Below are 144,179 nucleotides of genomic sequence, written 5' to 3'. Positions count from 1 at the left end.
ACAGCAGAGGACACCACCACTGTGACTGGACTGATGCAGCACAAGAAACTACCACTGTATTGACGCAGGACAACACAACACCACTGCAATGGATTGGACTTATACAACAGTACTGGACATATGGCAGCAGAGGACACCAACACTGTGACTGGACTGATGCAACACAGGGACACCACAACTGGACTGATGCAGGACAACACAGTGCCACTGCAATGGACTGGACTTATACAGCAGCACTGGACATATGGCAGCAGAGGACATCACCACTTTGACTGGACTGATGCAGCACAACACACCACCACTGGACTGATGCAGCACAACACAGCACCACTGGACTGGACTTATACAGCAGCACTGGACATGTGGCAGCAGAGGACACCACCACTGTGACTGGACTGATGTAGCACAAGACACTACCACTGTACTGATGCAAGACACTGAGGATGGATACACGTCCTCTCGCTACACTCTCCAATGCTGTAGTGAAAATGGCGGCGACGTGCGGCCCCTTATATGGAATCCAAACCCCGCGAGAATCCGACAGCGGGATGATGATGTTTTGCTATGTTCTGGTTTCCAAGTCAGGTGGAAAAACCCGAGTCAGGCTCAGAACCGGGCTTGGGTAGTGATGTCTGGTATGGTTCGGTTCTCAGGGAACTGAACCCGCTCATCTCTACTATATATATATATATATATATATATATATAGACAGAGGTGGTGATCCGGCACAGCCACTTAACATGAATACGACCTGGGTGCCCTCACAAGGAAAGGACAAATAGCAAGCTGGTGGTGCGGCACTCCAAGGAATTTGAAACTGACACTGTCTTGATAACAACGTTTCAATGCCTTTTAATCACAACTGCATTTTCATCAGGTAGTAACATACAATGCAAAAAAGTCTTACCTTATATACCCATAGCACCACGTGTAACGCCAAGCACCGCAACGGGACTGCACACCCGGCGGCCGCGCAGAAATGATGACGTCATGACGCGCCCAAAGCAGCGTCATATGACAAATGACAGATACACCATAACCATAGAAACAGACAAACAACAGTACTAAAAGCAACCGGTGCACCTAGAGTTAGATTGATAACAAAATTATGAATGAATTGCTGGCTAACACACAGTTAATCCAGCCCTATCATTAAACAGTATCGGAATGGAAACCGCAATATAACACATGATACTACATATATATAAATTGATGCATAAGAAAATGTACGGAATTGATACAGATAAAAATTAACTAGATTAAAGCAATCAAATAAACATACATAGAAAGCTGTATATTAGTATAGATTAACCAAGTGAGGCCAATACATTGATGCCAGAGTGTTCATTAAGGCCACTCGGTGCCATAGTACCTAAGCGAAATATCCAACGGGCCTCGCATTGTACTAATTTGAGCCCGCGGTTACCCCCTCGAATGGAATGTGGGATATGGTCAATCATTCCGTATTTCAGCGTGGCAAGACTGTGTGCAGCCCTTACGAAATGCCTCGCAACAGCTGTTCACTCTTGCCCGTAGCTAATGCAGCTTTAATAGATGAACGGTGTCCTGCCATCCGTTCCTTAAAGGGACGTTCAGTCTTGCCTATATAAGATAGGCCACACGGGCACAATATCTGGTAGACAGTAAAAGTGGAATTACAGGTGAGCCTATATTTGATATGTAATGGTTTACCATTATGTGGATGGTAAAATATATCACCTGGAATCAGGTATTTGCAAGTTACACATGTACACCTAATACAGCCTGTTTTCCCACGATAAATACTGGGAGTGGGTTCAGTTATGTCTGCTTTAACCAGGACATCACGGATGTTACGTCCCCGCTTGTAGCAAGATAATAATTGTGTGTCAGTAAGACCACATTCAGGGTCGGATTTAACAATTGGCCATTAACTTTTGGCAATTTTATTAATGCCAGGGCTGGTTGGAGTATACTGAGTAACCCAGGGTAAGATAGACTTCTTAGATTTAATGTTAGAATGTAATAAAGACATTCTATCTATATTTAGAACCCTAGCCTTGATTTGCTGTAATTGTGCAAGGTCATAACCACGTTCCAAGAATTTAACAAGTAGCGCATCTATCTGAATCTCTGCCTGCTTGATATCAGAAGTTATACGCCTTACTCGGATGAACTGCGAGTAAGGGAGTCCTTTAATTAAAGGACCCGGGTGGCAACTTTTAGCCAACAATAAATTATTGCGGTCAGTAGGTTTAGAGTAGAGATTAGTTAGAATTTGACCATCAACAATAGAGATGGCAACATCCAAAAAATGGATATCAGTGGTACTGAACGTAAAAGTAAGTTTGACTGGGCTTGTCGTGGAATTATGTGATTCCAGAAGATGAGCAAGTCATCTATATAGCGGCAAAAAAAGTACTGTTGTTTGTCTGTTTCTATGGTTATGGTGTATCTGTCATTTGTCATATGACGCTGCCTTGGGCGCGTCATGACATCATAATTTCTGCACGGCCGCCGGGTGTGCAGTCCCGTTGCGGTGCTTGGCGTTACACGTGGTGCTATGGGTATATAAGGTAAGACTTTTTTGCATTGTATGTCACTGTTATGCACACCAGTGCCAGCAGGAATGTACTGGTGTCTGAACGGAGAGGGATGCAAAACAAATGAACTCACAGACAGACTGGGGAATATGACATTACATACACAGAAGGTGATAGGGTAACAAAATAAACACAAAGTGAACAGAGAAGCCCAAAGGCTAAGAAACTGGGTGTCTCCCTAGTATTAGGAATGCTCAGATGGAAAGAAGCAAGATGTAGTGATTTAATACGTAGAGAACCCGAAATGCTGTTGCTAAGGGCAACAGCAAAACCCTAAAGGGTTACCAACGGGTGTGGCAGTAAACTCCTTGGTCAGAGATGGAATAATAGACACAAGGAGAGTCTTCACAATCCTAGTCCTCACTTGCAGTGCACTGGTTCAGCTTACTGCCACTAAACTGACACCTGAACACCTTGCACAGTGAGAAAGGATTTTGGCAGGCAAGTCTGAGAATACAGCCGCAAACTTGCTAGGTTCACAGAGTAGCAAAAGAACCCCAGCAGGTTAAACGACTGACTCCAGTATTACTGCTAGGTCTGGATTGGCAGAGTGTAATACCAAATCCCAAGGCCTATTTGCAGTAAGCAACAAACAAATACAAAGTTTACACAGTACTAGCTAGCTTTCAGGAACTGACTAACCAACAAAGATTGAGCAGCATCTGCCTAACCTGAGAAGAGGGTTTATATAGCAGGTGCTGTCCACGCCCCACTCAGACCTCACAGACTGTGAGCACAAAAACCAGCACCGGATGCCCTGCCGTGCACAGAGCCTGTAACCACTGCACAGCAAAAGACCCGAACCGGAGTATCAGCTACGCTCAGGTTACTCCGCTAGCACTTGTCTCCCGGTTGCCATGACGATGTGGCAGCACAGAGCAGGAGACCCTAACAGTACCCCCCCTCTGACGAGGGGTCAAAGAACCCCTACCACCGGGTTTATCGGGGAACTGCGAGAAGAAAGAGCGTAACAGTCTGGGGGCATGAAGATCACAACTGCGCACCCACGACCGCTCCTCCGGGCCATACCCCTTCCAGTGCACCAAAAATGACAGCCGACCCCGAACCATCTTGGAGTCAAGAATCCTTTCAACAACAAACTCCCTCTGGCCACGTATCAGAAGAGGGGAAGGTCTTCCACTGGAAGAAGGATTACTAATCGCCCGTTTTAAAAGGGAACAATGAAATGTTTTATTGATACCCAAAGAACGGGGTAGATCTAACTGAAATGCCACCGGATTGATAACCCTAGTGATCTTATAAGGACCGATGAACCGGGGGCCTAACTTATGAGATGGCTGTCTCAACTTCAAATTCTTGGTAGACAACCAGACGAAGTCTCCTAATTTGAAGCTGCAGGGTCTTTTCCGCTTATCAAAAACCCTTTTGGTCACTAATGACACAGACACAAGGGCTTTCTTCACTTTCGTCCAAATACCCCTAAGGACTGAAACCACAGAGGAACCACCAGGCGTGGAGTCCAGGGGGTCAAAAGAATTGGCCTTAGGATGATGCCCATACACACAAAGGAAGGGAGAGATCCCTGTAGCAGAGTGAGCCGCGTTGCTATAGGCAAACTCCGCCATGGACAGATGAGCAACCCAGTCAGTCTGACACTTGGAGACATAACACCTGAGGAACTGCTCCAAGGACTGGTTCACCCTTTCAGTCTGCCCATTAAACTGCGGATGGTAGCCTGACAACAAGCTGACAGAAATCTGGAGATCGGAACAAAATGCCCTCCGGAATTTGGCCACAAACTAGGATCCGCGGTCAGAGACCACATCAAGTGGCAACCCGTGGAGGCGCACAACATGCAGCATAAATAATTCAGACAGGCGTCTGGCCGATGGCAGCCCAACCAATGGAACGAGGTGCGCCATCTTCGAAAACCTGTCAACGACAACCCAGATGGCTGTCATCCCCGAGGATTTGGGCAAGTCCACCACAAAATCCATTGAAATGTGGGTCCATGGCTTAGATGGAATAGAGAGTGGATGTAATGGGCCAACAGGAACCCCTCTAGGAGTCTTATTTCGGGCACAGATGTCACATGCCCGAACCCACTGATCCACATCCCTAGCCACCGAGGGCCACACACCGCCCTAGATAGCAACTCCCGAGTTCTGGCAATACCCGGGTGACCTGCCGACTTCTTGGCATGGAATTCCAGGAACACTCGCTGTCTTAACGTAGGAGGCACAAACAAAAGACCTACCGGAAGGTCTGGAGGAGCCTGCTCCTGTGCTCTAAGGACTAATGACAAGAGGTCCTGGGTAATGCCCACTTTAATACATGATGGGGACACAATGGGCAATGGCTCCTCGGTGGTCTCCTGGATTGGAGCAAAACTCCGCGAGAGCACATCAGCCTTGATGTTTTTTTACCCAGGGCGATATGTTATCAAAAATTTAAAGCGAGCAAAAAACAAAGCCCATCGTGCCTGCCTGGCATTGAGGCGCTTCGCTGACTCTAAATATGCCAAATTCTTATGGTCGGTGAGAATTGAGACCACAAACTTAGCCCCCTCAAGCCAGTGTCTCCACTCCTCGAGTGCATCCTTAATAGCCAACAATTCCCGGTTACCCACGTCATAATTCATCTCGGCAGGCGAAAATTTACGGGAAAAGTAAGCACAGGGATGAAGGCGATTATCAGACACCCCCATCTGAGAGAGCACTGCCCCAATACCCATCTCAGGGGCATCCACCTCCACCACAAAAGGACGCTCTGGATCTGGGTGTCGCAGCACCTTGGCCGAGACAAATGCCCTTTTGAGACGGGCAAAAGCCGCTTTGGCCTCACAAGACCAGTGAGCAACATCCGCCCCTTTCTTAGTGAGTGCCACCAAGGGCGCCACTATAGACGAAAATCCAGCGATAAATCGTCTATAAAAATTTGCAAAGCCCAGAAAACGCTGAAGTGCCTTCAAACTAGTGGGCTGCACCCAATCCAGGACTGCCTGTACCTTGGAACCCTCCATTTGGAAACCTTCTGGGGAGATAATATATCCTAGAAATGCGATTTGCTGAACTTCAAATTCGCACTTCTCCAGCTTCGCCCCAAGCCGGTGGTCTCTGAGTTTCTGGAGGACTAAGCGTACATGCTTCCGATGTTCCTCCAGGGAATGGGAGAAGATTAGGATGTCATCTAAGTATACAACTAAGAATCTATCCAAATATTCCCTGAGCACATCGTTCATGAAGTCCTGGAAGACTGCCGGGGCATTACAGAGCCCAAAAGGCATCACCAAATATTCATAATGCCCTGAGTGGGTATTAAAGGCAGTCTTCCATTCATCCCCCTCTCTTATTCGGATTAGATTGTACGCACCGCGTAGGTCAATCTTAGAAAAAATGGTGGCAGTACGAAGCTGGTCAAACAAGACCGAAATGAGAGGCAGTGGGTATGAGTTTTTAATCGTGATACGGTTCAATTCCCTGAAGTCGATGCAGGGTCGCAACGAACCGTCCTTTTTACCCACGAAGAAGAACCCCGACCCAACTGGAGACTGTGAAGGTCTGATAAATCCCTTAGCCAAGTTCTCCTGAATGTACTCTGCCATAGCCTGAGTCTCAGGACGTGACAGGGAGTACAACCTGCTCTTGGGAAGCTTAGCATTCGGCAACAAATCAATGGCACAGTCATAGGAGCGATGGGGAGGTAGTACCTCTGCAACTCTTTTGGAGAACACGTCCGCAAAATCTGCATAACATCCTGGCAATCCTGGCAAACTTAGCTGCGAAAGCCTGACTGGAAGGCTCAAGCAACTCCTGAAACAATCAGTACCCCAACTAGAGATGAGCGGGTTCGGTTTCTATGAATCCGAACCCGCACGAACTTCATGTTTTTTTTCACGGGTCAGAGCGACTCGGATCTTCCCGCCTTGCTCGGTTAACCCGAGCGCGCCCGAACGTCATCATGACGCTGTCGGATTCTCGCGAGACTCGGATTCTATATAAGGAGCCGCGCGTCGCCGCCATTTTCACATGTGCATTGAGATTGATAGGGAGAGGACGTGGCTGGCGTCCTCTCCATTTAGATTAGGAGAGAGAGAGAGAGATTGACCTGAGGCTGACACTGTAGAAGAGAGTGCAGAGTTTAGTGACTGACCACAGTGACCACCAGCAGTGCAGTTGTTTTATTTAATATATCCGTTCTCTTCCTGAAAAAAACGGTACACACAGTGACTCAGTCACATACCATATCTGTGTGCACTGCTCAGCCCAGTGTGCTGCATGCCTGCATCATCTATGTATATATTATATATCTGACTGTGCTCAGCTCACACAGCTTATAATTGTGGGGGAGACTGGGGAGCACTGCAGTGCCAGTTATAGGTTATAGCAGGAGCCAGGAGTACAAGACAGTCACATACCATATCTGTGTGCACTGCTCAGCCCAGTGTGCTGCATCATCTATGTATATATTATATATCTGACTGTGCTCAGCTCACACAGCTTATAATTGTGGGGGAGACTGGGGAGCACTGCAGTGCCAGTTATAGGTTATAGCAGGAGCCAGGAGTACATATTATATTAAAATTAAACAGTGCACACTTTTGCTGCAGGAGTGCCACTGCCAGTGTGACTGACCAGTGACCTGACCACACTGACCACCAGTATAGTTAGTAGTATACTATATTGTGATTGCCTGAAAAAGTTAAACACTCGTCGTGTGACTTCACTTGTGTGGTGTTTTTTTTTTATTCTATAAAAAACTCATTCTGCTGACAGACAGTGTCCAGCAGGTCCGTCATTATATAATATATATACCTGTCCGGCTGCAGTAGTGATATATATATATTTTTTATATCATTATTTATCATCCAGTCGCAGCAGACACAGTACGGTAGTTCACGGCTGTAGCTACCTCTGTGTCGGCACTCGGCAGTCCATCCATAATTGTATACCACCTACCCGTGGTTTTTTTTCTTTCTTCTTTATACATACATACTACTACATCTCTTTATCAACCAGTCTATATTAGCAGCAGACACAGTACAGTACGGTAGTTCACGGCTGTGGCTACCTCTGTGTCGGCACTCGGCAGTCCGTCCATAATTGTATTCCACCTAACCGTGGTTTTTTTTTCTTTCTTCTTTATACATACATACTACGACATCTCTTTATCAACCAGTCTATATTAGCAGCAGACACAGTACAGTATGGTAGTTCACGGCTGTGGCTACCTCTGTGTCGGCACTCGGCAGTCCGTCCATAATTGTATACCACCTAACCGTGGTTTTTTTTTCTTTCTTCTTCATACATACATACTACGACATCTCTTTATCAACCAGTCTATATTAGCAGCAGACACAGTACGGTAGTTCACGGCTGTAGCTACCTCTGTGTCGGCACTCGGCAGTCCGTCCATAATTGTATACTAGTATCCATCCATCTCCATTGTTTACCTGAGGTGCCTTTTAGTTGTGCCTATTAAAATATGGAGAACAAAAATGTTGAGGTTCCAAAATTAGGGAAAGATCAAGATCCACTTCCACCTCGTGCTGAAGCTGCTGCCACTAGTCATGGCCGAGACGATGAAATGCCAGCAACGTCGTCTGCCAAGGCCGATGCCCAATGTCATAGTACAGAGCATGTCAAATCCAAAACACCAAATATCAGTAAAAAAAGGACTCCAAAACCTAAAATAAAATTGTCGGAGGAGAAGCGTAAACTTGCCAATATGCCATTTACCACACGGAGTGGCAAGGAACGGCTGAGGCCCTGGCCTATGTTCATGGCTAGTGGTTCAGCTTCACATGAGGATGGAGGCACTCAGCCTCTCGCTAGAAAAATGAAAAGACTCAAGCTGGCAAAAGCAGTAGCACCGCAAAGAACTGTGCGTTCTTCGAAATCCCAAATCCACAAGGAGAGTCCAATTGTGTCGGTTGCAATGCCTGACCTTCCCAACACTGGACGTGAAGAGCATGCGCCTTCCACCATTTGCACGCCCCCTGCAAGTGCTGGAAGGAGCACCCGCAGTCCAGTTCCTGATAGTCAGATTGAAGATGTCAGTGTTGAAGTACACCAGGATGAGGAGGATATGGGTGTTGCTGGCGCTGGGGAGGAAATTGACCAGGAGGATTCTGATGGTGAGGTGGTTTGTTTAAGTCAGGCACCCGGGGAGACACCTGTTGTCCGTGGGAGGAATATGGCCGTTGACATGCCTGGTGAAAATACCAAAAAAATCAGCTCTTCGGTGTGGAACTATTTCAACAGAAATGCGGACAACAGGTGTCAAGCCGTGTGTTCCCTTTGTCAAGCTGTAATAAGTAGGGGTAAGGACGTTAACCACCTCGGAACATCCTCCCTTATACGTCACCTGCAGCGCATTCATAATAAGTCAGTGACAAGTTCAAAAACTTTGGGTGACAGCGGAAGCAGTCCACTGACCAGTAAATCCCTTCCTCTTGTAACCAAGCTCACGCAAACCACCCCACCAACTCCCTCAGTGTCAATTTCCTCCTTCCCCAGGAATGCCAATAGTCCTGCAGGCCATGTCACTGGCAATTCTGACGAGTCCTCTCCTGCCTGGGATTCCCCCGATGCATCCTTGCGTGTAACGCCTACTGCTGCTGGCGCTGCTGTTGTTGCTGCTGGGAGTCGATGGTCATCCCAGAGGGGAAGTCGTAAGCCCACTTGTACTACTTCCAGTAAGCAATTGACTGTTCAACAGTCCTTTGCGAGGAAGATGAAATATCACAGCAGTCATCCTGCTGCAAAGCGGACAACTGAGGCCTTGACAACTATGTTGGTGTTAGACGTGCGTCTGGTATCCGCCGTTAGTTCACAGGGAACTAGACAATTTATTGAGGCAGTGTGCCCCCGTTACCAAATACCATCTAGGTTCCACTTCTCTAGGCAGGCGATACCGAGAATGTACACGGACCTCAGAAAAAGACTCACCAGTGTCCTAAAAAATGCAGTTGTACCCAATGTCCACTTAACCACGGACATGTGGACAAGTGGAGCAGGGCAGGGTCAGGACTATATGACTGTGACAGCCCACTGGGTAGATGTATGGACTCCCGCCGCAAGAACAGCAGCGGCGGCACCAGTAGCAGCATCTCGCAAACGCCAACTCTTTCCTAGGCAGGCTACGCTTTGTATCACCGCTTTCCAGAATACGCACACAGCTGAAAACCTCTTACGGCAACTGAGGAAGATCATCGCGGAATGGCTTACCCCAATTGGACTCTCCTGTGGATTTGTGGCATCGGACAACGCCAGCAATATTGTGTGTGCATTAAATATGGGCAAATTCCAGCACGTCCCATGTTTTGCACATACCTTGAATTTGGTGGTGCAGAATTATTTAAAAAACGACAGGGGCGTGCAAGAGATGCTGTCGGTGGCCAGAAAAATTGCGGGACACTTTCGGCGTACAGGCACCACGTACAGAAGACTGGAGCACCACCAAAAACTACTGAACCTGCCCTGCCATCATCTGAAGCAAGAAGTGGTAACGAGGTGGAATTCAACCCTCTATATGCTTCAGAGGTTGGAGGAGCAGCAAAAGGCCATTCAAGCCTATACAATTGAGCACGATATAGGAGGTGGAATGCACCTGTCTCAAGCGCAGTGGAGAATGATTTCAACGTTGTGCAAGGTTCTGATGCCCTTTGAACTTGCCACACGTGAAGTCAGTTCAGACACTGCCAGCCTGAGTCAGGTCATTCCCCTCATCAGGCTTTTGCAGAAGAAGCTGGAGACATTGAAGGAGGAGCTAACACGGAGCGATTCCGCTAGGCATGTGGGACTTGTGGATGGAGCCCTTAATTCGCTTAACAAGGATTCACGGGTGGTCAATCTGTTGAAATCAGAGCACTACATTTTGGCCACCGTGCTCGATCCTAGATTTAAAGCCTACCTTGGATCTCTCTTTCCGGCAGACACAAGTCTGCTGGGGTTGAAAGACCTGCTGGTGAGAAAATTGTCAAGTCAAGCGGAACGCGACCTGTCAACATCTCCTCCTTCACATTCTCCCGCAACTGGGGGTGCGAGGAAAAGGCTCAGAATTCCGAGCCCACCCGCTGGCGGTGATGCAGGGCAGTCTGGAGCGACTGCTGATGCTGACATCTGGTCCGGACTGAAGGACCTGACAACGATTACGGACATGTCGTCTACTGTCACTGCATATGATTCTCTCACCATTGAAAGAATGGTGGAGGATTATATGAGTGACCGCATCCAAGTAGGCACGTCACACAGTCCATACTTATACTGGCAGGAAAAAGAGGCAATTTGGAGGCCATTGCACAAACTGGCTTTATTCTACCTAAGTTGCCCTCCCACAAGTGTGTACTCCGAAAGAGTGTTTAGTGCCGCCGCTCACCTTGTCAGCAATCGGCGTACGAGGTTACATCCAGAAAATGTGGAGAAGATGATGTTCATTAAAATGAATTATAATCAATTCCTCCGCGGAGACATTGACCAGCAGCAATTGCCTCCACAAAGTACACAGGGAGCTGAGATGGTGGATTCCAGTGGGGACGAATTGATAATCTGTGAGGAGGGGGATGTACACGGTGATATATCGGAGGGTGATGATGAGGTGGACATCTTGCCTCTGTAGAGCCAGTTTGTGCAAGGAGAGATTAATTGCTTCTTTTTTGGGGGGGGTCCAAACCAACCCGTCATATCAGTCACAGTCGTGTGGCAGACCCTGTCACTGAAATGATGGGTTGGTTAAAGTGTGCATGTCCTGTTTTGTTTATACAACATAAGGGTGGGTGGGAGGGCCCAAGGACAATTCCATCTTGCACCTCTTTTTTCTTTTATTTTTCTTTGCGTCATGTGCTGTTTGGGGAGGGTTTTTTGGAAGGGACATCCTGCGTGACACTGCAGTGCCACTCCTAAATGGGCCCGGTGTTTGTGTCGGCCACTAGGGTCGCTAATCTTACTCACACAGTCAGCTACCTCATTGCGCCTCTTTTTTTCTTTGCGTCATGTGCTGATTGGGGAGGGTTTTTTGGAAGGGACATCCTGCGTGACACTGCAGTGCCACTCCTAAATGGGCCCGGTGTTTGTGTCGGCCACTAGGGTCGCTAATCTTACTCACACAGTCAGCTACCTCATTGCGCCTCTTTTTTTCTTTGCGTCATGTGCTGATTGGGGAGGGTTTTTTGGAAGGGACATCCTGCGTGACACTGCAGTGCCACTCCTAAATGGGCCCGGTGTTTGTGTCGGCCACTAGGGTTGCTAATCTTACTCACACAGTCAGCTACCTCATTGCGCCTCTTTTTTTCTTTGCGTCATGTGCTGATTGGGGAGGGTTTTTTGTAAGGGACATCCTGCGTGACACTGCAGTGCCACTCCTAAATGGGCCCGGTGTTTGTGTCGGCCACTAGGGTCGCTAATCTTACTCACACAGTCAGCTACCTCATTGCGCCTCTTTTTTTCTTTGCGTCATGTGCTGATTGGGGAGGGTTTTTTGGAAGGGACATCCTGCGTGACACTGCAGTGCCACTCCTAAATGGGCCCGGTGTTTGTGTCGGCCACTAGGGTCGCTAATCTTACTCACACAGTCAGCTACCTCATTGCGCCTCTTTTTTTCTTTGCGTCATGTGCTGATTGGGGAGGGTTTTTTGGAAGGGACATCCTGCGTGACACTGCAGTGCCACTCCTAAATGGGCCCGGTGTTTGTGTCGGCCACTAGGGTCGCTTATCTTACTCACACAGTCAGCTACCTCATTGCGCCTCTTTTTTTCTTTGCGTCATGTGCTGATTGGGGAGGGTTTTTTGGAAGGGACATCCTGCGTGACACTGCAGTGCCACTCCTAGATGGGCCAGGTGTTTGTGTCGGCCACTAGTGTCGCTTAGCTTAGTCATCCAGCGACCTTGGTGCAAATTTTAGGACTAAAAATAATATTGTGAGGTGTGAGGTATTCAGAATAGACTGAAAATGAGTGGAAATTATGGTTTTTGAGGTTAATAATAATATGGGATCAAAATGACCCCCAAATTCTATGATTTAAGCTGTTTTTTAGTGTTTTTTTAAAAAAACACCCGAATCCAAAACACACCCGAATCCGACAAAAAAAATTCGGTGAGGTTTTGCCAAAACGCGGTCGAACCCAAAACACGGCCGCGGAACCGAACCCAAAACCAAAACACAAAACCCGAAAAATTTCAGGCGCTCATCTCTAACCCCAACTAAGAATCTCCCCAGAGACCCAGTCAAATTGAGGATTATGGGCCCTTAACCAGGGTAACCCCAACACCAATGGGGCAAAAGTACAGACAGTCACATAAAAGGACAATTTTTCAGAGTGTGTGGCTACAATAAACAAAGAAATCTGGCTAGTGCAAGAGGTAATTTTACCCTGGGATAATGGTTCCCCGTTTAACCCACAAATCTCAATTTCCGATGCCAAGGGTACTAAGGGAACAGAGTGTTTCAGGGCGAATTGGCGGTCCATAAAATCCCTGTCAGCCCCACTGTCCACAAAGGCCTCAGTCTTGACAGTTTGACCGAGGATCTTCATGGTCACCGGTATGATAAAAGTCGTCTTGGGAATTCTGACTTCTGGCCTGACAGGATATTTCCCATCACCCTCAGGCCCTGAAGTTTTCCGGCTTTTCTGGGCATGATACTATCACATGACCTTTATTCCCACAGTACAAACATAACCCCTGCTGTCTCCTCCGCATCTTCTCACGCGAGGAGAGGCGGGTAGCCCCAATCTGCATAGGCTCCTCGGAAAATTCCTCAGAGTCTGAGGTTCCCTTGGGAAAGAAGGAAACCTCGGTCTCCCTTTCAAGCCTGCGCTCTCTCAGCCGTCTATCCACCCGAATGGATAACTGCATGAGCTGATCCAAGCTATCAGGCAAGGGATATTGTACCAGTTGGTCTTTTAACTGGTTAGAAAGACCTCTTTGGTACTGGTGTCTCAGGGCTGGGTCATTCCACTGGGTATCATGGGCCAACCTCCGAAACTCCGTACAATAAACCTCAACTGGCCTTCGCCCTTGCTTAAGGATCGAAATCTGAGCCTCGGCTGAGGCCGTCTTGTCAGGGTCATCATACAACATGCCCAGTGCCGTAAAAAAAGCATCAACACTTTTAAGCGACGGACAGTCAGGCTGCAACCCATATGCCCAGACATGTGGGTCTCCTTGTAGCAAGGAAATCACTATGCCCACCCGCTGAATCTCCGACCCAGAAGACTGAGGCCTAAGCTGGAAATATAGCTTGCAGCTCTCCTTGAAACAAAAGAACTGTGAGCGATCTCCAGAAAAACGATCCGGGAGATTTACTTTCGGCTCCTTAACCCCTGAAGGTACTGCTGCTGCGGGAGCTCCGCCAGCGGCCTGCGAGGTGTGCATTTTAATGGACAAATCATTAAATTGTCGAGTCAGGACCTGCACCTGATCGACCACCTGTTGCAAAGTATTTTAAAGGGGTATGTCCCATATTCCCACAAAATTTCAACAGGAGTATTAGGCTGCTGAATATGTTATGCACACCAGTGCCAGCAGGAATGTACTGGTGTCTGAACGGAGAGGGATGCAAAACAAATGAACTCACAGACAGACTGGGGAATATGACATTACATACACAGAAGGTGATAGGGTAACAAAATAAACACAAAGTGAACAGAGAAGCCCAAAGGCTAAGAAACTGGGTGTCTCCCTAGTATTAGGAATGCTCAGATGGAAAGAAGCGAGATGTAGTGATTTAATACGTAGAGAACCCGAAATGCTGTTGCTAAGGGCAACAGCAAAACCCTAAAGGGTTACCAACGGGTGTGGCAGTAAACTCCTTGGTCAGAGATAGAATAATAGACACAAGGAGAGTCTCCACAATCCTAGTCCTCACTTGCAGTGCACTGGTTCAGCTTACTGCCACTAAACTGACACCTGAACACCTTGCACAGTGAGAAAGGATTTTGGCAGGCAAGTCTGAGAATACAGCCGCAAACTTGCTAGGTTCACAGAGTAGCAAAAGAACCCCAGCAGGTTGAACGACTGACTCCAGTCTTACTGCTAGGTCTGGATTGGCAGAGTGTAATACCAAATCCCAAGGCCTATTTGCAGTAAGCAACAAACAAATACAAAGTTTACACAGTACTAGCTAGCTTTCAGGAACTGACTAACCAACAAAGATTCAGCAGCATCTGCCTAACCTGAGAAGAGGGTTTATATAGCAGGTGCTGTCCACGCCCCACTCAGACCTCACAGACTGTGAGCACAAAAACCAGCACCGGATCCCCTGCCGTGCACAGAGCCTGTAACCACTGCACAGCAAAAGACCCGAACCGGAGTATCAGCTACGCTCAGGTTACTCCACTAGCACTTGTCTCCCGGTTGCCATGACGACGTGGCAGCACAGAGCAGGAGACCCTAACAGTCACTACCTGATGAAAATGCCGTTGTGATTAAAAGGCATTGAAACGTTGTTATCAAGACAGTGTCAGTTTCAAATTCCTTGGAGTGCCGCACCACCAGCTTGCTATATATATATATATATATATATATATATATACATATTTAAAAATATATACCAAAAAAAGCACCAATGTGAAAAAACATAATTGGAGGTGCCAATGGACCAACAAGAAAATAGCAAAAATTTACAAAAAATTATGCAGCTGTCAGGGCACATAAACCTACATCTAGGGTTGCCATCTCATCCCTTTATTTATGGACACATATTAATTACACAGGTTCTGTGGCTGGCTGATTTCAAGACTCCCTTTCACCTGTTTTTAATCAGCCTCAGTACCTGTGTAATTAATATGTGTCCAGAATTAAAGGGATGAGGTGGCAACCTTACCTACAGCTGTGTCCACATACTGTACATCTTTGCTATATCCCGCCATGTATGGCACAGTTTTGCATGCCATAGACTCAGAGATTTAGCCATGCCTTGTGATTTTTCTTAATTTGCTTCTTTAATATATTACTTTATACATATTCTATTATGGCAAACAAATTTTTTTAAATTCATCCACTCGCTACTCGTGAAAAACAGCTTAGCCGTGTTTTGCATGTTGTGCCAAATTTCTAAAAAAGCAAAGATGTAAGTGGACACATCTGTACATCAGGTCACATACCCAATAAGGCCATAAAAATATATTTAAGCAATTATATGCATTTAAACCCTTTGGGGCCACTGTCTTAAGTCTGTGGATCCATCTGGCCTCTTTCTTTAGCAGCAAAAGTCCTCTATCCCAACCTCTCTACAGCGGGGGCACCCAATCTATAATCATATACTTCAGGCTGGTCAATTGATGGCCAGCTTGTAGAAAATGTAATGCCACGGGCTTATCTGTGACATTTTTCACATGCACCAATTTTATGACTGACCTATGTTGTGTCATCCTTACTCTGAAGGTCTTCGTGGTTTTACCCATATACAGAAGTCCACAAGAGCAAATAAAAAAATACACAACATGATCAAGTAAGTAGGCCAGGTGGTGTTGTAGAAAAATCCTTCCACCACTTTGTGGATGTGGGAAGGGCCGCCCCAGAATCCAAACACCGGAAACAGTCTTAACTGGTAGTCAGCCAGTTTTCTCTGCATAGGCATTTTGTGTTACAATTGGTCCTGCACTATAGGTCTTTCAAATTTGGACCGCGTTTAATACTCAGCAGTGGTGGTACATTACCAACTCTACCCATATTTGAATCAGACTCAACAATTGGCCAGTGCTTTTTAATCGAGCATTGAACAGTCCTTAGGTTGGTATCACATCTCACACCTAGGATCATCGTTTCAGGACTTTGCAATGCCTTAGCTCTCATCAAATCTGACTGAAACGGTCTTCTTGCCCATGTTAGACAATTCTCTTCCACTTTATTTTTATATCCTCTTGCAAGAAATTTTTGTTTCAATTTTTCAAGCTGTACCTCTGTTAAATCATCCTCCAAATTGTTCCTCAGAATGTGTAGATACTGGAATACAGGCTTAGTCCTAAGAGTCTTATCAGTGTGGGAACTTGAGGGAACAAGAAAGGTATTTCGATCAATAGTTTTCCAGAATAGAGTGTGTACCAACCTGTTATTCTTCCTAAACACCTGAATGTCCAGAAAGTCCATCAGCATTTTATCTACTGAAGCTGTAAATCATATCGGACTATCTAGGCCATTAAGAGTATCGGCAATCTTCAGAAATGAACCTTCGTCAAGCTTCCAAATTACAAAAATGTCATCAATAAACCTTTTGAAGTATATGATCTTTTCCCCATATATTGGCATGATATGTTCATTCTCATAGTTGTCCATAAAAATATTGTCATATGTTGGTGCCAGATTCGACCCAACAGCGGTCCCTGACAGCTGCATGTAAAATTCACTAGTATACATAAAGTGGTTCTACTCAAGAACAATCTCCAATAGTGAGATGATGAATTCAATCAGTGGCCCCATATAGGGACTGCTGACTAATGACTCATGAACAGCCTTAATACAATCAGTATGCCGTATTACAGTGTACAAAGAGCACACATCAAAACTGGCTAATAAGCAATCATCAGGTAGTGGAAGCTCATGATTAAGTGCATGGATGCCCCTCAAGAAATCACCATATATATTACTGTTTATATAGCTGAAATATTAGCTCTTTTTTTTTCTTTTATACTTAATAACTTTGCAAATGTTGGGTTACAATTTACACAAATGATCCATCAAGGGAAATACAATTAATTTTTTAATATTAAGTCTGAGGTGGTCAGATGACATCCAAGATGAAACAGCAGAAAGGCATTCAGGGACACAGACCAATACAGATAGAGACAAATCTGGGAAGCATACAGATGTGTCCATTTACATCTTTGCTCCGTGTGCTACAATTCACGTTACACATAACATGTGAATAACATGTGACTTGGTTGCACAGAGCATCTGTTTTTGCTTTTTTTTCTGTGAAAATGCAACATAGATGCAAAGTAAATGTTATAAAATACACAAGCAGCTTCTGATGATTAAAATGATATGCAGCATGCCTATATTCTGTGCATGACTGCGACTGTATTTTCATACACACACAGTAAAGGCATGCTGCATATCATTTTAATCAGCAGAAGCTGCTCATGTGTCATATTTCATTACTTTGCATCTATGACGTAAAAATAAGATGTTTGGCGCTACTGAGTCCCGCCACGGTATGGCGCAACTTCAAGGGCTGTTTAGCATGACTGCAGCAAGGATATAAGAGGACACATCTGTAGGTAGATTTGAGTATCATCTGCATACAAATTATACTGAAATCCAAAAGAGCTGTTTAGTTTACCAAGAAAGAAGGCATAGAGAAAAGCAGAGGACCTAAGACTGAGCCTTGTGGTACTCCAACTGAAAGGTAGCGAAGAGGATGTGGAATCAGAGAAGTGGACACTGAAGGAGGGATTAGATAAGTGGATAAGCAGGATAGGAACCATGAAAGGACTGTGTCTTAAAGACCTAGGGATGGTAGTGTGTGTATGAGAAGAAAGTGATCAACAGTGTCAAAAGCAGCAGAGAGATCAAGAAGAGTAAAAAGTGAGTAATGGCCTTTAGACTTCGCAGTGACCAGATCTTTCACTACTTTAGTTAGTGCTGTCTCTGTGGAGTGTTGGAAACTAACGCCTCTCTGAAGTGGGTCCATTAAGTTGTGTGAGTGAAGAAAGTGTATGAGGCGGGTGTAGGCAAGACTCTCAAGTAGCTTAGAGAGGCAAGAAAGCTGAGAGATGGGACAGTAGTTTGAGAGCTATGGTCAGAATTTAGTTTTTTCAGAATTTGGGTAATCACTGCATGCTTGACCAGTGAAGGAAAAATACCAGTTGAGGAAGAACGAAAGAAAGAAAGAAAGAAAGAAAGAAAGAAAGAAAGAAAGAAAAAAAGAAAGAAAGAAAGAAAGAAAGAAAGAAAGAAAGAAAGAAAGAAAGAAAGAAAGAAAGAAAAAGAGAGAGAGTGTCACAACTGAGGGCCTGAGCTGACGGGAGGCAGCCTCAGTTGTAGGGGCTGAGATGTACCGGAACCTGGGAGGTTGTATCAGACCCCTGGACATGTAAGTAACATGAATAATAACTGCCCGAAGGCGTGACCACGACAACTTGGATAAAAGTCAATGATGTTTATTATGACAACTCCGCAACACAGCAGCAGTAAAAGAAAACGTAAAAGTCAGCAAAGAATAAATACAGTTCCTGGGTACTACAGGATGGCAGGAGCCACAGGGCACTGGTAGTGTGAGATAGTTCTTATGATCTTCTAGATGGAAAGTCCTTACCAGGCCCGACTGTAGCAATGGAGATAACCCAGGATTGTGCCAGCTGGTGTTCCAGGAAAAGCTGGGTTGCTGAAGATAAAACAGCTGCTGTGGATACTGGCTGGAACCAGACTGTTGTTAGCACGGAGTGGATACTGGCTGGAACCAGTTAAATAATAAATGAACTTGGGAGCGATGAAATATGAACTGAAATGTAGAACTTGAGAGCGAAGAAATAATAATACCGGTGGAGAGTGGTAAAGTGTAGAAAGGACACCGGCCCTTTAAGGGAAGCTGTACTCTGCTGGAAGCTGAGCTGGAAGCAGGTAATGTTGTAGCTGGGAACAGATGAATCCACAATGGATTGGAGAGTCAGGCTACACCGCAGGTGGAATGCTGGTGCGGGTCTCTATGGTGGAAGTCTTGAGACAGGAGCTGGAACCTGGAAGACAATCACAGGAGAGAGACAAACAGGAACTAGGTTTGACAACCAAAGCACTGACGCCTTCCTTGCTCAGGCACAGTGTATTTATACCTGCAGCAAGGAAGGGATTGGCTAGGCAATTATGCAGATTAACAATACTGACAACAGATTGGAGGAAATGATCAGCTGACAGAATCCAAGATGGCTGCGCCCATGCAGACACTTGGAGGGAAGTTTGGTATGTAATCCATGTGGTAATGAAAAGAGTAATGGCGGCGCCGGCCACTGGAGACAGGAGACGCCAGGCTGACAAGTGCACATCCACCCACGCGGACACAGCGGAGGCCGCGGCTGACGTAATCGCCACTCTGACACTCTGCATGCAGAAGCTCAGGGACGGCGGCGGAGGCCGCGGGAGACGCCATGCCAGATGTAATAAGGCGTTACTGTGACAGCGTCTCAGAGAGACAGGAGAGGATGCAGGAATGTGAACATTAGGATAACAGATGGGATCCGGTCCTGGAGCGCTGAGCCAGCCTTAGGAGGCATCTGATGGGTAAGAAATGGCGTCCAGATACCCGGATCGTGACAGCACCCCCCCCTTTAGGAGTGGCCCCAGGACACTTCTTTGGCTTTTGAGGAAACTTGGAATGGAATCTCCGGACCAAGGCAGGAGCATGGACATCAGAAGCATTGGTCCATGAACGTTCCTCAGGGCCGTAACCCTTCCAGTCAATAAGATACTGTAGTTGACCGTAACGGTGACGTGAGTCCAGGATCTTGGCCACTTCATACTCAACGCCTCGTTGAGTTTGGACTTTCGGAGTTGGAGGAAGTGAGGAATGAAACCGATTCAAGATCAGCGGTTTCAACAGGGAAACATGGAATGTCCTGGGTATTTTTAAGAAGGGAGGCAACTGGAGTCTGTAAGCAACAGGATTGATGACTTGTTCAATCTTGAAAGGACCGATATAGCGAGGTGCAAACTTCATACTGGGAACTCTTAACCTCAAATTCTTCGTGGATAACCATACCCGATCACCCACCTTGAGAGCAGGAACTGCTCGACGCTTCTTATCCGCAAACTTCTTGTACCTGAACGATGCCTTGAGCAGAGCTGATCGTACGCTCTTCCAGATATTGGCAAACTGATGCAAGGTGATATCCACTGCGGGAACAGAAGTTGCTGGAAGCGGTTGGAACTCAGGAACTTTAGGGTGGAATCCAAAGTTAGTGAAGAATGGTGTTGAAGCAGATGAAGAATGATACTGGTTGTTATGACAGAACTCGGCCCAGGGAAGTAATTGAACCCAGTCATCTTGAGAGGAGGACACATAGATGTGGAGGAAGGCCTCCAAGTCCTGATTCACCCTCTCGGTTTGACCATTGGTCTGAGGATGGTAAGCCGTGGAAAACTTTAGCTTGACTTGGAGGACTTGACATAAACTTCGCCAGAATTTGGCTGTGAATTGAACTCCTCGATCTGAGATAATTTCTTCAGGAAGACCGTGGAGTCGGAAGATCTCTTGTATGAATACTTGAGCCAACTTGGAAGCTGACGGAAGACCGGTGAGAGGAATGAAGTGTGCCATCTTGGTGAACCGGTCAACTACCACCCAGATGGTATTGAACTTGTTGCACGTGGGTAAGTCTGTAATGAAATCCATCGTCAAGTGGGTCCATGGTCGACGGGGAACGGATAGTGGAACCAGTTGCCCCGCAGGCGACTGGCGGGATACTTTATGTTGGGCACACTTTGGGCAAGATGCAATAAACTCCAAGACGTCCTTTTTCAGAGTTGGCCACCAATAGGACCTAGAGATAAACTCCAGGGTTTTTTGGATACCTGTATGTCCGGCAAAACGGGAAGCATGGGCCCAATGCATGAGCTTCTTCCTTAGCATCGGCTTCACAAAACTTTTCCCTGATGGGGGCGTAGAGTCCATCCCTACCGTGGAGAATGCCAACGGATTTATAATAGGATGCTTGTCTGAAGACTCTGACTCATTTTCTTGCTCCCATGAGCGGGAAAGGGCATCGGCCTTGCGATTCTGAGAGCCTGGACAGAACTGGAGTTTAAAGTCGAACCTGGAAAAGAAAAGTGCCCATCTGGCCTGACGAGGGTTGAGACATTGTGCGCCCTTCAGGTATAAAAGGTTCTTGTGGTCTGTAAGTATGGTGATTGAATGAGAAGCTCCCTCCAACAGATACCTCCACTCTTCTAGAGCGAGCTTGATGGCTAGCAACTCCTGGTCGCCAATGGCATAGTTGCGCTCAGCTGGGGAGAACTTCCGGGAGAAGAAACTGCAAGGGTGTAAATGGCCATCTTTAGCCCTCTGAGATAACACCGCTCCTACTCCAACGGAGGAGGCATCCACCTCTAAGATGAAAGGAGAGTCGATGTCAGGCTGTTTCAGAACAGGCGCAGAGATGAACCTTTGTTTTAAAAGATGAAATGCTTGCATGGCTTCTTCAGACCACTTGGACGGGTTAGCACCCTTCTTAGTGAAAGCAGTAATAGGCGCCACAATGGTGGAAAAGTCTCGTATAAACTTTCGGTAATAGTTGGCGAACCCTAAGAACCTCTGGACCCCTTTGAGGGTTAAGGGTACCGGCCAATTTTGGATTGCTTGTAGTTTCTCAGGATCCATCTCTAGTCCGGAACCGGACACAATGTACCCTAGAAACGGAATGGACTTGACTTCAAAGACGCATTTTTCTAATTTGCAATAGAGATGATTGACACGGAGACGGGACAGAACCTCTTTAACCCAAAAACGATGTTCCTCTAAATCGTTGGCAAAAATGAGGATATCGTCTAGATAGACCACGACATGACGGTATAGAATGTCTCTGAAGATCTCATTGACAAAATGCTGGAAGACAGCTGGAGCATTGCTCAATCCGAAGGGCATGACGAGGTACTCATAATGTCCGTCACAGGTGTTAAAGGCGGTCTTCCACTCGTCACCCTCACGGATCCGGATGAGATTGTATGCACCTCGCAAGTCCAGCTTTGTAAAGATGGTAGCTCCGCTAACTCTGTCAAAGAGCTCAGTAATCAGGGGTAAAGGATAACGGTTCTTGATGGTAATGTCGTTCAAACCTCTGTAGTCGATGCACGGCCGCAGACCACAATCTTTCTTTTTTACAAAAAAGAAGCCTGCGCCGGCTGGAGAAGAAGAAGGTCGAATGAACCCCTTTGCTAGGTTCTCTTTAATATATTCCTCCATAGAATGCGTCTCAGGCAGAGACAACGGATAAGTTCGGCCTCGAGGTGGAACCTTCCCTGGAACGAGATCAATCGGACAGTCCCATTCTCTATGAGGAGGAAGGATATCAGCAGAAGCTTTACTACTGAACACATCCGTGAAATCTTGATATGGAGGAGGTGGAACATCAGACGACCTGGGGGAGGAAGAACAGACAGGCAATACTTTAAACAAACATGTCTCAGCACAGGAGGAACCCCATGCCAGGATTTGCGTAGTCGTCCAATCAATTGTAGGATTGTGAAGACGGAGCCATGGAAGGCCCAGGACCACAGGATGTGTGGCTCTTGGAATCACTAAAAAAGAAATAAGTTCAGAATGAAGAACTCCCACTCTCAGACGAACTGGTAGAGTCCTTAAAGAAATGACTGCATCAAAAATTTTGCTGCCATCCACGGCAGTTAAAGAAATGGACGAAGGAAGTCTCTCGGTGGGTAGGGACCACCGTTTAACATAGGCTTCGGTAATAAAGTTCCCAGCTGCTCCGGAATCAAGGAGGGCAATGACGTTCCGATAACGTTGAGCAACTTGAAGCGAGACTGGGAGATTACAATCTTGAGGAGATGGAGAGGAGATCATTACTCCTAGCCGGCCCTCTCCTTGGCGAGCTAGGATTTGGAGTTTCCCGGACGTTTGGGACAGGCATTAATGGTGTGAGACGGAGCTGCACAATAGAGACAGAGAAACTCGGAGAGACGTCTTCGGCGCTCAGCAGGAGTTAAACGGGAACGGCCAAGTTGCATGGGCTCATCTTTAGATGGTGACAGTTGACGAGGAGGAGGAGCAGAAGATTTTGGAGCAGATGATCTTCCACGCTCAGTTGCTCTCTCTCTGAAATGTAAATCAACTTTCGTGCAGAGTGAGATTAGCTCATCTAACTTAGAAGGTAAGTCTCTGGTAGCTAACTCATCTTTAATACGCTCAGATAAGCCATGCCAGAATGCAGCATACAGGGCCTCGTCGTTCCATGCCAGTTCGGAAGCCAGGATCTGGAACTGTATCAGATATTGTCCTACAGTACGTGACCCCTGGCGTAAACGGAGAATCTCGGATGAAGCTGAGGTTACCCGGCCTGGCTCGTCGAAGATGCGCCTGAATGTTGACACGAAGGCAGTGTAGGAAGATAGCAGGGTGTCGGACCTCTCCCATAACGGTGATGCCCAATCAAGGGCTGAGCCACTGAGAAGAGAAATAATGTAGGCAATTTTTGTACGGTCACTGGGAAAATTGCCAGGTTGTAGCTCAAACTGAATCTCACACTGGTTGAGAAATCCCCTGCAGAATCTTGGAGATCCGTCAAATTTTGCTGGCGTTGGAAGATGAAGACGTGGAGCAGAAATGGGTAAGGTGGGTGGGGTTATAGCTGGAGTCACTGTGGTTGACGCACCAGACGCGCCTGATCCACGGAGAGTTGTCTGAATCCCATCCAGCCGAGTAGAGAGATCCTGGAGACAGTGGATGATGTGGCCCTGTGCAGCCTCCTGATGTTCTAGTCGGGCTGCCAGTTCTTGCATCGGCCTGGCCGCTTGATCCTGGTCTCCGGCTGGATTCATTAGGTCAGTGCTTACTGTCACAACTGAGGGCCTGAGCTGACGGGAGGCAGCCTCAGTTGTAGGGGCTGAGATGTACCGGAACCTGGGAGGTTGTATCAGACCCCTGGACATGTAAGTAACATGAATAATAACTGCCCGAAGGCGTGACCACGACAACTTGGATAAAAGTCAATGATGTTTATTATGACAACTCCGCAACACAGCAGCAGTAAAAGAAAACGTAAAAGTCAGCAAAGAATAAATACAGTTCCAGGGTACTACAGGATGGCAGGAGCCACAGGGCACTGGTAGTGTGAGATAGTTCTTATGATCTTCTAGATGGAAAGTCCTTACCAGGCCCGACTGTAGCAATGGAGATAACCCAGGATTGTGCCAGCTGGTGTTCCAGGAAAAGCTGGGTTGCTGAAGATAAAACAGCTGCTGTGGATACTGGCTGGAACCAGACTGTTGTTAGCACGGAGTGGATACTGGCTGGAACCAGTTAAATAATAAATGAACTTGGGAGCGATGAAATATGAACTGAAATGTAGAACTTGAGAGCGGAGAAATAATAATACCGGTGGAGAGTGGTAAAGTGTAGAAAGGACACCGGCCCTTTAAGGGAAGCTGTACTCTGCTGGAAGCTGAGCTGGAAGCAGGTAATGTTGTAGCTGGGAACAGATGAATCCACAATGGATTGGAGAGTCAGGCTACACCGCAGGTGGAATGCTGGTGCGGGTCTCTATGGTGGAAGTCTTGAGACAGGAGCTGGAACCTGGAAGACAATCACAGGAGAGAGACAAACAGGAACTAGGTTTGACAACCAAAGCACTGACGCCTTCCTTGCTCAGGCACAGTGTATTTATACCTGCAGCAAGGAAGGGATTGGCTAGGCAATTATGCAGATTAACAATACTGACAACAGATTGGAGGAAATGATCAGCTGACAGAATCCAAGATGGCTGCGCCCATGCAGACACTTGGAGGGAAGTTTGGTTTGTAATCCATGTGGTAATGAAAAGAGTAATGGCGGCGCCGGCCACTGGAGACAGGAGACGCCAGGCTGACAAGTGCACATCCAACCACGCGGACACAGCGGAGGCCGCGGCTGACGTAATCGCCACTCTGACACTCTGCATGCAGAAGCTCAGGGACGGCGGCGGAGGCCGCGGGAGACGCCATGCCAGATGTAATAAGGCGTTACTGTGACAGCGTCTCAGAGAGACAGGAGAGGATGCAGGAATGTGAACATTAGGATAACAGATGGGATCCGGTCCTGGAGCGCTGAGCCAGCCTTAGGAGGCATCTGATGGGTAAGAAATGGCGTCCAGATACCCGGATCGTGACAGAGAGAGATTACAGATGTTAGTTAAGCTAGGGGAAGAAGAGACACGCGCTGTGCTCTCCTTCCCTCAAGCAGGCTCACAGACACAGGGGAAGCATATGCAACAGCAGAAGGGAAGTGCCGGGCTGCAGACATTCCAGAATGCCGTTCCTGGTGACGTAATTTTGGTAGAGTTATGCGGCGGGCACTTTTCGTGTTTAGTGTTTTGGTTTTGGATCTGGATCCGCGCTCGTGTTTTGAATCTGGATAAACTTTGCCAAAACCACCCTTTCGAGTTTTGGTTTTGGCTTTGGATCTGGATGATTTTTGAAAAAAATAAAATAGCTAAAATCACAGAATTTGGGGGTAATTTTGATCCTACTGTATTATTAACCTCAATAGCATTCATTTCCAGTCTATTCTGAACACCTCACACCTCCCAATATTGTTTTTAGGCCTAAAAGTTGCACCGAGGTAGCTGTTTGACTAAGCTAAGCGACATTAGTGTGCGGCACAAACACCTGGCCAATCTAGGAGTAGCACTGCAGTGGCAGACAGGATGGCACTTAAAAAAACTAGTCCCCAAACAGCACATCATACAAAGAAGTAAAAGAGTTGCAATGAGGTAGCTGTATGACTAAGCTAAGTAACACAAGTGTGCCACACAAACACCTGGCCCAGCTAGGAGTGGCACTGCAGTGGCAGACAGGATAGCACTTAAAACAAACTAGGCCTCAGACAGCACATCATGCAAAGAAGTAAAAGAGGTGCAAAGAGGTAGCTGTATGACTAAGCTAAGCAACACAAGTTTGCAGCACAAACACCTGGCCCATCTAGGAGTGGCACTGTAGTGGCAGACAGGATGGCATTTAAAAAAAACTAGTCCCCAAACAGCACATCATGCAAAGAAGTAAAAGAGTTGCAATGAGGTAGCTGTGTGACTAAGCTAAGTAACACAAGTGTGCAGCACAAACACATGGCCCAGCTAGGAGTGGCACTGCAGTGGCAGACAGGATGGCACTTAAAAAAACTAGGCCCCAAACAGCAAATCATGCAAAGAAGTAAAAGAGGTGCAATGAAGTAGCTGTATAACTAAGCTAAGCAACACAAGTGTGCTGCACAAACACCTGGCCCAGCTAGGAGTGGCACTGCAGTGGCAGACACGATGGCACTTAAAAAACTATGCCTCAAACAGCACATCATGCAAAGAGGTAACAGAGGTGCAATGAGGTAGCTGTATGACTAAGCTAAGCGACACAAGTGTGCGGCACAAACACCCAGCCCATCCAGGAGTGGCACTGCAGTCCCACTGCACTAATGACGGATACCGGCCGCACGTCTAACACCAGCATAGCTGTAAAGGCATCAGTTATCTGCTTTGCAACAGGATGACTGCTGTCATATTTAATCTTCCTTGCAAAGGACTGTTGGACAGTCATTTGCTTATTTGAAGTAGTGCAAGTGGTCTTCTGACTTCCCCTCTGGGATGACGATCGACTCCCAGCAGCAATAACAGCAGCAGCAGCAGTAGGAGGAAGTGGTTCTTGATCTTTCCCTATTTTATCCTCCAAATTTTTGTTCTCCATTATTTTTCTGGAGTTATATAACAAAATACAGCACAAGAGAGCGTACCACTACACAACACAGATCAAACACTGTAAAAATTATTTGGATTAAATATTAATAATCCCTTTATTTGGAGTAAATAATATACAGCACAGGACAGCACCACTGAATTTATATGGTAGCAACACTGCACTGGACTTATACGACAGTGCCAGTGAACTGGATTTATATGGCAGTACCACTGGATTTATATGGCAGTATTACTGGACTTATATGGCAGTACCACTGGACATATACGGCAGTATCACTGGACTTATGCGGCAGTATCACTGGACTTATACGAACAGTACCACTGGATTTATATGGCAGTATTACTGGAATTATATGGCAGTACCACTGGACATATATGGCAGTATCACTGAACATATACGGTAGTACCACTGGACTGGATTTATACGGCAGTACCACTGGATTTATACGGCAGTACCACTGTACATATACGGCAGTATTACTGGATTTATATGGCAGTACCACTGGACTGGATTTATACGGCAGTATCACTGGACTTATATCGCAGTATCACTGAACATATACGGCAGTATCACTAGACATATATGGCAGTATCACTGGACTTATAAGGCAGTACCACTGGATTTATACAGCAGCACAGGGACACCACAACTGGACTGATGCAGGACAACACAGTGCCACTGCAATGGACTGGACTTATACAGCAGTACTGGACATATGGCAGCAGAGGACATCACCACTTTGACTGGACTGATGCAGCACAACACACCACCACTGGACTGATGCAGTACAACACAGCACCACTGGACTGGACTTATACAGCATCACTGGACATATGGCAGCAGAGGACACCACCACTGTGACTGGACTGATGCAGCACAAGACACCACCACTAGACTCACGCAGCACAAGACAGCACTGGAATAACACACATAAGACAGAGCTGGTCGCCACACCACTTTTGCGCACAAACAGACACTGAGGAGAGAGACATGTCCTCTCACTACACTCTCAAGAACTGGAGTGAAAATGGTGGCGACGCACGGCTCCTTATACGGAATCCAAAACCCGCAAGAATCCGATAGTGGGATGATGACATTTTGCCTCATTCTGGTTTCTGAGTCCAGTGGGAAAGCCTTAGCTGGGCTCGGATCCAGGCTCGGGACGTGATGTTCGGTAGGGTTTGGTTCTCAGAGAACTGAACCCGTTCATCTCTAAATTTTAGAAATAGCCCTGAATGTACTTCAAATTATGTAAATGTGAGTGATGGAACCTGTGGTAGAACTGTGTATGTGAAAGATTGGGAAAGTAATAATCCAACCCCACCTCCTTTATTGTTACCAGGCCTGGAGGTGTGTGTGAAGTGGAGTCCGCTCTGTGACAGTGCTTCAGGGGAGGCCGTATCTGATTGTGTGAGCCATGTTTCTGTTATAGCCGGCAGATTGAAGTTCTTAGATATGAAGAGGTCATGGATGGATATTAATTTGTTACAAACAGAGCATAAATTCCATAAATCACCTTTTAGTGATTTGGAAGGGTGATGGGAGACATGTGATGTTTATGAAGTTAGCTGGATTTCTATATTGCTGCTAATCAGGTGAATGTGAGTGGGGCAAGTGGTCGGGTCCCAGATTTGGTGAAATATCACCAGGAATCAGAAGCAGTAGAGAGACATAAATGTGGGTGTAGGAGGTCTGTTAATTTTTTTATGGTAAGAGGTTGTGGATGTTATTGTCAATGCATATAGGTAAGTAAAAAGCTCATGAGTGTGAATAAAAGGGGAGTGAATAATTGAGGGGGCAATGTGTACAGAGGGGTGAATTGCAGGGAGATTGAATGATGTAATTGCTTTTAAGAAAATACCATGGAATGCAATGCAGAAAATCAATTTGTTGTACATGGTTCGCTTGAGATAAAAGCAAAGTTATTTACGCTTAGAGCATAAAGTTGCACTTGTTAAAGTTAAATATTCAAATACCTGTTTACTGGTGTTGTTTGGCTGTTCATTTCCAAACCCTTAGTATTATGATCAATTTGTGTATGTGAATGCACATTGGGGGTCATTCCGAGTTGTTCGCTCGTTATTTATTTCTCGCAACGGAGCGATTAGTCGCTAATGCGCATGCGCAATGTCCGCAGTGCGACTGCGCCAAGTAAATTTGCTATGCAGTTAGGTATTTTACTCACGCCATTACGAGGTTTTTTCTTCGTTCTGGTGATCGTAATGTGACTGACAGGAAGTGGGTGTTTCTGGGCGGAAACTGGCCGTTTTATGGGTGTGTGCGAAAAAACGCTACAGTTTCTGGGAAAAACGCGGGAGTGGCTGGAGAAACGGAGGAGTGTCTGGGCGAACGCTGGGTGTGTTTGTGACGTCAAACCAGGAACGAAACTGACTGAACTGATCGCAGATGCCGAGTAAGTCTGGAGCTACTCAGAAACTGCTAAGAAGTGTGTATTCGCAATTCTGCTAATCTTTCGTTCGCAATTTTGATAAGCTAAGATTCACTCCCAGTAGGCGGCAACTTAGCGTGTGCAAAGCCTAATTAAGACCTGGTTGCACGCAGGCATTTTTTTGCAGTGCTGCGATCAGGTAGTTGCCGCCTACAAGGGGAGGGGGAAATCGCTGTGCAGGGGTGCGAACGCTTGTGCAGGACTTATTCAGCTGCTGCGATGATCCGGCCAGGAGCTGACATCAGGAACCCTCCCTCCAAATGGCTGGGCACGCCTGAATTTTTCTGGACACTCCCCAGAAATGGTCAATTGACACCCACAAACAGCCTCTTCCTGTCAATCTTCTTGTGATCGCCAGTGCAATTGTTTTCTTCACAAAATCTGTCGCTGTCCGGAGATGCCCGTCGCCGACGCGCCTGCGCATTGCGGTGCATACGCATGCGCAGTTCAGACCCAATCGCACCGCTGCAAAAAAAGCTAGCTTGCGATCGGGTCTGAATGACCCCCATTGATCAGAACAGCTGACTTAAGATTGCTTCTAACGGAATTAATAAAGGCTTCCAGTGAGGCAAATGTTTACCTGGTGATAAGTGAAAAATTACACTGTATAAGACTGTGCAAACATCAGGCCAGTATTCCGTCATTAACAGAGCATGACAGGCTAAAATTGCAAACACAACTATTTACAGTCACAAGCAAATCCTTATATAACAACTGTTTTTCTTATATAAAAATTGGTTGCATTGTGTGTCAGACTGCATGAAGATTTCAGTTTGAAATATATGTACATATGTTTAAATGCACAAATGCGTTTGCATGAGGATAAAAGGAATGGTGAATGTTCTTTACTGCAGAGTTGACTGGATTTTTTTTTTTATGTTTTCATCGTGTTTAAGTCCTGGATAAGTCTTTTCATAATATTTCATAACCCTTTTAAACAACCCTTTGAATACAACCCTGACCAGCCAAAAACATCTGATCAGCCTAGCATCTCTCATTAAGAATGGATACTATCCATGTGTGTCTAATATTTCCAATCAAGGCCTAATACCTAACCCCCCGTTACAGAGCATGCAATAAAACTCCACTCCACTCAAACAAACACTGAGATAGCATATTAGCAACTATTTAGAAAGTTAAAATAAAGTTTCATCCTAGTATGCAATAATAACTGGTGGTATAAATATTGACAGTGTAGTTCCATATGTACTGTCATTAGTCGTGCACCAGCCTCCAGTCCGTGGGTGCTCCCATGAAGATGGGGACTTCCAGACGAGCTGCTAGCATGTTATGCATTTATTGGCACTACATGCATTGCGGGTCCAGCCTAAGTCAGCAGGATCATCATCAGGGCCGTCTTAACAGCAGTGTGGGCCCCTGGGCACAGCAATGCAATGGGGCCCCTACCCATCCTCCAGGGGGGGTGCTATCAGTGGCAGCTTTGATGTCCCGCGGGCGGTAGGGGGTGTACTATCTTCTGCTCAGCATATAGGACCTGGAGCAGTAATTTCTGCTAATTACTCCTTTACTGCACAGATGGTAGGAGGGAGAACACTAAACTGTAGAAGGTGGCATTGGGCTGAATGAAGGGGCCCCGGTACATGACTTCCAGGGTGGCATGGAGTGTTTAATATGTAAGGGAGGGGTGGATAGTGGAGTGGGCTTAATAATATATATTCATCATTTTCTGGTGAGAGAGCAGCTTGCATGACTGCAGATATCTCAAGTTCCTGGAAAAAGATTTCTTAGCTTTGAATGGGATAAAAAATTAGAGTGTCTCACCTGTCAGGAGGTACTGGGAACTTGGGGATCAGAGTTCAGGAACCAGAGCAATCCACCAACGAATATATAAAACTGCATATTAGGAGTGTGGAGCTTGAGCAGGGACCAGCTGCTTGAAGGCTCATATCTCTGGTTCTGGGCATAGTAGAGACAAGCTACCAGTGTCCACCGACAGTGGAGAGTCCCAGCTTTTGAAATCTATCCTCAGCAAAACTCTAAGTCATACAGAGCCCGAGATATCTGGCTTGCAAGAGCAATTAACAGGCTTGGATGGGGACCACTGCTTTGAAGTCGGATATCTCTGGTTCCCTATGGCCGATTTTCAAAAATCTGGTACCTCTGGAAAGAGAGGACCCTCAGCTATCAGACTAGGGCCCTTACACTACTGGGGCCCTTGGGCAAGAGCCCATTGAGCCCATACGAAAAGACGGCCCTGATCATCATGGGCTGGGGGCAAGCAGTAGCCACGTCTTCTCCAGGGCATTCGTGCCCCCTGTGGGCTTATCAAAAGTGTGGCCTACACATTAATAGAAATGTGGCCACTAAGTATAACATTTGCTATTTATATTGTATTTACAACAGAGAAGCTTTGTGTATAAAATATTAATATTTTGAGGGAAGGCAAGTACAGATTAGGAATATAAAATATTCTGAATGTGACCCAATGTTCTAGAGGAGACAAATCAAATTTCCAGAAGATGGGAGTCGGATCAATAAGAGGTACTCTTTAACAGTCTTTACATTTAGGTACTATGGGACAAATGTAAAAACAAAACACTTTTCTCAGTGATTTAACAGCTTTTGCCCTCTTTCATTATGAAGCTGGAAACTATAGCGTAAGAATGTATTAATATGTCTGTCACCAGAGATGGGGAGAGAGAACTCACCACTCCGATAATCGCAGTATGTCCGGTATCTACTCTATGCCGATGACATATGGGCAGGGCAGTAGAGAGCCTGGACCCAGGTAATTTTCAGGGGGCAAGGCTTAATCACAGGTGGTATGGCCATACACCCTTAGAAAAAATACCGAAAAAAATGTTTTTAAGCACCTCCCTGGCCACATTGCAGTCCAGCACACAGCAGCATGTGCTGAGCTGAGGAGAAGAGCTGCAGCTGCTGCTGCCAGGTAAGGGAGAGGGGCCCAGGGGCCCCACTGAGCCCTCACTGGGCCCATCCATCAGACTTGTGTCCAAGTAATTAGTACCCTCTCCCATCCTCTCTTGGCACCACTGCATATGGGTAACTCCAATGTGTCATTTGGGATGGAGTGTGTAAGTGTGAGGAAGTCACACAGTGGCAGGGCATGTAAGTAACCATAGCACCATCCTCAGATTGTGTTATATCAAGAGTTAAAGTGGTCTGGATCTAGGTGGAACTGAGTTATGTTACCTGTAATGGTAGGTGGAACTATTTCTGCCTCTGCCATGGCTCTGTACAGTAATTCCAACAGAGAAGCCTGCCCGACCAGTCATGTTAACAGATGATGTGGGCAGCACTAGTGTCACTAATGAGCTGCATCCACCTCCCTCTTCCTCAGTTCTTGGTGGCTCCTAAGTCCTACTCTGCATGCAGCCTGCTCCACATGTTGTGTCTGTTGGTAGGCATTTGTTCCCTCTTTAGGTCCCAGCGGCTTCAATCTCTGGTATGGCATATTTTATGTCACTTCATCACTGTTGTTGAAGTGAAGAGCCACAAAGAGGAGTAGGCTCTTTGCATACTGAAGACAAGGTGAGAGGGGGATGGTAGGACACGGAAAGGCAGAGAAGCTGCTGGAGGGACACAGGGCAGAGAGCTGCTGAAGTGACAGAAACAGAGCTGTGTATAAGGGGCACTACTGTGGACACTATGGGTCTAATTCAAGGTTGATCGCAAAAGCAAAATCTTCCTCTAATGGGCAAAACCATGTGCACTGCAGCTGGGCAGATATAATATGTGCAGAGAGAGTTAGATTTGGGTGGGGTGTGTATTCAAACTGAAATCTAAATTGCAGTGTAAAAATAAAGCAGCCAGTATTAACCCTGCACAGAAACAAAATAACCCACCTAAATCTAACTCTCTCTACACATGTTATATCTGCTCCACCTGCAGTGCACATGGTTTTGCCCATTAGAGGAAAATGTTGCTTTTGTAATCAACCTTGAATTAGGCCCTATGTGTATAAGGGAAACTACTACTGTGGGCATTAGGTGTATAAGGGGCACTACTGTGGGTATTAATTGTATAAGTGGCAGTACTGTGGGCATTATGTGTAAGGGCCACCACTACTGTGGGCATTATGTGTAAGGGACACTACTACTGTTGGCATTATGTGTATAAGTGGCACTACTACTATGGGTGTTATGTGTAAGGGAAACTATTTCTGTTGGCATTGTGTATTAGGGGCCACTACTACTGTGGGCATTGTGTATAAGGGGCAATTCTGTGGGCATTGTGTGGTGTAATGGGTTTAAGAGGTACTACTGTGTAGCATAATGTGAATAAGTAGCACTACTACTGAGCAATGTAATGTAAGTAAGGGGCACTACTGTGTGTTGTAGCATCAATAAGGGGCACTACTATGTGGTGTAATATTAATCAGGGGCACTATATGCGGTGTAATGGGAATAAGATTGCGCTATTGAGTGGCGTAATTTGAATTGGGAAAACTATTGTGTGGCCATACCTAGTGATGAGCGGGTTCGGTTCCTCGGAATCCGAACCCGCCCGAACTTCACCTTTTTTTTACACGGGTCCGATCGACTCGGATCTTCCCGCCTTGCTCGGTTAACCCGAGCGCGCCCGAACGTCATCATCCCGCTGTCGGATTCTCGCGAGACTCGGATTCTATATAAGGAGCCGCGCGTCGCCGCCATTTTTCACACGTGCATTGAGATTGATAGGGAGAGGACGTGGCTGGCATCCTCTCCGTTGTATTAGAAAAAAAAAACTGAGTGACTTAGTTTTAATTGTGGGGAGGATTGGGGACGGGGAGCAGCTGTTAGGGAGTACAGTGCAGGGTTTTGAGTTTAATCCGTTGTTTCTCTGCCTGAAAAAAAACGCTCCACCATATCTGTGCTCACTCAGTGTGCTGCACTGCTGCATGATATATCTGTGCTGAGTGCACTGCTCACACTGCCTAATTGTGGGGACTGGGGAGCAGTTATAGCAGGAGTACAGTGCACAGTTTTGCTGACAGTGACCACCAGTCCAGTATACGTTTGTCTGCCTGAAAAACACTGTGATATTTTTTTTTTCTTTCTTCATGCTAGTTTGTTTAGCAGTCTGCTGACAGTGTCCACCAGGTCCGTTATACAGTATATTATATATATAATTAAGCACTAAGCAGCAGTACGGTAGGCCACGGATGTACCTACCTCTGTGTAGTCAGTGCACTCGTCGTCCATAAGTATAAGTAATACTATACTATCCATCCATCTACATTGTATACCTGTGGTGTTTTTTTTTTCTTTCTTCATAGTCATACTAGTTTGTTTAGCAGTCTGCTGACAGTGTCCACCAGGTCCGTTATACAGTATATCATATATATAAGCACTAAGCAGCAGTACGGTAGGCCATGGCTGTACCTACCTCTGTGTCGTCACTCGTCGTCCATAAGTATAAGTAATACTATACTATCCATCCATCTACATTGTATACCTGTGGTGTTTTTTTTTCTTTCTTCATACTAGTTTAGCAGTCTGCTGACACTGTCCACCAGGTCCGTTATACAGTATATCATATATATAAGCACTAAGCAGAAGTACGGTAGGCCACGGCTGTACCTACCTCTGTGTCGTCACTCGTCGTCCATAAGTATAAGTAATACTATACTATCCATCCATGTACATTGTATACCTGTGGTGTTTTTTTTTTCTTTCTTCATACTAGTTTGTTTAGCAGTCTGCTGACAGTGTCCACCAGGTCCGTTATACAGTATAATATCATATGTATAAGCACTAAGCAGCAGTACGGTAGGCCACGGCTGTACCTACCTCTGTGTCGTCACACGTCGTCCATAAGTATAAGTAATACTATACTATCCATCCATCTACATTGTATACCTGTGGTGTTTTTTTTTTCTTTCTTCATACTAGTTTAGCAGTCTGCTGACACTGTCCACCAGGTCCGTTATACAGTATAATATCATATATATAAGCACTAAGCAGCAGTACGGTAGGCCACGGCTGTACCTACCTCTGTGTCGTCACTCGTCGTCCATAAGTATAAGTAATACTATACTATCCATCCATCTACATTGTATACCTGTGGTGTTTTTTTTTTTCTTTCTTCATACTAGTTTGTTTAGCAGTCTGCTGACAGTGTCCACCAGGTCCGTTATACAGTATATCATATATATAAGCACTAAGCAGCAGTACGGTAGGCCACGGATGTACCTACCTCTGTGTCGTCACTCGTCGTCCATAAGTATAAGTAATACTATACTATCCATCCATCTACATTGTATACCTGTGGTGGCTTTTAGTTGTGCGCAAAATATGGAGAACAAAAATGTGGAGGTTAAAAAAATAGGGAAAGATCAAGATCCACTTCCACCTCGTGCTGAAGCTGCTGCCACTAGTCATGGCCGAGACGATGAAATGCCATCAACATCGTCTGCCAAGGCCGATGCCCTATGTCATAGTACAGAGCATGTAAAATCCAAAACACAAAAGATCAGTAAAAAAATGACCCAAAAATCAAAATTAAAAGCGTCTGAGGAGAAGCGTAAACTTGCCAATATGCCATTTACGACACGGAGTGGCAAGGAACGGCTGAGGCCCTGGCCTATGTTCATGGCTAGTGGTTCAGCTTCACATGAGGATGGAAGCACTCATCCTCTCGCTAGAAAAAAGAAAAGACTTGCGGCAAAAGCACAGCAAAGAACTGTGCGTTCTTCGAAATCACAAATCCCAAAGGAGAGTCCAATTGTGTTGGTTGCGATGCCTGACCTTCCCAAGACTGGACGGGAAGAGCTTGCGCCTTCCACCATTTGCACGCCCCCTGCAAGTGTTGAAAGGAGCACCCGCAGTCCAGTTCCTGATAGTGAAATTGAAGATGTCAGTGTTGAAGTACACCAGGATGAGGATATGGGTGTTGTTTGGGCTGGGGAGGAAATTGACAAGGAGGATTCTGATGGTGAGGTGGTTTGTTTAAGTCAGGCACCCGGGGAGACACCTGTTGTCCGTGGGAGGAATATGGCCATTGACATGCCTGGTGAAAATACCAAAAAAAATCAGCTCTTCAGTGTGGAAGTATTTCAACAGAAATGCGGACAACAGGTGTCAAGCCGTGTGTTGCCTTTGTCAAGCTGCAATAAGTAGGGGTAAGGACGTTAACCACCTCGGAACATCCTCCCTTATACGTCACCTGCAGCGCAATCATAATAAGTCAGTGACAAGTTCAAAAACTTTGGGCGACAGCGGAAGCAGTCCACTGACCAGTAAATCCCTTCCTCTTGTAACCAAGCTCGCACAAACCACACCACCAACTCCCTCAGTGTCAATTTCCTCCTTACCCAGGAAAGCCAATAGTCCTGCAGGCCATGTCACTGGCAAGTCTGACGAGTCCTCTCCTGCCTGGGATTCCTCCGATGCATCCTTGAGTGTAATGCCTACTGCTGCTGGCGCTGCTGTTGTTGCTGCTGGGAGTCGATCGTCATCCCAGAGGGGAAGTCGGAAGACCACTTGTACTACTTCCAGTAAGCAATTGACTGTCCAACAGTCCTTTGCGAGGAAGATGAAATATCACAGCAGTCATCCTGCTGCAAAGCGGATAACTGAGGCCTTGACAACTATGTTGGTGTTAGACGTGCGTCCGGTATCCGCCGTTAGTTCACAGGGAACTAGACAATTTATTGAGGCAGTGTGCCCCCGTTACCAAATACCATCTAGGTTTCACTTCTCTAGGCAGGCGATACCGAGAATGTACACGGACGTCAGAAAAAGACTCACCAGTGTCCTAAAAAATGCAGTTGTACCCAATGTCCACTTAACCACGGACATGTGGACAAGTGGAGCAGGGCAGACTCAGGACTACATGACTGTGACAGCCCACTGGGTAGATGTATTGCCTCCCGCTGCAAGAACAGCAGCGGCGGCACCAGTAGCAGGATCTCGCAAATGCCAACTCGTTCCTAGGCAGGCTACGCTTTGTATCACCGCTTTCCAGAATACGCACACAGCTGAAAACCTCTTACGGCAACTGAGGAAGATCATCGCAGAATGGCTTACCCCAATTGGACTCTCCTGGGGATTTGTGACATCGGACAACGCCAGCAATATTGTGCGCGCATTACATCTGGGCAAATTCCAGCACGTCCCATGTTTTGCACATACCTTGAATTTGGTGGTGCAGAATTATTTAAAAAACGACAGGGGCGTGCAAGAGATGCTGTCGGTGGCCAGAAGAATTGCGGGCCACTTTCGGCGTGCAGGCACCGCGTACAGAAGACTGGAGCACCACCAAAAAAACCTGAACCTGCCCTGCCATCATCTGAAGCAAGAGGTGGTAACGAGGTGGAATTCAACCCTCTATATGCTTCAGAGGATGGAGGAGCAGCAAAAGGCCATTCAAGCCTATACATCTGGCCACGATATAGGCAAAGGAGGTGGAATGCACCTGTCTCAAGCGCAGTGGAGAATGATTTCAACGTTGTGCAAGGTTCTGCTGCCCTTTGAACTTGCCACACGTGAAGTCAGTTCAGACACTGCCAGCCTGAGTCAGGTCATTCCCCTCATCAGGCTTTTGCAGAAGAAGCTGGAGGCATTGAAGGAGGAGCTAAAACAGAGCGATTCCGCTAGGCATGTGGGACTTGTGGATGGAGCCCTTCATTCGCTTAACAAGGATTCACGGGTGGTCAATCTGTTGAAATCAGAGCACTACATTTTGGCCACCGTGCTCGATCCTAGATTTAAAACCTACGTTGGATCTCTCTTTCCGGCAGACACAAGTCTGCAGGGGTTCAAAGAACTGCTGGTGAGAAAATTGTCAAGTCAAGCGGAACGCGACCTGTCAACATCTCCTCCTTCACATTCTCCCGCAACTGGGGGTGCGAGGAAAAGGCTACGAATTCCGAGCCCACCCGCTGGCGGTGATGCAGGGCAGTCTGGAGCGACTGCTGATGCTGACATCTGGTCCGGACTGAAGGACCTGCCAACGATTACTGACATGTCGTCTACTGTCACTGCATATGATTCTCTCACCATTGAAAGAATGGTGGATGATTATATGAGTGACCGCATCCAAGTAGGCACGTCAGACAGTCCGTACGTATACTGGCAGGGAAAAGAGGCAATTTGGAGGCCCTTGCACAAACTGGCTTTATTCTACCTAAGTTGCCCTCCCTCCAGTGTGTACTCCGAAAGAGTGTTTAGTGCCGCCGCTCACCTTGCCAGCAATCGGCGTACGAGGTTACTTCCAGAAAATGTGGAGAAGATGATGTTCATTAAAATGAATTATAATCAATTACTCCATGGAGACATTCACCAGCAGCAATTGCCTCCAGAAAGTACACGGGGATCTGAGATGGTGGATTCCAGTGGGGACGAATTAATAATCTGTGAGGAGGGGGATGTACACAGTGAAAGGGGTGATGAATCTGACGATGATGATGAGGTGGACATCTTGCCTCTGTAGAGCCAGTTTGTGCAAGGAGAGATTGATTGCTTCTTTTTTGGTGGGGGCCCAAACCAACCAGTCATTTCAGTCACAGTCGTGTGGCAGACCCTGTCGCTGAAATGATGGGTTGGTTAAAGTGTGCATGTCCTGTTTATACAACATAAGGGTGGGTGGGAGGGCCCAAGGACAATTCCATCTTGCACCTCTTTTTTCTTTCATTTTTCTTTGCGTCATGTGCTGTTTGGGGAGTATTTTTTAGAAGGGCCATCCTGCCTGACACTGCAGTGCCACTCCTAGATGGGCCAGGTGTTTGTGTCGGCCACTTGGGTCGCTTATCTTACTCACACAGCTACCTCATTGCGCCTCTTTTTTTTCTTCTTTGCGTCATGTGCTGTTTGGGGAGTAGTTTTTGGAAGGGCCATCCTGCCTGACACTGCAGTGCCACTCCTAGATGGGCCAGGTGTTTGTGTCGGCCACTTGGGTCGCTTATCTTACTCACACAGCTACCTCATTGCGCCTCTTTTTTTTCTTCTTTGCGTCATGTGCTTTTTGGGGAGTAGTTTTTGGAAGGGCCATCCTGCCTGACACTGCAGTGCCACTCCTAGATGGGCCAGGTGTTTGTGTCGGCCACTTGGGTCGCTTATCTTACTCACACAGCTACCTCATTGCGCCTCTTTTTTTTCTTCTTTGCGTCATGTGCTGTTTGGGGAGTATTTTTTGGAAGGGCCATCCTGCCTGACACTGCAGTGCCACTCCTAGATGGGCCAGGTGTTTGTGTCGGCCACTAGGGTCGCTTAGCTTACTCACACAGCTACCTCATTGCGCCTCTTTTTTTTCTTCTTTGCGTCATGTGCTGTTTGGGGAGTATTTTTTGGAAGGGCCATCCTGCCTGACACTGCAGTGCCACTCCTAGATGGGCCAGGTGTTTGTGTCGGCCACTAGGGTCGCTTAGCTTACTCACACAGCTACCTCATTGCGCCTCTTTTTTTCTTTGCGTCATGTGCTGTTTGGGGAGTATTTTTTGGAAGGGCCATCCTGCCTGACACTGCAGTGCCACTCCTAGATGGGCCAGGTGTTTGTGTCGGCCACTTGTGTCGCTTAGCTTAGCCATCCAGCGACCTCGGTGCAAATTTTAGGACTAAAAATAATATTGTGAGGTGTGAGGTGTTCAGAATAGACTGAAAATGAGTGGAAATTATGGTTATTGAGGTTAATAATACTATGGGATCAAAATGACCCCCAAATTCTATGATTTAAGCTGTTTTTTAGGGTTTTTTGTAAAAAACACCCGAATCCAAAACACACCCGAATCCGACAAAAAAAATTCGGTGAGGTTTTGCCAAAACGCGTTCGAACCCAAAACACGGCCACGGAACCGAACCCAAAACCAAAACACAAAACCCGAAAAATTTCAGGTGCACATCCCTAGGCCCATACCCCTTCCTTGTGAGACCACACCCATTTTTTTGCAATGCGCACTGTCCCTTTGTAAAGTATGAAAGGTAGTGCACAAATGTATAGTTTGCAGTGGGGTGCAGAAAACCCTAGCACCAGCCCTGGATCCACCTAATGGGAGGGGGCAGGTACAGTACAATGCTGTGACTTGTCACTACTATGCCTTAATCATGACAGTTATGAAGCATGCATATGAGGGTGTAGAATATACATAGCTTTGTTAACAAAATATTATTTAAAAAAAATAGATTTCATCAGCAAAAATTAGAAATTCTTAATTCCCTACAGAGCATCATACATTAGTAATAACCAAAGTTAAATAGTATTCTATTTAATACACAGTTTCCATTCAGCTTTGCTGCTGTAAAAAATTGCAAATTAGTATATGTACATTGTTTGGCATGATGTGAGTACAGAGGATTAGTGCCCACAAAGCGCTGTGCCCGAGTTAAGCTTGTACATTTGAAAGGTGTTGCCAAACGCAGACATGTTGATACTTTTTTCTCACAAAATTCATCATGCTGCATGTTGGTTGCCAGCATTTATATTCAGTGCACTGTACGGGCATGTCCCCTTCAGTAAGATACTGGGCCCCTTTTTATATGTGCTGCAGTTGATTCAACACAGACTGGGAACAGGTGAGACCACATTTTCATCAAGGCTGTATTTGCCCTGCTATGATCTTTACCGGTTGCCCTTTGATACAGAGCCCCCATTGTCTATGCAAGTGCCCATATGTCACATGCTTGTTTAAACAGTAAGCTATGATTTATAAACAGTTTGCATAGCAAGACATGGGCTGCTCTTATAAAGACACCCATGGTTAAACTATTGCTGCAGACACCCATGAGTTTTGTTGAATTAAAAAGAACACTTAAAGGATTTCAGGTCCTTATTTCTCCAACATCATCATGGAGTATTTTCTGAAATATGTGTGTTCTTTTACAAGGGCCAGTGAGGATTTAAAAAAACAAATGGACTGGAGCCATGACACATCCACTCAGAGAGGAGGTACGGTGACAAAGGCTATAACTCAGGTCTGGGACTGAAACAAAAATACATGTGTATATCATAGTGGGGTGTAAGGGCTATACATATAGGAAAAATCTAATAAGCACATAAAAAAAACCTAAATCTAAATTCTAAGTATAAAGACTCTGCTGTGTACATGGTGATGTATGGTTGTTTTGGTGTGTTTTGTTTAGCCGTAGGCAGTGCCGGACTGCCAATCTGGCACTTCTGGCAAATGCCAGAAGGGGCAATGGACTGGTGGGCCGGTCAGGTCCACAGAGAGCAAGGAACGCCGCTCGCAGCTCCCAGCTCTCTGGTTTGTCTGACGCCGCCTCTGCCCATAGTGCCCCATTACTAAGCAATATGGAGGGTGGCCACGCCCCCTGACTCGCAGCATGCTCCCATTTGCAGTGTCCATATGCCCCTTTCTTGCCACGCGCGCCCCCTTTCACGTGCACCTGTAGTGACCAGTTACTAAGTAATATGGGGGCGTGGCGCAAGTCCACACCCCCTGACTCACAGCACGCCCCCATTTGCAATGTCCGCATGCCCCTTTCTAGTCGTGCGCGTCCCTTTCACGTGCGCGCGCACACACAGATGCCAGGGCTGGAAATAGGCCCCAGTCCGTCCCTGGCTATAGGTACAGTTGTGTACGCAAAGCCATAACTAGACTTTTTTTATGCCCACCCCAGCATCCCGTTTTTCCAATAGGAACATAAGGCGCATATCTCGAGGGGAATGGGCATGACAGAATTGATCCCAGAATAAACCCATGCTATTATGCCCCTTCCCAGCGGTGTTTCTAGAGAGGAGCAGACCCGTGTGCAGACTCCGTGTGTGGGCCCCCTCCTCTCCTGTAGCCATCACCGCCGCTGCTAGCACTCTCAGTGCTGAGACTCTAGCGCTCAGTGCGGTGACGACGGTGACGGCTACGGGAGAGGAGGGGGTCCATACACAGTCGCCGATGGATGCCGGAAAGGTAAGTATAGAAGAAATAAGTGTAGTGTGTGCAGTGTGAGCCCCCTCTGGACCCAGGGGCCCGTGTGTACCGCACACACTGCACGCATTATAGATACGCCAGTGCTCCTTCCCACACCCGTAGTAGATATGGTGAAAAGTGACAGGACCATTTTTGTAGTTTATTAAATTCTACACACTGGAGGTGCAATAAAAATTTTGATTTGGTTGTCTGTTTGGGCATTATTGTTCACGCAACACAAGCCACGCATCGGAAATTATGTCATTATGTCAACCCCCTTTACATCCCCTTAGGGGAGATTTATTAAAATTCTAATTACGTAGTTTTCCTATTTCCCACCTGCAGAATACCCATGCTAAATATCATCCTCGGGAAGTAAGAGAATTAGTGACGAGTCAGACAGTCAGGAAATGAGTGAGGGCTTTTGTATATATATATATATATATATATATATAGTCAGAATTATAGATAGACAGACAGACAGACAGACAGACAGGTAGATAGATAGATAGATAGATAGATAGATAGATAGATAGATAGATAGATAGATAGATAGATAGATAGATAGAATGATGAAAAACAATGAAGACAAGAGCGCCTCCTAGTGCAATAAGTCTTAATACCACAACAATTTAGTGTGCATAAAGGGGCTATGAATGAACACGAACCATGTGTATAATGTAAAACAGTTTATCTCATATTCTGCAATGACGGTCCTTAGTAAGATCTCTTCACTTCAAGACCGCATTTAGGCCCTCATTCCGAGTTGTTCGCTCGCTAGCTGCTTTTAGCAGCATTGCACAAGCTAGGCCGCCGCCCTCTGGGAGTGTATCTTTGCTTAGCAGAATAGCGAACAAAAAATTAGCAGAACTGCTACTAAATAATTCTTAGCAGTTTCTGAGTAGCTCCAGACCTACTCCTAGATTGCAATCAGCTCAGTCCGTTTAGTTCCTGGTTTGACGTCACAAACACGCCCTGCGTTCGGCCAGCCACTCCCCCGTTTCTCCAGCCACTCCTGCATTTTTGCCTGGCACGCCTGCGTTTTTTAGCAAACGCTGTGAAAACGCTGAGTTGCCGCCCAGAACCACCCACTTCCTGTCAATCACAATACGACCACTCGAGCGTTGAAAAAATGTCGCTCGAGCTTGTGTAAATCTACTAAGTTTTTAGTTAAATAACTAAGGGCATGCGCTCTGCGTACCATGCGCATGCGCAGTTATCAGCAAATCGCAGCATAGCGAAAATCGGCAATGAGCGAACAACTCGGAATGACCCCCTTAGTGATTAATTAGCACCTTCAATCTGAAAGTAGATTAAAAAAGAAGGGCACTTCCTAGTGCAATAAATTCTAATATCACCCATTAATATAAAAGGGGCTAAAATATATAATTTGTAATTTCCCCTAGAAATGCCCCATTGCTTAGCAATGTGGGGGCATGCCGTGAGTCCACGACCCCTGACTCGCAGCATGCCCCCACTTGCAGTGTCTGCGTGCCCCATTGCTAAGCAATATGGGGGCGTGCTGCGAGTCTACATCCCCTGACTCGCGGCACGCTCCCATTTGCAGTGTCTGCGCACCCCTTGCTAGTCGTGTGCGCCCCCTTTCACGTGCGCGCGCACGTATGCCAGGGCCGGAAAGAGGGCCCCAGTCTGTCCCTGACTGCAGCAGTAACATGGCAATGAGACTAAAATTCATATAGCAGAAGGAAGGATTGCCCCTGCTCTGTCAGTGTAGCTGCTGCTTTCCATGAAACATGCATGTGCTGGCCCAGCATTGCAATCTTTGTGCTGTAGTAGTGGTAGTGGGCCTGCCTGTCCTATGGACCTCCTAAAAAGGGTCTTTCCCCATTAAAGGCAAAGGTTCACTAACAATTTTTATTTAGATAGCCCTGACATAAGAGGGTATATGTAATAGGGTCCGAGTTTGAGGGAGGTGCGGAATGCCGGCCAATGGGGGTAATTCAGAGTTGATTGCAGCAGCAAATTTGCTAGCAGTTGGGCAAAACCATGTGCACTGCAGGTGGGGCAGATATAACATGTGCAGAGAGAGTTAGATTTGGGTGGGTTACAGTATACTGATCCTGTGCAGGGTAAATACTGGCTTCTTTATTTTTACACTGCAAATTAGATTTCAGTTTGAATACACACCACCCAAATCTAACTCTCTCTGCACATGTTACATCTGCCCCCCCCCCCCCCCCCCCCCTGCAGTGCACATGGTTTTGCCCAACTGCTAACAAATTTGCTGCTGTGATCAACTCTGCATTACCCTCATTATCAGGTGTTATTTTAAAGCGGAAATTATTTACAAGGTTTACATCATTTTGCCTTGATTGCCTTTTTAAAAAACCTCCAAGATCAGCCGGAATCCTGCACCTCCAGCAAACAAGGAGCCTATTACATACGCCCCAATAACTTGACAGAGAAATGTTTAATCATTCACCTAGTAGAATGTGTTTGGCATCCCGGTGGTCGGGATGCCGGCAGTCATGTGACTGATTCTGGAATCCCGACACCACTCAGGAGACGGTTGCTGGAACACTTACAGCCAACGTCCTGAAGGTAAGTATCGGGGTTAGGGCCTGGGGGAGGGTTAGGCAATAGGGGGGTTAGGGTTAGGCACTAGGGGGGGTGGTTAGCTCTAGCCGACATCACCTGAGGGTTACCACTAGCCACCACCACTGGAGAGTTAGGGTTAGGGTAGGGGAGGGTAACAGAACTTACCACCTCCGATGTCAGGATATTCAGTGTCGGGGTGCCACTGTCGGTCATATGACAGCCGGCATCCCAACAAACAGTATTTAATACCGAATCCATTCCAACTTTGCCACAGATAACAGAAACTGGTCCTGGAAGTTTCCCTTATTTTGACTCTTAAATGCATTAAAGGAACAAAATGAAAGAAAATATTAAATATAAAGTATCTCCCTCTCTCTCTCTCTCTCTCTCTCTCTCTCTCTCTCTCTCTCTCTCTCGATATATATATATATATATATATATATATATGGCAAAAAAGTAGATTGACTCACTGATTGACTCATCACAAAATCTCTTAAACCACAAGGCCTACACTCTCTTGATACTTGGCAGGTAGCTTCTCCTTAGGTCCCAGGTGCTTGCTAAGAACTGGTTTTCCAAATGTCACTGGCCATCCATGGAAATCACCAAAAATGGATGTGTGTATGTATGTATGTATGTATGTATGTATGTATGTATGTATGTATGTATGTGTAAATGTATGTTCCAGCATAACTCCGGAATGCCTGCAGAAATTTACACCAAACTTGGTACACATATAACTTGCAATCTGGGAACAAACACTGTGGGGGTAACAGTGACACACACCTAGCACCCCTAGGGGGAGACAGAGGCACAGAGTATATCAGGAGACAGCATAACTCCATAATGCCTGGACCAATTTATACCACACTTGGTACACATGATTTACAATCTGGGTACAAACACTGTGGGGGTAAGACACCCCTAGCACCCTTAGGGATGAGGCAGCAGCACAGAGTATTTAACGAGACAGCATAACTCTGGAATGTCTGGTGCAATGTACACCAAACTTGGTACACATATGACTTACAATCTGGGAACAAACACTGTGGGGTTAACACACCCCTAGCACCCCTAGAGGTGGGCCAGCAGCACATACTATATCAGGACATGCATGATATGTCAGTGGCGACAGGGCTGCATGTGACACTGGCAGTGACATGATGTGAGAAGGGGAATGGAGGTAGCAGGAAGCCACACACTGAGAGTTATATAGTGGGAAGAGCAGGGTCTCCATCAGTACAGAGTATATTAGGAGATGCATGATATGTCAGGCAGGACAGGGCTGTATGTGACAAGGGGCAGTGACATGATGTGAAGAGGGGAATGGAGGTAGCACAAACCCACAAACTGAGAGTTATATAGTGGAAGTAGCAGGGTCCCCCTAGCAGCACAGAGTATATTAGGAGATGCATAATGTGCTGCACTATATAAGAAACTGCAAATAAATCGATAATTTCACAGGGGCACTAACATGATGAGAGGAGGGGAATGGAGGCAGCAGGAAGCCACAGACTGAGAGTTGTATAGTGGGAAGAGCAGGGTCCCTTGGGGGACTAAAAAGGGGTTCGGCCACTACAAAAAGTGGGTCAGGGAAGCAAGATATGCCTATATACTAGATCTCCAACCAACATAAATTAACAAACAACTCTAATTCTAATTTACCATCCTCATCCCATAGCGAAGCAAGGGTATTCAGCTAATCAAATATATTTCCAAAAACGATGTCCAGTAGTAAAAGTGAGAGATAAAAAACAGGAGAGAATCACAAATTTTGTGTAACCTGCCTGATATGTTGCTCTGATTTTGAGATTTTTGAAGGTTGAATGGCATTATTTATCACATAGAATACAGAGAATTTACAGCAGAGGTCCTTAACCTTTTATCACCAAACAGCTACATTCACAGTACAAAGCTTTCTAAAACCCACACAATACAGGAGACTGTTATCTGTTTAAGTGCTGCTTAAAAACTAGTATTTTATTAAAAAACGAAACAATGTTTTCATATGTCAAAATGAAACAAAAATGGAGATCAAGAGTAAATTTACTTAAAGGTTTTGGGTCTATTGTAAAGCTGACGGGTATTGGTGATTATCAACATTGAGTTGCAGTTTAAAAAAATCAGCATTTAATATGCATCGGTTTTGACTGCCATTGAATTGAAATCCGATGTCGATACCCATCAGGTTTCAAAACCCTATACTGACTGCATGCTCAGACCAATCAGCGCATCCCCATTTATTTCTATGGAGAGTGATGTGGAGTGACTTGCTGTTAAGAGCAGTATAATAGGTTTATTGTTTTGCCAAGAGTCGGGATGTCTATATGGACCAAAGAGGAGGTAACTCCCTTTAGACTGTAAGTAATAAATTAATGAACATCGGATGTAGTGGTTGTGTGTATTTAACAAAGGAGTTCCACAGTCATTATGTGTGTCATGTATTTTGTGCAATACAGGTTGAGTCCTCCATATACAAATTTCCAAAATACAAAATATTCCGAAATACCAAATTTTTGGAGCATGACTGAGATAGTGCTTTCTGATGATTCGATGTACACAAACTTTTTTTAAATCCCAAAATATTAAAATATTGTATAAAATGATCCGGTCAGCATACCAGTCTACCAACACTGGTTAGAAGACCGACTCTGGGATCCCGACATGGATTATAATGCTGGTGGAAGAATGCCGACTGCCGGCGTCCCTATCGTAAGTATGCCAGGGAGGGTTAGGGTTAGGTGTATGTGTGAGGGGGGGGGCAGAGGCTAGGTTTAGGCTGCAGAGTGAGGGTTATACTGTGGGTGGGAGGTTAGGGTTAGGCTGCGGGAAGGGAGGTTTAGGGTTTGGCTCTAAGAGGGGAGTTTAGGATTAGGCTGCTGGTAAGAACAGTTAGGTTTAAGCTCTACCGGGGAGGGTTAGGGTTAGGCTGCAAGGTGTGTGTGGGGGGGGGGATGCCGCTGTTGTTATTCTGACCACCGGCATCCCAAGTGCCGGGATCCCGATACCATCCAATAAAAGGTGTATATGAAACATTAATGAATTTTGGGTATGTACACAAACTTTGTTTCATGCACAAAATTATAAAAAATACGGTATAAAATCCAGCACCATATTTATAAAGCCTTGGAGAGTGATAAATTGCATGGTAATAAAGTACCAACCAACAGCTCCTAACTGCCATGTTACCGGCTCTGTTTGAAAAATGCAAAATAGGAGCTGATTGGCTGGTACTTTATCACCGTGCAAATTATTACTCTCCAGGACTAGATAAATTTGGGTCTGACTTCAGGCTGTGTGTATAAGGTGTATATGAAACTTAAATGCATTCTTTGTTTAGACTTGGGTCCCATTCCTAAGAGATCTCATTATGGTATGCAAATATTCCAAAATATGGAAAATCCGATATCCAAAATACTTCTGGTCCCAAGCATTTTGTGTATGGGAGACTAAACCTGTATTTATTGTACAGAAGGACTACAGGTGCCAGTAGACTCTTAATGTCTGGGTATGCTCGAACTTATGGTTCATTATACTGAGGCAGGCTTGCTTGGGACCTGTACGCCACCTGTAAAAAATATATTATTTAACTAAGCATCCAAAGCCCAGGGGGTGCTAGTTGTCCGTGGGAAGGCAGGACCCAATTTTTTTTGAGGGGTCCCCACTTCCCTATAGATTCTAGCCCTGGGCTGACCAACTAAAAGCTGTTTGCCATTATGACAGGGGGGCTCCAATGCTGTATGTCTCTTTGCCATAGCATAAGCACCCCCGGCTGGTGTAGCCTGGTGCTGGTTATTGGAAAATCGAGGGAACCCCATACTGTCTTTCCCCCTAATTACCATTACTAGCCTAGGCTCAGAGGTTATGGGCTGGATAAGGAATTGGATCGACAACAAACAAATTAGTAGCGCTTGGAAACTGGATTAGAGATTTTATAATCACAAATTTAATAAATTGATTAAAAATAATAATATTGTTGCAACAATCAATTAAAACACAGTATGTAGTATTAAATTTTGGGCATAGATTAGCACTGCAAGACCTTAAAAAGTTCCATATATTGGGATATGGTTTGTTTGCCGGTACTCAAATAAGCCAGTTTAGCCTCAAATGCAATTGCCACAGTCCAGGAACAGTTTGCAAGCAAATGGAAATAATCAACTGCTGTTGGAATAGACCATACATAGCTGGTTCAAGATGATACTTGGTCCAATTGGTTTGCTCGTGTCCAATACTGCAGATATCCAATTTGCTGATGATGGTAGTTCCTATATCAGACTTCTAGGCTGTTAGAAGGAGTTGAGGAAATAGAGTCCAGCTGTCCCACCGACGCGTTTCGCTGTTTAGCACAGCTTTTTCAAGCTTGAAAAAGCTGTGCTAAACAGCGAAACGCGTCGGTGGGACAGCTGGACTCTATTTCCTCAATTGGATATCTGCAGTATTGGACCCGAGCAAACCAATTGGACCAAGTATCATCTTGAACCAGCTATGTAAGGTCTATTCCAACAGCAGTTGATTATTTCCATTTGCTTGCAAACTGTTCCTGGACTGTGGCAATTGCGTTTGAGGCTAAACTGGCTTATTTGAGTACCGGCAAACAAACCATATCCCAATATATGGAACTTTTTAAGGTCTTGCAGTGCTAATCTATGCCCAAAATTTAATACTACATACTGTGTTTTAATTGATTGTTGCAACAATATTATTATTTTTAATCAATTTATTAAATTTGTGATTATAAAATCTCTAATCCAGTTTCCAAGCGCTACTAATTTGTTTGTTGTCGATTTAGTTGTGGGGCCTAACTAACCCCTTATATTTAGCTGCTATAAGAAAAGCAACCCATTGATAGCGCCATAGGTATTACTCGTTAATCCCTTTGGATATGGAATTGGGAGGGAGGGAGGGCACAGTGCTTCACCCAGACTCGCCTGCCACAGGAAAGTATGTTATGATTGGTTCCTATTCCTTTCTATGTGAAAACATTGATAGTTGCTCCAGTGTTCTAAACTGTTCTAAAGTCTGTATTTGGGTATATTTTCCATTGCCTTTTGTAAATAATTGGTTGGCAAAACCAATAGAAAAATGACAAAATACCAAAGTCAACCTTTAGTAAATATACCTCTACTAGCTGTTCTACCTGTTCTTCACACAGGAGTTTCTGATTTTCATGGTTGTAACTGTAAATGACTGTAAATTTGAGATGTCTTAATGTAAGTAAATATTAATCCATGGTTCTTGGCGTTACCCGAGGAGCACCCATAGCAGATACGGTAAAAAGTGACGATAACATTTCTATAGTTTATTGAATTCTACCCACTGGAGGTGCAATCCAAATTTTTATCTTATTGTCCGTTTTGGCGTTATCATTCACGCAACTCAAGCCACGCATCGGTAATGATGTCATTATGTCAACCCCCTTTTCATCTCCTTAGGGGAGGTTTATTAAAATTCAAATTACATAGTTTTCCTATTTCCCACCTGAAGAATACCAATGTTAAATTTCAGCTTCCTCACATATCGGGAAGAAAGAGAATTAGTGATGAGTCAGTGAGTGAGTGAGTGAGTGATGGCTTTCGCATTTATATATAAAGATCTCAGGACACATGTATAGACCAATGTTGTGGGGACTGTCCTGCCACCATATTTGCCCCAATTTATGGGAAGTTAAGAGTAATTACTCCAATCACCATGGTAAGCAGGTGCCCTCACATCAGACTTTCTGGTGACAGTGGTAACTGAAGGGTGATTTTAGAGGTGGGCAGGTGTGTTGTGGGCAGCTAGGGCTTTGGAAGACCTAGAAATGTCCATGCTCATATGACGGATCACACTCCTGAACATTGCAAAAGTAAATGGAGACTGATTTTACTGTAATAAAATAACTTGTGCTTATCACTTTTCTGGTGGGTTTTGACCCAGCTGACACTGTGGCTTACCAATTGTGTGTGCAGGGCCATCAGTCTCATATATTTGAACTATAAACGAAAAGGTAATCCCATATAAAATTGTGGTAAATACCTTTGTAGATAGGCATGCTCTGTATATTTGTTGACATTCATTGAGTTGACATCATGTTGACATGAGAATGTTGACATGGTCCTAACATCGACGTGTTTAGCATTTCAACAATGATGAAATGTCAGCATGCTCAGAATGTCGATAAAACAGTGGTGCAAAGGTGTCTCCTTGGTCCAGTGGTGTCAGGTGTGGCAGTGTTCTGGTGGTGTCATCTGATACAACCTTTTTGGTGGTAAATACGCTATCCCCTAACCATAACGATAAACCTATACTTAACACACACATCCCTCCCACAGCCGAACCCAAACCCTCCCTTCACAGCCTAACCATAACTATCTGCTTGCAGCCCAACCCTACCTATCTGCCCGCAGTCTAAAGGCCAGTATTCACTGGCCGATGTGAGAGAGATGTGTGCTGAGCGAACCACTCAGCACACATCTCTCCCGCCGCTCAGCACAGCGTGATGTGTGCTGAGCGTGCGGGGGGAGACGGTGGGGGGGGGGGGGGGCGCTCACTTCACCCAGCGGGTGAAGTGAGCGACGATAGCAGCGATAGCGATGCGCGGGGCTGCGCATCGCTATCGCTGTAGGGGGTACACACGGAGCTATAATGCTTAAATTCTAAGCAATCTAGTCAGATTGCTTAGAATATCACTCCATGAGTTCCCCCCTTAACCCTACCTATCTGCCCGCAGCCTAAACATAATATCAGCATTCTGCAGACATATGACTATTGACATTTTGAAAGTACACATGGTGACATGATCCCAGGTAGGTTGTTTTTGCAGTCCCCAAAAAAAGCTATGGAGACTATGCTATGGGAACTACTCATGTTGATAAAAATAGAGGATTGTACCCGTATGTTACATAACCGCATCCTTAATGGTGTGGCAATCTTCTGAAAATGTCTTATAGAACATATATTACATTAAATATATTGGGTCCTGATTCATATATCCAAAAATATGTTTTCTAGAATCATGAGACCAGGCACAGCCTCCAAAAAGAGAGTGGCCACTGCACACAAGATACTTATGTGTCCTATTCACATGGTAGGATGCACAAGCAGCTCCTGTTGTTAAAAATTATTTGGGTAATTCAGGGTTGATCGCAGCAGCAAATTTGATAGCAGTTTGGCAAAACCATGTGCCCTGCAGGGGGGGCAGATATAACATGTGTAGAGAGATAGATTTGGGTGGGGTGTGTTCAATCTGAAATCTAAATTGCAGTGTAAAAATAAATCAGACAGTATTTACCCTGCACAGAAACAATATAACCCACCCACATCTAACTCTCTCTGCGAATGTTATATCTGTTCCGCCTGCAGTGCACATGGGGGGTAATTCTGAGTTGATCGCAGCAGCAAGTTTGTTAGCAATTGGGCAAAACCATGGCCCTCATTCCGAGTTGTTCGCTTGCTAGCTGCTTTTAGCAGCATTGCAAACGCTAGGCCGCCGCCCCCTGGGAGTGTATCTTAGCTTAGCAGAAGTGCGAATGAAAGGTTAGCAGAACTGCTACTAAATAATTCCTTGCAGTTTCTGAGTAGCTCCAGACCTACTCCTAGATTGCGATCACCTCGGTCCGTTTAGTTCCTGGTTTGACGTCACAAACACGCCCTGTGTTCGGCCAGCCACTCCCCCGTTTCTCCAGCCACTCCTGCGTTTTTACCTGGAACGCCTGCGTTTTTTAGCACACTCCCTGAAAACGCTCAGTTTCCGCCCAGAAACATCCACTTCCTGTCAATCACACTACGATCACTCAAGCATTGAAAAAACGTAGCTCGATCTTGTGTAAATCTACTAAGTTTTGTGTTAATTTGCTAAGCGCATGCGCTCTGCGTACCATGCGCATGCGCATATTCCACCTAATTGCTGCGTTGCGAAAAATGGCAAAGAGCGAACAACTCGGAATGACCACCCATGTGCACTGCAGGTGGGGCAGATATAACATTTGCAGAGAGAGTTAGATTTGGGTGGTTATATTGTTTCTGTGCAGGATAAATACTCAGAATTAGGCCCATGGTTTTGCCCAACTGCTAACAAATTTGATGCTGTGATCAACTCTGAATTACCCCCTATATGCACCATGCCTATATTTTGTATGTAACATAAATAGGTATGATGATACAGTTGCAATTACACACAGAATATAGCCATGCTGCATATCATTTAAATCAGCATATGTTTCTTGTGTGTCCTGAAGGACTGGGGTTTATTTAGGATGTGTGTTACTTTAATCATGAGACTTTAGGGGTACAATGGGTGACTTTCTCTGACACTGTCATCCTCCTGTACTAAAAGATACATTCCAGTTGGTCCAAAAATATCAGACATTTTCAGTCTAAATACCGTGACACCTCGGATCTGATACACAAAAGCAAGGAAACATCCGCACGCCATTACAAAAAGAAAATAGACGCACATTGTAATGTCCGATGTGGTGCTATAATTTCCTGCCCAGCATTATAGGCTCCCATTACATCTAGAGATGAGCGGGTTCGGTTCTCAGAGAACCGAAACCCCCTGATCTTCATGTTCTGAGCCAGGAACCAAGTCCGGCTCGAGACTTCCCGCCAGACTCGGAAACCAGAACGAGGCAAAACGTAATCATCCCGCTGTCGGATTCTCACAAGTTTAGGATTCCATATAAACAGCCGCGTGTCGCCACCATTTTCACTCCAGAATTGGAGAGTGAGGGAGACAGATCTCTGTCTCTCTGTGGTTGGTGGCGTCGGGTGGGGTCAGTGTGTGCTCTGTAGGGGTGCTGTAGGGGTGCTGTTCCTGTCATTGTGGTGTCCCTGGGATGTTAGGGGTGCTGTCCTGGCTGTCACTGGTGTTTCATGTGCTGTTAGGGGTGCTGCAGCTGTACATGGGTGTTGCTGTTCTAACTGTCACTGTGTTGTACAGGGAGCAGGGGCACTGTCCTCCTGTATGCAGTGAAAATACAGGGTTGCTGGCCCGGTCTTGTATGCTGTAAAAATTCAGGGGTGCAGTGAAAATAAATGTACACTGGCCCTGTCTTGTGTCCTGTAAAAATTCAGGGGTGCATTGAAAATAAATGTACACTGGCCCTGTCTTGTAAACAGGGGTGTTTATTTGTTAAAATAAAAGTACACTGGTCCTGTGTGCTGTAAAAATACAGTGGTGCAGTTGTTAAAATAAAAGTACACTGGCCCTGTCCTGTATGCTGTAAAAATACAGGGGTGCTGTGAAAATAAAGGGGCACTGTTCTGTGTGCTGTAATAATAAAGGAGTGATGTCCTATGAAATGGAGAACAAACATTTGGAGGAAAAAATAGTGGAAGATCAGGAACCACTTCCCGTTCCTAGTACTAGTGCTGAAGCTGCTGCTGCCACCGGTCATGGCATTGACGATGCAATTCCATCAACGTCGTATGCTAAGGCCGATGCCCAATGTAATAGAGGGCATGTAAATTCCAAGAAGCAAAAATTAATAACCAAAAAAAAAATTCTCTGATGAGAAACGTAAAATTGGCAATTTGCCATTCACGACACAAAGTGGCAAGGAAAGGCTAAGGCCTTGGCCTATGTTCATGACTGGTGGCTCAGCTTCTCATGAGGGTGGAAGCCCTCCTCCCTCTTGAAAAATGTAAAAAAAATTAAGCTTGTTAAAGCACAGGAAAAGACAACTGTGCGTTCAGAGATATCACAAATCCTCAAGGAGAGTCCAAGTGTGTCTGCGGTTGCGATGTCCAGGCCTGACCTTCCCAAGACTGTATGGAAAGAGGAGGCTCCTAACACCATTTGCACGCCCCCTGCAAGTGCTGGAGGAGCACCGCCAGTCCAATTGCTGATATTGAGATTGAGGATGTCACTGTAGAAGTACACCAGGATGAGAAGGATATTGGTGTAGCTGGTGCTGAGGAGGAAGTTGACAATGAGGATTCTGATGGTGATGTGGTTTGTTTGAATAAGGCACCAGTGGAGACAGTTGTTGTCCATGGGATGAAAAAGCCCATTGTCATGCCTGGACAAAATACCAAATAAACCATCTCTTTGGTGTGGTATTATTTCTCCACAAATCCAGACATCAGATGTCAAGCCATGTGTTGCCTTTGTCAATCCATAATAAGTAGGGGTAAGGACGTTAACCACCTAGGAACATCCTCCCTTATATGTCACCTGCAGCGCATTCATCACAAGTCATTGTCGAGTTCAGAAACTTTGGGTAATAGCATTAGCAGTCCACTGACACCTATATCCCTTCTTCCTGTTGTACCCAAGCTCCTGCAATCCACACCACCAACTCCCACAATGTCAATTTCCTCCTCAGTCAGGAATGTAAGTAGTCCTGCAGGCCATGTCACTGGCATGACTGACGAATCCTCTCTTATCCGAGATTCCTCCGGAGGATCCTTGAGCGGTACACCCACTGCTTCCACCGCTGCTATTGTTGCTGCTGGGAGTCGATCGTCATCCCAGAGAGGAAGTCGGAAGACCACTTGTACTACTTCAACTAAGCAATTGACTATCCAACAGTCCTTTGCGAGGAAGATGAAATATGGCAGCAGTCACCCTGTTGCACAGTGGATTACTGAGGCCATAACAACTATGCTGGTGTTAGACGTGTATCCGCTATCCGCAATTAGTACAGTGGGATTTATAGAGTTGATGGTCATACTGTGTCCCTGGTACCAAATCCCATCTAGATTCTAGAGTCATTAAGAAAAGTGCCCTCAGTGTCCTGAAAAATGCAGTTGTACCCACTGTCCACTTAACCACGGACATGTGGACAAGTGGAGCAGGGCAAACTAAGGACTACATGACTGTGACAGCCCACTGGGTAGATGTATTGCCTCCCGCAGCAACAACAGCGGCGGCACCAGCAGCAGCATCTCACAAACGCCAACTCGTTCCTAGGCAGGCTACGCTGTATATCACTGGTTTCCATAAGAGGCACACCACTGACAGCCACTTACGGAAACTGAGGGACATCATCGCGCAATGGCTTACCCTACTTAGACTCTCCTGTGGATTTGTGATATCTGACACCGCCACCAATAATGTGCGTGCATTACATCCGGGCAAATTCCAGCACTTCCCATGTTTTGCACATACAATTAATTTGGTGATGCAGAATTTTTTGAAAAACGACAGGGGCATGCAGGAAATGCTGTTGGTGGCCCGAAAAATTATGGGCCACTTTCGACATTCAGCGACTGCGTGCTGAAGACTGGAGCGTGAGCAAACACTCCTGAACCTGCTCTGCCATCAACTGAAGCAAGAGGTGGTAACGAGGTGGAATTCAACACTCTATATGCTTCAGAGGATGGAGAAGCAGCAAAAGGCCATTCAAGCCTATACATCCACCTATGATTTTGGCAAAGGAGAGGGAATGCACCTGACTCAAGTGCAGTGGAGAATGATTTCTGTGTTGTGCAAGGTTTTCCAACCCTTCGATCTTGCCACACGTGAAGTCAGTTCAGACACTGCCAGCTTGAGTCAGGTCATTCCCCTCAACAGGCTTTTTCAGAAGCAGCTTGAGAAATTGAAGGAGTAGCTAAGACGGAGCGATTCCTCTGAGTATGTGGGACTTGTGGATGGAGCCCTTCATTCGCTTTGCCAGGATTCAAGGGTAGTCAATCTGTTGAAATCAGAGTACTACATTTTGGCCACCCTGCTCGATCATAAGTTTAAAGCCTACGTTTGTATCTCTCTTTCCGGTGGACACAAGTCTGCAGAGGTTCAAAGACCTGCTGGTGAGAAAATTGTAACTCAAGCGGAACGTGACCCGTCAACAGCTCCTCCCGCAACTGGGGCTGCGAAGTAAAGAATAAAATGTCCTAGCCCACCCGCTGGTGGTGATGCAGGGCAGTCAGGAGCAAGTGTTGACATCTGGTCCGGACTGAAGGAGCTGCCAACTATTAGAATCAGAATCAGAATCAGCTTTATTGGCCAGGTGTACTCACGTACACTAGAAATTCTTTGTGGTACAATGCATCGCCAAGCAGCAACATGAAGGAGGAAAAACGTAGCATACATTACAAACATTACATATATGAGTTCATACTGCACATATGCAACTGTACAGTAGACATATTATACATTTAAGACTAAAAACTAAGGCTGCTTGGCAGAGCAGCACCGAGGCAGCCATCCGCGGAGCCAACTAGATCACACAATGCACATAATACAGAAGATTTAAGTATTACATCAAAAGATAAACCACACAGACAAAGACACAGAAAGAATAATGCATGATTGGTGTAGGCATTTTGGGTAATAACCTCCAGGGGTTGTGTATTCCACCCTCACAAGGCACCAGGTGCGGCAGCCATCTTAGGCGCACTGCGTAGGATTACCCAGGGTGGAATAGTCCACCCCTAGAAGAGAACACAAAATGGGGAGATTGCAGAGTCCTTAAGTTCAGAGTAGGGTTCCAATAAAAACATCAGGTCCACGCATTTTTCATCCCATCCACAAGCGCACCAGATAAGGCAGCCATGTTGGGCGCACTACAAAGGTTACACAGTGGGAGATGAGCCATACAGGGGCCAAATGCATGTATGGGAGAACTGACACGGGTGTAGGAGTATGCTATACCCTGCATGGAAAGATCCAAATGAAGCACACCCCGCCCACGGAGGAACCATCCGAGGCAGCCATGTGGGGCGCACTGCATAGGTTACTACTGGCAGGGTGTGCAACTAATGGAGGTACACATTACGGGAATAGCACACAGTGGGTTGGAAGTACCATGTAAGAAGAAAGAGAAGAGAAAGACACATTTGCAGGAAAACTGTACTAACATTATATTGTGATAAAGATAAATGTCCTGGTCTCATGAGAGCAGTGCGGGTGGGTGTGAGAATGTGGGGAGCACACTAATGTCCAATGGAACTGACCCAGCAAAGTCTGGTCCTGATGCGCACATCCCTCAGTTCCCTGCTCAGCTTGAGGGGTAGTCCCGGGGGCAGTCATGATATTCTTGGACAGAGAAGTAGTAGGCATTGGTCCTGGTGTTCTCATGGCAGAGGTGAGGAGAGGCCACATAATGTTCCAGATTTCTTTCTTGATGCTGTTCAATGTTTGTTCATCTGTTTTTTTAACTGTTCATTTTCAAAACGCTTAGAGAAAGGAACGCTTTGAGAATTGGAACGCACAGCTGACATGCACAGCTGTGCATGGTTGAAGTTACAGATATACTATGGGAAATTGACCCAACTACAGCTGAGGCAAATGTCCCTCTAATCAAAGGTGTTACATTACACAGTGTTTGACTAAGCAAACACCAGCCCAGTCAGCATTAATTAAATATGCGGCACTGACCAAGCTTTGAAACACAGGTATTTTAAATAACAAACAAAAGCATAAATCACAAAACTGTCTAACAAATTATTTAAACATACATTTGGAATAGAGATGATTTGCATAGGTGTAGATAGCAATAGGCAGATTACATGGTGAGATTTGAACATACATTTGGAACAGAGATGATTTGCATAGGTGTAGATAGCAATAGGCAGATTACATGGTGAGATTTGAACATACATTTGGAATAGAGATGATTTGCATAGGTGTAGATAGCAATAGGCAGATTACATGGTGAGATTTGAACATACATTTGGAATAGAGATGATTTGCATAGGTGTAGATAGCAATAGGCAGATTACATGGTGAGATTTGAACATACATTTGGAATAGAGATGATTTGCATAGGTGTAGATAGCAATAGGCAGATTACATGGTGAGATTTGAACATACATTTGGAATAGAGATGATTTGCATAGGTGTAGATAGCAATAGGCAGATTACATGGTGAGATTTGAACATACATTGACATGTCTACTGTCACTGCATATGATGCTGTCACCATTGAAAGAATGGTGAAGGATTATATCGGTGACAGCATCCAAGTAGGCATGTCAGACAGTCTGTATGTATACTATCAGGAAGAAGAGGCAATTTGGAGGCCCTTACACAAACTGGCTTTATTTTACCTAAGTTGTCCCCCTCCAGTGTGTACTCCGAAAGAGTGTTTAATGCAGCCGGTAACTTTGTCAGCGATCGGCGTAGGAGGTTACTTCCATGAAATGTGGAGAAGATGATGTTCATCAAAATGAATTGTAAATTCCTCCAGGAAGACCTTTACAAGCAATTGCCTCTAGAAAGTAAACAAGGACCTGTGATGGTGGAGTCCAGTGGGGACGAATTAATTCTCTGTGAGGATGAGTATGTACATACTGAGTGGGGTGAGAAATCGGAGGATGAGGATGAGGATGACATCTTGCTTCTGTAGAGCCAGTTTGTGCAAGGAGAGATTATTTGCTTTGGTTTTGGTGGGAGGATTAATTGATTTTTTTTGTGTGTGCGCCCAAACAAACCAATCATTTCAGCCACAGTCATGTTGCAGACCCTGTCGCTGAAATGATGGGTTCGTTAAAGTGTGCATGTCCTGTTTATACAACATAACGGTGCGTGGGAGGGCCCAAGGACAATTCCATCTTGCACCTCTTTTTTTTCTTTGCATTATGTGCTCCTTGTGGCCTAGTTTTTAAAACTAACATCCAGTCTGCCAATGCAATGCCACTCCTAGATGGGCCAGGTGTTTGTGATGCCCACTTGTGTCTCTAAGCTTAGTAATCCAGCTACCTTGGTGCAACCTTTTGGCCTAAAAACAATATTGTGAGGTGTGAGGTGTTCAGAATAGACTGGAAATGAGTGGAAATGAATGTTGTTGAGGTTAATAATACCGTAGGATCAAAAATACCCCCAAATTCTTTTATTTTTAGCTGTTTTTATGTGTTTTTAACAAAAAACCCATCCAGATCCAAAACCAAAACCAAAACCCAAAAGGGTGGTTTTGGCAAAACCAATTCAGATCCAAAACACGAACGGAGATACAGATCCAAAACCAAAACCCAAAAAGTGTCTGCCGCACATCTCTAATTACATCCCGGCCTATATTCTCTACCACATGTACATGCACACACATCTTGGTTAAGGTGCCCGGACACAGTCATTGTAAGGAGACAACATTTTTGTCTTGTGCATTTTTAATAAAATGCAGCACATGTCTTTTATGTAATGACATATTGTTTATACCTCATTAGTTTGCCCTTTTTTAATCATATTTTTTATTGTCTCTTTTTATACTGAACTGTTGACGCAAACTATGGGGGTTATTTAGAGATGAACGTAGATCGATGCATACGCAGCCAGATCTGCATTCATCTCTGCACATGCTGGGGGCCGCCCAGCACAGGGCAAGGCTGCCCTGCATGTGTGAGGCCACCTAAGTTTGGCTAAGGTTGACCCCTGGCAGCGCAGGCTGGCCATGCTGTCAGGCGGTCAGCGGCCATTTTTTTTATCGGAGCGATTACGCGTGACATCATGCAGCCGCCCCAAAAATGCACCAACCCACTCTTGTTTTCCGGGCGCCACCCCTGCAATGCCATAACTCCACCCCCACAACGCCCGCCACTGCTAAACACATTGCGGTCGCATCCATCGGGGATGTGACCGCAATGTATATGGCCGCGAAGCTGCTGTGTGGCTGTTGTGCATGCACAGTTTGCCGTCATCGGCAAGCTATGCTGCGGGCCGCTGAATTCTGGGGTTTATTTTATAGATAAAGAACAAAAAATTAAAATTGAAAACAGAATGCAGTAAGAACAAATTATGTGAAGAAACTATACAACCGATTGAAGACACTGGTTTTTTGCAACTTTAATATTGATTGTATAACAGTAACAAAACTGTGGTTATAAGGTGTTAGGGATAGGTGTTAATTTTGAGGAGTATTAATATAATAGTTGTTGTGATCCGCCTTGTGTACAAGGCAGCGCAAATATCAGCAGTTTAGTTTGGTATCCTGTTTATTAAAAACCAAAAGAAAAAATCTCCAAGCGCTCTGGTATCAGATGTTGACACTTCTAATAAATTAATAAACAAAGCATTTATATAATGGATCCTAACAAAAGAGGAATACAAGTTCATATACCCAGAATATCCAATGATGTCTTATTTTTACCATCTGCCAAAAATCCACAAGGATCAAGTTAATCCACCGGGTAGGCCAATAATAGCTGGAATCCAATCGCTAACCTCTAATCTGTCTTGCTATATAGATTCTTTTTTAAAACCTTTTGTTACTAATCAGCGGAGCTACATTAAGGACACCACGCAGATTCTAAATAAACTTAAAGGGATTGAGTGGAAAGAGGGCTATTTACTGGCTACATGTGACATAAAGTCATTATACACTTCAATAAAACATGAACAAGGGATGGAAAATGTCCGGAAAATTATTACAAATGAATCAAGTTTGAATAAAGATCAAATTGATTTTATCCTGGAAGGAATAAAATTCACTCTCAATCATAACTATTTTCGATACGCAGATGACTGCTATATCCAAACCCAAGGAACAGCCATGGGCACAAATTTCGCCCCTTCTTACGCGAATTTATTTCTCGCACAATGGGAAAACGAACATATATGGCAGAATAACTCGTATCTGAATAGAATTATTCTATGGGCAAGATATATCGATGACGTCATCCTTATTTGGAGTGGAACGTCCATAGATTTAGAGAATTTTGTTGAACAGTTGAATAACAATGTGTTTAACTTAGAATTCACAAAAGATATTAGTGAATTGAGCGTGAACTTTCTAGATTTGACTATTTTTATTCAGGAGAACAAAATAGAGACTAGAACCTTCACGAAAGATGTAGACTGCAATAGTTATCTAAACTTCCAGAGTAATCACCATCCGAAGTGGCTTTCGAATATTCCAAAGGGACAGATGAAGCGAATTAGGAGAAACTGTTCAAGGAAAGAAGATTACGAACACCAAACTAGGGAACTAATTCGACAATTTGAAAATAAGAATTATGAAAGATCAACCCTAAAAAACAATAAAGAGGAAGTGGATCTGATGGACAGAAATGATCTCCTTGGCTATAAAGTTAAGAAAAACATCCAAGATGAAATTTTGTTTCTAACGAATTATTCGAGTCAACGCAGTCTATTAGAAAGAAGTATTCTCAGACACTGGCATATTCTGAAAGCTGATAAAGAGTTGGAGGACATTCTACCTAAGAAGCCGAAAGTGATCTTTAGGAGAGCACCTACAATAAAAAATAAAATCGTAAAAGGGATTGCCAGGAAAGAAAGTAAAGGGAAAGAAACCTGGCTAAAAGAAGCAGAACCAGGTTTTTTTAATTGTCATAATTGTATAGCTTGTAAAAAAACTAAGAACACATCGACAAAACCAATTAATAAATATACATCAAATAAAACAGGAAAAGAATATATAATAAATGAAAGGATAACCTGTAACTCAAAAGGGGTGATCTATTTACTTATATGCCCATGTGGGCTGCAATACGTGGGAAAGACGTATCGCAGCCTTTATGTCAGAATCAACGAGCATTTAAATAATATAAGGAAGAACATGGAACACCATAGCATTCCAGAACACTTTACCAAGAAACATAATAGTGATCCCTCAGGTCTAACGTTTATAGGTATTAAGATGGTCAAGAAACCCTGGAGAGGTGGCAATTGGAATGACTTGCTATTAAAGGAAGAAGCAAGAACAATTTTCAATTTAGAAACACTAATACCGGGAGGCCTTAATGCCGATTGGGACCTTCATCCATTTTTGAAAGAGAAATAAGAAAGGACTGGTCATATTAATATTAATTCTAAATCTATTTTTAAAATATGTCACTGTGATTTATGTTGTGTTGTGGGTTTGTCTGTGTGTCTAAAAAAGAGGAAAACATATTCCATAACTAAGAGAGAAAAAACTGCAGGACAAAGAAAGATAAAAGCTACGTGTATATATTAAGTTGGAATAAGGGTGGAAAATAAAAAGAAAGGTGGAAGTTGTTTATCCGTCCCCATGGGAACTGTTATTATAAAGATCGAAGGACAGATGAGTTAGAGGAAATCCAAATGATAAATGAAGCACTCATATCCATGACAACGGTGAGGAATGAGGGCGGAAGTGACGATCCCTGTGGAGGAGAATCTTATGAAATAAGGGCAGAAGTTGTGCTATAGTGAAGATGCTTTGGAAGACAAAAACAAGGGCGGTAACCAAGATAAAAGAGGAAAAGAACGAAAGTGTTTGATCCGTCTCCACGGGAACCGCTAATAGAGGGCAAAGGTGCTACAAGTCCCCATAGAAACGGCGGACGCAAGGACACGAGCGAGACGAAGAACGGAAGTGTCGATCCGTCTCCATGGGAACCGTCAAAAGAGGGGCGGAAGTGCCCTAGAAACCACTGAAGTTGGTACAGTGAAGCCAACTTGGTATATAAGGGCGGAAGCCAGGAGTCCTACGAGACGAGGAGCGGAAGTGTTGATCCGTCTCCATGGGAACCGTCAAGCGATGGGCGGAAGTGTTTATCCGTCCCCATAGAAACAGCTACCGGAGGAACGGAATTATTTATCCGTCACCATGGGAACAGTTGTCAGAGGGAGCATTAAAAGCAGGACAGAGGGTGCACTCGGTTATCCTGATGAAGCCTGCTAGACAGGCGAAACTAGTCGATACTAGAGCACCTCACTGCGTCTGCCGGCGGACATCACATGCTTTGTGTTCCCTGACACCCACGGAAATACAAGTAAGTGGAGGCGACTGCCTACTTGAACAGAGTGACTTTTTGCCCATGTTAATGAACATCTTAGGAGGATTTGCCTGAGTGACAACTAGCTTCAAAAACAAGGACATTTCAACAGCTTGTGATTCACTATTCAGCACATACTAAAGGATTAATTATCCTTCAAGTGGATAAATCTGTGGGGACATTTGAATCAAATTATATGTTTTATGTTGTATTGTTTAAATGTTAGTATACCGGTATTAGGACTCACATACAAAAATTTTTTTATCCATTCTCTATAGATAGGAATTAATGTGTACTTTTTGAGTACTTATATTTTAATAAAATATTCATTATATAAATGCTTTGTTTATTAATTTATTAGAAGTGTCAACATCTGATACCAGAGCGCTTGGAGATTTTTTCTTTTGGTTTTTAATAAATATAGGGGACAAGTGGATTCCCTTTCTACTCCTTTAGCAGCTTGGTTCATCAGTTAGCGGTAAGCGCTGTCCTTCCATTCTGTTTTCCTATGGTATCCTGTTTGCCCTAAGAGAGTTTGTGACTCTCAGCCTCAGACATCCCAGTGTCCCTGGCTCACACACTGACCTCAAGCCTGTTTCTTAGGTTAATGTTCTACTGACTGGCACAGAGCATGACCCATCAGAAATTCTCTCATGTGCAGATAACACTTATCATATCCAAATAACAGACAGAAAATCCCACAGACTCTGCACCTTTGTCATCCCTGCTGTCACTGATTACCAGAGGAAGCTCACATTCCTGTACTTTGATTTTACACACTGACACTTCCTTTCTAGACAAGACAATTTTTCATGAATTGTAAAATCAAAAAACACATTTACTTAGAATTCCTGGAAGAATTACACTGGGCAAGTAAAAATAAAGCATTTAGGCCTTCTTTAAAAATGACGCAATTTGCCCTCTGAGCATAGGCTTGTAAACAGGCCTGGGCAATGGTGCAAGTAGAAAAAATTTCTTTCTGGTACTGTGAAAAATGGGTTTGGCCACATGCTACATTGGGCGTGGCCAATGAAAATGGGGATGCATGTGATACACACATGAGGGGACAGATACACATATGACCCCAATAGTGCCAGATACACATATGCCCTAACAGTGACAGATATGCACCCACAGTGCCAGATACACATATGCACCCACAGTTCCTGATACGCCCCCACAGTGCCAGATACACATATTGCACCATAGTGTCAGATACACCCCAACCATGCCAGATACATATATGCCCCCCAGCAGTGCCAGATATGCTCCTACAGTGCCTGATTTGCCCCCACAGTGCCAGATATGCTCCCACGGTGCCAGATACACATCTGCCCCCACAGTGCCAGATACACATATGCCCAGGGCTGCTATCAGAAATTGTGGGTCCTGGGACTGACAAAATAGACAGGGCCCCCCCACCACCAAAAAATAAATAAAAACAATTCTGCCACACCGCTCCACCCATATGTGATGTCACACATCATGACGTTACACATAGGTGGAGCATTGCGTACCTGCAGGAACGATTCACAGAGCTGATGCGCAAGGAAGGCTTGTTTTAAGTCCTCCCTGCGCATCAGCCTGCTGTTGTTGCGCTGCCTGTGCAGCTTTCCAGGTACTGGCTGTAGGACCCAGGGGTGGGCTCCCCTCTCTATAAAGGCCCGGGACTTCAGTCCCCGCAGTGCCACCTGATGGCTGCCCTGCATATGTCCCACAGTGCCAGAAACACAAATGCCCCACTGTGCCAGATACACATATGCCCCACAGTGCCTGATACACAAATGCCCCACAGTGCCAGATACACAAATGCCCTACAGTGCCAGATACACAAATGCTCCACAGTGCTAGATACACATATGCCCCACAGTGCCAGATACACATATGCTCCACAGTGCCAGCTACACATATGCCTCACAGTGCCAGATACACATATGCCCCACAGAGCCAGCTACACATATGCCTCACAGTGCCAGATACACATATGCCCCACAGTGCCAGATACACAAATTCCCCACAGTGCCAGATCTACAAATTCCCCACAGTGCCAGATCAACAAATTCCCCACAGGTCATATGCCCCCTGTGATGCTCACTGCTGCTGCTGCTGCTGCTGTTGTTGTTGTTGTTGGTGCTGTGTGAGGAGAGGAGAGCACAGCGTGTGCCTCTCCTGCCCCTCAATGCTCAGTGAAGTCCGGTCTCTGGCGGCGTGTATCTCAAATGAGGCACTGGTTTGATAGCCAATCAGAACTCACGGACCGGCAGCCAATCAGGAGCTCGGATTGGCTAATGAACCGGCGCCTCATTTGAGATTCACACCGCAGCCACCTCCGGAGACCGGAAATCACTGAGCATTGAGGGGCAGTAGAGACGCACGCTGTGCTCTCCTTCTCTCACATAGCAGCGGCTGCAAGCATGGCAATCAGCCCGGCGGTACTGCGCACCGGCTGGCAATTTCTTACCGGTACGCAGTACAGCCCCATACCACCATACTTGCAGTACTGGGCCTGAGCAACCGGTGGCTTTACAGGTATTGTGAAAGCTGTCACATCTGTGGATGGGCGAATTGCCAGAGCTATTCAGCTATGAGTCAGTGCAGATCCACGAGATGGGACTGTAAATAATTGTATAATGTTGTTGTATGTATGAAATGAATACATGAGATGTAGACAAACGTGATCTGGGCACTGATTGTGATTTGGGCCAGGGATATGCTGCTCTACAGTGGGAGAAACCACAGTGACTGCTTGAGGAGGGAACCTTTGAATTAAATCTAAAAACATTTTTAACTATTAAGTTGCTGAAAAAAGTGGTGAGTTTCCAACAGGGGCTGATTGGAATGGAAAGGTCTTATAATTTTTTGCTGTAACATCTATATATTAATTTATTTATTAACATTTATGTAGCGCTAGCATATTCCATTGCGCTTTCTTTCAATGTCGGGCAGGGGCAGATTGGGAACTGAAAGGGTCCTGGAAAATTTGGAGAAGTGGCCTCATATGGGCAGCACCAGAGGTATACCGTGTAACCATAGCAGCAGTACCACCCCTCACATATCAACAAACAAAACAGGCCCCACATGCACATCGGCCCACCGTGGATCTTCCCTGTGGGCCCTATAGCCAATCCACCCCTGGTTTCCAATAATTTTCCCCTCATAGTTGCCAGATTTCATCAAAAATTAGTTTCAGTTATTTGTAACAGGTAAAATAGGACAAATTGACCAGACAGTCAGGAGAGAATGGCTGTGCCAGAGAGATTGCTGGAGCGGCATGCATTCTGAGCTATCTGTGTGGGCAGAACATAATGGTCACATTAAACACATGTACTACTTTGTATCTAAGTAACACTCAATTAAAGGCTCCCAAAAATAATAAGGATTGAAATCTATTATATCCCCGCTAGCGCGGTTGAGTCTCATTTTTACCAATATTCATGGTAATCTCTTACAATTTGTAGTCCTAAATTCAGTATTCCACTACACCAAGATATTAAAAGACTTTAAGGGGGCGAATTCAACTGTGGGCGAAGGGGGCGAATTGCCGTTGCTGCAGCATTTAAACACTGGCAACAGCAGCCCAATTCACACTCCTTGCCCAGCATGATTCACACCCCCTAGGGTAGCGAGCCAGGTCCCTTCACCTTAAAGTGTGTCGAGAGAATTTGGCCAGGCAAACAAGTCATCGGCAATTGAATTCCCCCTTAAATTGTGTAACAGTTCTTTGTAGTACTAATCTGTTCAATTTGTGGAGGCTTCATTTTTATTAACAAAATGTATTGTTCAAATATTTTATTCTAAAAGATAATGGGGGTCATTCCGAGATGATCGTAGCTGTGCTAAATTTAGCACAGCTACGATCATTCACACTGACATGCGGGGGGACGCCCAGCACAGGGCTAGTCCGCCCCGCATGTCAGTCCGCCCCCCCCCCCCACAGAAGTGCAAAGGCATCGCACAGCGGCAATGCCTTTGTACTTCAAGAGTAGCTCCCGACCAGCGCAGCTTTAGCGTGCTGGCCAGGAGCTACTCGTCACTCCCCGGCCAGTAGCGGCTGCGTGTGACGTCACGCAGCCGCCACGGCCCGCCCCCCCAATGGTCTGGCCACGCCTGCATTGGCCGGACCGCTCCCCCTAAACGGCGGCTTAATGCCGCCGTCCATCCCCCTCCCGCCCAGCAGTTTCTCGCCACAGTGCGCCGGCGCATGCCAGCCGTCATTGCCTAGTGATCGCCTCTGAGGCAGAGGCAGTCGCTGGGCGGGAGGGGGCTGGATGTTTAGGGGGCGCGGTCCGGCCAATGCAGACGTCACACGCAGCCGCTGGAGCGACGAGTAGCTCCCGGCCAGCAGCTAAATTTAGCACAGCTACGATCAACTCGGAATGACCCCCCATGTGCACTGCAGGAGGGCAGATATAACATGTGCACAGAGAGAGAGAGAGATTTGGGTGGAGTGTGTTCAAACTGAAATCTACATTGCAGTGTAAAAATAAAGCAGCCAGTATTTACCCTGCACAGAAACAAAATAACCCATCCAAATCTAACTCTCTCTGCACATGTTAAATCTGCCACACCTGCAGTGCACATGGGTGGTCATTCAGACTTGATCGCACTCTAGATTTTTGTGCAGTGCTGCGATCAGGTCAGAACTGCGCAAGCGTATGCACCGCAATGCGCACACGCGTTGCACGGGTACAAAGCAGATCGTTGCTGTGCGATAGTTTTAACGAAGAATCCATTCGCACAGCCGATCGCAAGGAGATTGACAGGAAGAAGGCGTTTGTGGGTGGCAACTGACCGTATTCGGGGAGTGGCTGGAAAAACGCAGGCGTGTCCAAGCGTTAGCAGGGCGGGTGCCTGACGTAAATTCTGGGCTCGGACAGGCTGAAGTGATCGCAGTAGCTGAGTAAATTCTGGGCAACTCAGAAACTGCACAAATATTTTTTGTACCGCCCAGCTGCACATGCGATCGCACACTTGCACAGCTACAATACACTCCCCTGTAGGTGGCAACTATTGATCGCAGCGCTGCAAAACATTGCTAGCGAGCGATCAGGTCTGAATTAGCCCCATGGTTTTGCCCAACTGATAACAAATTTGCTGCTGCCATCAACTCTGAATTATCTCCTTTGTGTTGATGAGAACATATAGTACATACCATACTTCAATAACATACAGCCTTGCCATTCAGACACTACAATCCCATAAACCACAAATGTGCTAGAGATGTGGAATTGCTGAGCTTCTCTATAGACACCCCAAAGGTCAAGATGACATTTTTTGTTTCTTTATTTTACCTCTGCTTTCAAAACACTTACCAAGAAAGAACATCTTGGGGAAGTTTATGTATAAAAGGAATGATAAACATCTTTTCAGCTACAGTATATTCATTATAAAACTAATTGACAGCTTCAATAAAAGTCACCTATATATCATGCACCATTTTCTATTGAGAATAGATGTACAACTTGTAATACTAGATTATGTGCAGAAATCCGCCTACTTAATCCACTTAGTGTATTCCAAAATCTAAAGGTCCACGCCAACTTCACAGCTTCTGCAAAGTGCAAACACCTTGTAAAAGCATTCTGCATCCAGTAGTGCAGATCGGCAAATATCGTACTGTATGTGCAGGCTGGAAACTGGGAAAACGTCACTGCAAAGAGAAAGTCCAATAAACTAACACTGTAGTATCAGTAGCGGATCTTGCCACGGGCAAGCAGGACTTTTGCCCGGGGCGCCGCCTTCCGGAGGGCGCAGGGCGCCATCCGGAGCGCGCCGCACCAGGGCAAGATCCTCTGCTGCTGTGCCCCCCGCTGCTGCTGTGAAGGGAAACTAGACGCGTACGTGTCTAGTTTACCTTCGTGGAGAGGTCCTTTACTGTGTGGTGCATGCTGACGTCATCGCGCACCGCACAGCAAAGGTCCTCTCCACGAAGGGAACTAGATGCTACATCATTTCAGTCTGTACAGGGGGCGTGAATGGCCATGCCCCCTGTACAAAGCCACGCCCCCTATTGTCGCCCGGGGCGCACAGCGCCCAAGAACCGGCCCTGTGTAGTATCTTTTATTTGTTCAATTCTTTATGTATTAATTCCAAAAATAGATTTTGGTTTATTCTAATATATTGCTTAAAATACACCCATCACTTTTGTGTGTTTAGATATTATTACATTGGCCGAAGCACATCCAAAATGCAGTTTCCTGTAGAAGTGAAAAAAGAAGATGCAGTGTACATTCCATCATATCATATCAACTCACACTCAGGGGCGACAACAGAAATCTTTGGGCCCGGTACATTGACATGTCGTTGCCCTCCTCAAGCCTTCTTGACCCCAGACCAGTGGTGGAATTTACCTATGGGCCGCAGGATTACTGTTCCCCACTGAGTAAAATTGGCCACTACAGTGAGCTCAGCTGAGCCAGTTGCAGTCTGTGTGCAGTTAACCTCTGGAGGGTGTGAGCAGAAATGTGCATGCAGGAGGATTATGGGTCTGTAAATGAATAGTTCTGGGCACTTTAACTGCAGGAACAGACAACGCAAAACAATCCACATCTAATTAAAATGTCATCTTTTTGTTCTTGTTGATGATATGTCCTATTGGTGTATTCTTCAAACGCAGAGTAGTTTGGCACCTGTGGTGCCTTGGCCCATAACCTGTTGATATGTCTTATTGGTGTAGAACTATAGGTACAAGCAGAATTTGAAATGTAGTTAAGGCCAAACAGTTTATCCTTAAGTAGGTTTGGAGGGTTATTGAATATAACAGTGCTTCTCAGTGGTAACAATGGTAACAGAATATAGTACGGAGTCATCTTAAGATGGTGCAGGGGCACTGGGTCGCGCATACACAGTGAGGTTGCGGTGGCTATATTGATAAAGGTGGCTGCAAGGCTTCACTTGTAACGAGCAAGAGACAGTGCTGGAGCATACTCCTCTGTAACACCCCCCGCAGTACAGACTGTCTCCGGCTTCAATATACATTTTTACCTTGGTGTTGTAGGACTTATAGGACAGATCAATTGCACCTTTGTTGTCACATTCTACATTGATAGTTTTACTTTGAACCAAAATAGTCAACTCACACAAAGTTTTTTTTAGAAACAGTGCTTCCTTAGCTGCTTCTGTGAGTGATACTGTATGTAGAGGGTTGTACTAGCCCACAGGGGTACAAGGGAAACTCCCAATGGGCCCATCTCCTTATCTCGGGTTCAGGTACAAGACTGTGCCCTTGAATTACACATTATACATATGTTACCTTATATTGCCGAGGACTATGATGTATTCACATCACAAACCTCACACATTCACAAACCTGATACAACTATATCTACTTCTCTCTCCTACTGCTATTAGCTGGTGACATTTCACCTATTCCAGGCTCCAAACACCTGCCCCACTCACATTCACCTGATTCACAGCAATATAGATATACAGCTAACCTCATAAACATCACATGTCTCCCATCACCCTCCAAATCACTAAAATGTGGCTTATGGAATGCACGCTCTGTTTGTAACAAACTAACATCTGTTCATGACCTCTTCATAACTAACAACTACAACCTGCTGGCTATTACAGAAACATGGTTCACACAACCAGACATGGCCTCCCCTGCGGCACTGTCACACAGGCCTATATTTACTAATATTCGTGTTTGAGTCGGTTTGTGTAGTGTTTAAACTCGTTTTGTATCGGGTGCATTTTCATGCAACTTTTTGAAACTATGGGGGTCATTCCGAGTTGTTCGCTCGTTATTTTTTTCTCGCAACGGAGCGATTAGTCGCTAATGCGCAAGTGCAATGTCCGCAGTGCGACTGCGCCAAGTAAATTTGCTATGCAGTTAGGTTTTTTACTCACGGCATTACGAGGTTTTTTCTTCGTTCTGGTGATCGTAATGTGATTGACAGGAAGTGGGTGTTTCTGGGCGGAAACTGGCCGTTTTATGGGTGTGTGCGAAAAAACGCTACCGTTTCTGGGAAAAACGCGGGAGTGGCTGGAGAAACGGAGGAGTGTCTGGGCGAACGCTGGGTGTGTTTGTGACGTCAAACCAGGAACGACAAGCACTGAACTGATCGCAGATACCGAGTAAGTGTGGAGCTACTCAGAAACTGCTAAGAAGTGTCTATTCGCAATTTTGCTAATCTTTCGTTCGCAATTTTGATAAGCTAAGATTCACTCCCAGTAGACGGCGGCTTAGCGTGTGCAAAGCTGCTAAAAGCAGCTAGCGAGCAAACAACTCGGAATGACCCCCTATATACGTCAAGTTACTAAGCAGTCGAGTTTATGGTTTTCGTGTTTTACGATGTCGATGCCAGTCGTTTTTTTTTTTGGCACATTTACGGCCGTCATTGTCATTTGCGTACGTGCTTTTGTTGTTTTTACAGGTTTATTTTCTATGTTAAACGCGGCAGGGTTATTTATCAACCACGGACGCATTTTCACTTTTAGTTTCATTTTTCATCCCCGTTCGTGATTGGTTGTGTTTCAGATGTAGGAGTGTCTGTGCGCAAACATATAAATACACCCCAAACCGTCCGCACCTCGTGGGTTTAGATAGTGGTGAGGAGGGAGGTTGTGCTGTGGAGGTTGGTGAGTAGTTGGTTTGGTGAGGAGTCTTTTGGGCGATTACTGAGTGTAGTATTGTGTTTGAAAATAGTCTTGTCATTCTTGTAGTCTTGTTTTTTTTTGGTTTTGTCTCATTTTTTGTCCAAGTTTTTTTTATTTAGAGTCCCTTGTCATGTGTGTGTGTGTGTGTGTGTGTGTGTGTGTGTGTGTGTGTGTGTGTGTGTGTGTGTGTATGTGTGTGAGTTGTGCAGTGGTAGTGGAGGAGTGTGTTGTTTGTTTTTCTTTTTTCTGTCTTAATTGTTTAACCACACAATTATGTCTGACTCAGAGGTGAGTGAGGTGGTGGGTGTGAGTGAGGGGGAGGAGGTTGGTCAGGTGGAGGAGGTGAGTGAGAGTGAGGTTAGTGAGGTGGAAGAGGTGGGTGAGGTTGCTGCAGCAGCCTCAAGTGACAGTGATAGTGACAGTCAGACAGCTCCGCAGCCACGCACCACTACTAAGACTGGGCGGAATGTAGAGTTTAGTTATGCACAAAATGTGGCATTGGTGCGGGAGCTGATGAAGTATCAGCGGCAGCTATTTGGGCCTGAGTCCGCCAAGGTGCCAACATGGAAGAAGACGGTGCTGTGGGCAAAAGTTGCTGCTGCTGTAAATAGTGATGGGGTGGTCAAGCGGACGGAGGACACGTGCCGCAAACGGTACTATGACATAAAGCGACGTGTCAAGTCCAAAATGGCCAAGGAGGCGAAGTAGGCTCGCAAAACCTGTGGTGGACAGCCCTATATTGCCAGATATCTGGACTATGAGGAGCACATGCAGAGTTTAATACCTCCTGAAGTAGTGCCTCCAACCCATGTCCGTGATTCCGATCTGCCCAGGAAGGATGGTGAGCATGTGTATTTGTCTTATCATTCCATTCCATTACTTCTGTCTTTATGTTTTTTGTTAATGTGTGTCATGAGACATTGCATATTACTCCCATCTTCATGTTTGCGTCAGCAAATACATTGTTTTTGGTTTGTTTTTTTACCAAAGCCAATATAACATAGCACTTTATAGTATGTCATGTGGTTTTTTAACAGTACATTTTCCATGTGTAGTTTGGACTTGGTGTGTCATTGAATTGTACAGCAATAATGTTTTCCTTTTGCACATTTGCCAGTTTGCAAGTTGGCCTATGTTTTTGATTTCAGTTATCCATGTGCAATGTTTGAAAATCAGTGGTTGACATGTTAGAGGCTGGAGTAGTGCAAAGTGGCTTTGAAGCCAGTTACATGTGTCATTTCATTAGTAGTGTATGTAATCTTGTTTAAGACAAAACCACTATTTTTTGGTACATTTAGAGTCTGTATTTGTACCCTGACACAACACTGCAGACTTAGTTACTGTACTATTATGATGGTTTTTTTAAATGTGGTTTGGTTTTTGGCTCATATTGTGCTAATGTGTGTTTGTAGTGCCACATCACAGAGCATTTTCTATATTGCATCTTTCATTAATGACATAACATTTTTCAATGAAGATGTCTGTGTTTTGGGTAGTTAGTGTATGTATTAGTAATTGTGGGGCAGATTTATTAAGCCTTGTGAAGAGATAAAGTGGAAGTTGATAAATTACCAAACAATCAGCTCATAACTTCCATGTTACAGGTTGGGTTTGCAAAATGTCACTTAGGAGCTGATTGGCTGGTGCTTTATTACCTTCCACTTTATCATTTCACCAGGCTTAATAAATCTGCCCCTGTGTCCTGTACATTATTTCCTGTGTTGCACTTTCCATAGTGCATATGGCTATTGGCCAATGTGTGTATTTTTTTAAAACATTTATGGTTTTGTACAGAAATTATGCACACATAAATAAGCATCCATTTGAGAAAGATTTAATGTTTGTAAACATAATGGGTGGATGTATCAACAATAGCATGAATAAATGAGTTCTTTTATTTGTTTCATTATTTACAGTGTTGAAAAAAAGCAGTACTGGTCGGCCTACAGTCTCTCCCATTACATCTGATGATGATGACGCTGCGGAAGCAGGTAAAGTGTCCATTGTAGTATAGGTTATGTTTGTAAAGGAATGGCCATAACAAAAGTACACTTTAAATCCTAGGTCCATCCCAAGAAGTTTTGACCAGCAGAAGGAGGACTCCTGTAGCACACCAAACAAAAATACATGTGGCAACAAAGAAAGCAAGGTCTGATGTCCAATCACAACCACAGCAGTCTACTCCGCCACGAAGATTGTCTACAGTTTCTTCGGTACCACCACTCTAAATTTTGGTCACACCTCCAAGACGCCAACCACACTCCCCTCATCTTGATTGTGAGTAAGAAACTGTATTGATTAAATAAATGAATCATCTCATAATAATCCATTTAATGAGACTAATTAACTCTAAATTCCACAAAATCTGCTATACTTACCGAAAACAAAAAAACATCAAATGGATTCTGAGCAAAATGGCCTTGTCCACATCCAGTAAAGATATGTATGTCCACTTCAGCCATACAGCAGCAGATTGTGTTGAAGATGCTGCAAAATAAACACATGTGTAAGCTTGCCAAATAGTAATATTATTTTCCTCAATTTAACTTATGTGTTTGTCGTAACATTGGCACCAACATGCCAAAACATTACTAAGTTTCAGATTTAAACACTATAAGGCAAAACATTAAGATTTTAAGTGTGTTTTTATGGTGGAGTATGTCTGATCTACCATACAACTCATGTGCTTGTTTTAATAATGAAGCAACCATACACATTTACCACAAACAGGAATATGTCTGTTTTGTAGTTCTGAGTGATGATGTTGCTATGCTGGATATCTGAATGCACCATTTAAATACATGTGTTCCATGTTTATTGCTTTGCTTAAATTTTTCAAACATATGTCTAACTAACGCCAAAATGGTTCTAATTTCAGATTCTAGTACTGGTACCAGCATTCAGACGCAACAGCAGCAACACAGTGACATGGATGAGACAATCATGTTACAAATGCAGCCATTAATCCAAGGAATCAGCCACCCAGCACCTGTGAATACACCACCACAGCAAAGCACTCCACCACCACAACACAGCCCAACAACACCAGTAGCACAAGGCCCTGATCAAGTGTTTTGGGACAGTTGGACTACACAGCAGGCCACTAATCAAGATTGCCTGCGTAGGCAGACCCAAATTTTTGCTAACTTACCAGCTCACCTCAGAAGAATCTGCAGAAATATCAGTCGCCAAAATGAACCAACCACCAGAATTGCCAATACCATGGAAATCATGCGTGCAGACATTACACATGTCATGGGCAACTTACAACGCATAATGGAAGAACAGCACAGACAACAGCAAAGCTACATCAACATCTTAGAAAACAATCAAATGATCAATGAATCTATCACCAGAATTTTAGAGAATCAAAATGCTGCAACACGTGAACTTAATGCCACCCTCACAAACCTCAATGAAACACTCAGATCCCAGCACCATCAGCAACCAAACAGCAGATCTGGTACGACTACTCCTATTCTATCGCCAGTGTCCTCACCACCAAGGCGCTCCACCAGAGCACGCCAACACGACAGTGGTAAAGGCAAAGGCCAGTCCAAGCAGCCAACCCCAAATAAATAAAAAATAGATACACCGATCTCTGTATAGAGAAGAAAATAAACAGTTAGTAAGTGTAGGTTTGTCACAATATATATAACACCACCTTGTCAATTTGTTGAACATCATTAATTATAAGTGTTACAAACAACAACAGTATTTTTGCCAACACATTTATTCTTTCAAATCTTTGAATTTTTTTTGGAGGACAAAGTCATTTGATCTGCACATTGATGTTAGCATGCAGTAACAAGACCACTTGATTTTTTTCTAGTCATTACTCTTTCTAGATTCCAATCATTCACATATCCTGCAGGCAGACTAATTGGCAGCCATGCAGAATGTCTTTAGCATGCAGTAACAAGACCACTTGATTTTTTTCTAACCATTACTCTTTCTAGATTCCAATCATTCGCATATCCTGCAGGCAGACTAATTGGCAGCCATGCAGATTCATCCATGACCAATACAACTTACAATTTGATTTTTAACTCTTTTACCTTTCTTCTCTATACGACATTACAAGAATAACATAATTGAGTTGGCTAAAAAGGTCCTAATATGTTGTGATCGAATTTAGATAATTCAGTGCCAAAATGAATGTCATTATTGTTAGGCCATGTTTGTGTGTGTTAAAAATGAGTAATCAGTTTCTTACACATGATGCAGAAACAAAGAAATTGTAATTTTTTTTAATAAGCACAAATAATGTGTATAATAATGGATATATGTGGAAAACTGTGTATTGACTTACAAATCAGCAAGTTTACTGCAGCAAACATTATGAAATAAATTATATTGGATGATACTAAGTTTGTGTCCCTTAAATACGATGGAGCATCACACATAGGGACACATGTATTCCTCAAGGCTAACATATTATATGTGGAGGAGTGTTTCATTAGGACACAGGTTCTCAAACTCGGTCCTCAGGACCCCACACAGTGCATATTTTGCAGGTCTCCTCACAGAATCACAAGTGACATAATAAGCTCCACCTGTGAACCTTTTAAAATGTGTCTGTGAGTAATTCATACACCTGTGCTCCTACTGGGTGACCTGCAAAACATGCACTGTGTGGGGTCCTGAGGGCCGAGTTTGAGAACCTGTGCATTAGGACGTTACACACAATCATAAAGTAAAATACTAAGTAAATTACTATGTGGATTATGTGTGCTTGTAATAAATTATCAGAAAGAAGGTTAATTTGGTGCCGCACAGGGCTATAGAGATTTCTTAACAATGGGCTCTTATAAAATTTGTCCCTTGTGAACCAACAGTGCATAAGCATAAGAAATGCCTGTATCGGTAATCAAGGAGTTACTGTTGTTGGTGGTGCACCCAGAGTCAATAGTACATGTCAAAGTTACAAAGAAAAAGAGAGACTCTGTGTTGGGGCACGCTTGAAAAATAAAACTTAACTTTTAATTAGAATCTAAGTAAAATTATGGTACACAGATAAACACACATATATATATTTATGACACTATAGGAGAAGGCCATAGAATTGTTATAGTCTTTCTCCACTTGTGTTCATTGTTAAGAGAAATGATTCTCACTAAAAAGATAATTAGGAGTAAACAATCTCAATTGATATGACTATTAAAGGTGACAGTGACACCTGGGGTGAAAATATTAGAAATTAAATTTCAGCATAACAGGGTAGTAAATTCGTTAACCTGTGGTACATAGGCATTAGATATAATAAAATTTGACTAAGATTTTAGTCCATATGTTAATGCCTATTGTGGTGATGTGTCCTGGTAAAGGTTAATCTGCTATTTTAAAATTTATGATGACCAAGTGCAGTGAATGAGAAAACAATAACTTTTTGGGTATAAAGAATAATCAGAAAAAAATTAATTGAATAAGAAGAGAGGAATATAGATAAGAAATCGGTATTGGTCAAAGGTTGCTCCAACCCCTCTGCTTTTCACATGAATACAGAGGTATTTATTACTACACCTGATATTCCCTAGCAGTCTCCCATCTAGGTACTGATCAGGCTGTTCAATGCTTAGCTTCCAAGATCAGGCGAGGTTGGGCGTAGCCAGTGAAATATGGCAGTAATATCACATAGATTGTGAATGCAATGGTGTATGGTTATTGGCATATACCAGAAGGAGTACTTCTGCTGTCCATTATTGTGCACAGTCTCTCTGTTGCTTTTGCATTGCAGAGTAGTTGTATACTGGCATCAGGATGAGAAAGTACTGAAAAAATAGAATCTAGGAAACATATAGGTTTAGAGCCCGTCTTCTGCTGTCCACTGTCATATATAAATCTTATATAGCGGACATTGGATGAGAGAGGTGGGTTGTCTGGGCCTAATGAATATAAGTGTGAAATTACACAGATATCTTAAGTCCTATCAACAGGAATTTAAGAAAAAGAAGGAAGAATTTGTCGCTTATTCGCGGTGGCTTTAGGGTGCAGTGAAGATAAATCGAAGTCAGATATTAGAGATATCCCATAAGCATACGTAATCAATATAATTTAAATTTCACTGCTTGAAAATATGAAGATGAAAAGTGGAAAACATTTTAGGAGCGTTAGACATTTAACATTATAAAAAATATTAATAAATAGCAGATTAAACAAATCTTAAACAATTAAGTGACAAAAAATTTTTTTGTCATAGATAATTTATATTTTGTCATAGATAATTTATACCAGGAGGTGAGTGGGCTGAGCCGTGCACTGCTCAGCACCACTAAACACAGACGGCCGTTTCACCGGAAGGTGGCTTGTTCACAGTGTGAGGAAGTGGTGGAAGACAGTCTATTTAAGGCAAAAATGGGGGTGGTCTAGATATAAGGACCAATCATAGGGAGGAGGAAGACGTGAATAATATGGTGTCAATGAACATCCTGCGCATCACTTCTGGTCTCAAAATCCGGAAGTAAGGTTTATGCATAGTAACCACAGAATAAGTATCTGGTTAAATGGGGATTAAAGTTTTAAATACATAGGGAAAAGTTTTTTAGAAAACGAGGATGCTGGGGCCAAGATCGGAGCAATAACTCCGTGACCGGAAGTCCATTGATCACCGGACTTCTAGGGGGTGCGTCACTGGACATTGATGCGTCACTTCCGGTTTCGAAGGCCGGAAGTCTAATAGAGCCGTCACCTATGAATTTTATGTGCGGCTGGATAAAGGATCATATAGGGCTGGGAATGATTGTGTGGACTTAGAGGGGGGTGTGGGAATGCACAATAAGTAGTCCTGATAACAGGATCGTAATCGGAGTGAAAGCTCCGCGGCCGGAAATGACGTATGAGCATTCTCATACAGGCGATACTTGTCTGCATCACTTCCTGTTTTGAAAGAAACAGACAATACTGTGTGCAACCTGAATCAACATATTTGGTTAACGCATATTAACCACAAAGTCTGTGTGGTTAACTGGGGATTCAAGTTTTGAATACAATTAGATGAGGAAAGTTTTATTAAAACGAGGATGCTGGGGCCAAGATCAGAGCATCAGCTCCGTGACCGGAAGTCCTTAGATCACCAGACTTCTTGGGGGTGCGTCACTGGGCATTGACGCGTCACTTCCGGTTTCCAAGGCCGGAAGTTTAACGGGGCCATCATCTATGAATTTTGTGTGCGGCTAAGTTAGGGATCATATAATGTTGGGAATAATTAGGTAGACTTAGAGGGGGGTGTGGGAATACACAATAAGTAGTCCTGATAACGGGGTCACAGTCAGAGTGGAAGCTCCGTGGCCGGAAGTGACGTCGGAGCATCCTTATACTGGCAATATCTGTCTGCGTCACTTCCTGTTTTGAAAGAAACAGGAAATACTGTGTGCAACCTGAATACAGGTTTGGAAAATGACCAAGCGATAGTGTTTATGTTAGGTTGGTTGCTAGGTAACCATAAAATAGGTAAAATAATGATATTAAAGCTGAAATGAAGATTAGCGTAAAATACTTTGGTTATACATTGTAAATCTATCATTGTGAGTGGCTAATTCGGGAGGAAAGAGAGGGGGAGAAAAAATAGATAATTTTATAAGTAAATAAACTACTAATTTAATAGTAAAAGAGAATTATATATAGAGAATATACAAGTTTTTTATACATGATGATAGGGTTGCAGCCGAATAATATTAGGTTCAATGAAATTGCATTTTAAATTCTTTAGAAACAAAGGAAAGGGAAGGGACAAAGTATAGAAAATGGGGATGCTGAGTGCATCTCAGTATGAGGAGTTCTGTTATTTTGTTAAGATTACTAAGTGCCTATGTGATGAGTGGAGGTAAAAACCGTGTAGGTGCGGAAAGAATCGTGTATGATTATAAATAGTATGCCATGTTAATGGATTTTAATAAAGGAGGGAATATGAATAAGAAGAATGTTGGTGAGAAGGTGTGGAAATTATAGATTAATATTAGGAGAGAGTGCTTTGTGGGTTTATGTAAGGGTTGTAATAGCTTGTGTGAATGTGAGGGAGCAGGTGGAAGAGCTGGGTGGGCAGATGAGGTGAATGGAGACGGATGAAGAAGAGGGGGAGGGAAAAGGAGGGGGGACAGGAAATTGAGAAAAATTAGGAAGGGGGGGGGGGATAAGGTTTTTGAAACCAAAATGTGGATATACTGAAAGACATCAAATAAAAACTCCATAATTGATGTATTCATTCATGCCTTTTGGTGCAAGGCAATTTAGTTTGAATGTCCATTCGGATTCATGTTTGAGCAGTTCTTGCATCAAGTCTCCTCCACGTATTCCTAAGCTCACTCTTTCCAGGCCAAAGGCTTTAAGTTCTTTGGGGTTGGCCTGATGATGGTTGAGAAAATGGCGTGCCACTGACGTTAATTTTTTCATTTTTTGAATATCGGATGATGCATTTCTCACAGAGCCTATGTGTTCCAAAATGCGTTGTTTTAGGGCTCTTGTAGTGATGCCCACATATTTCATGTCACAACTACATGATATGCAGTATACAACCCCAACTGCATTGCAGTTGATAAATTGGTTGATTGGTTTTTCTTCTCCATATCGATCAGTAACAGAAGATGTCTTGACCATGTGTGGGCATGCATTACAATTTCCACATGGTAAGGAGCCCTTGACGGTTAGTTGTTTTTTGGGATTCTTGGTAAAGTGACTACTAGTGAGTTTGTCTTTAAGGTTTCTGGACCTTCTCCAACTCATGGAAGGTTTTTGTCCTATGGTCTCTGCTAGGTCATTGTCTAGAAGTAAGACTGGCCAGTGTCTGTTGATTGATTCCTGTATCTCCCTCCACTCTCTGCAGAAAGTGCCCACAAATCTGAGCTTGTTATCTTGTTCCAAAGATTTGCGAGTTGCTGTATGTGGAAAGATCAATGTGTCCCTCGGTATCTGGCTGGTGTGCCATTTGGCTTTTTTAATAGACCTGTGACTGTAGCCACGTTCTCGTAATCTTGTTGTTAATTCCATGCTTTTCTGCTGAAAGATTGAAGAATCTGAGCAGTTCCTTTTCAAGCATAAGAACTCACCCTTAGGGATATTTTCCACTGTCGGGGGGAAATGCGAGCTAGTTTGATGTAAGAGACTATTTGTGGATGTTTCTTTGCAAAACAGTTTGGTTTCTATCTGGCCATTGGGTGCTCTGGAGATCAGAATGTCTAAGAAGCATACTGAGTCCTTGCTAATGTGGTGTGTAAGTTTGAGATTGTTCTCATTGGTATTTAGTTCCTCAATGAATGTTAGTAATAATTTTCTGTCACCTTCCCATATCAGGATAATGTCATCAATGTAGCGCCACCACGCAACTACATGCCGAGTGTACTTCTCATTATTTGGATGCATCACAATTTCCCTCTCCCACCAACCTAGGTACAGGTTTGCATATGTTGGTGCACAGGCCGCATCCATCGCTGTGCCGCGAGTTTGAAGGTAGAACCTGTCGTTAAATGTGAAATAGTTCCTCGTTAGTATGAATTCCAGTAGTTCAATTAGCAGGTCATGGAAATCATTATTGTCGGCCATTTCAAGAAAGTATCTTACTGCTTTTATGCCGATGTGATGTTTAATACTGGTGTAGAGCGATTCCACATCAAGTGTAACCAGCAGGTGGTTGTCATCGAGTTGGACATCATGTAATTTTTGAAGTACGTCTGTTGTGTCCCGCAAATACGAGGGTGTATTTAACACATGTTGTCGTAGGTGCAGATCCAAAAAGGTACTCGGTTTTTCCAGAATTCCGCCTTGTCCCGATACAATTGGTCGTCCTGGTGGTACAGAAATTATTTTATGAACCTTCGGTAGAAGGTATAGTTTGGGTATTTTTGGTTTTATGGTCGTTAAGTACTCTGTTTCCTCCTTGGTTAGAGTGCCTTGAGAATATGCCCGATCTAAAATCCTATTGAGGGCGATCCTAAAGTTGTCTGTTGGATCAAACGTTATTTGTTTGTAACACTGTGTATCCCCCAGTTGTCTCATTGCTTCAATAATATACATTGATTTAGGCCAAAGAACGATGTTGCCCCCCTTGTCAGAGGGCTTGATCACTATATCAGACCAAGCTTGTATTTCTCGCAAGGTTCTTCTTTCGATTTTGCTCAGATTGTCACCATAAAATGGTTTAGATTTGGACTTGGTATAGATTTTATCTAGGTCACGAGCTACTAATTCTTGAAATACTCTGGTTTCAGGTGAAATATGTTCAGGAGGAAAAAAGGTTGATTTTTTCTTACATTGAGGTCTCGTAGGTATATCCTTAGTATCAAATTCGCCAGTTTGAAGTTCCTCAAGTGCTGCTAGGGCCTCTATTTCTTCTGTGGTGAGTGATTCATCTGTTAAATTGTGTTCTGTGTCGATTGTCCGCAATGATTCCTGACGTATTGAAAATAATTTTCTGAGAAGTAGTTTCCGCCCAAAAAGTTTTAGATCCTTTTCCCAGTGAAAACGATTAAGTGGTTGTGTAGGCGAGAAGGATAAGCCTTAAGATAAGAGAGTGATATGGTCATCAGTGAGGGTTTTGTCTGAATGATTGATAACTGTCAACACAGTGACATGGATGAGACAATCATGTTACAAATGCAGCCATTAATCCAAGGAATCAGCCACCCAGCACCTGTGAATACACCACCACAGCAAAGCACTCCACCACCACAACACAGCCAACAACACCAGTAGCACAAGGCCCTGATCAAGTGTTTTGGGACAGTTGGAGTACACAGCAGGCCACTAATCAAGATTGCCTGCGTAGGCAGACCCAAATTTTTGCTAACCTACCAGCTCACCTCAGAAGAATCCGCAGAAATATCAGTCGCCAAAATGAACCAACCACCAGAATTGCCAATACCATGGAAATCATGCGTGCAGACATTACACATGTCATGGGCAACTTACAACGCATAATGGAAGAACAGCACAGACAACAGCAAAGCTACATCAACATCTTAGAAAACAATCAAATGATCAATTAATCTATCACCAGAATTTTAGAGAATCAAAATGCTGCAACACGTGAACTTAATGCCACCCTCACAAACCTCAATGAAACACTCAGATCCCAGCACCATCAGCAACCAAGCAGCAGTTCTGGTACGACTACTCCTATTCTATTGCCAGTGTCCTCACCACTAAGGCGCTCCACCAGAGCACGCCAACACAACAGTGATAAAGGCAAAGGCCAGTCCAAGCAGCCAACCCCAAATAAATAAAAAATAGATACACCGATCTCTGTATAGAGAAGAAAATAAACACAGTTAGTAAGTGTAGGTTTGTCACAATATATATATATATAACACCACCTTGTCAATTTGTTGAACATCATTAATTATAAGTGTTACAAACAACAACAGTATTTTTGCCAACACATTTATTCTTTCACATCTTTGATTTTTTTTGGAGGACAAAGTTATTTGATCTGCACATTGATGTTAGCATGTAGTAACAAGACCACTTGATTTTTTTCTAGTCATTACTCTTTCTAGATTCCAATCATTCACATATCCTGCAGGCAGACTAATTGGCAGCCATGCAGAATGTCTTTAGCATGCAGTAACAAGACCACTTGATTTTTTTCTAACCATTACTCTTTCTAGATTCCAATCATTCGCATATCCTGCAGGCAGACTAATTGGCAGCCATGCAGATTCATCCATGACCAATACAACTTACAATTTGATTGTTAACTCTTTTACCTTTCTTCTCTATGTGACATTACAAGAATAACACAATTGAGTTGGCTAAAAAGGTCCTAATATGTTGTGATCGAATTTAGATAATTCAGTGCCAAAATGAATGTCATTATTGTTAGGCCATGTTTGTGTGTGTTAAAAATGAGTAATCAGTTTCTTATACATGATGCAGAAACAAAGAAATTGGAATTTTTTTTAATAAGCACAAATAATGTGTATAATAATGGATATATGTGGAAAACTGTGTATTGACTTACAAATCAGCAAGTTTACTGCAGCAAACATTATGAAATAAATTATATTGGATGATACTAAGTTTGTGTCCCTTAAATACGATGGAGCATCACACATAGGGACACATGTATTCCTCAAGGCTAACATATTATATGTGGAGGAGTGTTTCATTAGGACACAGGTTCTCAAACTCGGTCCTCAGGACCCCACACAGTGCATATTTTGCAGGTCTCCTCACAGAATCACAAGTGACATAATTAGCTCCACCTGTGAACCTTTTAAAATGTGTCTGTGAGTAATTCATACACCTGTGCTCCTACTGGGTGACCTGCAAAACATGCACTGTGTGGGGTCCTGAGGGCCGAGTTTGAGAACCTGTGCATTAGGACGTTACACACAATCATAAAGTAAAATACTAAGTAAATTATTATGTGGATTATGTGTGCTTGTAATAAATTATCAGTGCAAGTTTAATAACTCTTATCCAGACTTCATGCATGCCACTCATAATCTGTTGTTCTGAGTTTTAAAATAAACACAATACACATGCACCATTTGTTTTGCATAGGAGATTTGTTTTGTTTCAAGGAGACAGACACATTCTGAGTAATGGTTTTTAAAAGAAAAATGGGGCAACATATATTTAGGCTTACACAACAAATGAAAGAAGCAAACAAAACTTACCTTAAAAATAAAGATTTATGAGGTCTTGCCTAACCTGCCTCCCTACATCTGTAATCCAAGTATCACCAGATGTCTCTAATTCCTCTGCTTGCTGGCTGCTTTCTTCATCCTCCTCCTCCTCCTCAACATGTGGCAGATGTTGTTGCAAACACATGATATGAAGAAAGCAGCAGCAGAACACAATTTGAGTCACCTTCAAGGGACTATACAACAAAAGGCCACCAGACTTATCCAGACACCGAAACCTAGATTTCAGCACACCAAAACATCTTTCTATCACATTCCGCGTGGACTTATGTGCATGATTGTAATTGTGTTCAGCAGGGGTATCAGGTCGGGACAATGGAGTTAGAAGCCAAGAGAAACAGCCATATCCTCCATCACCTAAAAGACAGATATAGTAACGTGATTCATGTTAAGATACAGCAACACATAAGTAACACACTGGGGCAGATGTATTAACCCGGAGAAGGCATAAGGAAGTGATAAACCAGTGATATGTGCAAGGTAATAAAGGCAGCGGACAATCAGATCCTAAATTATAATTTACATATTGGAGCTGATTGGCTGGTGCCTTTATCACCTTGCACATATCACTGGTTTATCACTTCCTTATGCCTTCTCCAGGTTAATACATCTGCCCCTGTATTTGGACAAAGTAGACACAGGCCTACACATATAAAATTACATACCCAGCAGCCATCCATCTGGCATTTGTCCGTCCTCAAACTTATCAAAGAGGGATGACTGACTGAGGATGAAGGAGTCATGGCAGCCCCCAGGGTAACCAGCAACAACACTCATTATTTTGAGATTTGCATCACAAACCACCTGCACATTTGTGGAGTGCTCTAGATGACGATTAGTATAGATGTGCTGCCTGCCCCTAGGTGGTCTCAGCTGAATGTGTGTGCAATCTATGGCTCCAAGCACATTGGGCATGCCAGGCAGCTCATAGAAATCTACCCTGACACATGCCACTGAGACTCCTGGGTAGGGAAGCAGATTGAAGCATTGATGTGGGGCTGCAAAACAGCCAACACCTGTGTGTATATTTGATAGAAAATTAAACATGAGATTTTAGGACAGAACTGGCCACTGAGTAATTAAAACCAACCAAAAACAGAGGAGGTAGTTAGGTATACATCACCTGTGTTAATATTCTAGAAAATGAGGGCTGTGAGATTCCTATGACATCCCCAGACACAGCCTGAAAGCTGCCAGTAGCCATAAAGTGCAACACAGCCAGGAGTTTGTGCAGGCCTGAGACAGAGCGAGAGCGTGCTGTCTCAGGGTCTAGGCCCAGTTTGACAAGGTCATACAGACGGAAAATGTTGTTACGATTTAGACGGAACATCTGTATGACCGTATCATCAGACAATGCGTTCAAGTTTAAACGCCCCCTAAAAAACGAGGCCTGCACAGTCTCCGTGGAACCTGTACAACCTGCTGGCCATGTTCAGTTTCTTGGCCCTGGTCACTTACAGGCTGATGTCTGAGTCTGAGGAATCCCAAAGCACACAAAAGATCACTGGCCTACAGTCCTACTGCCATTTCTGAGGATTGGTGGATTGAAATGGGCCTAAGATCCTTTTATAGGCATCCTAATTCAGGTGTGAGTGATTTGTTAGTTGCAACACATGTAAACACGCCTGAAAAAAGCAGGTTTTTTGCAGCTTTTTTTAACGAATCGCAAAAAAATACGACCGTAATTGAGCACTCAGAGACTAACACCCAAATACGAATGAATAGTGAATATCCGTGTTGTATGAAATAACAGCCGCGTTTGACCGATGGTCTATTCATTCTTATTTTTGAACTTTGCCGTTAAAACCATTACGAATAGCCCAAACACTGCCGAGATTTGTGCTTAGTGAATTCCTGTGTTGGGACTTAGAAAAAAAAAACACAAATCGGTCAAACTCGGATTATTAGTAAATATAGGCCATGGTGGTCTCCACTTCACCCCCCCCCCCCAGGCCTGGTAACAGTAAAGGAGGTGGGGTTGGATTATTACTATCCCAATCTTTCGCATACACAGTTCTACAACAGGTACCATCACTCACATTTACATCATTTGAAGTACATTCTATCTAAATTTACACTCCTTTTTCTCTGCGTGTTGCAGCTATCTATCGCCCACCTGGCAACCCAAACAATTTGTAGATGATTTTTTCTGCCTGGCTCCCTCACTTCTTATCCTCTGACATCTCCACCATTATCATGGGAGATTTAAATATTGCTATTGAGTCCAAAATCTGCTGCTCATGCTTCCAATCTACTCTCTCTAACCTCCTCTCTCGGCCTCTCACAATGGGCTGACTCCTCTACTCATCAGAAGGGCCACTGCCTTGATCTAGTATTCACCAGACTATGCTCACTAACACTCCTTTCCTTCTCTCAGATCACAACCTAATCACCTGCATGCTCTCCTCTAATACTTCAAATTCAGTGCCACTGACATCCTCCAATCCTCCTCAAACCTGCAGAAATATTAATGCAATTAATCTTCAGGAACTTTCCAACTCACTGCAACAACAGCTTTCACCAATTTCTGCATTCACTTCTCCTGAGATGGCTGTATCACACCTGAACCATACTCTAGAGATAGCTCTTGACGAAGTGGCTCCATCTACCCATCACACTACACGTAGACCTATATGTCAACTGTGGCACTCTAAAGTAACAAGACACCTACAAAAACTGTCACGTAAAGTTGCATGCCAGTGGCGTAATTCACGTATTCCAAGTGACTTCCTCACATATAAGATTGTCTACCATTCTTATCTTAATGCTCTGGACACTGCCAAACAAACATATTTCCAAACTCTCATCTCTGCTCAAGCCTCTAACCCCAAACGACTTTTAATACATTTAAATCACTTCTCAACCCTCCTTCACCCAACCCGCCAGCCACTATATAGGCACAAGATCTTGCTTCCTACTTCAAGGACAAGTTTGACAAGATCCAAGATGAAATGGTATGCTCTTCCTCAACCAGTGATCTACTCAATTCCTTACCTGAACCCTCTGGCACTTTCTCTTCATTTGATCCCACTAATGAAGATGAAGTATCAACACTTTATTCATCCTGCTACTCTACTACCTCTCCTCTTGATCCTATACCTTCACAAATAAGTAAAGCTCTGTCTCCTGTGCTCATCCCAACCTTAACTAACATCTGTAATATCTCTCTCTCTACTGGTATCTTTCCTTCACTGTTCAAGCATACAGTGATTACTCCCATTCTGAAAAAACTAAATTCTGACCCTAACTCTCTCTCAAACTACTGTCCCATCTCTCAGCTCCCATGTCTCTCCAAGCTACTTGAAAAACTTGCCTACACTCACCTCACACACTTTCTTTACTCATACAACTTATTGGACCCACATCAATCAGGCTTTCGCTCCCAACACTCCACAGAGACAGCACTGACTAAAGTAGTGAATGATCTAGTCACCGCGAAGTCTAAAGGCCATTACTCACTACTCATTCTCTAGATCTCTCTGCTGCTTTTGACACTGTTGATCACTCTCTTCTCATACAAACACTGCAGTCCCTGGGTCTTCAGGACACGGCCCTCTCTTGGTTCCTATCCTACCTATCTAATCACTCTTTCAGCGTCCGTTTCTCTGAATCCACTTCCTCTTTGCTATCTCTTTCAGTTGGAGTACCACAAGGCTCGGTCTTAGGTCCTCTGCTTTTCTCAATCTATACCTCATCTCTTGGGAAACTAATCAGTTCTTTTGGATTTCAGTATCATCTGTATGCAGATATTACTCAAATCTACCTATCCTCCCCAGATTTGTCTCTATCTGTATTTGGTCGGGTCACTGAATGCCTCTCTGCCATTTCATCTTGCATGTCATCTCACCACCACAAACTTAATATTTCCAAAACAGAGTTAATTATATTTCCACCGGCCATTAACAGTTACCAACCTGATATTTCTATCACTGTTGAGAACTCTACAATCAACTTTACACCACAAGCTCGCTGTCTAGGTGTCATACTTGACTCAGATCTGTCCTTTGCCCCCCACATTCAATCTGTCTCAAAATCATGTTACATGCATCTAAGAAACATATCCAAAATACGATCATACCTTACACAAGACACTGGTAAACCCCTAATCCATGCTCTCATTATCTCCTGCATTGATTATTGCAATAGTCTTCTTACTGGTATCACTAAGAGACTCTCACCATTACAATCCATTCTGAATGCAGCTGCGAGGCTAATATTCTTTGCTAGACGTTCATCGTCTGCAGACCCACTTTGTCAGTCCCTCCATTCGCTACTGGTATTCTACCATATTCAATATAAAATACTGTTACTTACATACAAAGCTAATAACCATACTACACCAACATACATCTCTTCGCTTATCTAAAAATATCTCCCAACCCGGCCCCTTCGCTCTTCACAAGATCTACATCTCTCATCCACGCTCATTACTTGCTCCCAAGCATGATAACAGGACTTTCTGCGGGCTGCACCCACTCTGTGGAATGCCCTACCACGTACAATAAGATTCTCCTCTAGTCTTCTAACCTTCAAGCATTCCCTGAAAACTCACCTATTCAGGCAAGCATATCAAATTCCAGAACCTATCACATTTTCTTCGTAGCTTTCCTATTCAATGATATCCCCACAGTACAGTACCTACATATCCCCCACCCTAACCCCTCCTCCCCACTGCCTAACCCTAACCTCCAGGACACAGCCTAACCCTTATACCGCATCCTAAACCTACCCCCCTTCCCCCTGCTTACCTGTGGTGCGCCGCGGTCTGTCCTCATTCGCAAATCCGGCTGTTGGTATTCCAGCACCGGGATGGTGCACCCATTCTGGATGCCGGTGTAGGCATTCAGAATAGGGTCGGTATTACGGCATCGGTATTCTGACTGCCAGGATACTGACAGCCGGGATCCTGACTGCTTCCCAGCCTCACATGCCCCAGTCCGACACTGTGTGTGTGTATACACCCTCAGTTGTCAATAGGTACTACAGTAGAGTTACTTTAAACTTCTCAAATGTTGCTTCCCTGGGTTGATAGCAAATTGACTCACCTGACTCAGTGCATATGTTGCTACAAAGGCATATTTTAAACTTCCAATAGGACTTTGATAAATTTCATCTCTCATGTCCTCTATCTCTGCTTCACTTGTAGATGACCTAGCTTTGGTGCTTTTGTAAATATGAATACATATTAGTTTCACATCTGACAGCTTATACTTTTCTTCAGTGTATGTTTGCTGATGCATGGTGATTGTTCATGGTTCCAAGTGTTGAAAGTCTTAGGCTTGGTACTTTTGTGTGTGTAGTGCATTATTCTCAGTACTTCAACTGGGATGTGTTCTTGGTACTGCAACTGTTTTGTCCTCACAATGTGGGTAATTCCAAGTTGATCGCAGCAGGATTTTTGTTAGCAGCTGTGCAAAACCATGTACACTGGAGGGGAGGCAGCTATAACATGTGCGGAAAGAGTTAGATTTGGGTGGGTTATTTTATTTCTGTGCAGGGTAAATACTGTCTGCTTTATTTTTACACTGCAAATTAGATTGCAGATTGAACACACCCCACCCAAATCTAACTCTCTCTGCACATGTTAAATCTGCCTCCCCTGCAGTGCACATGGGTTTGCCCAACTGCTAACAAAAATCCTGCTGCGATCAACTTGGAATTACCCCCAATCTCTGTTGTGAGCTTAGTCATTTTAGATTCTAGAGCTACTACCAGGAAATCAATTTATATGTTCTGTAGCAATTCCACTGCAACCTCCTTGTGATCAACTTAATCTCCTATAGATGTAAATGGTATAGAAATATCATTCTGTTAATAGGCCTAATTCAGACCTGATCACTACTGTGCTTTTTCGCACAGCTGCCGATCAGGTCTGTACTGCGCATGCGCGGGCGCTGCAGTGCAGCGGCGCATGCCAGACAGCCGATGGCCATCTCAGCCCTGTGATAGCCTCTGCCTGATTGACAGGCAGAGGCAGTCACTGGGCGGGATGGGGCAGGCCGGCGGCATTTGGCCGCCGTTTTAGGGGTGCGATCTGGGTAATGCAGGCGTGCAGCAGCTGCATAATACGCAGCTGCTGCGACCTGGACAGTGATGGGTAGCTCCCTGCCAGCACGCAGGAGCTGCACTGGTAGGGTGCTACTCCTCAGGTACAAAAGCATCGCCGCCGTGCAATGCTTTTATACTTGTGTGGGGAGGGGGGGAGGGCCTGACATGCGGGGCGGACTAGCCTTGCGCTGGGTGTCCCCCGCATGTCTGAGTAACTGATCGTAGCTGTGCAAAATTTTGCACGGCTACAATCAGGTCTGAATTTGGCCCAATGTACAGCAGTCATGCATGTTGCTGCATTCACTCCACTTGGTACTGTACAGTGTATGCCTTAAATTTATCCTTCTCATGAGTCCTCTGTATTCATGTATCCGGGGCTATCCACATGTCATATGTTGACAATTTCATGTGAACTGTGGAGTAAACACTGAAGCATATGGTCACTATTGTCATTTCTGAGGGTTGGGATTGGCTAGGGCAGGTGTGTGAGGCTGAAGTCTGAACTGCAGTGCTGAGGTGTGAATGAAGCTGGGAGGTTTAATCCAGCTCTTCCTCATGGATTGAGGAGAGAGAGGAGGCAGTGGAGCTGTAGGTACTGTAGTATGAGAGATGAGAGTCATTGGAGTTCTAGTGATGGCTAGCCCGAAGATGGAGACAGGGAAGATAACTTAATTAATACTGGAACTGCAGTAGAGTAGGAATTGGATGTTGATCTGGATTGGAACCAGATGTAGACTGGACAAGAACCAGATGGTGACTGGACTGGAACTAGATGGTGACTGGACTGGAACCAGATGGTGACTGGATTGGAAGCAGGTTGTGACCAAAATGGAACCGGTGTTGGCCAGGTTGGAACTGGAGGGTGACCAGGTGACCAGACTGGAACCGGTGAGTGACAATGAACAAGTCTTTTGTAGAAGTAGACTGTAACACAGTGGTAACTGAAGACTTGCATCACCAGGCTGGAACTAGATTTGGGCGGACTGGAACCAGATAGATACAGAGTACCTAGGAGCTCAGCACAGAGCTGTAACTTCAGCAGAAGCTACATTGTACTGGCGATTTGAACCAGTCAGAAAATGGAATTTATAGGGCTGAGCATTTGGTGATTGGATGCTACGGTCAGCTGGTCTGGGAACAGTGCTCTGAGTGATGGAGGAGAGTCAAGTGACTGAGTCCAACATGGCTGTGCCCATACTGAGGTTTTGGAGGGAACTTTGGTAAGCAGCGTGAGTACTAGCACGCTGTGTATACACACTGAGCGCAAAGTGCTACAGGGAGCTGCTTCCATGTCCAAATGGAGAGCGCTGAGCGGGCACAGTGCAGACAGACCTCATAGCCAGCTGGGAGCAATATGTAGCACAGGCAGACCTCTGCATAATCCGGGAGTGAAGTGCGGTCACAACACGAGCGTACCTCAGCGCCAGCTGGGACAAATACTGCAGAGGTAAGAAAATGGTTTTAAAACTCCAGAGCATGACACCCATGATGCAATCTACTCCCTTAGAATTAGGACTTTCACCTAGATTAGCAGAAATCTTCCAAAGTCTTTCTAGTTTAAGCTGCATTTCCATAGCGAACTTCCATGTGGCATAATTCTCTGAGCCTCATTTATAATCCATGTTAATTTTCAGAGTTTATTATTATTATTTTGACTATCAGTATTCTTAGTGCTAAAAGTGTAAACCTCCTTAAGACTCCTACTGTAAATATAACTCTTAAAATATGATAATATTATGAGAAACAATGAGTCTCTTTCTCTATGTTTGCTTCCATCTTGTTGTTGTTTTGCATGCCGCAACAAACCTTATAACAATTAGGTCAGTAATCAATACCAAGGGCCTAATTCAGACCTGATTGCAGCAGCAAAATTTTTCTCTAATAGGCAAAACCCTGTGAACTGCATGCGGGGCAGATATAACATGCGCCGAGAGAGTTAGATTTGGGTGAGGTGTGTTCAATCTGCAATCTAATTTGCAGTGTAAAAATAAAGCAGCCAGTATTTACCCTGCACAGAAACAAAATAACCCACCCAAATCTAATTCTCTCTGCACATGTTATATCTGCCCTACCTGGAGTGCACATGGTTTTGCCCATTAGAGAACGATTTTGTTGCTGCGATCAGGTCTGAATTAAGCCCTTAGTTCAACAGCACCAATGTGTAGTGGCATTGATACCAGATTCCAGCATAATACACAGCATTACAATAAGTAGCCAGTAGGAACACGTGGAGCTTGAACGAAAAGCATATACTCATTGGCAGATGGAGGCATACAACGCAAGGGCAGAAAACAAATTCTAACAAGCATATGAAACCTTGCAGAGCAACGGCAGAAGACATACATGAATCGGCAGATGGATACTTGCAGAGTAGGGAAAGAAGGCAGGTCCAAAGTGGCAGATGTAATCTTACAGAGCAAGGTGAGAACTAAGCAGATCTAAATGGGCAGATAGAAGCTTGCAGGGTGAAAACTGAAGGTAGATCCTAATAGGCAATGATAACCACAATTCTCAAAAAATGCACTGTGCAATTAGCTTGTTGATTGTTACAATAAATTCCCAAATACTGTTCCAAGCATTGACTGTTTCTGCTTGGCCATTTGTGTGTGCATGGTAATGACAAAGACAACTTGAATTATTATTATTTTTCTCTGAAGCTGTAGAGAATTTTATTTGTAAAATTTCACAAAATGTCTTAAAAAATTGAAAAGTATATTGTGGATCCCTGTTTGTAGCAATAGAATCTGTACTCCTATAAAGCCTGTACAGTACACATTCTTTAAAACCAAATGAGCTGTCTGAGGAACAGTAGGCAACTTAGTTAGAGATACTAAGTATCTGAGTTTTGAGTGTCCACAAACACCAATATAGTGGAAAAACCGTTATAACTGGAAGACCTGTAATGAAATCTAAAGAAATATCTCTCCAAGCATCTGAATGCACGGCAGCGGATTAAACAACCACATGTTTGTGTATGAAATGCCTTATTCCGGGAACACACACGACAATCTCTATTATAGGTTTTGGAATCCATCACGTGATCTGATCCCAAAATAACATGTTGTATTAATGTATATTCTGTACGGAAATTGTCATTTGTAAAACTGTATGAACTGAGTCAGGCAGGAGCAGATCTACTATGAAACTAATGAAGCTTAAGATTCAGGGCCCCTAATCCTATAGAGGCCCCTTTTCACCTCTTGTGTTTATGTACTGTATGGTTATAGCTCATCACCAATAACACCATGACAGACAGGTTTCTAGTACAGCACAGCTTAGATGTGCATTGCTTAGGGCAGTACGGATGGTGTAATGGTTAGCATTTCTGCCTCACTGCACTGAGGTCATGGGTTCAATTCCCACCACGGCCCTAACTGTGTGGAGTTTGTATATTATCCCCGTACTTGCGTGGGTTTCCTCCGGGTACTCCGGTTTCCTCCCACAATCCAAAAATATGCTGATAGGTTAACTGGATACCAACAAAAAAAATTAACCCTAGCGCGAATGTCTGTGAGTGTACATGTGGTAGGGAATATAGCTTGTAAGCTCCACTGGGGTAGGGACTGATGTGAATGTCCAAATATTCTCTGTAAAGTCCTGCGGAATATGTGTGTGCTATATAAATAACTGATAATAAATTGGGAGTTGTAGTCTAGCTCTGTGATTTGTGCTCTGTAAATAGCATGTATCACCTGTTTGGATATTAATCAGATCAACTTTAATACATATTTTAGCTCCTCTTAAATGCTCAAATTTAGAAATCAATGGCAACGGATATCTGTTCCTAAAGTAACTGCATTCAGTGAACTGTAAAATTTCTTACCAAATTATCATCAATATTCTCTTTTTAAGTCTGCAGCTCAGGTTGCACAAGAAAATGTATATGTCCAAATGGCATTTGACACTAGGCGGAAATTCTATTGTACAATCATAAATCCTATATAGTGGCAGAATCTCCCTATAGAAACTTGCAAAACACTTTATGATTTGGTTATCTCAATGAATCAATTTGACGTGTTTTGCCAACCACGGCACTCCAATAACCATGGGAAACTTTAGAGAATAAACAATATCCAACAGACAATTCTTTCAAAATGATGTTGTGAAGTTTGAATAATTACTGGTTGTGTTTCTTGGTTCAGCAAAACAGATTTACAGTGCCTTGCTAAAGTATTCATCTGCCTTGGCTTTTTACCTATTTTGTTACATTACAACCTGTAATTTAATTTAAAAAAAAATTTATCTGAATTTTATGTGATGGATCTGCACAAAATAGTCTAAGTTGGTGAAGTGAAATGAGAAAAATGTATATAAAAAATATTTTTTATAAATTAAAATGTGAAAATTGGCATGTGCATATGTATTCACCCCCTTTGCTATGAAGCCCCTCAAAACTTCTTGTGCAACCAATTACCTTCAGAAGTCAGATAATTAGTTAAATGAAGTCCACCTGTGTGCAATCTAACTGTCACATGATCTGTCAGTATAAACACACCTTTTCTGAAAGGCCCCAGAGGCTGCAACACCACTAAGCAAGAGGAATCACACAGAGCCGGCCCTAGGCAAACTAGGCAAATGCCTAGTGGCACCAGCAGCTTCTGCTGATTAAAATGATATGCGGCATGCCTATATCCTGTGTGTAGCATTTCGTATGCAGATACAGCCACAGTCGCACACAGAATATAGGCATGCCACATATAATTTTAAACAGCAGAAGCTGCTTGTGAATCCTAGGCACATAGCAATGCAAATAACATGCATTTACATCAAAAAAAGGTGCTCCAAGTTAGCAGAACTGCCAGCTGACCCATGCCAGGCATCTCTTGCTGCATGGTGTATTGAGGCAAGATTTATGATGACACATCTGTATCCAAGCAGAGGCAGAGGTCACAGTGTAAACGGCCGTGTGAGTGCTGTGTGTGAGTGGGTTGGTTGTACAATAGTATTCGGCATATGTGTAAGGTAGAGATGAGCGGGTTCGGTTTCTCTGAATCCGAACCCGCCCGAACTTCATGTTTTTTTTCACGGGTCCGAGCGACTCGGATCTTCCCGCCTTGCTCGGTTAACCCGAGCGCGCCCCGAACGTCATCATGACGCTGTCGGATTCTCGCGAGGCTCGGATTCTATCGCGAGACTCGGATTCTATATAAGGAGCCGCGCGTCGCCGCCATTTTCACACGTGCATTGAGATTGATAGGGAGAGGACGTGGCTGGCGTCCTCTCCATTTAGATTAGGGTTGAGAGAGAGAGAGAGAGATTGACCTGAGGCTGTGATACTGTAGAAGAGAGTGCAGAGTTTAGTGACTGACGACCACAGTGACCACCAGACAGTGCAGTTGTTTGTTTTATTTAATATATCCGTTCTCTGCCTGAAAAAAACGATACACACAGTGACTCAGTCACATACCATATCTGTGTGCACTGCTCAGCCCAGTGTGCTGCATCAATGTATATATATATCTGACTGTGCTCAGCTCACACAGCTTATAATTGTGGGGGAGACTGGGGAGCACTGCAGTGCCAGTTATAGGTTATAGCAGGAGCCAGGAGTACATAATATTATATTAAAATTAAACAGTGCACACTTTTGCTGCAGGAGTGCCACTGCCAGTGTGACTAGTGACCAGTGACCTGACCACCAGTATATATAATATTAGTAGTATACTATCTCTTTATCAACCAGTCTATATTAGCAGCAGACACAGTACAGTGCGGTAGTTCACGGCTGTGGCTACCTCTGTGTCGGCACTCGGCAGCCCGTCCATAATTGTATATACCACCTAACCGTGGTTTTTTTTTTTTTCTTTATACATACATACTAGTTACGAGTATACTATCTCTTTATCAACCAGTCTATATATTAGCAGCAGACACAGTACAGTGCGGTAGTTCACGGCTGTGGCTACCTCTGTGTCGGCACTCGGCAGCCCGTCCATAATTGTATATACCACCTAACCGTGGTTTTTTTTTCTTTCTTTATACATACATACTAGTTACGAGTATACTATCTCTTTATCAACCAGTCTATATATTAGCAGCAGACACAGTACAGTGCGGTAGTTCACGGCTGTGGCTACCTCTGTGTCGGCACTCGGCAGCCCGTCCATAATTGTATATACCACCTAACCGTGGTTTTTTTTTCTTTCTTTATACATACATACTAGTTACGAGTATACTATCTCTTTATCAACCAGTCTATATTAGCAGCAGACACAGTACAGTGCGGTAGTTCACGGCTGTGGCTACCTCTGTGTCGGCACTCGGCAGCCCCTCCATAATTGTATATACCACCTAACCGTGTTTTTTTTTTCTTTCTTTATACATACATACTAGTTACGAGTATACTATCTCTTTATCAACCAGTCTATATATTAGCAGCAGACACAGTACAGTGCGGTAGTTCACGGCTGTGGCTACCTCTGTGTCGGCACTCGGCAGCCCGTCCATAATTGTATATACCACCTAACCGTGGTTTTTTTTTCTTTCTTTATACATACATACTAGTTACGAGTATACTATCTCTTTATCAACCAGTCTATATATTAGCAGCAGACACAGTACAGTGCGGTAGTTCACGGCTGTGGCTACCTCTGTGTCGGCACTCGGCAGCCCGTCCATAATTGTATATACCACCTAACCGTGGTTTTTTTTTCTTTCTTTATACATACATACTAGTTACGAGTATACTATCTCTTTATCAACCAGTCTATATTAGCAGCAGACACAGTACAGTGCGGTAGTTCACGGCTGTGGCTACCTCTGTGTCGGCACTCGGCAGCCCGTCCATAATTGTATATACCACCTAACCGTGGGTTTTTTTTCTTTCTTTATACATACATACTAGTTACGAGTATAATATCTCTTTATCAACCAGTCTATATATTAGCAGCAGACACAGTACAGTGCGGTAGTTCACGGCTGTGGCTACCTCTGTGTCGGCACTCGGCAGCCCGTCCATAATTGTATATACCACCTAACCGTGGTTTTTTTTTCTTTCTTTATACATACATACTAGTTACGAGTATACTATCTCTTTATCAACCAGTCTATATATTAGCAGCAGACACAGTACAGTGCGGTAGTTCACGGCTCTGGCTACCTCTGTGTCGGCACTCGGCAGCCCGTCCATAATTGTATATACCACCTAACCGTGGTTTTTTTTTCTTTCTTTATACATACATACTAGTTACGAGTATACTATCTCTTTATCAACCAGTCTATATATTAGCAGCAGACACAGTACAGTGCGGTAGTTCACGGCTGTGGCTACCTCTGTGTCGGCACTCGGCAGCCCGTCCATAATTGTATATACCACCTAACCGTGGTTTTTTTTTCTTTCTTTATAGTCATACTAGTTACGAGTATACTATCTCTTTATCAACCAGTCTATATTAGCAGCAGACACAGTACAGTGCGGTAGTTCACGGCTGTGGCTACCTCTGTGTCGGCACTCGGCAGCCCGTCCGTAATTGTATATACCACCTAACCGTGGTTTTTTTTTCTTTCTTTATACATACATACTAGTTACGAGTATACTATCTCTTTATCAACCAGTCTATATTAGCAGCAGACACAGTACAGTGCGGTAGTTCACGGCTGTGGCTACCTCTGTGTCGGCACTCGGCAGCCCGTCCATAATTGTATATACCACCTAACCGTGGTTTTTTTTTCTTTCTTTATACATACATACTAGTTACGAGTATACTATCTCTTTATCAACCAGTCTATATATTAGCAGCAGACACAGTACAGTGCGGTAGTTCACGGCTGTGGCTACCTCTGTGTCGGCACTCGGCAGCCCGTCCATAATTGTATATACCACCTAACCGTGGTTTTTTTTTCTTTCTTTATAGTCATACTAGTTACGAGTATACTATCTCTTTATCAACCAGTCTATATTAGCAGCAGACACAGTACAGTGCGGTAGTTCACGGCTGTGGCTACCTCTGTGTCGGCACTCGGCAGCCCGTCCATAATTGTATATACCACCTAACCGTGTTTTTTTTTTCTTTCTTTATACATACATACTAGTTACGAGTATACTATCTCTTTATCAACCAGTCTATATTAGCAGCAGACACAGTACAGTGCGGTAGTTCACGGCTGTGGCTACCTCTGTGTCGGCACTCGGCAGCCCGTCCATAATTGTATATACCACCTAACCGTGGTTTTTTTTTCTTTCTTTATACATACATACTAGTTACGAGTATACTATCTCTTTATCAACCAGTCTATATATTAGCAGCAGACACAGTACAGTGCGGTAGTTCACGGCTGTGGCTACCTCTGTGTCGGCACTCGGCAGCCCGTCCATAATTGTATATACCACCTAACCGTGGTTTTTTTTTCTTTCTTTATACATACATACTAGTTACGAGTATACTATCTCTTTATCAACCAGTCTATATATTAGCAGCAGACACAGTACAGTGCGGTAGTTCACGGCTGTGGCTACCTCTGTGTCGGCACTCGGCAGGCAGTCCGTCCATAATTGTATACCACCTAACCGTGGTTTTTTTTTCTTTCTTCTTTATACATACATAGTTACATAGACATCTCTTTATCAACCAGTCTATATTAGCAGCAGACACAGTACAGTACGGTAGTTCACGGCTGTGGCTACCTCTGTGTCTGCACTCGGCAGGCAGTCCATAATTGTATACTAGTATCCATCTCCATTGTTTACCTGAGGTGCCTTTTAGTTGTGCCTATTAAAATATGGAGAACAAAAATGTTGAGGTTCCAAAATTAGGGAAAGATCAAGATCCACTTCCACCTCGTGCTGAAGCTGCTGCCACTAGTCATGGCCGAGACGATGAAATGCCAGCAACGTCGTCTGCCAAGGCCGATGCCCAATGTCATAGTACAGAGCATGTCAAATCCAAAACACCAAATATCAGAAAAAAAAGGACTCCAAAACCTAAAATAAAATTGTCGGAGGAGAAGCGTAAACTTGCCAATATGCCATTTACGACACGGAGTGGCAAGGAACGGCTGAGGCCCTGGCCTATGTTCATGGCTAGTGGTTCAGCTTCACATGAGGATGGAAGCACTCAGCCTCTCGCTAGAAAAATGAAAAGACTCAAGCTGGCAAAAGCAGCACAGCAAAGAACTGTGCATTCTTTGAAATCCCAAATCCACAAGGAGAGTCCAATTGTGTCGGTTGCGATGCCTGACCTTCCCAACACTGGACGTGAAGAGCATGCGCCTTCCACCATTTGCACGCCCCCTGCAAGTGCTGGAAGGAGCACCCGCAGTCCAGTTCCTGATAGTCAGATTGAAGATGTCAGTGTTGAAGTACACCAGGATGAGGAGGATATGGGTGTTGCTGGCGCTGGGGAGGAAATTGACCAGGAGGATTCTGATGGTGAGGTGGTTTGTTTAAGTCAGGCACCCGGGGAGACACCTGTTGTCCGTGGGAGGAATATGGCCGTTGACATGCCAGGTGAAAATACCAAAAAAATCAGCTCTTCGGTGTGGAGGTATTTCACCAGAAATGCGGACAACAGGTGTCAAGCCGTGTGTTCCCTTTGTCAAGCTGTAATAAGTAGGGGTAAGGACGTTAACCACCTCGGAACATCCTCCCTTATACGTCACCTGCAGCGCATTCATAATAAGTCAGTGACAAGTTCAAAAACTTTGGGTGACAGCGGAAGCAGTCCACTGACCAGTAAATCCCTTCCTCTTGTAACCAAGCTCACGCAAACCACCCCACCAACTCCCTCAGTGTCAATTTCCTCCTTCCCCAGGAATGCCAATAGTCCTGCAGGCCATGTCACTGGCAATTCTGACGAGTCCTCTCCTGCCTGGGATTCCTCCGATGCATCCTTGCGTGTAACGCCTACTGCTGCTGGCGCTGCTGTTGTTGCCGCTGGGAGTCGATGGTCATCCCAGAGGGGAAGTCGTAAGCCCACTTGTACTACTTCCAGTAAGCAATTGACTGTTCAACAGTCCTTTGCGAGGAAGATGAAATATCACAGCAGTCATCCTACTGCAAAGCGGATAACTGAGGCCTTGGCATCCTGGGTGGTGAGAAACGTGGTTCCGGTATCCATCATTACTACAGAGCCAACTAGAGACTTGTTGGAGGTACTGTGTCCCCGGTACCAAATACCATCTAGGTTCCATTTCTCTAGGCAGGCGATACCGAAAATGTACACAGACCTCAGAAAAAGAGTCACCAGTGTCCTAAAAAATGCAGCTGTACCCAATGTCCACTTAACCACGGACATGTGGACAAGTGGAGCAGGGCAGGGTCAGGACTATATGACTGTGACAGCCCACTGGGTAGATGTATGGACTCCCGCCGCAAGAACAGCAGCGGCGGCACCAGTAGCAGCATCTCGCAAACGCCAACTCTTTCCTAGGCAGGCTACGCTTTGTATCACCGGTTTCCAGAATACGCACACAGCTGAAAACCTCTTACGGCAACTGAGGAAGATCATCGCGGAATGGCTTACCCCAATTGGACTCTCCTGTGGATTTGTGGCATCGGACAACGCCAGCAATATTGTGTGTGCATTAAATATGGGCAAATTCCAGCACGTCCCATGTTTTGCACATACCTTGAATTTGGTGGTGCAGAATTTTTTAAAAAACGACAGGGGCGTGCAAGAGATGCTGTCGGTGGCCAGAAGAATTGCGGGACACTTTCGGCGTACAGGCACCACGTACAGAAGACTGGAGCACCACCAAAAACTACTGAACCTGCCCTGCCATCATCTGAAGCAAGAAGTGGTAACGAGGTGGAATTCAACCCTCTATATGCTTCAGAGGTTGGAGGAGCAGCAAAAGGCCATTCAAGCCTATACAATTGAGCACGATATAGTAGGTGGAATGCACCTGTCTCAAGCGCAGTGGAGAATGATTTCAACGTTGTGCAAGGTTCTGATGCCCTTTGAACTTGCCACACGTGAAGTCAGTTCAGACACTGCCAGCCTGAGTCAGGTCATTCCCCTCATCAGGCTTTTGCAGAAGAAGCTGGAGACATTGAAGGAGGAGCTAACACGGAGCGATTCCGCTAGGCATGTGGGACTTGTGGATGGAGCCCTTAATTCGCTTAACAAGGATTCACGGGTGGTCAATCTGTTGAAATCAGAGCACTACATTTTGGCCACCATGCTCGATCCTAGATTTAAAGCCTACCTTGGATCTCTCTTTCCGGCAGACACAAGTCTGCTGGGGTTGAAAGACCTGCTGGTGACAAAATTGTCAAGTCAAGCGGAACGCGACCTGTCAACATCTCCTCCTTCACATTCTCCCGCAACTGGGGGTGCGAGGAAAAGGCTCAGAATTCCGAGCCCACCCGCTGGCGGTGATGCAGGGCAGTCTGGAGCGACTGCTGATGCTGACATCTGGTCCGGACTGAAGGACCTGACAACGATTACGGACATGTCGTCTACTGTCACTGCATATGATTCTCTCAACATTGATAGAATGGTGGAGGATTATATGAGTGACCGCATCCAAGTAGGCACGTCACACAGTCCGTACTTATACTGGCAGGAAAAAGAGGCAATTTGGAGGCCCTTGCACAAACTGGCTTTATTCTACCTAAGTTGCCCTCCCACAAGTGTGTACTCCGAAAGAGTGTTTAGTGCCGCCGCTCACCTTGTCAGCAATCGGCGTACGAGGTTACATCCAGAAAATGTGGAGAAGATGATGTTCATTAAAATGAATTATAATCAATTCCTCTGCGGAGACATTGACCAGCAGCAATTGCCTCCACAAAGTACACAGGGAGCTGAGATGGTGGATTCCAGTGGGGACGAATTGATAATCTGTGAGGAGGGGGATGTACACGGTGATATATCGGAGGGTGATGATGAGGTGGACATCTTGCCTCTGTAGAGCCAGTTTGTGCAAGGAGAGATTAATTGCTTCTTTTTTGGGGGGGGTCCAAACCAACCCGTCATATCAGTCACAGTCGTGTGGCAGACCCTGTCACTGAAATGATGGGTTGGTTAAAGTGTGCATGTCCTGTTTTGTTTATACAACATAAGGGTGGGTGGGAGGGCCCAAGGACAATTCCATCTTGCACCTCTTTTTTCTTTTCTTTTTCTTTGCATCATGTGCTGATTGGGGAGGGTTTTTTGGAAGGGACATCCTGCGTGACACTGCAGTGCCACTCCTAAATGGGCCCGGTGTTTGTGTCGGCCACTAGGGTCGCTAATCTTACTCACACAGTCAGCTACCTCATTGCGCCTCTTTTTTTCTTTGCGTCATGTGCTGTTTGGGGAGGGTTTTTTGGAAGGGACATCCTGCGTGACACTGCAGTGCCACTCCTAGATGGGCCCGGTGTTTGTGTCGGCCACTAGGGTCGCTAATCTTACTCACACAGCTACCTCATTGCGCCTCTTTTTTTCTTTGCGTCATGTGCTGTTTGGGGAGGGTTTTTTGGAAGGGCCATCCTGCGTGACACTGCAGTGCCACTCCTAGATGGGCCCGGTGTTTGTGTCGGCCACTAGGGTCGCTAATCTTACTCACACAGCTACCTCATTGCGCCTCTTTTTTTCTTTGCGTCATGTGCTGTTTGGGGAGGGTTTTTTGGAAGGGACATCCTGCGTGACACTGCAGTGCCACTCCTAGATGGGCCCGGTGTTTGTGTCGGCCACTAGGGTCGCTTATCTTACTCACACAGCGACCTCGGTGCAAATTTTAGGACTAAAAATAATATTGTGAGGTGTGAGGTATTCAGAATAGACTGAAAATGAGTGTAAATTATGGTTTTTGAGGTTAATAATACTTTGGGATCAAAATGACCCCCAAATTCTATGATTTAAGCTGTTTTTTAGTGTTTTTTGAAAAAAACACCCGAATCCAAAACACACCCGAATCCGACAAAAAAAATTCGGTGAGGTTTTGCCAAAACGCGTTCGAACCCAAAACACGGCCGCGGAACCGAACCCAAAACCAAAACACAAAACCCGAAAAATTTCAGGCGCTCATCTCTAGTGTAAGGGGCATTATGCGTGTCATGTGTATAAATGCATTAATAATGTGCGGCATATGTGTAAGGGGTACTATGTGTGTCATGTGTATAAGGGCATTAATAATGTGTGGCATATGTGTAAGGGGCACTATGTGTGTCATTATGTGTATAAGGGAATTAATGATGTGCAGTATATGTGTAAGGGATATTATGTGTGTCATTATGTGTATAAGGCACTAATAATTACGGCATATGTGTAAGGGACATTATGTGTATAAGGGTATTAATAAAGGTTGGCATAATGATGTGAGGTGCATTATGTTTATAAGGATATTAATAATGTATGTTATATGTATAAGGGGCAATACTGTGTGGTGTTATGTGTATAAAGGCATACTAATGTGTGGCATTATGTGTATAAGGTGCTCTACTGTGTGGTGTTATGTATAGAAAGGGCACTACTGTGTGGTCTAATATGAATAAAGAGCAATATGGTGTGGTGTAATGTAAATAAGGAGCAATTCAGTGTGATAATAAAGTTGCAGTACAGTGTAGCGTAATTTCAATTGGGGGTACTAATGCGTGGCCATGCCCCTTGACATCAAAAACACACCCCTTTTTGGGCGCACTGTTCCTATTTAAAATATAGGTAGTAGGAACACCAAAATAAGGACTTCTATGGGTGAGAGATGATGGTGCTGGGAAAGGGGTGCAGGGTCATAGGCTGAACTAGCGTTGGTGCTAGGGGGTACCAGCCAAAATCTTGCCTAGGGCATCATATTGGTTAGGGCTGGCTCTGGCATCACACCATGAAGACCAAGGAGATCTCCAAACAAGTCAGGGACAAAGTTGTTGAGAAGTACAAGTCAGGGTTGGGTTATAAAAAAATATCCAAATCTTTGATGATACCCCGGAGCACCATCAAATTCTTCATCTTCAAATGGAAAGAACATGATACCACAACAAACCTGCCAAAAGAGGGGCGGCCACCAAAACTCACAGACCGGGCAAGGAGGGCATTAATTAGAGAGGCAGCACAGGGACCAAAGGTGTCCCCGAAGGAGCTGCAGAGTTCCACAGCAGAGACTGTTGTATCTGCGCATGTGACCACAATAAGTCGTACACACCATAGAGCTGGGCTTTATCGAAGAGTGGCCAGAAAAAAAACATTACTTAGTGTTTGAGTTTGCCAAAAGGCATGTGGACGACCCCCCAAATGTGTGGAGGAAGGTGCTCTGGTCAGATGAGACTAAAATGTAACTTTTCGGCCACCAAGGAAAACGCTATGTCTGGCGCAAACCCAACACATCCCACTCCCAAGAACACCATCCCCACAGTAAAACATGGTGGTGGCAGCATCATGCTGTGGGGATGTTTTTCAGCAGCAGGGACTGGTAAACTGTTTCGAGTCAAGGGAAAGATGGATGGTGCTAAATACAGGGATATTCTTGAGCAAAACCTGTTTCAGTCTGCCTGTGATTTGAGACTGGGACTGAGGTTCACCTTCCAGCAGGACAATGACCCGAAGCATACTGCTAAAGCAACACTTGAGTGGTTTAAGGGGAAACTTTTAAATGTGTTGGAATGGCCTAGTCATAGCCCAGATCTCAATACAATTGGGAATCTGTGGTCAGACTTGAAGATTGCTGTTCACAAGCGGAAACCATCCAACATGAAGGAGCTGGAGCAGTTTTGCCTTGAGGAATGGGCAAAAATCCCATTAGCAAGATGTGTCAAGCTCATAGAGACTTATACAAAGCGACTTACAGCTGTAATTGCCACAAAAGGTGGCTCTACAAAGAACTGACTTTAGGGGGGTGAATAGTTATGCACGCTGAAGTTTTCTGTTATTTTGTCCTATTTGTTGTTTGCTTCACAATAAAAAAAAAATCTTCAAAGTTGTAGGCATGTTCTGTAAATGAAATGATGCAAACCTTCAAACATTTTAATTCCAGGTTGTGAGGCAACAAAACATGAAAAATGCAAAGGGGGTGAATACTTTACCAAGGCACTGTAATAGTAAAATAGCAAACGTCACCAAAGACACATATAATTGCAATTAATAAATCTGATCCAAAACTTTACCAATGTAATTTCCCATTGATCCAGAATCAATAAGAGCAACAGTAGCAATCAATAATCTTTAAATTGAAAGTTGAGTGGTAAGGAAACATAAAAGGAAGATAAACATGTAATCTCCTATAGTACTTATAGTAGGAGGTCAATGACAAAATTGACAAACAAGTAAGCTGGATGGCTTTTAAACCTATGGCAGGTGGTAAGCTAAATGACAATATCTGACGCTGTGATACCCATATTGGGTGTTAATGTGTAGGTGACAGCTGTGGGTAGGTAGAACATAGGATATGTCTTGTGACGTTATAGTGTGTATATGGCGGTAGTTTAGCCGCTTTGTTTCCAGACTGTGCCAGCTTTCCTCCCTTGTTATTTTGTTGGCTTTATGAGCTGTTTTGCAGTAAAGAGTTTTAGTCAGACCAGTAGCCATCTTGCTGTATAGTTGAGTGTTGATCACCTGTCTTGTAATTTCCAGGCCGCCACAGAGCTTGTAGCAATAAGATCTGTAATCAACAATTACAGTAGTTCATCAGCAACAGTGTGTCAAGGTTTTCATACCAGAATAGTGCAGAATAATATACAGCATTACAACAAGTAGGCAAGAGGAACATGTAGAGTTTGATCAGAGAGCAAATACACATGGGCAAAATGAAACTTGCAGATCGAAGGTAGACGGAAGATCTAAAGGGGCAGATGGAGGCCTTCAGAGGAAGAGAAGAAGGCATATCCAAATAGTCAAATCGAGTCAGTACAAAGTAAGGACGGAAGCCAGGAGAACTATATAGGTCAATCACCGCAGTGTCTTCTATGGGGGAGATGTACTAAGCCTTGGCGAGTGATAACTTGCCAGCCAATCAGCTCCTAACTGCCATTTCAAAGGCTGTGTTTGAAAATTACAGTTAGGAGTTGATTGGTTGGTAGTTTATCTCTGAAGGGATTAGTACATCTGTTCAATGGCAAGGCTATAATGGGTGCAGTGTGTGTGGTGCACATGTATGTAAATCACCATGAAAATGGCAACTGTGCCATTTCCCAGGAGACCTGCATATGCACAGTAGACTCTGGCACAGCGCCTGAGTCTACTAGCACTCAGAACAGTGCTGCCAGCACACGGAGTGGAGGGGGCCTGGATGGAGACTGTCCACAGGCCCCCTCCTCTCTTGATATGCCCCTTGCATCTGCCTCTGTAAGCGCTCAGGGGGTGTGACTAATCCACTGGTCTGTTCATGAGTAACACCTGTGTAGATAATTTTACCACACAGTGGGTACTAGGAATTCCCCTCAATCTTCATGCAATACTCCAGAACCTCTATGAGTCATACCACTGAGCCAAAGTACTAAAGTGAGAAGCACCAGTCCTAAACAATCGTATACAATGTGCAATATACAGTATATTTCTGGCTGTGACAGCTCCTCATTCTTCTATATCTAATATTCATCTTACACCTTAAGGGTCAGGCCGCCCTTAGGTACAATATTACTGCAGCCCCCCCCCCCCATATACCACACATTTAGAAGTTATTATTTATACAGAAAACATATCACAATTGTAATAATTGCACTAATTTATGGACCACTAACCTGAACCTTTTTAGGTATAAATTACAAAATGAACATACTGTAGATCATCACTCTGCTGCTAACTGCTGACTGTTAATTATTTATGTCCCTGAAGCTGTGAGCAGCACCGCCAGCGCGGGCTGCTCTCTCCGCCTCTGCTGTTAATGCCCCCCCTCCTCCCCTGGGGCTATGAGCAGCACCATCGGCGCGGGGCGGGCACTTGCTGCTCTCTCCTCCTCTCCTCTGGTGATGACATTCATTGATTGACAATTTGATTCCCACTGACTCACTGACTGGACACCTAATGTCCCCCTGAGTCTGAGCTGCTCTCCTCCTCTCAGAGCCTAGTCCTCTGCGCTCTGCTATGTTAATGTGATGCATGTCCCTCTGAGGCTGAGCCTGTGAGCTGCAGCGGCGGCGTGGGCGCTTGCTGCTCTCTCCTCCTCTCTGCTGTCAAATTGACAACAGAGAGGAGAAGAGATTAGCGAGCGCCCGCACCCACGCCGCCGCTGCGGCTCACAGGCTCAGCCTCAGGGGGACATGCATCACATTAACACAGCAGAGGAGGAGAGCCGTTCAGCCTCAGGGGGACATTAACAGCAGAGAGGAGGAGAGAGCAGAGCAGCGAGAGCCGGATCAATCACTGGGGCAGATGTATTAACCTAGAGAAGGCATAAGGAAGTGATAAACCAGTGATAAATGCAAGGTGATAAACACACCAGCCAGTCAGCTCCCATATGTAACTTAACAGTTAGGAGCTGATTGGCTGGTGCATTATCACCCTGCACTTAACACTGCTTTATCACTGGTTTATCACTTTCTTATGCCTTCTCCAGGTTAATACATCTACCCCACTGTTCATAGTCTGACACTGGTACCAGGGCTGCTTGGCTGTGCTGCTGTGTTACTAACAAGGGCTGCGCTGCTAGCCCAGGACTCGGAGCAGCCAGCAGCAGCCCGGCGGGGACACATCAGCTAGAACGGGGGGGAGATTTGCATGCTGCCTCTAGGCACATGCCTCACGTGCCTAGTGGGAAATCTGGCTCTGATCCTATCTTTAACTTTTCACCACCTGCTTTGACATTTACATAATGAAATAATTTCTAAGCACATCCAAAGTAAAATTACCAGTCCGATACTAATTGTATGTCAAGCACAATCAAATGATTTATTACAGAATTTATATTACGACACACAATTACCACATGCTCTCTCTCACCAAAGAACATGCTCTCAAATGTGTGATGAGAGATGGCGTCATAACAACCTGAAATGACAGAAGTTGATAAACTGTAAGAATATTCAAGCGTTTGTTAGGAAAGTGCACAGCAGACCTTCTACGCAGCAGAGTTGCTCATATTCCCTGCAAAGGGTACAAGTTGGCATTGCAGTGGCATGTGAACGCCGGCAGCGGCACCCAAACTTGCACCCCTCATGGCTCCTTCTAGTGTTGGACTCGCACAGTTATGCTGGCAGCCCCAAAGAGCTGCAAACAAAAATCTGTAAGTCGGCAGTACCATGCGGCATTCAGACACACTTACTCGCACCCGTGAATACGCAGATAACTGGAATCCCCTCTTAGACTGGAAAAACTTTTAATTTGTTTTCTCCTCTTAGCACTATCCCAGACAATAGTGCGCCTTTTTCCCCTGTCTCCCTGAATCAAACCAATGGCTTCCTCTACTTCACCCTGCCCCTTTCCTTGCCTTTGGTTGTAGCTTTGGGGTCTGTTTGCTAAGCTTTGGATGGAGATAAACTGTATGAAGATAAAGGGGTCTATCATGAAGCAGTGAAAAGAGTGGAGAAGTGAAGCTGTGGAGAAGTTGCCCATGGCAACCAATCAGCTGCTTCGTACAGTTGTATAGTATGCAAATTATAAATGTTACTTCAATGCTGATTGGTTGCCATGGACAACTTCTCCACTGGCTCACTTCTCAACTCTTTTCACTGCTTCATGAATAGACCCCATAGTTTCAGCCAACCAGCTCCTAACTGTCATTTTTCAAACACAGCCTGTAACATGGTAGTTAGGAGCTGATTGGCTGGTACTTTATCTCCATCCACTTTATCTCCATCCAGTTCTTAGTAAATAGACCCCATAATCTTCTAGTTAGTATATACTGTATATTTATGTATATTGGATGCTTACACCTGTATAGCACTGCATCCCAACACCCGGGATCCCAATTGATACACTGCCGGGGCCGCCGGAGAGGTAAGCCGTGGTGGTGGGTGGTTAAGTTTAGGCTGTGAAGGGAGGGTTAGGCTGCAGGGCGGGGGGGGGGTTAGGTTTAGGCTGTGGGGAGGGGGGGTTAGGTTTAGGCTGTGGGGAGGGGGGGTTAGGTTTAGGCATCCCTGGTGAGGGTAAAATTGTGTGGGAGGGGGAGGTTAGTTTTACGCTGCGGGAAGAGGGGGTACATTTTATTCACCACTGGGGAGGGTTAGGTTTAGGCTGCAGGAAGGGAGGGTTGGGGGGCACTACTAATGTATATACTTATCTTCCGCCTGTCAGTATTCTCACAATCGGGATGCAGCGGTCGGTATTCTGACCACCGGCATTCAGAACCCTACCCATCCCATACATTATATGTATATATATATATATATATATATATATATATATATATACACACACACGCACACACACACACACACACACACACACACACACACACACACACGCAGCAGGTACATATATAGACAGCAGGTACATATATATATATATATATATATATATATATGTACCTGCTGTGTATATATGTACCTGCTGTGCATATCTATGTATGTATGTACCTAGTGTGTGTGTGTGTGTGTGTGTGTGTGTGTCTGTATATATATATATATATATATATATATACAGAGAGAGAGAGAGAGATACTGGTATACTGGTCCTAGCATTGATTTTGTTTCAGAACTCCTAGAACTGATATTAACTAAGAACTATTTTCTTCATGATGGGAAGTTCTTCCTTCAGACTTCAGGTTGTGCAATGGGGTCCAATGTGGCCCATCATACGCCAATGCGTATATGTTCAGAGCATAACGTGATATTTTTTTCAATAGATCATTGGTAGACGAAAATATTTATATTTTATGCCAGATATATAGACAATGTTTTTGTGATCTGTACAGGCTCTGAACAAGCCTTTACATCGTTTATGTCTGAAAATAATATGTCTGATAGCCCTATCAAATTTACATATTCTATTGATTGCAAAGCGGTACACTTTTTGGATGTTCTAATAGAACTGAAGGATGGGCAAATTTCCACTAATGTATACAGTAAACAAACAGATCATAATACTCTGCTACATGCAGCAAGTTTTCACCCCAAGCCCTTAAAGTATGGGTTACCATACTCCCAATTTATCCGTGCCAGACGGATCTGTAGCAATAATGAGACAGCTATTAACAACATTGATCAGATGATTCTGAAATTTATCTAGAGGGGTTATGATGAACAGTTGCTATTACAATCTAAGAATAAGGCATTAGTTGTTCCTCGTGAGCAACTTTTGACCTCCAGGAACAGGGAAACCAGCACTAAGCGCATTCCCTGGGTCAACCATTATAATGACAGAAGTAATGAAATTAGGTTGATCACAAAAAACCTCTGGCCTATAGTGAGTATGGATAAAGGTTTGAACTTACAAGATAAGTCTATAATGCCATGCTACACCAGAGGTAGAAATATCCATGACTGGGTGGTTAGGACGGACATCTCTAAGGTTGAGACCCCTGATACACATTTTTTGGCCAGAAAGAACGGATGTTATAAATGTTTGAACTGTACCACCTGCTGGTACATGGTGGCTGGTGACAGTTTTAGACACACTTATAGTGGTAAAAGGTACCTTATTAGACATCGGGTGACCTGCACCACCAAGTTCATAATTAGAGATGAGCGGGTTCGGTTCCTCGGAATCCAAACCCGCCCGAACTTCAGCTTTTTTTTACACGGATCCGAGCAACTCGGATCTTCCCGCCTTGCTCGGTTAACCCGAGCGCGCCCGAACGTCATCATGACGCTGTCGGATTCTCGCGAGGCTCGGATTCTATCGCGAGACTCGGATTCTATATAAGGAGCCGCGCGTCGCCGCCATTTTCACACGTGCATTGAGATTGATAGGGAGAGGACGTGGCTGGCGTCCTCTCCATTTAGATTAGAAGAGAGAGAGTGAGATTGAGACAGAGACACTTGATTTACTGGAGCTTAGGAGTACTAGAGAGTGCAGAGTTTACTAGTGACTGACCACTGACCAGTGACCACCAGTGCAGTTTTATTTAATATAATCCGTTCTCTGCCTGAAAAACACGATACACAGTGACTCAGTCACATACCATATCTGTGCTCAGCCCAGTGTGCTGCATCATCTATGTATAATATCTGACTGTGCTCACACAGCTTAATTGTGGGGGAGGCTGGGGAGCAGTTATAGGTTATAGCAGGAGCCAGGAGTACATATTATTAAAATTAAACAGTGCACACTTTTGCTGCAGGAGTGCCACTGCCAGTGTGACTGACCAGTGACCTGACCACACTGACCACCAGTATAGTATAAGTATACTATATTGTGATTGCCTGAAAAAGTTAAACACTCGTCGTGTGACTTGTGTGGTGTTTTTTTATTCTATAAAAAACTCATTCTGCTGACAGACAGTGTCCAGCAGGTCCGTCATTATATAATATATACCTGTCCGGCTGCAGTAGTGATATATATATATTTTTTATATCATTATTTATCATCCAGTCGCAGCAGACACAGTACGGTAGTTCACGGCTGTAGCTACCTCTGTGTCGGCACTCGGCAGTCCATCCATAATTGTATACCACCTACCCGTGGTTTTTTTTTTCTTTCTTCTTTATTCATACTACATCTCATTATCATCCAGTCTATATTAGCAGCAGACACAGTACAGTACGGTAGTCCACGGCTGTAGCTACCTCTGTGTCAGCACTCGGCAGTCCATCCATAATTGTATACCACCTACCCGTGGTTTTTTTTTTCTTCTTTATACATACTACATCTCATTATCATCCAGTCTATATTAGCAGCAGACACAGTACAGTACGGTAGTCCACGGCTGTAGCTACCTCTGTGTCGGCACTCGGCAGTCCATCCATAATTGTATACCACCTACCCGTGGTTTTTTTTTCTTTCTTCTTTATACATACTACATCTCATTATCATCCAGTCTATATTAGCAGCAGACACAGTACAGTACGGTAGTCCACGGCTGTAGCTACCTCTGTGTCGGCACTCGGCAGTCCATCCATAATTGTATACCACCTACCCGTGTTTTTTTTTTCTTCTTTATACATACTACATCTCATTATCATCCAGTCTATATTAGCAGCAGACACAGTACAGTACGGTAGTCCACGGCTGTAGCTACCTCTGTGTCGGCACTCGGCAGTCCATCCATAATTGTATACCACCTACCCGTGGTTTTTTTTTCTTTCTTCTTTATACATACTACATCTCATTATCAACCAGTCTATATTAGCAGCAGACACAGTACAGTACGGTAGTCCACGGCTGTAGCTACCTCTGTGTCGGCACTCGGCAGTCCGTCCATAATTGTATACCACCTACCCGTGGTTTTTTTTTCTTTCTTCTTTATACATACTACATCTCATTATCATCCAGTCTATATTAGCAGCAGACACAGTACAGTACGGTAGTCCACGGCTGTAGCTACCTCTGTGTCGACACTCGGCAGTCCATCCATAATTGTATACCACCTACCCGTGGTTTTTTTTTTCTTCTTTATACATACTACATCTCATTATCATCCAGTCTATATTAGCAGCAGACACAGTACAGTACGGTAGTCCACGGCTGTAGCTACCTCTGTGTCGGCACTCGGCAGTCCATCCATAATTGTATACCACCTACCCGTGGTTTTTTTTTCTTTCTTCTTTATACATACTACATCTCATTATCATCCAGTCTATATTAGCAGCAGACACAGTACAGTACGGTAGTCCACGGCTGTAGCTACCTCTGTGTCGGCACTCGGCAGTCCGTCCATAATTGTATACCACCTACCCGTGGTTTTTTTTTCTTTCTTCTTTATACATACATACTACATCTCATTATCAACCAGTCAATATTAGCAGCAGACACAGTACAGTACGGTAGTCCACGGCTGTAGCTACCTCTGTGTCGGCACTCGGCAGTCCATCCATAATTGTATACCACCTACCCGTGGTTTTTTTTTTCTTCTTTATACATACTACATCTCATTATCATCCAGTCTATATTAGCAGCAGACACAGTACAGTACGGTAGTCCACGGCTGTAGCTACCTCTGTGTCGGCACTCGGCAGTCCATCCATAATTGTATACCACCTACCCGTGGTTTTTTTTTCTTTCTTCTTTATACATACATACTACATCTCTTTATCAACCAGTCTATATTAGCAGCAGACACAGTACGGTAGTCCACGGCTGTAGCTACCTCTGTGTCGGCACTCGGCAGTCCGTCCATAATTGTATACCACCTACCCGTGGTTTTGTTTTCTTTCTTCTTTATACATACATACTACATCTCATTATCAACCAGTCTATATTAGCAGCAGACACAGTACAGTACGGTAGTCCATGGCTGTAGCTACCTCTGTGTCGGCACTCGGCAGTCCATCCATAATTGTATACCACCTACCCGTGGTTTTTTTTTTCTTCTTTATACATACTACATCTCATTATCATCCAGTCTATATTAGCAGCAGACACAGTACAGTACGGTAGTCCACGGCAGTAGCAACCTCTGTGTCGGCACTCGGCAGTCCATCCATAATTGTATACCACCTACCCGTGTTTTTTTTTCTTTCTTCTTTATACATACATACTACATCTCTTTATCAACCAGTCTATATTAGCAGCAGACACAGTACGGTAGTCCACGGCTGTAGCTACCTCTGTGTCGGCACTCGGCAGTCCGTCCATAATTGTATACCACCTACCCGTGGTTTTTTTTTTCTTTCTTCTTTATACATACATACTACATCTCTTTATCAACCAGTCTATATTAGCAGCAGACACAGTACAGTACGGTAGTCCACGGCTGTAGCTACCTCTGTGTCGGCACTCGGCAGTCCATCCATAATTGTATACTAGTATCCATCCATCTCCATTGTTTACCTGAGGTGCCTTTTAGTTGTGCCTATTAAAATATGGAGAACAAAAATGTTGAGGTTCCAAAATTAGGGAAAGATCAAGATCCACTTCCACCTCGTGCTGAAGCTGCTGCCACTAGTCATGGCCGAGACGATGAAATGCCAGCAACGTCGTCTGCCAAGGCCGATGCCCAATGTCATAGTACAGAGCATGTCAAATCCAAAACACCAAATATCAGTAAAAAAAGGACTCCAAAACCTAAAATAAAATTGTCGGAGGAGAAGCGTAAACTTGCCAATATGCCATTTACCACACGGAGTGGCAAGGAACGGCTGAGGCCCTGGCCTATGTTCATGGCTAGTGGTTCAGCTTCACATGAGGATGGAAGCACTCAGCCTCTCGCTAGAAAAATGAAAAGACTCAAGCTGGAAAAAGCACAGCAAAGAACTGTGCGTTCTTCGAAATCCCAAATCCACAAGGAGAGTCCAATTGTGTCGGTTGCGATGCCTGACCTTCCCAACACTGGACGTGAAGAGCATGCGCCTTCCACCATTTGCACGCCCCCTGCAAGTGCTGGAAGGAGCACCCGCAGTCCAGTTCCTGATAGTCAGATTGAAGATGTCAGTGTTGAAGTACACCAGGATGAGGAGGATATGGGTGTTGCTGGCGCTGGGGAGGAAATTGACCAGGAGGATTCTGATGGTGAGGTGGTTTGTTTAAGTCAGGCACCCGGGGAGACACCTGTTGTCCGTGGGAGGAATATGGCCGTTGACATGCCTGGTGAAAATACCAAAAAAATCAGCTCTTCGGTGTGGAACTATTTCAACAGAAATGCGGACAACATTTGTCAAGCCGTGTGTTCCCTTTGTCAAGCTTTAATAAGTAGGGGTAAGGACGTTAACCACCTCGGAACATCCTCCCTTATACGTCACCTGCAGCGCATTCATAATAAGTCAGTGACAAGTTCAAAAACTTTGGCCGACAGCGGAAGCAGTCCACTGACCAGTAAATCCCTTCCTCTTGTAACCAAGCTCACGCAAACCACCCCACCAACTCCCTCAGTGTCAATTTCCTCCTTCCCCAGGAATGCCAATAGTCCTGCAGGCCATGTCACTGGCAATTCTGATGATTCCTCTCCTGCCTGGGATTCCTCCGATGCATCCTTGCGTGTAACGCCTACTGCTGCTGGCGCTGCTGTTGTTGCTGCTGGGAGTCGATGGTCATCCCAGAGGGGAAGTCGTAAGACCACTTTTACTACTTCCACCAAGCAATTGACTGTCCAACAGTCCTTTGCGAGGAAGATGAAATATCACAGCAGTCATCCTACTGCAAAGCGGATAACTGAGGCCTTGGCATCCTGGGTGGTGAGAAACGTGGTTCCGGTATCCATCATTACTGCAGAGCCAACTAGAGACTTGTTGGAAGTACTGTGTCCCCGGTACCAAATACCATCTAGGTTCCATTTCTCTAGGCAGGCGATACCGAAAATGTACACAGACCTCAGAAAAAGAGTCACCAGTGTCCTAAAAAATGCAGCTGTACCCAATGTCCACTTAACCACGGACATGTGGACAAGTGGAGCAGGGCAGGGTCAGGACTATATGACTGTGACAGCCCACTGGGTAGATGTATGGACTCCCGCCGCAAGAACAGCAGCGGCGGCACCAGTAGCAGCATCTCGCAAACGCCAACTCTTTCCTAGGCAGGCTACGCTTTGTATCACCGCTTTCCAGAATACGCACACAGCTGAAAACCTCTTACGGCAACTGAGGAAGATCATCGCGGAATGGCTTACCCCAATTGGACTCTCCTGTGGATTTGTGGCATCGGACAACGCCAGCAATATTGTGTGTGCATTAAATATGGGCAAATTCCAGCACGTCCCATGTTCTGCACATACCTTGAATTTGGTGGTGCAGAATTTTTTAAAAAACGACAGGGGCGTGCAAGAGATGCTGTCGGTGGCTAGAAGAATTGCGGGACACTTTCGGCGTACAGGCACCACGTACAGAAGACTGGAGCACCACCAAAAACTACTGAACCTGCCCTGCCATCATCTGAAGCAAGAAGTGGTAACGAGGTGGAATTCAACCCTCTATATGCTTCAGAGGTTGGAGGAGCAGCAAAAGGCCATTCAAGCCTATACAATTGAGCACGATATAGGAGGTGGAATGCACCTGTCTCACGCGCAGTGGAGAATGATTTCAACGTTGTGCAAGGTTCTGATGCCCTTTGAACTTGCCACACGTGAAGTCAGTTCAGACACTGCCAGCCTGAGTCAGGTCATTCCCCTCATCAGGCTTTTGCAGAAGAAGCTGGAGACATTGAAGGAGGAGCTAACACGGAGCGATTCCGCTAGGCATGTGGGACTTGTGGATGGAGCCCTTAATTCGCTTAACAAGGATTCACGGGTGGTCAATCTGTTGAAATCAGAGCACTACATTTTGGCCACCATGCTCGATCCTAGATTTAAAGCCTACCTTGGATCTCTCTTTCCGGCAGACACAAGTCTGCTGGGGTTGAAAGAACTGCTGGTGAGAAAATTGTCAAGTCAAGCGGAACGCGACCTGTCAACATCTCCTCCTTCACATTCTCCCGCACCTGGGGGTGCGAGGAAAAGGCTCAGAATTCCGAGCCCACCCGCTGGCGGTGATGCAGGGCAGTCTGGAGCGACTGCTGATGCTGACATCTGGTCCGGACTGAAGGACCTGACAACGATTACGGACATGTCGTCTACTGTCACTGCATATGATTCTCTCAACATTGAAAGAATGGTGGAGGATTATATGAGTGACCGCATCCAAGTAGGCACGTCACACAGTCCGTACTTATACTGGCAGGAAAAAGAGGCAATTTGGAGGCCCTTGCACAAACTGGCTTTATTCTACCTAAGTTGCCCTCCCACAAGTGTGTACTCCGAAAGAGTGTTTAGTGCCGCCGCTCACCTTGTCAGCAATCGGCGTACGAGGTTACATCCAGAAAATGTGGAGAAGATGATGTTCATTAAAATGAATTATAATCAATTCCTCCGCGGAGACATTGACCAGCAGCAATTGCCTCCACAAAGTACACAGGGAGCTGAGATGGTGGATTCCAGTGGGGACGAATTGATAATCTGTGAGGAAGGGGATGTACACGGTGATATATCGGAGGATGATGATGAGGTGGACATCTTGCCTCTGTAGAGCCAGTTTGTGCAAGGAGAGATTAATTGCTTCTTTTTTTGGGGGGGTCCAAACCAACCCGTCATATCAGTCACAGTCGTGTGGCAGACCCTGTCACTGAAATGATGGGTTGGTTAAAGTGTGCATGTCCTGTTTTGTTTATACAACATAAGGGTGGGTGGGAGGGCCCAAGGACAATTCCATCTTGCACCTCTTTTTTCTTTTATTTTTCTTTGCGTCATGTGCTGTTTGGGGAGGGTTTTTTGGAAGGGCCATCCTGCGTGACACTGCAGTGCCACTCCTAGATGGGCCCGGTGTTTGTGTCGGCCACTAGGGTCGCTTATCTTACTCACACAGTCAGCTACCTCATTGCGCCTCTTTTTTTCTTTGCGTCATGTGCTGTTTGGGGAGGGTTTTTTGGAAGGGACATCCTGCGTGACACTGCAGTGCCACTCCTAGATGGGCCCGGTGTTTGTGTCGGCCACTAGGGTCGCTTATCTTACTCACACAGTCAGCTACCTCATTGCGCCTCTTTTTTTCTTTGCGTCATGTGCTGTTTGGGGAGGGTTTTTTGGAAGGGACATCCTGCGTGACACTGCAGTGCCACTCCTAGATGGGCCCGGTGTTTGTGTCGGCCACTAGGGTCGCTTATCTTACTCACACAGTCAGCTACCTCATTGCGCCTCTTTTTTTCTTTGCGTCATGTGCTGTTTGGGGAGGGTTTTTTGGAAGGGACATCCTGCGTGACACTGCAGTGCCACTCCTAGATGGGCCCGGTGTTTGTGTCGGCCACTAGGGTCGCTTATCTTACTCACACAGCTACCTCATTGCGCCTCTTTTTTTCTTTGCGTCATGTGCTGTTTGGGGAGGGTTTTTTGGAAGGGACATCCTGCGTGACACTGCAGTGCCACTCCTAGATGGGCCCGGTGTTTGTGTCGGCCACTAGGGTCGCTTATCTTACTCACACAGTCAGCTACCTCATTGCGCCTCTTTTTTTCTTTGCGTCATGTGCTGTTTGGGGAGGGTTTTTTGGAAGGGACATCCTGCGTGACACTGCAGTGCCACTCCTAGATGGGCCCGGTGTTTGTGTCGGCCACTAGGGTCGCTTATCTTACTCACACAGCTACCTCATTGCGCCTCTTTTTTTCTTTGCGTCATGTGCTGTTTGGGGAGGGTTTTTTGGAAGGGACATCCTGCGTGACACTGCAGTGCCACTCCTAGATGGGCCCGGTGTTTGTGTCGGCCACTAGGGTCGCTTATCTTACTCACACAGCGACCTCGGTGCAAATTTTAGGACTAAAAATGATATTGTGAGGTGTGAGGTATTCAGAATAGACTGAAAATGAGTGGAAATTATGGTTTTTGAGGTTAATAATACTTTGGGATCAAAATGACCCCCAAATTCTATGATTTAAGCTGTTTTTTAGGGTTTTTTGAAAAAAACACCCGAATCCAAAACACACCCGAATCCGACAAAAAAAATTCGGTGAGGTTTTGCCAAAACGCGGTCGAACCCAAAACACGGCCACGGAACCGAACCCAAAACCAAAACACAAAACCCGAAAAATTTCCGGCGCTCATCTCTATTCATAATATTCATGATTACATGCCCATGTGGCCTTAGCTACGTGGCCAAAACTGATAGAACTTTGCCCGAGCGCATGGCCACACATAGGTTGTCAATCAGAAATGCCTTGGAGAAGGGGCACAGTGACCAACCAGTCTACAGACATTTTGTGAATGCCGGACACAATCTGTCGACCCTCAGATATATGATCATAGATCATGTTTTGTCTAGGTGCAGATCACTAGCTCTTGCATTGTGAATCTAGGTGGATCAACAGATTGAACACCTTGTCCCCCAGAGGACTCAATGAGAACTTAGGGCTTCATTGTTTTCTGTGAGATCTTTGAACAAATTATTGAAACCATAAAAGTATCGGTTCCATTTTGGGTGGACAGGATTACAAGTATACCGTTTATGGTTGTTATGAAAGTCTGCAGTTTTGTTGCTTTCCATTATTTAATTTTATTTTATGATCCATTTTTTGTGTACTTGGTGGGATAAATATACATATATCCAGTACTTGCTGTAATTAATTGTTTATGCAATCAGCTTCTTATATACTATATAACACATACTGTGCCTCTATGTAACTGTAACCTCATGATGTCCTTTTTTATGTGTCACAGCATTCCTTGTATGTACGATTGTTATGGTGTTGGGGAGCGGATGATGTCATCATTGGTGGGCGCCGTCCTCCAGCTTCCGGATCCAGCCGTCGTCACGTGGTGAGGTGCGGGGGTTTAAATGTAACTTTGTATTCGATTCTTTTATCCTGATGACGAGGAATTAAAGTCCTCGAAAAATTGAAAAGCACATACTTGTGTCTGTATGACGTTATTTGAGTGCCGCCGACGGGGTAAGCTATATATATATATATATATATATTATATACACACACACACACAGTAGGTATATACATACATACATACATACATACATACATAGATATACACAGCACGTACTGTAACAGGAGTCTTGCTAGAATGCACTCTGCTACAAAAATTCCACCAACGACCGACTCCAGGCTTCTGCAAAAACAATAAATACCTTTTATTCAGGTAGCTCAAAAACAAAGATATACATAAAACAAAGATCACTGTCTTTAGTATAAACAACCAGGGAGGTTAGGCCCTGCCTCACTCCCTCTTACTACTAAATAAGGAACCCTTCAGGTCCCGGCATCCTGACACTAGTGACCCAGTCTTACGGATCCCACTGTCCCTAGCAGGCCTATCACCTGGACACTAACTGCCTTCAGGAGCCCTGACTCATGGGAGAGACTCTGCTTTAAACCCAGCACCCAGGTGCTGGCTGATGAAGCAGCTTCTTGGGCTAAGAAGCCTATAAGACCTGGTCTGGGCCAAATAGCTGGGAACCTGGTCCATCCACACTTCCCATCCACCCTCAGGACCCTGTGTGTAGCTTACAGGTGGCAAAATACCTCTCCAGCCACATACCCTTTCCCTCAGCTTTTCGTGGCTCAGAAAAGCGGCATGTGACATTGGCAAGGTTTCACCTTTGCCAATTATTTTGGGCTGACAAATCTTTGGGACATAACTTGGGCCCATACACCTGGGTCCCAAGTTCCTCTCCCAAGTACACGTCCGAGGCCCTTTTAACTGGCCTTGGAATCTATTTCCATTAAAGGTTGGTGGCACCGACTCCACTGTGCCACCTTCACTTTCCCTCCACTTTGGCATAGTGGCCGAAGTGGTCGTTTTAATGGACAACTTCCTGTTGCCCACTAAACTTCCCCTTCTCTTCACCTTTCCACATTTAGGGATATTTCCCTTATGGGGTTCGGATTTACTGGCTACTGAGGAAGTCGCTTCATTCTTCTCTGGGTGTTTGTGACACCTGACATTAACCAACTCTGGACTGTGGAATTTTTTTAAGTTCACTCTTGGCCTAGTAGTCACCCCGGCCCTCACTGGTCTTGGCTTATATGGACAATTCCACCTTTTATGGCCAAGCTCTTGGCACCGATAACACCTAGTCTCTGCCCTGACTTTAATTGTTCTGAGGTCATTGTCCAACTTTGCCCCCACCCTTTCATTCAGAGAGAGGAACTGTTCTAGAGTCTCAGAAAGTCCTTTCATTTGTTTAACTTTTAGTGCTTACTTCAGTCTTTCCAGCTTTGGTAACATTTCCTTCATTAACGTGACTGCTTCGTCCTCCGATCTCCCATCTTTGACCCTAGTCACCGACTCCTGCCATTCTATGACTGGCACATAACCCATTTTGAGTCTCTTGTCAAGGTCTCTTATTAGACTCCATAGTCTAGGAATCTCCTTCACTGTTTCTTTTAGCTGGCTGTTACTTAGGGCCAGCTTTTGGAACTCTCCCCTCAAAGTTTCCAGCTCTCATGTTTCATATAGAGAACACTCCCTGGGTAGAGCAACCTCAGAAATGGGACTCTGCACCGATTCCTCTGAGACAGGTTTTTGCTCCTTCATGAACTGTCCCAGTACAGCAATTGGATCTTGAGCCTCCCGTGGTGGATCATGCCGTGGTGCAACAACCCTAGGATCTAAATTTTGCACTTTATCCTCCTCATACACGAGGGGAACCCCTTTAGAAGCAGGTTCCTGGATGACTTCGGAAGTGGACTCCTATATTGCAACTAGCTTATCCATGACTAGCTCACGTAGGTGAGACACCTCCAAAGGTACGGTCTTTGTCTGTGATTCATCAGAGAAAGTCTCACATGTGCACTGGATTTCCAAAACCGGGGGCTTCTGAACCTGTGATGTCCTTTCTGGGATTGACTTCTGAATGTATATCGCATCAACAGGAGAAGGAACCTGGGTTTCCAAGACCTCAACAGAAGCTATCTCCAGCTCAGATAAGACTTCCTGTTCTAGGATGGGCTCTTGAGTAGTCATCAAATGGCCATCTGTCCAGGTAGATTCCTGGGGTTCATTATTCTGCCACAGATCCAGCAGATTAGAGGATTCTTGTTTTGGAGGTGGATGATCACTTGACATCAAGTCAACCACTCCCAGCTCCATTACTGCTTCCTCCTCACTCCCTGTCAACTGAGGAGCAGCTGGGAATCCCACATCCTCATCTCGTGTCTCCATAAACACATCTTCTGTGAGCCCCTGTGGCTGCCATGCTCCATCTTGAACAGGTTCCACTGAACTCAGGGCTTTGTTCCACTCTTCACCCAAGCTACTACGACGTTCTTTTTCCGGAGAATGAGGTGGTCCTGCTTCGGAGGAACTTCTCACTGCCATCCTAGGGGTTAACAACAAAACACTGCCATCTGATGTGGCTCTCTCTTGCTGCTTGAAAAATCCCCGTGGATTTTCTGTGCGCTGCGCAATAATGTCTGCAGATTCCTCCGTGCTCTGGAACGGCAATACCAACTGAATGGACCTTAGTGCCTGTAAATGCTCTACCTCTGAGGAAGGGCCCTCATTTCCACTTTCCAGGCAGATGGCCTTACTAGTGGCATAGCAGGGAGCCTTCCGGGCCTTAGGCACTGGCAGCTCTGGCTCAACTTTCCTGTTCCTTCTGTCTGGAACAGGGAATCCAGTATAGCCGGGTTCCAATACAGTATGGTACCATTCTTCCGCAGCCTGCACCACCATTAGCATCATTTCCCCCGAAGATGACATCTCCACGTCACCTGATAATGTCTCTGACCCAACCTTCGGCATAATGTCTTCAGCAATTAGTGTAGCTACGCCTGTGTCTGAACTGAAATTAGGCATAGCCAATGGTTTTAACTTAGAAACCTCCTCCTGAAGCTCCGCCAAGTCTTGCGACAGAGCCTTATTGGCCAGCACCAAACTCCCAAATTGTGTCTGGTCACAGGAGATTTCCTCTAATAGTCCTTGGCTAAGTACTACAAAGTTTTCAGATCTGGGTTTAGCCTTTGCCAAGGTTTTCTGCAACTCTGACACCTGGCCTGAGATCTTGGCAATCTCTTCTCTACTCCTTCCCAATTTGGTCAGAGAGTCAGACAAAAGAGATTCCTTCTCCTCCAGCTTTTGCGTTAAGGTGTTCACCAGCTCTTGAAGGAAATCACATTTTTCCTTAAGCTCTTCTAGCTCCTGGTCCTTTAATTGGACATTGCTTTCAAGGTCACTTATCATGAGACACCAAAAAAAAAAGGTTTCATGCTAAAATCTTCCCCAAGATCTGGATTACTCCCCAATAAGCTCTCCACTTCACTCTCCAACTGTGGGGCTTTTATAGGGTCACATAAGTTCCTGACCTGAGGTGTTAGAGCTGTCACCCCTTTTGTTTTTTTTTAGCATGAATTCTCTTTTTGTTACCCATTTGAAGAGACACTTCAGAATAGGCTGTATATCTGAAAATCTTTATTCACCCTGTTACCTTTGAAAACTGTAAGTGAAAGGGAAAATAAAAATTCCTTTTTTTTTTCTTTTTAGCACAGATTAAGCCTTTAACAAAGCACTGAAATGTAGCATGTACATAGTGGTCCCAAATACCTTACACTGATAGTGTAAATAAACAACTTCTCCCTTCAGGCTCTTAAAACTAGAACTCATGGATTGCTGGGACACATAGTGCCACAAAATGTCTATTTAAATAGAACCTGTCACGATCCGGGTATCTGGACGCCATTACTTACCCTTCAGATGCCTCCTAAGGCTGGCTCAGCGTTCCAGGACCGGATCCCGCTGTTCCTGAGTTTCCACATGCAGAATGTCAGAGTGGTGATTTCATCAGCCGCGGCCTCCGCTGTGCCCGCGTGGTTAAATGTGCGCTTGTCAGTCTGGCGTCTCCTGTCTCCTGTGGCCGGCGTCGCCATTACTGTTTCAATTCTCACATGGATTACAAACCAAACTTCCCTCCAAGTGTCTGCATGGGCGCAGCCATCTTGGATTTTGTCATCTGATTATTTCCACCAATCTGCTGTCTGTATTGTTGATTTGCATAATTGCCTAGCCAACCCCTTCCTTGCTGCAGGTATAAGTATGCTGTGCCTGAGCAAGGAAGGCGTCAGTGCTTTGGTTGTCTAACCTAGTTCCAGTTTGTCTCTCTCCTGTGGTTGTCTTCCAGGTTCCAGCTCCTGTCTCCAGACTTCTGCTATAGAGACCCGCACCAGCATTCCATCTGCGGTGTAGCCTGACTCTCCGATCCATTCTGGACTCACCTGTTTCCAGCTACAACAATCACCTGCTTCCTGCCCAGCTTCCAGCAGTGTACAGCTTCTCTTAAAGGGCCGGTGTCCTTTCTGCAGTTTACCACTCTCCACCGGTATTATTATTTCACCGCTCTCAAACAATCACCTGCTTCCAGCCCAGCTTCCAGCAGTGTATAGCTTCTCTTAAAGGGACGGTGTCCTTTTCTGCAGTTTACCACTCTCCACCGGTATTATTATTTCACCGCTCTCAAACAATCACCTGCTTCCAGCCCAGCTTCCAGCAGTGTATAGCTTCTCTTAAAGGGCCGGTGTCCTTTTCTGCAGTTTACCACTCTCCACCGGTATTATTATTTCACCGCTCTCAAACTCCAAACTTCATTATTATTTCATCGCTCTCAAGTTCGTTTATTATTTAACTGGTTCCAGCCAGTATCCACTCCGTACCAACAACAGTCTGGTTCCAGCCAGTATCCACAGCAGCCGTTTTACCTTCAGCAGCCCAGCCTTTCCTGGAACATCAGCTGGTATGATCCTGGGTTCTCTCCATTGCTACAGTCAGGCCTGGTAAGGACTTTCCAACTAGAAGATTATAAGAACTGTCTCACTCTACCAGTGCCTGTGGCCCTTGCCACCCTGTAGTACCCAGGAATTGTATTTATCCTCTGTTGACTTTTATGTTTCCTTTTACTGCTGCTGTGTTACGGAGTTTGTCATAATAAACATCATTGACTTTTATCCTGGTTGTCGTGGTCACGCCTTCGGGCAGTTATTCTACATGTTACTTACATGTCTAGGGGTCTGATACAACCTCCCAGGTTCCGTTACATCTCAGCCCCTACAACTGAGGCTGCCTCCCGTCAGCTCAGGCCCTCAGTTGTGACAGTAAGCACTGACCTAATGAATCCAGCCGGAGACCAGGATCAAGCGGCCAGGCCGATGCAAGAACTGGCAGCCCGACTTGAACATCAGGAGGCTGCACAGGTCCACATCATCCGCTGTCTCCAGGATCTCTCTACACGGCTGGATGGGATTCAAACGACCCTCCGTGGACCTGGCACGTCCGGTGCGTCCACTACAGTAACACCAGCTGTAACCCCACCCACCTTACCCATTTCCAGTCCACATCTTCATCTTCCAACGCCAGCAAAATTTGATGGATCTCCAAGGTTCTGCAGGGGATTTCTCAATCAATGTGAAATCCACTTTGAGCTTCTACCTGGCAATTTCTTCAGTGACCGTACTAAAATTGCCTATATCATCTCCCTTCTCAGTGGCTCAGCCCTTGACTGGGCATCACCTTTATGGGAGAAGTCTGATCCCCTGCTATCCTCCTATACTGACTTTGTAGCTACATTCAGGCGCATCTTCGACGAGCCAGGCCGGATAACATCTGCTTCATCTGAGATTCTCCGTTTACGCCAGGGAACACGTACTGTGGGACAGTATCTTATACAGTTTAAAATCCTGGCATCCGAACTGGCATGGAACGACGAGGCCCTGTATGCTGCATTCTGGCATGGCTTATCAGAACGCATCAAGGATGAGTTAGCTACCAGAGACTTGCCCTCTAAGTTGGATGAGCTAATTTCTCTTTGCACGAAGGTTGATCTACGTTTCAGAGAGAGAGCAACCGAGCGAGGAAGATCATCTACTCCTAAATCTTCTGCTCCTCCTCCTCGTCAACCATCTCCATCCAAGGATGAGCCTATGCAAATTAGTCGTTCCCGTCTATCTCCCGCTGAGCGCCGAAGACGTCTCTCTGAGTCTCTCTGTCTCTACTGTGCAGCTCCGTCGCACACTATCAATGCCTGTCCCAAACGTCCGGGAAACTCCAGATCCTAGCTCGCCAAGGAGAGGGCCGGCTAGGAGTAATGATCTCCTCTCCATCTCCTCATGACTGTAACCTCCCAGTGTCGCTCCAAATTGCTCAACGTTACAGGAACGTCATTGCCCTCCTTGATTCCGGAGCAGCTGGGAATTTCATAACCGACGCTTATGTTAAACGGTGGTCCCTACCCACCGAGAGACTGTCCTCGTCCATCTCTTTGACTGCCGTGGATGGCAGCAAGATTTTTGACGCAGTCATTTCCTTAAGGACTCTTCCAGTTCGTCTGAGAGTGGGAGTTCTTCATTCTGAGTATATTTCTTTTTTAGTGATTCCAAGAGCCACACATCCAGTGGTTTTAGGCCTTCCATGGCTCCGTCTCCACAACCCATCAATTGACTGGACGACTACGCAAATACTGGCATGGGGTCCCTCCTGTGCTGAGACTTGTTTAGCCAAAGTTCTTCCTGTTTGTTCTTCCTTCCCCAGGTCATCTGATGTTCCGCCTCCTCCATATCAAGACTTCACGGACGTGTTCAGTAAAGCCTCTGCTGATATCCTTCCTCCTCATAGAGAATGGGATTGCCCAATCGACCTCATTCCAGGGAAGGTTCCACCGCGAGGCCGAACTTATCCGTTGTCTCTGCCTGAGACACACTCCATGGAAGAGTACATCAAAGAGAACCTGGCGAAGGGTTTCATCCGACCATCTTCTTCTCCAGCCGGCGCAGGCTTCTTCTTCGTTAAGAAGAAAGACGGTGGTCTGCGTCCGTGCATCGACTACAGAGGTCTGAACGACATTACCGTCAAGAACCGATACCCTTTACCCCTGATTACCGAGCTCTTTGATAGAGTTAGTGGTGCAACTATTTTCACAAAGCTGGACTTGAGGGGTGCCTACAATCTCATCCGAATCCGTGAGGGTGACGAGTGGAAGACCGCCTTTAACACCCGTGACGGACATTTTGAGTACCTCGTCATGCCCTTCGGATTGAGCAACGCTCCAGCAGTCTTCCAGCACTTTGTGAATGAGATTTTCAGGGACATCTTGTACCGCCATGTCGTGGTTTATCTAGACGACATCCTCATCTTTGCTAATAATCTCGAAGATCATCGTTTCTGGGTAAAAGAGGTTCTTTCCCGTCTCCGTGTCAATCACCTCTATTGTAAATTGGAGAAGTGTGTGTTTGAAGTTAAAACCATTCCGTTTCTAGGTTACATTGTGTCCGGTTCCGGACTAGAGATGGATCCTGAGAAACTCCAAGCAATCCAGAATTGGCCTATACCCTTAAGCCTCAAAGGGGTCCAGAGGTTCTTAGGGTTCGCCAATTATTATAGAAAATTTATACGAGACTTTTCCACCATCGTGGCGCCTATCACTGCATTAACCAAGAAAGGTGCTAATCCGTCCAAGTGGTCCGAGGAAGCTACACAGGCCTTTCACCTTCTGAAGCAACGGTTCATCTCTGCGCCAGTTCTGAAACAGCCCGACACCGACTCTCCTTTTATCTTAGAGGTGGATGCCTCCTCCGTTGGAGTAGGAGCAGTGTTATCCCAGAGGGCCAAAGATGGACATCTACATCCTTGCAGTTTCTTCTCCCGGAAGTTCTCCCCAGCTGAGCGCAACTATGCCATTGGCGATCAGGAGTTGCTAGCCATCAAGCTCGCTCTGGAGGAGTGGAGATACCTGTTGGAGGGAGCTTCCCACTCAATCACCATACTTACCGACCACAAAAATCTTTTATATCTCAAAGGCGCACAATGTCTGAATCCTCGTCAGGCCAGATGGGCACTTTTCTTCTCTAGGTATGACTTTAAACTCCAGTTCTGTCCGGGTTCTCAGAATCGTAAGGCCGATGCCCTTTCCCGCTCATGGGAGCAAGAAAATGAGTCCGAGTCTGCAGACAAGCATCCTATTATTAATCCGTTGGCATTCTCCACGGTAGGGATGGACTCTACGCCTCCACCGGGGAAAAGTTTTGTTAAGCCAGTTCTAAGGAAGAAGCTCATGCATTGGGCCCATGCTTCCCGTTTTGCTGGACATACAGGCATTCAGAAAACCCTTGAATTTATTTCTAGGTCCTACTGGTGGCCAACTCTGAAGAAGGACGTTATGGAATTTATTGCCTCCTGCCCAAAGTGTGCCCAACACAAAGTCTCCCGCCAGTCGCCTGCGGGGCAACTGGTTCCATTATCTGTTCCCCGTCGACCTTGGACCCATTTGTCGATGGACTTTGTTTCCGATCTACCTATCTGCAACAAGTTTAATACCATCTGGGTGGTAGTTGACCGGTTCACCAAGATGGCACATTTCATCCCTCTCACCGGTCTTCCGTCAGCTTCCAAGTTGGCTCAAGTGTTTATACAAGAGATCTTCCGACTTCACGGTCTTCCTGAAGAGATCATCTCGGATCGTGGAGTACAATTTGTAGCCAAATTTTGGCGAAGTTTGTGTCAAGCCCTCCAAGTCAAGTTAAAGTTTTCCACGGCTTACCATCCTCAGACCAATGGTCAAACCGAGAGGGTGAATCAGGACTTGGAGGCCTTCCTCCGTATATATGTGTCTTCCTCTCAAGATGACTGGGTTCAACTCCTTCCTTGGGCCGAGTTCAGCCACAACAATCAATACCATTCCTCATCTTCTTCTACTCCATTCTTCATTAATTATGGATTCCACCCTAAAGTCCCAGAATTCCAACCGCTTCCCGCAACTTCTGTTCCAGCAGTGGATGTCACCTTGCGTCAGTTTTCAAATAACTGGAGGAACGTCCGCGCAGCCCTGCTTAAAGCCTCATTCAGGTATAAGAAGTTTGCCGATAGGAAGCGTAGAGCGGTTCCTGCTCTCAAGGTGGGTGATCGTGTGTGGCTGTCCATGAAGAATTTGAGGTTGAGAGTTCCCAGCATGAAATTTGCACCTCGCTACATCGGACCCTTCAAGATTGAACAAGTCATCAATCCTGTTGCCTACAGGTTACAGTTACCATCCTTCTTGAAAATACCCAGGACATTTCATGTTTCTTTGTTGAAACCGCTGATCCTGAATCGGTTTCATTCCGCACTTCCTCCAGCTCCCAAAGTTCAGACTCAACGGGGAGTCGAGTACGAGGTGGCCAAGATTTTGGACTCACGTTTCCGTTACGGTCAGTTACAATACCTCATTGACTGGAAGGGCTATGGTCCTGAAGAACGCTCTTGGACCAATGCCTCAGACGTCCATGCTCCTGCCTTGGTCCGAAATTTCCACGCAAAGTTTCCTTTAAAGCCTAAGAAGTGTCCTGGGGCCACTCCTAAAGGGGGGGGTGCTGTCACGATCCGGGTATCTGGACGCCATTACTTACCCTTCAGATGCCTCATAAGGCTGGCTCAGCGTTCCAGGACCGGATCCCGCTGTTCCTGAGTTTCCACATGCAGAATGTCAGAGTGGTGATTTCATCAGCCGCGGCCTCCGCTGTGCCCGCGTGGTTAAATGTGCGCTTGTCAGTCTGGCGTCTCCTGTCTCCTGTGGCCGGCGTCGCCATTACTGTTTCAATTCTCACATGGATTACAAACCAAACTTCCCTCCAAGTGTCTGCATGGGCGCAGCCATCTTGGATTTTGTCATCTGATTATTTCCACCAATCTGCTGTCTGTATTGTTGATTTGCATAATTGCCTAGCCAACCCCTTCCTTGCTGCAGGTATAAGTATGCTGTGCCTGAGCAAGGAAGGCGTCAGTGCTTTGGTTGTCTAACCTAGTTCCAGTTTGTCTCTCTCCTGTGGTTGTCTTCCAGGTTCCAGCTCCTGTCTCCAGACTTCTGCTATAGAGACCCGCACCAGCATTCCATCTGCGGTGTAGCCTGACTCTCCGATCCATTCTGGACTCACCTGTTTCCAGCTACAACAATCACCTGCTTCCAGCCCAGCTTCCAGCAGTGTACAGCTTCTCTTAAAGGGCCGGTGTCCTTTCTGCAGTTTACCACTCTCCACCGGTATTATTATTTCACCGCTCTCAAACAATCACCTGCTTCCAGCCCAGCTTCCAGCAGTGTATAGCTTCTCTTAAAGGGCCGGTGTCCTTTTCTGCAGTTTACCACTCTCCACCGGTATTATTATTTCACCGCTCTCAAACAATCACCTGCTTCCAGCCCAGCTTCCAGCAGTGTATAGCTTCTCTTAAAGGGCCGGTGTCCTTTTCTGCAGTTTACCACTCTCCACCGGTATTATTATTTCACCGCTCTCAAACTCCAAACTTCATTATTATTTCATCGCTCTCAAGTTCGTTTATTATTTAACTGGTTCCAGCCAGTATCCACTCCGTACCAACAACAGTCTGGTTCCAGCCAGTATCCACAGCAGCCGTTTTACCTTCAGCAGCCCAGCCTTTCCTGGAACATCAGCTGGTACGATCCTGGGTTCTCTCCATTGCTACAGTCAGGCCTGGTAAGGACTTTCCAACTAGAAGATTATAAGAACTGTCTCACTCTACCAGTGCCTGTGGCCCTTGCCACCCTGTAGTACCCAGGAATTGTATTTATCCTCTGTTGACTTTTATGTTTCCTTTTACTGCTGCTGTGTTACGGAGTTTGTCATAATAAACATCATTGACTTTTATCCTGGTTGTCGTGGTCACGCCTTCGGGCAGTTATTCTACATGTTACTTACATGTCTAGGGGTCTGATACAACCTCCCAGGTTCCGTTACATCTCAGCCCCTACAACTGAGGCTGCCTCCCGTCAGCTCAGGCCCTCAGTTGTGACAGAACCACATTTATAAAAGGTTTCCTTTGCTTGATTGGTCTTAATGAGCTAATTAACAGGGACACCAGACTCCCATTACCAGATTTTGCAGGCACAGGTAAAAATAAGCTTGGAAAATAAATTCAGTCATAAATTATCAGAGTCTTGCAACCCCTTAGAGCAAATCAGCACAGCTACTTTCAATGAATGGTGCAAAGCATATAAGACAGAACAGGCCATGCACCATGTTTAACCTCTTTGCTGCCAATGCAAACCTTTGCACCAAAATCAAACACATTCAGTTTAAACAAAACATATCATTATTTTTACCCTGTGGGGTTGGGTTTAACCACTACTCACAACACCCTTGGTCTGGTACTGATGCCCACGAGTTCAGCTTGGTCTGGAGTTCACTGGTATGTGTGCCGCTACCTTGCGGCTGTTGGGTCCTCTGCCACATGTGACATGACTAGCAGAAGGGTCCCTGTCAGGCACCATTTGTAACAGGAGTTTTGCTAGAATGCACTCTGCTACAAAAATTCCACCAACGACTGACTCCAGGCTTCGGCAAAAACAACAAATACCTTTTATTCAGGTAGCTCAAAAACAAAGATATACATAAAACAACGATCACTGTCTTTAGTATAAACAACCAGGGAGGTTAGGCCCTGCCTCACTCCCTCTAACTACTAAATAAGGAACCCTTCAGGTCCCGGCATCCTGACACTAGTGACCCAGTCTTACGGATCCCACTGTCCCTAGCAGGCCTATCACCTGGACACTAACTGCCTTCAGGAGCCCTGACTCATGGGAGAGACTCTGCTTTAAACCCAGCGCCCAGGTGCTGGCTGATGAAGCAGCTTCTTGGGCTAAGAAGCCTATAAGACCTGGGCTGGGCCAAATGGATGGGAACCTGGTCCATCCACACTTCCCATCCACCCCCAGGACCCTGTGTGTAGCTTACAGGTAGCAAAGTACCTCTCCTGCCACAGTACATATACACACACATTTATATATATATATATATATATATATATATATAAATACATACATACATATATATACACACACACACAGGATATATATATATATATATATAGATATATATAGATATACACACACACACACACACACACACACACACACACACACACACACACACACACACCACAGCAGATGGATAGATAGATAGATAGATAGATAGATAGATAGATAGATAGATACATAGATACATAGATACATACATACATACACAATAATATATATATATGTGTGTATTATATATATATATATATATATATATATGATGTTTACATATGTTTAAGATTGAAATACATTATACAAATAAATCCCTTACATGTGAACAGCATGAGCAGTAGCAGCGTTGGACAGTGGACGAGGGACAGAGGGAGGCAGAGATCAAGCTGCACAGCAAGGATGAATCTTCCCTCTGCACTGCAGTCTACACAACCCACGATTAGCGGGTGTTTGAAGAAGGGCGGGGCCAGTGCATGACCCGTTACAGAAAAAAAAATTGGTCTGTCAGGGGGGTTTCTGGGTACTCAGAAACCCCCCCTGCATGCACCACTGGGTGTAAGGGAAACTTGCAATGCCGGTGGACGTGATGTGTATACAGTAAGTGCCAATTTCAGGGGATTGAATTTCCCCCTTAGAGATATGTTGTCACCTTCAATTGAAGGTTTTAGGAAAAACATTTGATAAAAATATAAAATAAAGAAGACTTGTTAGTAAAATGTCCTTTGGTCCTAATTCAGCTTGGATCACTATTGACACAGAAATTGCGATTTTCTCAATCCTGCTTCTGCTAAAAAAGCATGTGAAAAGCCAGCCAGAAAGGTAAAAGACATCCACCGATGCAATTGCAAAATTGCGTATGCAATCCCAAAATTGTGATGCATACGCAGAAATCGAGTACTATAGTCAATTGCAGTTGACCTTGGGATACTCAAAATAATGAGAATACAGTTGCACCATTTTTTTAGACACAATCCATTGCAACTGACATCAGATACATGCCCGGAAAATGGCCATGATCAGCCTACGTTTTTCCAACCATACCCCACAAACGCAATGTTAACACCCACAAACGGTCACTACCTGTCAATCAATTTGTGATCGCATTTCACTAAATTGCGATTGCAAATTAGCCTTTGTGCATGCACAATGCGTTTGCAGCGCAAGCGCAGTTTGCCGATAATCACCCAACTTGCGATTTAGCAATTTTGCACCTGAAACTGAATTAGGCCATTTAATAGCAATACGTGACCCTTGATTGGAATAATGTACAGAAAAAAAATTCTGCAGCACTAACGTAGATTGGTTTTATACCCAGGCCAATCCAAGTTCACAATATGTCACACAGCAGTGGGTGATAGGGAGAGGCAGAGGTTGACATAGAGAGGCAGAGAATGACAACGAAATGCCAGGGGAAGCAGTGGGTGACAGGGGGAGGCAGAGGGTGATAGAGGTACATGCACAATGTCCTGTGTGGTGTGGAGAACTGGGGGCATGTACCTTGGAACCAGGAACACAGTGGTCTCTGCTCTGTCTGTGACAGTGGCTCCCACTTCTCATGCTTTCCTCACATTGGTACTCAGTCAGGCAGACTCTGACAGTGCCAGTTACACCGGTTGTGAATTAGACAAAATGTTAATTAGAGGCAGTATGTAGCTGTAATCATCAGCGCTGATAGGTGGCAGGACTCATCTATCAGTACAGAACACACAAGGTCAGCCCTACCTACCTAAGGTAATTGCCAGGTCCCTCAGGCAATGGGGCCCACCCTGCTCTCTGCACTGGGAACTGCTCAAAATGGTCTGCGGGGGGCGGCGCCAGGAGATAACTCTGGGCAGCAGTGGGCCCCTTAGTCCTCAGGGCCCTGATGCAATGCACCTGCTGCACCAGTGGTAGCTCCACCTCTGTGGCTGAGTGATGAACCCATTTAGGTTGAGTGTGGCATGTACAAGAATCAGGAACAATATGAGGTGATGCGCAATGTTAGCTGTGGCATTAGAATCTATACACCGTATAGTGCGAGAATCCCGGGGCAACTGAGACACTCAAAAAGGTATAGGTCATCATATTTTTCATAACATTTTGAATCTTATTAGCATCTCAGATGCAGCAAAACACCACTCACAGAGTACTAGAGTCCTTGAGCTGCGGCTTTAACAAGAAGGAGATTTAGAGGCAAATGTATTAAGCTTGCAGAAGGGATAAAGAAGTGATAAAGCAGTGATAAACGCAAGGTGACATTTTCATCAAGAAGGACACTCAGTGCAGCAGTGTCGCCTGGAACAACAAGTGGGGCTTTTTGGCACAATTTGACATTCAGTGTATGAGGACACATCTGCATGCTGTCTATCTACAGAGCGAGGAACCAACAAGGAGCTCCTGGCTCTAACACTGAACTTCCTGCTATCAATGACAGCCAGTGAAAATCCTATGATTGTGAGGAGCATTGCAGCATATTACCTGCATGTACATTGTGTATTCTGTCTAGGACCCATCAATGTTGTGATCCTCACGCTGCGGTGGCTAGTTACACCACTGTATCAGAAGTAGAAATGAGCGGGTTTGGTTCACGCTCTGAGTCCGGATCCGAGTCCGGCTTGGGTTTTCACGCCAGACTCAGAAACCAGAACGAGGCAAAATGTCATCATCCCGCTGTCAGATTCTCGCAGGTTTTGGATTCCAAATAAGGAGCAGCGAGTCGCCGCCATTTTTATTCCAGTCCTGGAGAGTGTAGCGAGAGGGCATGTCTCCTCAGTGTCTGTGCAGGAAAGTGGCGTGGCGCGTGGGGTGGCTACTTGCTCTTTTGAATCATTCCAGTGGTGCTGTCTTGTGCTGCTTCAGTCCAGTCACAGTGGTGGTGTGCTGTGCTGCCATAAGTCCAGTGTTGCTGTATAAGTCCAGTCCAGTGGTACTGTCTTGTGCTGCATCAGTCCAGTGGTGCTGTCCTGTGCTGCAAAAAGTTCAGTGGTGGTGTCCTGTTCTGCCATAAGTCCAGTGCAGCTGTATAAGTCCAGTACAGTGGTGCTGTCTTGTGCTGCAAAAGTCCAGTGGTGGTGTCCTGTGCTGCCATAAGTCCAGTGGTGGTGTCCTGTATTGCCATAAGTCAAGTGGTGCTGCCATATAAGTCCAGTCCAGTGGTGCTGCCATATAAGTCCAGGGGTACTGCCATATAAGTCCAGGGGTACTGCCGTATAAGTCCAGGGATACTGCCGTATAAGTCCTGGGGTACTGTCGTATAAGTCCAGAGGTACTGACGTATAGATCCAGGGGTACTAGCGTATAAATCCTGGGGTACTACCGTATAAGTCCAGCGGTACTGCCGTATAAGTCTAGGGGAACTGCCGTACAAGTCCAGTCCAGTGGTGCTGCCGTATAAGTCCAGTCTGGTGGTGCTGCCAAATAAGTCCAGTGGTACTGCCATATAAGTCCTGGGGTACTGCTGTATAAGTCCAGCAGTGCTGCTGTATAAGTCCAGGAGTACTGATGTATAAGTCCAGGGGTATTAGTCCAGGGGTACTGCCGTATAAGTCCAGTTCAGTGGTGCTGCCATATAAGCCAGACCAGTAGTGCTGCCATATAAGTCCAGCGGTACTGCCGTAAAAGTACAGGGGCACTGCCGTAAAAGTCCAGTCCAGTGGTGCTGCCATATAAGTCCAGTGGTACTGCCGTATAAGTCATGGGGAGCTGCCATATAAGTCCACTCCAGTGGTGCTACCGACTAAGTCCAGTGTTATTGCCGTATAAGTATAGGGGTACTGACATATAAGTCCAGGGATACTGCCGTATAAGTCCAGCAGTACTGCTGTATAAGTCCAGGGATACTGCCATATAAGTCCAGTCCAGTGGTGCTGCCGTATTAGTCCAGTGGTGCTACCTTAAAAGTTCAGGGGTACTGCCGTATAAGTCCAGGGGTACCGCCATATAAGTCCAGTCCAGTGGTGCTGCTGTATAAATTCAGTCCATTGGTGCTGCCATCTAAGTCCAGGAGTACTGACGTATAAGTCCAGTCCAGTAATGCTGCCATAAAAAGTCCAGTCAAGTGGTGCTGCCGTATAAGTCCAGTCCAGTGGTGCTGCTGTATAAATCCAGCAGTGCTGCCATATAAGTCCTGGGGTACTGTCGTATAAGTCCAGGGGTACTGGCGTATAAGTCCAACGGTACTGACACATTAGTCCAGGGGTACTGCCAAATCAGTTCATGGGTACTGCCGTATAAGTCCAGGCCAGGGGTACTGCCGTATAAGTCCAGCGGTACTGCCTTGTAAGTCATGGGGTACTGCTGTATAAGTCCAGTGGTACTGCCATATAAGTCCAGGGGTACTGCCATATATGTCCAGGTGTACTGCAGTATAAGTTCGGGGGTACTGCTGTATAAGTCCAGGTGTACTACCGTATAAGTCCAGTCCAGTGGTGCTGCCGCATAAGTCCAGGGATACTGATGTATAAGTCCAGGGGTACTGCCGTATAAGTCCAGTCTAGTGGTGCTGCCATGTAAGTCCAGTCCAGTGGTGCTGCTGTATAAGTCCAGTTCAGTGGTACGGCCATATAAGTCCAGGGGTACTGCCGTATAAGTGCAGTCCAGTGGTGATGCTGTTTAAGTCCAGTCCAGTGGTGCTGCTGTATAAGTCCAGTGGTACTGCTGTATAAGTCCAGGGGTACTGCCGTATAAGTCCAGTCCAGTGGTGCTGCCGTATAATTCCAGAAAGTCCAGCGCTAATGCCGTATAAGTCCAGGTGTACTGCTGTATAAGTACTGTCCAGTGGTGCTGCCGTATAAGTCCAGCGATAATGCCGTATATGTCCAGGGATACTGCCGTAAAATGCCGTATAAGTCCAGTCTGGTGGTGCTGCCAAATAAGTAAAGTGGTACTGCCATATAAGTCCTGGGGTACTGCTTTATAAGTCCAGCAGTGCTGCTGTATAAGTCCAGGAGTACTGACGTATAAGTCCAGGGGTACTGACGTATAAGTCTAGGGGTACTGCCATAAAAGTCCAGGGGTACTGATGTAGAAGTCCAGGGGTACTGCCATATTTGTCCAGTGGTTCTGCCGTAGAAGTCCAGGGGTACTGCCGTATATGTCCAGTCCAGTGGTGCTGCCATATAAATCCAGTACAGTGGTGCTACCATATAAGTCCAGGGTTACTGCAGTATAAGTCCTGTCCAGTGGTGCTGCCATATAAGTCTAGTCCAGTGGTGATGCCATATAAGTGCAGTGTTGCTGCCATATAAGTCCAGGGGTACTACAGTATAAGTCCAGTCTAGTGGTGCTGCAGTTTAAGTCCAGTCCAGTGGTGCTGCCATATAAGTCCAGGGGTACTGCCATATAAGTGCAGTCCAGTGGTGCTGCCTTATAAGTCCAGGGGTGCTGCAGTAAAAGTCCAGTCCAGTGGTGCTGCTGTATAAGTCCAGTCCAGGGGTACTGCTATAAAAGTCCAGCGGTCCTGCTATATAAGTTCAGGGGTACTGCCGTATAAGTCCAGTCCAGTGGTGCTGCCATATAAGTCCAATGGTGATGCCGTATAAGTCCAGGGGTACTGCCGTATAAGTCCAGGGGTACTGTCGTATAAGTCCAATCCAGTGGTCCTGCCATATAAGTCCCGTCCAGTGGTGCTGCCGTATAAGTCTAGTCCAGTGTTGCTGCCATATAAGATCCGTGCAGTGGTGCTGCCATATAAATCCAGTCCAGTGGTGCTGCCATATAAGTCCAGTGGTGCTGCCGTATAAGTCCAGGGGTACTGACATATAAGTCCAGGGGTACTGCCGTATAAGTCCAGCAATACTGCTGTATAAGTCCAGGGGTACTGCCAAATAAGTCCAGTCCAGTGGTGCTGCCGTATTAGTCCAGTGGTGCTACCTTAAAAGTTATGGGGTACTGCCGTATAACTCCAGGGGTACTGCCATATAAGTCCAGTCCAGTGGTGCTGCTGAATAAATTCAGTCCCATGGTACTACCATATAAGTCAAGGGATACTGCCATATAAGTACAGTCCAGTGGTGCTGCCGTATAAGTCCAGTGGTGCTACCTTATAAGTCCAGGGGTACTGCCCTATAAGTCCAGTCCAGTGGTGCTGCCATATAAGTCCAGTCCAGTGGTGCTGCCGTATAAGTCCAGTCTGGTGGTGCTGCCAAATAAGTAAAGTGGTACTGCCATATAAGTCCTGGGGTACTGCTTTATAAGTCCAGCAGTGCTGATGTATAAGTCCAGGAGTACTGATGTATAAGTCCAGGGGTACTGACGTATAAGTCTAGGGGTACTGCCATAAAAGTCCAGGGGTACTGATGTAGAAGTCCAGGGGTACTGCCATATTTGTCCAGTGGTACTGCCGTAGAAGTCCAGGGGTACTGCCGTATAGGTCCAGTCCAGTGGTGCTGCCATATAAATCCAGTGCAGTGGTGCTGCCATATAAGTCCAGGGTTACTGCAGTATAAGTCCAGTCCAGTGGTGCTGCCGTATAAGTCTAGTCGAGTGGTGCTGCCATATAAGTGCAGTGGTGCTACCATATAAGTCCAGGGGTACTACAGTATAAGTCCAGTCCAGTGGTGCTGCCGTTTAAGTCCAGTCCAGTGGTGCTGCCATATAAGTCCAGTGATACTGCCGTATAAGTCCAGGGGTACTGCCAAATAAGTCCAGTCCAGTGGTGCTGCCTTATAAGTCCAGGGGTACTGCAGTAAAAGTCCAGTCCAGGGGTGCTGCTGTATAAGTCCAGTCCAGGGGTACTTCTATAAAAGTCCAGCGGTACTGCTATATAAGTCCAGGGGTACTGTTGTATAAGTCCAGTCCAGTGGTGCTGCCATATAAGTCCAATGGTGATGCCGTATAAGGCCAGGGGTACTGCCGTATAAGTCCAGGGGTACTGTCGTATAAGTCCAATCCAGTGGTCCTGCCATATAAGTCCAGTCCAGTGGTGCTGCCGTATAAGTCCAGGGGTACTGCCGTATAAGTCTAGTCCTGTGGTGCTGCCGTATAAGATCAGTGCAGTGGTGCTGCCATTTAAGTCCAGTCCAGTGGTGCTGCCATATAACTCCAGGGGTACTGCCGAATAAGTCCAGTCCAGTGGTACTGCCATATAAGTCCAGTGGTGCTACCTTATATGTCCAGGGGTACTGCTGTATAAGTCCAGAGGTACTGCCATATTAGTCCAGTCCAGTGGAGCTGCTGTATAAGTCCAGTGGTGCTACCTTATAAGTACAGTAGAGTGGTGCTGCCATATAAGTCCAGTGGTGCTGTCATATAAGTCCATGAGTACTGCCGTATAAGTCCAGGGGTACTGACATATAAGTCCAGGGGTACTGACATATAAGTCCAGCAGTACTGCTGTATAAGTCCAGGGGTACTGCCATATAAGTCCAGTCCAGTGGTGCTGCCGTATTAATCCAGTGGTGCTACCTTAAAAGTTCAGGGGTACTGCCGTATAACTCCAGGGTTACTGCCATATAAGTCCAGTCCAGTGGTGCTGCTGTATAAATTCAGTCCAGTGGTGCTGCCATATAAGTCCAGTGGTGCTGCCATACATGTCCTCTTGTGCTGCTGTATAAGTCATGGGGTACTGCCATATAAGTTATGGGGTACTGCCATTTAAGTCGAGTCCAGAGTTGCTGCTGTATAAGTCCAGGGGAAATGCGATATAAGTACAGGGGTACTGCAGTATAAGTCCAGTCCAGTGGTGCTGCCGTATAAGTCCAGTCCAGTGGTGCTGCCGTATAAGTCCAATCCAGTGGTGCTCCCATATTAGTCCAGCGGTACTGCCGTATAAGTCCAGGGGTACTGCCGTATAAGTCCAGCAGTGATACCATATAAGTCCAGGGGTACTGCCGTATAAGTCCAGTCAAGTGGTGCTGCCATATAAGTCCAATGGTGCTACCTTATATATCCAGGGGTACTGCTGTATAAGTCCACAGGTACTGCCATATAAGTCCAGTCCAGTGGTGCTGCTGTATAAGTCCAGTGGTGCTACCTTATAAGTCCAGTAGAGTGGTGCTGCCATATAAGTCCTGTCCAGTGGTGCTGCCATATAAGTCCAGGGGTACTGCCATATAACTCCAGTCCAGTGGTGCTGCCATATAAATCCAGTCCAGTGGTGCTGCCATATAAGTCCAGTGGTACTACCATATGAGTCAAGGGATACTGCCATATAAGTACAGTCCAGTGGTGCTGCCGTATAAGTCCAGTGGTGCTATCTTACAAGTCCAGGGGTACTGCCCTATAAGTCCAGTCCAGTGGTGCTGCCATATAAGTCCAGTCCAGTAATGCTGCCGTATAAGTCCAGTCTGGTGGTGCTGCCAAATAAGTAAAGTGGTACTGCCATATAAGTCCTGGGGTACTGCTTTATAAGTCCAGCAGTGCTGCTGTATAAGTCCAGGAGTACTGACGTATAAGTCCAGGGGTACTGACGTATAAGTCTAGGGGTACTGCCATAAAAGTCCAGGGGTACTGATGTAGAAGTCCAGGGGTACTGCCATATTTGTCCAGTGGTTCTGCCATAGAAGTCCAGGGGTACTGCCGTATAAGTCCAGTCCAGTGGTGCTGCCATATAAATCCAGTACAGTGGTGCTGCCATATAAGTCCAGGGTTACTGCAGTATAAGTCCAGTCCAGTGGTGCTGCCATATAAGTCTAGTCCAGTGGTGATGCCATATAAGTGCAGTGGTGCTGCCATATAAGTCCAGGGGTACTACAGTATAAGTCCAGTACAGTGGTGCTGCCGTTTAAGTCCAATCCAGTGGTGTTCCCATATTAGTCCAGCGGTACTGCCGTATAAGTCCAGGGGTACTGCCGTATAAGTCCAGCAGTGATACCATATAAGTCCAGGGGTACTGCCGTATAAGTCCAGTCAAGTTGTGCTGCTATATAAGTCCAATGGTGCTACCTTATATATCCAGGGGTACTGCTGTATAAGTCCACAGGTACTGCCATATAAGTCCAGTCCAGTGGTGCTGCCGTATAAGTCCAGTGGTGCTACCTTATAAGTCCAGTAGAGTGGTGCTGCCATATAAGTCCTGTCCAGTGGTGCTGCCATATAAGTCCAGGGGTACTGCCATATATCTCCAGTCCAGTGGTGCTGCCATATAAATCCAGTCCAGTGGTGCTGCCATATAAGTTCAGTGGTACTACCATATGAGTCAAGGGATACTGCCATATAAGTACAGTCCAGTGGTGCTGCCGTATAAGTCCAGTGGTGCTACCTTACAAGTCCAGGGGTACTGCCCTATAAGTCCAGTCCAGTGGTGCTGCCATATAAGTCCAGTCCAGTAATGCTGCCGTATAAGTCCAGTCTCGTGGTGCTGCCAAATAAGTAAAGTGGTACTGCCATATAAGTCCAGGGGTACTGCTTTATAAGTCCAGCAGTGCTGCTGTATAAGTCCAGGAGTACTGACGTATAAGTCCAGTTGTACTGACGTATAAGTCTAGGGGTACTGCCATAAAAGTCCAGGGGTACTGATGTAGAAGTCCAGGGGTACTGCCATATTTGTCCAGTGGTTCTGCCATAGAAGTCCAGGGGTACTGCCGTATAAGTCCAGTCCAGTGGTGCTGCCATATAAATCCAGTACAGTGGTGCTGCCATATAAGTCCAGGGTTACTGCAGTATAAGTCCAGTCCAGTGGTGCTGCCATATAAGTCTAGTCCAGTGGTGATGCCATAAAAGTGCAGTGGTGCTGCCATATAAGTCCAGGGGTACAACAGTATAAGTCCAGTCTAGTGGTGCTGCAGTTTAAGTCCAGTCCAGTGGTGCTGCCATATACGTCCAGTGGAACTGCCGTATAAGTCCAGGGGTACTGCCATATTAGTGCAGTCCAGTGGTGCTGCCTTATAAGTCCAGGGGCGCTGCAGTAAAAGTACAGTCCAGTGGTGCTGCTGTATAAGTCCAGTCCAGGGGTACTGCTATAAAAGTCCAGCGGTACTGCTATATAAGTTATGGGGTACTGCCGTATAAGTCCAGTCCAGTGGTGCTGCCATATAAGTCCAATGGTGATGCCGTATAAGTCCAGGGGTACTGCCGTATAAGTCCAGGGGTACTGTCGTATAAGTCCAATCCAGTGGTCCTGCCATATAAGTCCAGTCCAGTGGTGCTGCCGTATAAGTCTAGTCCAGTGTTGCTGCCATATAAGATCCGTGCAGTGGTGCTGCCATATTAGTCCAGTCCAGTGGTGCTGCCATATAAGTCCAGTGGTATTGCCGTATAAGTCCAGGGGTACTGACATATAAGTCCAGGGGTACTGCCGTATAAGTCCAGCAATACTGCTGTATAAGTCCAGGGGTACTGCCATATAAGTCCAGTCCAGTGGTGCTGCCGTATTAGTCCAGTGGTGCTACCTTAAAAGTTCAGGGGTACTGCCGTATAACTCCAGGGGTACTGCCATATAAGTCCAGTCCAGTGGTGCTGCTGTATAAATTCAGTCCCATGGTACTACCATATAAGTCAAGGGATACTGCCATATAAGTACAGTCCAGTGGTGCTGCCGTATAAGTCCAGTGGTGCTACCTTATATGTCCAGGGGTACTGCCCTATAAGTCCAGTCCAGTGGTGCTGCCATATAAGTCCAGTCCAGTGGTGCTGCCATATAAGTCCAGTCTGGTGGTGCTGCCAAATAAGTAAAGTGGTACTGCCATATAAGTCCTGGGGTACTGCTTTATAAGTCCAGTCCAGTGGTGCTGCCATATAAATCCAGTGCAGTGGTGCTGCCTTATAAGTCCAGGGTTACTGCAGTATAAGTCCAGGGGTACTGCCATATTTGTCCAGTGGTACTGCCGTAGAAGTCCAGGGGTACTGCCGTATAAGTCCAGTCCAGTGGTGCTGCCATATAAATCCAGTGCAGTGGTGCTGCCTTATAAGTCCAGGGTTACTGCAGTATAAGTCCAGTCCAGTGGTGCTGCCGTATAAGTCTAGTCGAGTGGTGCTGCCATATAAGTGCAGTGGTGCTGCCACATAAGTCCAGGGGTACTACAGTATAAGTCCAGTCCAGTGGTGCTGCCGTTTAAGTCCAGTCCAGTGGTGCTGCCATATAAGTCCAGTGATACTGCCGTATAAGTCCAGGGGTACTGCCAAATAAGTCCAGTCCAGTGGTGCTGCCTTATAAGTCCAGGGGTACTGCAGTAAAAGTCCAGTCCAGTGGTGCTGCTGTATAAGTCCTGTCCAGGGGTACTTCTATAAAAGTCCAGGGGTACTGCTATATAAGTCCAGGGGTACTGTTGTATGAGTCCAGTCCAGTGGTGCTGCCATATAAGTCCAGGGGTACTGCCATATAAGTCCAGGGGTACTACAGTATAAGTCCAGTCCAGTGGTGCTGCCGTTTAAGTCCAGTCCAGTGGTGCTGCCATATAAGTCCAGTGATACTGCCGTATAAGTCCAGGGGTACTGCCAAATAAGTCCAGTCCAGTGGTGCTGCCGTTTAAGTCCAGTCCAGTGGTGCTGCCGTTTAAGTCCAGTCCAGTGGTGCTGCCATATAAGTCCAGTGATACTGCCGTATAAGTCCAGGGGTACTGCCAAATAAGTCCAGTCCAGTGGTGCTGCCTTATAAGTCCAGGGGTACTGCAGTAAAAGTCCAGTCCAGTGGTGCTGCTGTATAAGTCCAGTCCAGGGGTACTGCAGTAAAAGTCCAGCGGTACTGCTATATAAGTCCAGGGGTACTGTTGTATAAGTCCAGTCCAGTGGTGCTGCCATATAAGTCCAATGGTGATGCCGTATAAGTCCAGGGGTACTGCCGTATAAGTCCAGGGGTACTGTCGTATAAGTCCAATCCAGTGGTACTGCCATATAAGTCCAGTCCTGTGGTGCTGCCGTATAAGTCCAGGGGTACTGCCGTATAAGTCTAGTCCTGTGGTGCTGCCGTATAAGATCAGTGCAGTGGTGCTGCCATTTAAGTCCAGTCCAGTGGTGCTGCCATATAACTCCAGGGGTACTGCCGAATAAGTCCAGTCGAGTGGTACTGCCATATAAGTCCAGTGGTGCTACCTTATATGTCCAGGGGTACTGCTGTATAAGTCCAGAGGTACTGCCATATTAGTCCAGTCCAGTGGAGCTGCTGTATAAGTCCAGTGGTGCTACCTTATAAGTACAGTAGAGTGGTGCTGCCATATAAGTCCAGTGGTGCTGTCATATAAGTCCATGAGTACTGCCATATAAGTCCAGGGGTACTGACATATAAGTCCAGGGGTACTGCCGTATAAGTCCAGCAGTACTGCTGTATAAGTCCAGGGGTACTGCCATATAAGTCCAGTCCAGTGGTGCTGCTGTATTAATCCAGTGGTGCTACCTTAAAAGTTCAGTGGTACTGCCGTATAACTCCAGGGGTACTGCCATATAAGTCCAGTCCAGTGGTGCTGCTGTATAAATTCAGTCCAGTGGTGCTGCCATATAAGTCCAGTGGTGCTGCCATACATGTCCTCTTGTGCTG

At 45.1% G+C, this 144,179-nt stretch overlaps 1 long non-coding RNA gene and 1 pseudogene across 1 annotated transcript; one reads left to right on the top strand and one right to left on the bottom strand.

Annotated features, from left to right (window-relative positions):
- The first annotated feature begins 41,158 nt into the window (after positions 1 to 41,158).
- On the top strand, positions 41,159 to 119,905 carry LOC134947640 (uncharacterized). The gene is made up of 2 exons (XR_010182674.1): positions 41,159 to 41,222; positions 119,719 to 119,905. It is a non-coding gene; the product is annotated as an uncharacterized LOC134947640 (long non-coding RNA).
- On the bottom strand, positions 77,497 to 77,615 carry LOC134950063 (5S ribosomal RNA; annotated as a pseudogene).
- Positions 119,906 to 144,179: the final 24,274 nt, after the last annotated feature.

This window comes from Pseudophryne corroboree, chromosome 8 (genome assembly GCF_028390025.1).
Source record: "Pseudophryne corroboree isolate aPseCor3 chromosome 8, aPseCor3.hap2, whole genome shotgun sequence".
Taxonomy (NCBI): Eukaryota; Metazoa; Chordata; class Amphibia; order Anura; family Myobatrachidae; genus Pseudophryne; species Pseudophryne corroboree.
The sequence above is the reverse complement of the archived record's forward strand: the minus strand, read 5'-3'. Positions and strand labels throughout refer to the sequence as shown.